Below are 143,852 nucleotides of genomic sequence, written 5' to 3' on the forward strand. Positions count from 1 at the left end.
TGGGATAATTCGACCTATTCATCCATCCCTCTCACATTCCATTGCCTCCACTAACCATGAGTTTGGCCTCCTCTTGATGACTCCCTCCAAACAAAGCCATTGAGTCCTTTCAGTTGCTTCGAGCTTTTTCTGGAATCCTGCCTTTATTCTCTGGCTTCAGCTTTTTTGATTTTTTTTTTCAGATTCATGTTCTTCCCTTTTAGCACTGAGAAAGTTAAAAAGTCAGAAAGAAAGGCAACACAGCAGAAAATTCATGAAAAATGGCCAGCCAGGATTTCTTTCTTTTTTTTAATGTGAAGAGCAGAAGAGAGCAAGGCCTGAAGAGTTGGCATGAGGAGAAAGGAACACTCACTGTTATATACGGCAAAAGCTGCGGTCCTAACAGAGGTGATGAATTCCCACAGGCCAGAGCTGCTGGAGGACAGGGCTGTCAGGGGCAGCCAGCCTGGCAGACAGGCTAACTGCCAGAGAGTAGGAGCCAAGCTTTGAGCACATCTGGAAAGTTCAGTAGTTACAGATATTCACTTCTTAGCCCTAGCATGGAACATCTTGTTCCTGGATTGTTATTAAGATTAGAGAAGAAAATGTTATCTAAGGACACACTAAATGCCAGATGTTATTATTATCATCCTTTGGGCCTATAGTTGACTCACTCATTTGTACATTTAACATAGATTTTCTGGGTGTTATAGTCTAGGCATAATGCAAAACACAGTATAAAAATATGAAGTGGGTCAAGTCTCTTTCATTAAATAGTCATATCTGAGGAGAAAGAAAGGCACAGAGGTAGGATATACAGCAGGCTGTGTGCATTGTCTTAGACTGAGTATACAGTGGGTCCTATGAATCACAAGAAAAGGAGAGAGACGCTGGACAGGGAAGAGGTGAAAACCAATACAGGTGTGCTAATGAGCAGGCCACTGCTGTGGGCAGTGGGCTCAGTCCTGTTGAGGATCTCTCAGAGACACTGCAGCATTTGTCTGCTGTTGTCCCATTAGAATGTGTAATCTGTGGCCTTTGTCCAATAACTCCCACTTCTGGCCTTCCCTGGCCGCTGGACTAGCCTATTCTTGGGGCTGCACACAGTAGAATAGTCTTGTCTATAGAAGCAGTGATGTTAAGAGGACATGGCAGAACACAGAAGTGTCTGTTATGTTCACTTAGAGAAAGAAGCACAGAGTGTTATGGATGTTGGAAGGGAAGCTCCCAGCTTAAACTAGTTGTGTGTCTTCTTTGAAGAGCTGACAGTTGATCACTACCCCTTGATGGGGTACCTTCTTCTTGAGCTGTTCAGTGATGCATGAGCAGAAATTCCCTGATGCCTGGCCACACAGAGAACTGCAAGTTCTGGTTGGGTGTAATAAGCCATCTTCTGATTGTCCTACCACAGGGCCAGGAGGTCAAGAGTAGGACAGCTAACAGATCCTCACAGCGTGGTCCTCTCTGAGACTAAGAGGTGGAGAAGAGAGGGAGTGAGCTTACATTTGCTTTTCATAAAGAGACCCAAGGACTTCACTGCTTTTTCTCACAACTCACTCCACGTTGGGTCTGCTTGTGAACTCTTTATGCTTCCTCAGCGCTCTCCTTCCAGTCACCTCACAGCAGCCCCGCCCCCACCCCACCCCCCACGCCGGCTGCCCTCACTCCTCCTTCACAGTACCACCTCCCAGCTAGAATAAGGATGTGGCAATCAGGCTGCCCAGAATTACCCCCCCTGCCTTCAGTTCGCCCTGAGCAGAGTTCAGATTGCACATTTCCCGACACTCAGAGAGACCCATTAATATTTAGCATGTTACATTTCCAAAGCACTTTGCTAACATGAATTGATCTTTTCGGCACCCCCTTGCGAGGCAGCTCAGTACTGCTAGCTCTACTGAGGACATAAGACTTCAGGAAGATAAGCTACTTAGGCTGGGGCCAGGGCTGGTGAGTGATGGACCAAGATTAGCACCAAAGGTCGATGACACCAGTTGTCTGTGTCTCCAGACAGAACTCTACAGTGGCCACGACACACCCTCCCTCACCAGGCTGTCCTGGAACAAATCCAGCCCTCAGAAGGTTTAAATAGAATGGATTTGTCATCTTTAAGATTGAACTGCTTACAAAACCAGCTATCATTTATGGACCCAGGCACTTTACATAGATTGTGTCATTTAATTCTCTCGACCCTTGTCCATCTTCTGTAAGATCAGAAGTTTGTGTATCAGAGAACCGAGGCACAGAAAGATTAAGCAACCAACGTAGTTTCCCAGCCAGTAATTAGCAGAGCTAGGTTTAAACCCAGGCTAGATAGCTTCCGAGGTCTTAACTATTTTGAGCCAGATTAGATGTAGGTAGATGAACAAGGTCAAGTGGAATTGCTCTTTGTGAAGTTCTGCCCGCTCCTGGACAATTCATCGTACGCTTTGCACAATTATTTCTGCAGGTAAAAGAATAAGAGAGTGTGTTTGTGAAGACTGAGTGTGTAAACTAAAGTGGTTGGGGACTTGGTTTCCTCTGCTTTCCATTCCAAAGTCTCGCTCGAAGTGCATAGAGAGAGGACCAGTTTATGCAATATTAAATAAACAAGCGGGGGGCCTGTGTGCCACGCACTGTGTTTAACGACAACACTCTGGTTGACAGAGCACAAGGGCTGTGGGAGCTCTTTGTAGGGACAAGGGAGGGAGGCAGGAGTGGCCCGTAGGCTCAGAGAGGTTGCAGAAGTTTTGTGGAGTTTACGTGCTGATGTAGGTCAAGGGAAGAAAGGTCAGCATGCGCAAGGAGAGTGGAGGTGTGAAGTAGCAGGCAGGTTTGGAGGCCAGGAGGTTCTAGCCCCTTGCTTTCTTGCATTCAGGGGTCAATTTGTGGCCCCAAAGTCCTGGATGAGAGGGTGGGTCAAAAATTCTAGGATGCCATTGAAAATGTAATTGTTTGTGACAAGAACGGTCAAATTTTCACCTTGGTGTTTTGTTGATTAAAACAGATAATTGATCTTACAGATGTTTGACAAGTCTCTATTATATACAAGGTACCGACCCCAGGAGCCCTTGATGGGAACCACACCTTTCAGAGTGCTGAGGCCATTGAGCCGGCCTGGAGCTGAAAGCATTGTATCCTGGTAAGAAACTGAAGAAGAGTCACTCTGTCTCTCTTTCTCTCCTAGGGGGAAAATTATCAGTGTTGTAATTTAATTCTTTTACATTTTTAATGTTTTTAATTGAAATAGAATTATATCAATTCCCCTTTCTCTTTCCTCTCTCCAGCCCCTCCCAGTGACCCTCCCTCAGACCTCTCCCATGCCCCAAGTTAATAGCTTCTTTTTCTATTGGTTACATACACATATGCACATATGTATGCATATACACAAATATATATATATATATATATATATATATATACAAATATATATATATATAAATACAACCCTCTGAGTCTGTTTTTGTTGTTTGTGTGCATATGATTTCAAGGCTGACCACTCTGCATTGGACAACCAATAAGGGAATTCATTCCTGGGAGAGGCTAATTCCGCCCTCAGCAGTCACTAGTTGCCTGTAGTTCTTTGTCTAGGGGTGGGGTCCTGGGAAAATTTCCCATTCCGCGTTAACATGTCAATTGATACTGCTGTTGTTTCGGCCTGCTCAAGCAGACATTTCTAGGAGAGACTGTTCTATGGCAAATTTCCTGGTATTCCAGCTCCTACAACCTTCCCACCTTCTCTTCTACAACGCTCCCTGAGCCATAGATAGATGCAGGAGCTGTGATGCAGATACATCTGTTGGGGCTGAGATCCTCACGATCCACTGATCTCTGTTTTCTCTCTGGTTGAGTGGACTTTAAGTTAGACAGCTGTTGGTGACCACCACCACGTGAGTGCCAGTTCTTGTGTCTTTATGCACATCTTGTCATGCTGGGATGTGTGGTTCGTAGGTGCTGCCATGGGGTAAGACTGTGTTATGTCCAGCTGTGGTCTTCTGTGGTGGTCTCCGTTAGTTGCAAAGGGAAGCTTCTTTGATGAGGGAGGGTAGCTACACTGATTTCTAGGTATAAGATTTAGAATGTAGTCGAGAATGATGATGGTCTAGGAAAGTGGCAATAGTAGATTCTTTTCTAAGGTCTTTAACCTCACTAGCCCCTGGGAAGCTGGTTAGGTTTCCAGTACAAGGCATGGTTTCCCACCTATGAAGTGGGCCTTAAGTCCAACCAGACAGCTGTTGGTTGCCACCAACACGTGAGTTTCTGTTCCTGTGTCTTTATGCATAGCTTGTCATGCTGGTAATTGTCATGGCTCACAGTTGCTGCAGCTGGGTGGGAATGTTCAATTCCTTCCCTCCCTGGGCAGCTTGCTTAGTGTCTTCTGGAACCGTGGAAGCTAGACCTCAGAAAGGAGGCTTCCAGGTCATACCCAGCTCAAGTTCTGTGTCCTAAGTGTGTGGTTTCTTCAGCAACAGAGGCCCACACTCAGTCCCTGAGAGTCAAGGACTACATAATCTATATTGTTTGGGGAGTCACATGAGTGTGTGTGTGTGTGTGTGTGTGTGTGTGTGTGTGTGTACATGTTATACAGCACCTGTGTGAAGATCAGAGGACAACTTGTGGGAATTGGCTCTTTGCTTCTATCCATCATGTGGGGCTCAGGGATCAAAATGCAGTTGTCATGCTTGGTAGCAAGCACCTCCCCCAACATTGAGCCATCTCATTGGCCCTGGTATAATTTAAAGCCCTGTTTGTTCCCTATTAGAATCTGTCCCTTCTGAGCAAAACTTTATGTAATGTGTATCTCCCTTTTCCATATTAGTTCTTTATAGTTTAATAATTTTCTGGCTATTGTGTAACTTGATATTCATGATTAGCCAGTGTGGCACGTGGTCTTGGTGGGTCTCCACCTTGCCGTTGAGTTTTAGTGACTCATCTAAGGTACTTTTCCAGGACCCTGGTCTCAAACTTGTTCCCTATTTGCCTTCCAGCTCCTGCTAGTGCTCGCACAGATATAGCTAAGTGCCAGATGCCCCTGACAGCACAGTGGAGTGAGAAGTACGGCTTGGTGCAGCGGTGAGGCAAAATGTGCAGACTGGTTATCGGTTACAGCTCTCAGGGACCAAGCCCTTCTCGGATGATCCAGGCAGAGTGAATGCGGACACAAAGTCACTGAGCTCATCCCTCCGTGTGGGATGTGTGGTATAGCACAGGTTTAACCACACACACACACCTCAAGAAGTGGATATGGGGATATATGTGATGACAAGTGACCAATACATCAGGGGCTGTGACCTCACAGTCCCGAGGCTGAACAAGGCAGAAGTTGCTCCCGTGATTTCTTTATGGTGGCTTCAGTTAGAGCTGGAGAGTCCTCTGGGCTTCACTTAAGTTTTAGGGTCTGGAGTCATCATCATTATCAAAGCGAATTGAATGAGAGCTATCTGCAGGTGTCCTGCCCTCCTAGCGTCCTACAAACTCACCATGTGATGGCTTATACCATGTTGTTTTAATAACAGTACTTACTAGTCGGGAGGGAAAGGGTCAACATCCAAAGGCCCAGTGACATTTGGATCCTCTGTGTTTGTAAGTGGATATCCACAAGAGGAATGATTTCTTATGTCAAGAGGCACCGGTCAGAGCCTACACTTCCAGGAGGAAGGCTTATTTAGTTTCTCTATCCTGATAACATTTTCTCTTCCATCTTTTGTACCGTATGGGTAATTATGGCATTGTATTCAGAGTATTCTGTGAAACATTCCCCAGCAGGATTAGAACTCGTCTCCTACACAATCTATGTCTGCCCATTACCTCGAAGGCACATCATCTTATCAGGACTGCTTTGAAGCTAGGCTGGAGCTAACCGTCTCCTAACGAAGTCCCCCAACATCTGCTAGCTATCTCAGGACTCCAAAGGGTCACATCATTGACACAGGGGACCTGGCCCTAGGAACCATAGAGTAATGCGGTCGAGGTGCTAGTGTAGCCATTGAGAGCTCAGACTCTGGAGCCAAATGGCTTTAGTTCAAATCTCATGCTTATTAGCTCCATGGCCTCAGGCATATTGTGAAATTTCTCCGTGCCTCAGTTTCCTCTAACAGGAAATGATAGTACATATATAATCAGACCTATATAATAAAATGCATGGGGACCGACTTGGGTCGGTGTGTAAAGGGCTTGGTGTGTAAGGTGTGTAAAGGGCACAGACCCAGCACACACTAAGCACTTGTTAAGCGCTAAATGTTACTGTTTATTAAAGGAGGGATTTTCTGCATTCAGGATGATTCTTTTTCTTCCTTATGTCCTTGGAACCTCCACTCTGTGACCTTCTCCCTAATTTACATTTATGGAGCCAGCTGTTCCAACAGCCTCTCTTTCTTCTGGTTGGGGACGGGGAGGAAAAGCACCTTGCATATGAGCTCTTATTATTTTTTGGTATTGCTTACAGTGTCATCTTAAACCGATATGCCACAGCTCATTTTCATTCAGCGCTAAGGGCCCTTTAAACCAGCCATTCCCCATTTACTCTGTTTTAAAAAAGGAAGGTCTTCGGATTTCATGTTCCTTTATTGTATTTTGTAAGGTACAGAACACATATTGGATACTATGTAAATGTGGAATACTCTAACAATAGTAACAGACAGATGAGAAACTCAAGGAAGTGGAGTCACCATTTTGAATTTAGCTTTTATCGATGGGCTGAGTGATTTGGAAGAGACAATGTGGCTCCAAGGCTAAAGAGCCCACAGGGATTTCGATGGCAAAGGTCTGACTCTCAGTCACAGCAGCAGCTCCGGTGACCCAAGGCAAGCAGCTTCCTTCCCCTGGACCTCAAATCCTCCCCTGAATACTGGGCTTGATGCCACATCGCTGCCTCACGGGGATGCTTGGTTGAGCCTGGCCATATGCGGCTGTGCAGATTGTGCACTGCCAAAGGGTACCAACTGAGGGGGCACCGGGGGCATAGGATGTGGTCCACACTCGGCTATCAGCCTGTACCCTGGTAGTGGGTTGTGTCCATCCAGAGGAAGAGGGTGCTTTGCCCGCCCTTCTATTTTACACAGCAATGTTAATATGGGTGAGTGGAGACCCTGAATTGAACGTCTTGACAGGAATGGGACTTAGAGTTCAGCACACAGAACAAACAAATTCAACACAGCCACCGAATGCTTGCTCCGTGCCAGGCCCAATTCTAGGGCTGAAGATATGCAGATGGATGTAGGCGATTAATACCTGTGGTTCGACCTACCCTTCCTTCTCCAGTCCTTCCTCCACTACATTCAGTCGACTAACAAGTCCTGTCAAACGCTCCAGTTTTCTCCGTCCCGCCGCCAGCACTTGGCTTCGCTGTGATACAAGGACTCCCACCTCGACTCCTGTCCTTCAAACAAAAGCAAGAGTGTTTGTCTTAAAATGTGAACCAGAGAATATTACCCCATTTCAACCCTTCAGTGGCTATAATTTAATTTAGGGTTCTCACAATGGCTCACATTCTGTGCCCTGAAGCAAAACTAACCATCTTGTCCTTTAACTAGCCCAGCTCTTCAGTTAGTTTAACCCTTTGGGGCTGGAACACTGTTTGGCTCTCCCCTTTAGCCATTCTCTTTCTCATCCTTCAGCCCTAAGTGGACAGTCAGCTCTTCAAAGGTGCCTCCCTGGGCCACCTTGTTCAAGTTACCAAGATATTCTATTATACAGCAGCCCAGCTTAGTTTGAAAAATAGAGAATTCATACCTTCTGACCTATCTGATAGATGGTTGAATGCCAAACCAGTGAGGACCTTGCTTATTAATTCTTCTCCGAGTGCCTTGCTATAAGTCTCTGATACACAGTACTAAATATCAATAATACTTGTTAGACCAAGTTGGTAAATGGAATTCATCCAGGAGAGAAGTATTGTGACTACATAATGTGGGGACAAGTACTATGACAAAGGCTGTGGTGTGCTAGGTGGGGTGGGGTGGCAGATGGGGAACACTGGTTTGATCATTAGTTGATTTCTGCGGTGCAAACACTACCTTTGGCCAGTGGTTTTAGTAACTCACCACGGGGTAGTAGATACTCAACAAAGCCTTGGCGGAGGAAGCAATACTTGATTTGTGTTTCGCAGAATCTGTGGTTTGCTGGCTCAGTCCCACATCCACCAAACTAGTTAACATAGCTCTGCTTCCCAGTAGCCAACATTCAACTGTCCCTGATTCCCTTACCCATCCTATCTCTGCTTACCTGGACATTAAAACATGACTCAATCCAAGCCTCAAACAGTCTGACCTTCCCCGGATCTGACTTTCTACTTAGACTGAAGAACACTGATTCCCAGCTATCTTAGTTAGGGTTTCTATTGTTGTGATGAAAAACCACGACCAAAAAGCAAGCTGGGGAGGAAAGGGTTTATTTAGCTTACACTCCCACATCATAGTCCTTCATTGGAGGAAGAATAGGAACTTAAGTAGGGCTGGAACCTGGAGGCAGAAGCTGATGCAGATGTTGTGGAGGGAAGCTGCTTACTGGCTTGCTTAGCCTTCTTTCTTATAGAACCCAGCCACCAGCCCAGGCATGGCACCACCCACCATGGGCTGGGCCCTCCTCCGTTGATCACTAATTGAGAAGATGCCTTACAGCTGGATCTCATGGAGGTATTTCCTCAACTGAGGCTCCATCTTCTCTGATGACTCCAGCTTGTGTCAAGCTGACACAGAAAACTAGCCAGCACACCAGCATAGGCTGTGGTAGTCGTAGAGAAAGGAGGAAAGGACAGGTTACTTTTCTTCCACAGTTCCTATCACAGCTGACGATTGTGTTTTGTTGCTGTTGCTGCTTTTGCTTTCTGCCATGGGACTATTTCATTAGTCTCTGTCTCTTAGGGACTATAAACTCCATAGGGCTAGGGACTGCTCTGTTCATTATTTTCAGCCCCCGGAATTGGTACACTATAAACGATAAAATATAATAATTTTGTTGAATGACCAGATCACTCGGGAGGAACTTTTAAGGAAGGCTCACACCTACATACCCTATAATGAAATTTGATATGTCTTTTCTCTTTGGACTCCCTAAGGGATGGGAATGAGGGGAGTGGATTGAGGACTCCTATATTGTAAAAGCTACCTACCCAAGGTGTTCATCTTCATCCCTTCTCTCATACTCAATTAAACTGTGTCTTTACAGGATTTTAACACAAACATGACTTGATTAAATTTGTTATTTACATAAATTGGCCTTTGGCAGTAGGGAGGACCCCACAGTGGTACTGAGATCAGTAAGGAGGACAGTAATCAGCTAGGAAGCAAAGCAGGTGGGAATGAAATAACAGACAGTGGACATGAAAAAGAACAGACTCAAGTGCTAGAGTCAGAGAATCTACAGGATTTGGTTACATTCGAGCATGGATGGAAGAGGCAATGGAGACAGATGGGAATCCAGGTCAAAGGGAAGAGTGAACGTCAGTGAACAGAGCGGAGAGACAGTATGTACTTTTCAAATATCCCTTTTCTTTCTCCTCCCTCCCTCCTCCCTCCCTCTCTCCCTCCTTCCTTCCCTCCCACTCTTCCTCCCTCCCTCCCTCCCTCCTTTCTTTCTTTCTTTCTCTCTTTCTTTTTCATTCTTTCTTTCCTTTTTAGGGTGTTGAAGACTGAACCCAGAGCACCTCACTTGTTAGGCAACCACTGGGCTATATACCATTAGTCCACAAGCTTTCAAGCCATTTTTGACAAGCCTGCAAGGCAGAGATGAGACACGGCTATCTAGAAGTTGGGAGTACAATAAGCTAAGGCAAAAAGGGGCTGAGCTGGACTACCCCTCCCCCCATTCTTAGAATTGCAGAGAACCATATTTAAAAGGAGAGTTCGAAAAAAAGGAGCATAGGAATAGATTGAGTCGAACGATTTGGAATGAGGAAGGCAATCCTGGATAGTGTCATAGAAAATAAATGATAATGTCCAACAGCATCAAATGAGTAATGCTCAAGTTAGCCTGAAAATACCTCTTTGGGTTTGGCGACAAGGACACTGGCTGCAACAAGGACATTTTCCGCGTGGGTAGAAGCTGCCGTGTAGAACACAGCACATACAAGGAAGGAAGTGGAGACACTAAGCGTAGATTACGCTCGAAGAAACTCGCCTGTGGACGGGGAAAGAGACACGGTATGATTGAGTAGGACGTGAGGAGATTTGAGCGCTGAGGGTAGAGATGGAGGATGGACGATATAGGAGATAGAGGGGCGTCAACCCTCTCCCGCCCTCTTCATTTGCCAGCTCCGCCCCTACGTGACGCGACCGGGCCTCGCGAAGACTACAACTCCCAGGAGGCCCCGCGGCGCGGGCGGAGCCAAGGCCTGGCGCGCACCCCAGCGGCGAGCGGAAGAGCTGGAGCTTCATGGTGGCGGCGGAAGCGGAGAGCGACGGCGTCCTGGTAACCACGAACCCCTGTCCCCGATTCTTTCTCACCCTGAGCTGGGGCTGGTTGCCCCCTCTTCTCCCCTCCCGCCCGGGACAAGGCCCACTGTTTGTTTGTTTGTTTTCTCACGTGACTTGCGGGGCAGGCCCCCGCCTGGGGCGGGGGTTATTGGGAAGCTCTCGCCCTTCGACCCCTAAGGCCCCCGGACGGGGCGGCCTTTCTCGGGTTCCTTCTGTCTTCTCAGGGGTCGGAGGCCCTGCCTGCCTTGAGCCTCAGCCCCAATGCTTCTCGTAGGGATCTTCTCCCTCCAGTGTGTCAACAGGTAGCGGGGTCTGTGGGGTCCCCCTTTGGGCTGCGGGGCTGTTGGTCACCGAGGTCGCTCCGGCATGACGTCTGGGTCGCGGGCGCCCGGGCAGTGCTGGGTGCCAGGTCTGCTCCGCTGCCCGGAGGGAGCCCCGGGCTATGGGCTGGCAGTGAGCAGTTTATAGAGTAGAGTGTACTTCCTGCTCTTCATGGGCGGTCCTCGGAAAGCTTCCAAATCTCTCGATCGAAAGTTTCCTCTAAACTTTTTTCGCCGAGTCTGAGTTGTGAGAGAAGGAGCACAGGGTTTGAACCCTGAGAGGATGATGGGTCAGCCGCATGCTGGACTTGTGATCCTTTTTTTTTATTTATTTATTTAATTTTATTTTTTGTTTTTCGAGGCAAGGTTTCTCTTTGTAGCTCCTGCTGTCCAGGAACTCACTCTGTAGACTAGGCTGGCCTTGAACTCACAGAGATCCGCCTGCCTCTGCCTCCCGAGTGCTGGGATTAAAAGCGTGCCTGCGCTACCAACGCCCAGCGGGACTTGTGATCTTTTGTTGTCTTATTACCACCACCTCGGTTTCCCTGTCTGAAAAAAGGGGACAGCCTTTTTGGTACTTTGCCTTTCGATGTTATGGGTTTCAGCAGAAGTGATGTACGTATGAAACGTTTGGACTATAAAGCGTGTTTAAAATAAAGCTTTCGTATTCTCCCTTGTGCGGTACAGGCCGGTTGCATTTTAAAATGGTGTTCATGTCTTTATGAAGACTGTAGTTAATAAATGGTCTCCTTAGAAACGGATGAAACATACAAATGTTATGCTAGGTTTCTGCTGGAGAGGTGACATTAGGACCACCTGTGGAGACAATTGATCAGAATGTGGACTGTTCTCCACACCCAGATACTAGCTGCCCCTCTTGCTCTGGAACTTCCCTTGTAAGCACTGTACATAACAAGCATCTCTTAATACTTAGCGCTCCCCAAGCTCAGTGCTGAACTTCTTCCCAGTGTCTACTCCTCGTGGGTTTCCCCCTCCTTTTCAGGTCCTACTCATGCAGTAATCACTGTAGCTATTTGGTGTGTACTTGCTAAGAGTCTTTCCTCGCAGGATTCAGAATATATATATATTTATTTATATATATACATATATATATATATGTATATATATAGCTACTATTGCAGTCTGTTTTCTGACTCTAAAGATTTGAGATTCTGAATGGTTGCTTAGTGTTGTATCTGTGAGTCCCTGTCCCCCTTGTAGAGAAGTTTGGGAGTTTGCAAACAAATTTTAAAAAGATTTGGGATATAGTAATTTTTAAATTTGTTTGAAAAAAATTTTTAAATATGGTTTAGAAAAAACAAGGATAGAAGGAAAGTGTATTAGGTCAGGGTATAAAGTTGGACAAATTCAAATCCTTGTGTTGAGACTTATGTTGGGCAACTTAATTGACTTCTCTGAGACCGTTTATAAATTTCTGAGATGGAATTAACAGCATTTACCTCATAAGATGTTTGTTAAGATTATGTAAGTTGTGACTTTAAAGGGATTAGTGATGGTAAGGGTATATAAGTTAATTTTGTGGCTGTTACTGATGAATGATGACAAGGTGATTGTTAATTTTAGGTATTTGAGATGCCATTTGTTTGTTTGTAAAACAGGGTTAGTTATCTGTACTCTTCAGACTTTAAAAACTATGGGCTGGAGAGATGGCTGAGAGGTTAAGAACACTGGCTGTTCTACCAGAGGTCCTGAGTTCAATTCCCAGCACCCACATGGTGGCTCACAACCATCTGTAATGAGATCTGGCTCCCTCTTCTGGCTTGCAGGGATACATGCAAACAAAACACTGTATACATAATAAATAAATAAATAAATAAATAAATAAATAAATAAACAAATCCTTGTGATGCACCCAGCACTCGGGAGGCAGAGGCAGGCAGGCAGATCTCTGTAAGTTCGAGGCCAGCCTAGGCTACAGAGTGAGTTCCAGGACAGGCTCCAAAGCTACACAAAGAAACCCTGTCTTGGAAAAAAAAAAAAAAAAAAAAAAAAACCAAAACCAAACCCAAAACTATGGTAGAACTGGCTGTGGTGTCAACACACCTATAATCTCATCATTTGGGAGACCAAGACAGGAGAATCAAAAATTTGATGTCAGTCTGGCCATTTTTAGTGAGATTCTTTCTCAGACACCACCACTACCAAAAAACTGTAAAAAGAAGTTCTTGGCCAGGCGATGGTAGCACTTGCCTTTAATCCCAGCACTCAGGAGGCAGAGACTGGTGGATCTCTGAGTTCCAGGCCAGTCTGATCTACAAAGTGAGTTCCAGTACAGCCAGAGCTGTTACACAGAGAAACCTTATCTAGAAAAACCAAACCAACCAACAAAACAAACCAAAAAAAGTTCTCAAAATTACAGATTTTTTTCATAACAATTTCTTTTTTAATAAACATTACAAGGGTTGAGGTATATAGGCTCTGGGTTCTCTCCCTAACACTAGCAATAACAACAGCCACTACCAACAAAAGCCTCTAATCCCAGCACAAGAGTCAGAGGCAGACTGATCTCTGAGTTTTTTGTTAGCCAGTCTATGTAGTAAGTGAGTTCCAGACCAGAAAGGGTGATACAGTGAGAGCCTGTCTTTAAAAAAAAAAAAAAAAAATATATATATATATATATATACATATCTTTTTCACTATTAGGGTTTCCTATAGTGCTATTGTGAAATGGTTGTTAGTATGTGCTTTAGTTAAAATTTTTCTAGAGATTTCAATTTTTTTTGTACCTTGTTAGTTGAAATTGGACTGGTTCTTTATTTATGACCTGTACTAAGTGTATTTCATTGTGCAGTGTAGCTTGTAGTAGGACAGTTATTATGACTCAGATTATTGACAAGAATAGAATTTTATAGAGCAATTTTTGTGTCTGTTTACATGACTCCCCCACCCCTACCCCGGGCCCATATGTATACACGTACACTTTTTAAGCTAGGCTGTTGTAAGATTTTAGCCTGAGTTGGACATGGTGGTGTATGCCTTTAATTCTAGTACTTGGGAGTCAGAGGCAGGAGGATCTCTGTGAATTCAAGGTTAGCCTGGTCTTCATATCAGTTCCAGGTCAGCCAGAGCTACCTGGTAAGACTGAAACAAAAACAAAACAAAAATTTAGCCCAAAGGAGTATGGGAAACTTGATGATCCTCATTTTTTAAAGGTGGAAACTTAATGACTACCTCTGCCGATGTCCTGTCTGTGTGTGTATCTGTAAGGAATAAGTTTAGAGAAACCAAGGAGGACAGCCTTATGGACATAAATGATTTGTTGATCAGGGCAAAATCTTAGACAGGGTTTCTCTGTGTAATAGCCCTAGCTGTCTTAGAACTCACTATGTAGACCAGACTGGCCTTGAACTCACAGAGAGTCACATGTCTGCCTCCTGAGTGCTGTGATCAAAGGTGAGGATCACCATGTCAGGGCAAGTCTTATGGGTTAAGAATTGAAATATTCTGGGTAGTGGAGGTGCATGCCTTTAATCCCAGCACTAGAGGCTGGCGTGGTAGACAAAGCAAGTTCCAAGACAGCCATGGCTACACAGGGAAATCCTGGCTTTAAAAGACAAAACAAAGAATTGAAATACTAATTTTTATTTTCTTCAGGTGTCTCATTGACTGCCAGATATACACACATTTGGATGCTAAGAAAATACTTCCTTTATTCCTTTTTTAAATAGTTGATCTTCACCAAAAGGCCACGAAGCAATTATTCTCTTTCATGTTGTGCCCTCTGCTTTTTAGATTCATTCTTTCTTACCTTTAGTTCAACATGATTTTTTTGCACAATAGTGTATATATATGTATATTCACATATATGTGTGTGTATGTATGTATATATATAGCTATAACAATAGAAATATATATTTAAATCTACTTTGTGCATATTGTGTTTATCTCCTTTCTTTCAAACACTTGCTTTTTGACTCCTTTTTACTTAAAAGGACGTTGGAAGGTAGATTTCATTCTTAACTATATATGTAGTAGATGCTCAGTTAGTGATGATTGCTGAATAGGAACATTTTATTGATTTTCTTATGCTATATGGCACAATTAGGCAAGGCCATACTCTATTGTGGAAATACCCTGAGCTTTGGAGTCACAGTTCTGAATCCAGTTTCTGCTGGGTATAGCCTTAGTTTCTACTTTTGAATTTACTTCACATCATCTGTAAAGTACAGAGATATTAGCCTGCATGGCTGAAAGATATATATATATATAAATAAATATAGGCATATACTAGTTGAGTTTAGTAGAAAATAGAGTTGCTCATTAATATTTTTAGTTTTTATTACCTTATGACAGTTATAGATTTTGTTTATAATAATCATTCTGTTAATGTTTCACACGATCATTGTGTTTCTTTGTTACCCAAGGTTAAGGTGTTGACTGTGACCATGGAGCCTGAAACATTGTAAAGCTAATTGGCCCACATGGAGTTTGAATCTGTGACCTGTTCTCATTAACTTCATGCACTAAGTATTAACAGATATCTGACATATTTTTTAATTTGGTATTCATGTAACTCATTAGATATAAGTAAATGAAATAGTGCCAAGAGTAAAAGTATGGATTTTTTAATTAAAAATGTATGAAGCTAGCCCTCATATAATATATAAAACTGGCAACCTATAGGATCAACCACTTACCTGAGCTATAATTGAAACATTCCTTTTCATTGTTGAGTTATATTTCTGGTAGATTTCCTAGCCATGGAAATGCAGAGTAGACTATTGATGTATTGAAAGAGGACTCAACTGTGCTACTCACCAGAAAAGGTGCTCATAAGTGTTCAGGGAAAACATGAATGAGCCCAGCAGGATGGATACAGCTTGGGTAACTCCTAAGAGCTTAGTGAATTACAGAGAATTTAGTTGTCAAAGCATTAGATAGGAGAAAAGTTATAGGGTGTTGTTCAGTGGCAGCAAGCCTGCATTTGGAGAGAGTTTTCTTCTCTGAATAAACCATACACCATTTTTTTCCTAGTCTATGGTCTGCTTTTTTTCACTATATCATGTTAGCTTTCTGTGTAGATGATCATTTTTCAAATTCACTACACTTTATTATTATTTGTTGCCTTTCTCTTGTATCTCTCTCTTTTTATGCCAAACATGGCCAATTTAGGATTGAGGATAAAAACAGACATAAAGAAGCAGTGTTGGAGGGAACAAGAGAAAAGAAGCAATATTGGAGTCAGCAAGTTCTGGTATATAGTATTGTGAGGTTTTCAGGCAAGTAGATTAAGTGTATATGATGATATGAATTTCTGGAATGATCAAGTGCTGACTGCTCAGGACCTAACATTAAACTTGATGCAGAATTGAAAATGTGGGCAAAAGGTGTGTAGTATTCATTAATAACAAATTTGCTTCTTAAGAAGTAATCTGAACATGTGTTAATATTAGCTTATGATTGGGCTGTTTTGAATTTTTTGCCATGGAATATCTAAAGAGAATTAAAGAAAGCATGGAAGTACTTTGATTTAAATCCTGTCAGCTTTATACCAATAGTCTATTTCTGTTTTCATAACTGTAAAATAGGCATATTACTACTAGTTCTACTTTTAACATGCAAGGAAAAAGTAAAAAAGGGTGTTTTGAAATCAGTTAATAACTACAGGGAAGAGGTCCGTCAGGAGAGTCAGACACGTCAGGCAGCACACTAGCACAGCCTCTCAGGAAGTGGGTGATCAGACATGCAGAGAAGGGCAGCTCGAGAAGGTCACGCGAGAATTGAGAGGTGGATAGTTAAGGGGCCGGCCGGAGATGAGTGAGTGTGAGAGAGAGAACAGTGTCAGGTGTGAGCTTACCGAGTCTGCTTGTGTCTTATACTTGAGATCTTGCATTTGCATTTCATCAGGAAAGGAAGGAAAAGCAGGAGGTAAAGTGACATGCTCCTGCAGTTATTACATCACCAATTTCCCTTAAATGGTAAATATACCTTGTACATTCAGCGTGGAACCACCAAATGTTTATAGTGTAGTCATTTTAACTACTTACTTGGCCTTTTACAGTATAGTTTAAACATATTTTAGAAAATTGAATAACTTTTTTTTTTTTTTTTTTGGTTTTTTTCTGAGACAGGGTTTCTCTATGTAGCTTTGCGCCTTTCCTGGATCTCACTCTGACCTTGAACTCACAAAGATCCACCTGCCTCTGCCTCCCAAGTGCTGGGATTAAAGGTGTGTGCCACTACCGCCTGGCGAATAACTTCTTTTTAGAAATATTTTTATCTAAAAATACTAATGAATGTTTATTGTAGGAAACTTAATACAGAAAACTTTCAAGATTAAAACAACACATAACAATGCCCTTATTGTTCATGTGTTTTTTTCTACTAATATTTCCATCTCTATGCAAAAGTTTTCTCACTTACGTTGTTTTCTTTAAAGAATAAAAAAGTGTTTGTATTATAAATCCAAAATTATAATATAAATTAACCATTGGTGGTAGTTATCTCTATATACCTATTTTAATACTTTCATAAACTGTTTATATACCTACTTTTATTGCTAGATACAGAGCCTCTTTTATTACCAGTCTCTGGCTTAGGCATCCAGTAAAGTGTTTCAAGCACAGTATGTTTGAGAGAATTGTTAGACCCTCTGAACGAAGATCGCCTTGTTTAAACAGGTCTTCCCAGTTGTACATTGGTGCTTTGGACATCCTTAAAATTGGGAAAAGCTTCATTTGGGAGAGTGTATTTAATATGGAGCCACTGAACAAGCAAAGATGCCGCCCCCACCCCCAGTTGGCTTTTGTTGTGTGGCATGGTACTTCAAAGCTTACTAATGACTACCAACCATTTTGCTCATGGTAAGCAAATATTCTACTGAGCTACATATCTGGCCTGGTTTCTGTTTTTATTTATTTTTCTTCCTCTTTCTCTCTTTCCCTTTATCTTTCCTTTTACAAGTGCATGAGTGTGTACATGTGTTTATGTGTGCTCACATCCATGTGTGTGCACTTGGAAGTCCAGAGGTCATTGTGTCTTGCTTTATTACATTCCAACTTATTCCTTTGAGACAGGGCTTCTCACTGTACCTAAAATTTGTCATTTTTCATCTAGCTGGCTGGCCAAAAAGCTGATACTGGGGTTACAATGTAGGGCCACACCCAGGCTTTTTAACAAGACTGTTGTGGATCTGAACTCAGGTCATGCTTATGTAGCAAGTACTCTTACCTACTGAACCATCTCCCCAGCCCAGCCCCCCCCCCACCCCCACCCCTTTTTTTTTTTTTTTGGTTTTTCGAGACAGAGAAAGTAGCTTTGCTCCTTTTCCTGGAATTCACTCTCTAGCCCAGACTGGCCTTGAACTCAGAGATCCGCCTGCCTCTGCCTCCCGAGTGCTGGGATTAAAGGCGTGCGCCACTACCACCCTTTTTAAGGAGGCAGAATCACAGTCACACAGGACCCCACAATCATACCAGATAGCCTGAAACCTACCAGGCTACCTCCAGATTCATAGTTTCCATCCCGCTTCAGCCTTCCAAATTGCTAAGTTTAGCATGAGCTACTTACTAAACTGGCCAGTATTTCTCTTTTCAACTCAAGTTGATCAGTTTCTGCACTTTGCCTTTAACACCCTCCCCCATCATATTAAAACAACAATCTTAATTTGTAAGTGATGAGATACATATTTACTGTAGATAATTTGGCCAATCAGGAAATAGCAAAATCAACCTATAATCTAACTTTCCAGGTGCAGCCAGCTTTTAAGTCCATGATTTTCTATTCATAGTTCCTAAATTTTGTTTTGTTTTTTGAGGCAGGGTCTCACTGTTTTACCCTGGATGTCCTAGAGCTGCCTCTGTAGACCAGGCTGGCCTCAAGCTCACAGAGGCTATCTGCCTCTTGCCTCCTGAGTACTGGAATTAAAGGCATGTGCTACCACTGCCTGGCTCCATAGTTCCTAAATTTGAACCTTTCTGAAATGAAAAGTTTTGTTGTTTTTGGTGTGTTTTATGTTTGTGGTGCGTTCATTTGGCAGCAGGATTTAGACGGGTCTGGTGTAGTTATTTGTCATTAATAGTTCTTAAAATTTTTGCTATTAAATATTTTGTGGTGCTGGGTGTCAGACCCTGGGTCTTGTGCATTTAGGCGAGCATTCTACTACCACTTAGCTATACCGTTAGCTCTTAATGTGTTTAATTATAAACTATCCAAACCCTAATTGAATGTGATCCCATAGATGACAGGATTTCTGTTGAGAGTCAGTGTTTGAGAAAAGCAGTTTTGGTGGTTTTCTTTGTAAGATAGCCCTATGGATTGGCTGGGGAGTGTTTCAAGAGGAGTGGTGCTTATGTAGACATAGGAAGGGTTGTTGAGGAAGAGCAGGAAGGCAATGGAGCTAGAGGAACTGGAAGAGTCAGAATACAAATTTGTGAGAGTGACATATCAACTATATTGTGTCATTGATAATGGCATTGGGAAAGGATTTCAGATAGATCTGGGAGAAAGATAATGATTTCAGTTTCTAATTTATTAAGTTTTAAGTATATAATTTATGTGGTAGTTTTAAATATGCATTAATCTTAATGAGTGCTTCCTCATACTCTGTTTTTGGCGCCATGAAGTTATCCTAGCAAATATAAATTCTTGGCGATGATGTTATGGAACTGATTTTAGGGCAGTAGAGCATTCAAGAAAACCAGTCTTATCACCTCCTGCTTATGTCCTTTGACTCTAAAGGAGTATTCATTCTGCCTGACCACCCATCTTGTTTACCCACTTCTTTATAAGTGATGTTTGGTAGTTTTTAAAAATTAATCTACAGACCCATGAGGTTTTCTACTGGAGGAGATTTTTGAGTAATTACTGTGACTGCTGAAAAGATTTAAAGAGGTTCTAGGCTGGGTTAGCACCTTGATCCAGGTACTCTGCACATTAGTTGAGAGAGTGGATTCAGGAAGTATATAGATTTGACTGATCTTTGTGTGTGTGTGTGTTAGCATGTATCCTATATGAGTTATTTTTGGGTTGCAACTTCCTCTATTTTTAAATGAGCTGGTACTAAAGCTCCCTACTTGATGAGATTGTGCTAGGGATTAGCTCTTAGATTTAGAGCAATACCTGGCAAATATTAAGAGCTCAGTAAATATTAGCTATATATTATCACCTCCCAGATAATTGCTACTACTATCACTTTATCATTTTATTTTAAAAATCAGTTATCTTCTTGTATCTTACACTAGTGGAATAAAAGCTGCTGGAGATAAATTTGGAGTTCTAAAGAGCAGACGTAGGTTTTTAAAGGGATGTTGTAGAGTTTCATAAGAGAGGAACAGAAAAGAATGAAGATACAATATTGGGAAAATATGGTAGAGAAGTGGGTGGGGCAGGAAAAGAAGCAGCAAAGAAACTGATGGAAGGTGTTGAGGGAAAGAAAACTTCAATATGATTGATTATCCTTATAGAAGTTATCTTAATTAGGATTGGATTTGGTTGCAGCCAAGTAAGAGGGACATGGTAGAAATGTCTTTCTCTTAATGAGAAGAATCCCAGAAAGCTTCATGCTGTGGTGTTGTGGTGTTCCACTGTGTGTAGATTCTGTTCTTCACAGTGTCTGCCACTTTAGGAGTTCAAGATTAGTTCCCAACACTGAGGTGGGAGGGTAGCTATAAAAATCAGAGTCACTCCAGTCATAGAGCACTCCATCTCTAGCTATTTCATCCACATTCCACCCAGCAGAAAGGAGGGACTCAGTCTCTCCCCCTGATGGGGTACTTCTGGAGTTATATATACTGCTTTTGCTTATATGCCATTGAGTAAACTGGGTCACATACCACAAGTTGATGCTGGAAAGGTTGGGAACTGTAGGCTTTGTTTTGAATCTTCAGTGTCCGTGAATGAAAACTTGGTGAGAATATCTAAAACTTGCTCTAACCAAGCTGCATCAAACAGGCCAAGCTGAACAACTTTAGAATGAAGTCCAGAATGATCTTGCAGTGTTCTGGTCTCAATTTAGAGTAAGGGATACTCACCCAGTACATTGTTTTTAGAGTTTGATCTGCTTTTGAGCCTGGATATGTGTGTGTACCTGTATATTTTCAGCTAACATTGATGTTGACTACAGTTACTTTATTTGGCAGTTTGCAGAAAAATTGATAGTAAATAAGCCTCTTAGATCACTCTTTTGTTTTTAAGCCTGTAGTTTATGTAGTATTCCACCACTCTCCAATTTAGTTGGTTTTCAGCCAATGTTTTTAATCCATCTCTGTCTTTTTATATTACTTCTCTCTCACTGCTGTTAATCGTACTTCCCAAAATAGATAAATGAGCAAATTTAATTAAATGTGTTATTTGCACTGCCTCCCGATCATTAATGAATTTGTAAGTAAGGTCAGACCTACAACTCTCCTAGTGTTACAATTACTAAATCCTGTCTGTCTACTCTAATGGTAAGTGCTTTAAGTTATTTTAAATTTTTGAGGCTTTCATATTTGGCATGTTTATGCCTTGTCAATATTAGAAATAAAAATCTAACAAAGAAGAGAACTATTTCCAAAGGCCTTTTTTGTTTCCTTCAACTGAAATTATTTTCTTTATACATTTTTGAATAACAAATAACTTATTTAAGATCAAAGTATATATTCCTGTTTGGTTTTTGTTTCTTTGAATTAATTTTCCAGATTTTTCTTTATATTTAATCAATAGGAATACAGTTTGTAGACGTAATTTAAAGACACACTAGGGGAGCTGGGAGCTGCCAGCTGACTTAGTGGTGAAGAGCACTTGCTTCTTCTCTTCCAGGGTACGAAGTAGGTTCTTAGCACCCGCATCAGGGGCCTTACAGCCTCCCGTAGCTCCAGGTTTGCTCTTCTTAAACGGCCATATCCAGTGGTGTTCTCTTCTTAGCCTCCCAGTGTTGTTACGTTTTGACACTTGGCTAAATTAAATAGTGTTGCATTTACATTATTATGCCTGTGCAAATTTTATTCCTTGATAGTGTCTTAAATGGCCTCGTTGTGGTCTTCCACAAGGTCATGATAATCTTTCAGTTCCAATTACCCTTCTCCCTTCTTCTGTCCTCCCTCACCCTCCTCCCTTCTGTTCTGAAGCTCCTTTTCTACAGATTTCCATTATCCTATTTGAGTGATGGCTCTCTGGGTCTACTGTGCAGTTCTTTCCCTAGGATTATTTCTCTTTTTGTAATCTGTAGACTTCTCTTCTGGGTTTGATTTCCAGTCTTGTCAGAACTTCTATCTTCCTCATTCTTCATTTACTCTCTTGCTTAGGTGGAACATGTCCTCTAGTAGTGTCTGAAATAAAAAGATGGCACTATAGCCAAGAGTGGGAGAATGCAGTCTTCATTTAACGTACCTATTGTCACGTCCCTTTTGGTCTGGGTTGGGTGCTTTTGACTTGTGGTGCACAATTATTCTGGAAGTCTGATGTTCTAGCATTCTTTTACTTCTTTCTCATGTTGGAGATCTTGTTTTCCATATTCATGCTTTCTTCTTTTGGCTTCTTGTACTTGTCAAAAGGATGGGGCCATCACATATTATGTAGAATATCAGGCCCAAAATCTTTGAACAAAACAAATTGCTAATAATGTATATACCTTTCTGTGTTCTAGCTTCTAAAATTTTATTGCTAATTTTTTTTCTTCTTTGCTATTGTCTTTCTTTGTGGATTTGGATCTTATGTCTGTTATTATCTTAGTAGGGTTTGGGGGGAAGAAGCAGAATTACATGTTTGTATGTACATTCTGCCCACTTTTCCCACAAGACTGAATTTACTTGATTAGATTAGATATTCTGGACGTAGAGATAGGATAGTTCAGTCCTGTAAAGTGAGGATCTGATTTGGATTCCCAGTACCTATATAAAAAGCCAGCATGTAATCCTATCACTGGAGAGGTGGCCACGGCTTGGTCCCTGTAGCTTTCTGGCCAGCTAGCCTAGCCATATTGGTGAGATCCAGGATCAGTGTGAGATCCTGTTTCATAAGGAGAGTGATTGAGAATAACACCCAACATTGACCTCTGGCCTGTACATGCAGGCTTGTACCCATGTATATTCACCTGCACACACATGAACATGTACATACCACACACATATATGCATACAGACACAAGACTAGGATATTCTCATGTGATATAATACTACACTGTTAAAATTTTAATAAGTGAAAGGTAAAGTATTAATAGCAAGATAGTGGTTAAATATAGTAACCAAATGGATTTACAGAAAGAGCACTACTGTAGAAGAGGAAAAATGTTGTGTCTCCTTTGATTTTTGAGCTAGCTGCTTAATTGGAAAAGTCTGTAGAAGCATTTTATCTTTATTGTAAAACAAGTAGAAAATAATGATTAAGGTGAAGGGGGTGGATTACTTTGATTCCACTATCCAGGGGGTGACCAAATCCATACAGTTTTCTTAAACATTGCTAAATTCCATTCTGAAGGCATTATACAAATTTCAGTTCTCACTAGAGATGTGTTAGTTTCTCTCACGCTCCCCCTTAGAGAGTTTAGATATCTTAGACTTTTTCTAACTGGGTAGGTAGAGAATGGGATCTCAGTAAGCTTTTGGGTTTTTGGTTTCTTTTCTATTGGTGGGGATGACAGCAAAGTCTCACTCTGGCCCAGGCAGTCTGGAAGTCAGTGAGTGGTCAGTGAGCCACCATGCTCTGCTTCCGTGTGGTTTTAAATAATGTTTTCTTCCAGTTTGTCAGTTTCCTGTCATTTATAGTGTTCTGAGTGTTCAGGCTTTTATGTAATCCAGTTTCTTAGTCTTTTGTTTCATTTGAATATTGTTTTGAAATTGAAAAACCTTTTCTTATATTGTGGAAAAGAATTCACCTATATTTTGATTTAAGTACTTGTATGATTTTAGTTGTTAATTTGGATCCATGCTCCATTTGATATTTTGTTGTTACAAATGTGTGGACCTAATAGGCTTTTTTTGCAGACTAGACTGAACATATTTTCTTTAAAAAGACCCTTTTTACCCTCACAATTTTTGAGATGCCACCTTATCACAGTTGAAATTTTTATAATTTATTTCTGGATGTTTATTTATAGAGATGTCAGAGGACAACTTTGTGTAGTTGGCTCTTTCCTACCTTTATGTGAACTCAGATCACCAGGCTTTTTAGGTCAGTACCTTTAGTCACTGAGACATCTCACTGGCTATTTCTGCAGTTTTTATGCCTGCATCATTATCCCATTGTTTTTGTTATAAAATCTTTGCAGTGTATCAGGCTAGTTTAAAAATTGTGTGTGTTAAGCACATGTACATTAGGTTTGTGTATACATGTGTGCACATGCATGCAGAGAGCAGGAGTCAGTTGTGTCTTCCTCATTTGCTCCCCAGCTGACCTTTGAGACACAGTTTTGGGGACCTCGGTGATTGGGTGAGGCTGGCTGCCAGTGAGCTGTAGGATCCTCCTCTTTCCGCCCTTCCAGGCATGCTTACTGCGCCCAGCTTCTTAGGTAGGTGCTGAGATCTGAACTCAGTTCCTTGTGCTTGTGTGGTAAGCACTGTATTGACGGAGCCATTTCCCCAGCCTGTTCTGAAATAGAAAAAAAAAACCTATTATATAATTTCATATGTTAAACTTTGTTATTAGCTTGTCTATCTCCATTGAAAACATTGCTGAGGGGCTGGAGAGATGGTTCAGTGGTTACAAGCACTGGCTGCTCTTCCAGAGGTCCTGAGTACTAGTCCCAGCAACCACATGGTGGCTCACAACCATCTGTAGTGGAATCTGATGCTCTCTTTTGGCATAAAGGGATACATGCAGATAGAGCACTCATAGACATAAATACATCTTTTTAAAAAGTTGTTGATATTTTTATTTAATTTACATTAAGTTGATAATTTAATGATGATTGGGTGTTTTGAGAACAAGGAATGCTTTCTTATTTGCCCATGTCTACTTTTGTGTCTCTGAAGTAGCCTAGGTTGGCCTCAGACTTGAGGTAATCCTCCTGCCTTAGTCTTTCAAGTGCTGGAATTACAGTGGAGCTTGTCATACTCAGCTTCAAGAATATCTTCAAAGTGTCATCATTTTGGGTGTGTATATTCCTTTTAAAACTAGTTTTCTTGTGTGTGGTGCCAGGGATCAAATCCAGGGCCTTGCACATGCTAGGCCAATACTAAACACTCTTTCTTGACCTCTTTTTTTTTTTTTTTTAAATTCAATAATACTTACAGATATTTATATCAATTACAAAGATATCTATCTGTCTGTCTGTCTGTCTGTCTATCTATCTATCTATCTATCTATCTATCTATCTAACTATATTTTTTAGCTTTTCAAGATAGGGTTTCTCTGTGTAAACTCTGGCTAGCCTGAAACTCTTTGTAGACCAGGCTGGTCTGAACTCACAGAGATCCTCCTGCTTCTGCCTCTGGAGTGCTAGAATTAAAGGCATATACCACCACCACCTGGCTATATATCATTCTTTTTAAAGCATGTATAGTATGAGTATACTATATCAGTGTACATTAGATTTGTTTATAATTTTCAACAATCCGAACAGTTCTAGAATAAGTATATGTAGAAGTCCAGATGTTTCCTTATATCAGTCCTCTAAGGAGAATTGCCTTGTCAAAGTACCTTTGAATTATGAGTTTATTAAGCATATTGTTTAGATGCTGTCTCTAATAGAAATGTGTGTCTACTAGATAATGTTCTTGAGTCTTCTTCACTGACTTCACTGAAACAAGACTTATTTAAAAAAATTTTAAAGTTAAAAAAATTTGGAAATTCTTAAAAAAAAAGGACATCTTTAATTTTCATTTCTTTGCTAACTCATGTGGGTTTTTCTTTATTAACTGTTGATGTTTCTTTTTATGGCCAGCTAGCCTGTGTGCCAGTAATATAACATATTGAACTATAGTAATGCCTGGAAGTTGAACATCTTTTTGTATTTTTTTGTAATTTGTTCTATTTTATTTCTTATCTTTTTTTGACGGCAGTTAGAAGATGTTTCTGGCCCATTACACCAGTTCTCAGAGGCCTAAAGTGAGATGTCATTTCTTTACTCATGTTTATTGGTGGTTGTCTAAAAATGTGTGTGTGTGTGTGAGAAATTTCTCTATACAGTCCATGGTAAATTACTGTAGTAAGCCTTTACTATTTACAAAATGAGATAAGGAAAGTTAAATGCTTATATGGGAGTCACAGAAATATTGTGTAGTTTTAGAAATGATTTTTGTTGTTATTTTTAGGCAGGACTATCAGAAGGGAAGTTTTGTATAATTTGCTTTTAGACACAGCTTGTCTGTATGTAGGGTTTTTCTTATTTAAAAAATAAAAGTGGTAAGTTACCTAATACATAAGCATATTTTATAGACCTATTGTTTATTCTAAATATGTTTGCTTATTTGTGGTGCTTTGTGGGAGCTCGTTCTCGGGTTCCCTGTGGCTTTACCCAGCAGGTCCAAATAGAGGATGATCAGGACCACATGCCTGAGTGCAGGTGTCTGAGATGGTCTGCACTTGGCTGTGCTGGGGGAGGAGGTCTTTTGCTCCACCCCCTTGGCGTCTCTATAAAAACCCTGGGGCAGAGACAGGGCCTGTTGGAATAGGTTCCAGGCCCTCTTGAGGCTATCCTTTATTTCTATCTGTTTATCTCCGCAAGATTCTCCGCAATAAATCCTTCTATCTAATATTTCCTGCTGCTCGCACTCAAGAAAACTCTGGGGAACTGTGGAGGTGGTGGGTAAACGCCCCACAGTGCTTGAATGTAATTTTGTAACTCTCAGGTGAAACACGTTTCTTGAAAGACTTGTGTCCTTTGCTTCTGCTTACAGTCTTTAGTAAACTTAGTGGTTATGGAGTGTGGACTTAGGTTTCAGGGTTGGATCCCTTGCCTTCCATAGCTTAGTCTTTTTTGATGTAACAACTGAGAATTAGTACTCTTATCAAGCTTTAGCTTTGCTATAATTCATATAGAGGATAGCAAAGATGCAGTGTTATTATAGGGGTTTAATTAACTCACTCAAGAAGAATAGATGGCCATTTAAATCCTCAGTAAAGTATAATGAATAATGTTATTAAAGAACTTGGAGATGAAAATAATTAGTTAACTAATTTTAATTTTTAATATTACTTTTTAGGTATTTATTTTCAATTAACTTTTTTTTTCTTTCAAAGAGGACAGTATATCAATATGAACTGCTATTTTGTGAGAGTTTTTCCTGCTCATCCTGATGGTCTTGTCACTGTTCTGCAGCTTACCTTATGTGTAGCCGGGAGCAATTTGGGAAACTGGTATTTGGGGTAGAGGTTTGAGTGGTGATCAGAGGGTTGGCCACAGCAGCTGTCAGATGATAGTTTACTTATGTTGCTGAAGCACATGGCAGAACTTGGGTGGAAACTATAACAAATATGATAGTGATTTTTTTTTTCCTTGTTTTCTTCCATGTCTCTCTATGTAGCTCAAGCAGGCCTTGAACTGTCTTTGTAGCCCAGACTGGCCTTTTGATCCTCCAGCCTCAACCTCTTAACTGCTGTGATTACAGGTATGTTCTTCAATACCCGGTTCAGAAGTTTCCTTTAAATGGTTTTGCACAGTGAGACATAGTCAGAAATAAATACTGATGTCAAGACCCAAGTTTAAACAGAGTGGCTTCAATAGAATACAAGGATGAGAGGCCACAGACACAGAGAGAAAAGAGAAAATAAGACACACACACACACATTCCGCCTTTGATAGAGGTTTTCCTTTTGTTAGCATCAGAAAACTGCTTTTCAGGTATTTCTAGATGTGTGATTTAGTGAGTAGATGCATTCACATGACAGACAGCCTAGATCTCAGAGCAAACCAAAGGGAGTTTGAATCTTGGTTATTTAAAATCTCCTTGTACCTGTCTTATTAGGAGTATTTTTTTTTTTTTTTAAGAAGAAACTAATTTGCTACTGGCTATAAAGAGTGACATTGTGTCCGGGAAAATGCTGTACTAACACTCTGTACTGTCCCACAAGAGTACTTCTTAAGTCCCCAAATGCAGTACTGACAATCTGTGACAGGCTGTGAATTGTTGAGCAGCCGTTGGGGAAGGTGGACAGCAGAATAAATTGTTATATGTAAGCTAAAGAGGAGATGGGAGGGGAGAAATGAGAGCAGAGAGGAGCAACTCTTAGGTATTGTGGGCAGTTTAAATGCAAGCTGTTCTAGTAGTTAAACTCTGCTATAAGCAGGGAGAGAAAAAATAGGATATGGAGGGGGGAATTGATGGGGCAGAAACACCCGTTCAAAAGTGTCATTGTTTTGTTCTGTCATGTCATCAAAACTGTAAGGTTCAGGGAGCTGAAGAGTTAAGAGCACTGGCTGCTCTTTCAGAGGACCCAAGTTCGATTCCCAGCAACTACATGTGGTTCACAACTCTGTAACTCCAGCTCAATGGATCTAGCACCCTCTTCTGGCCTCAGGCACACACATGGTTCACAGATATACATATAGGCAAAAACACCCATACACATAAAATGATAAGAAAAAAAAAAACTATAAGGTTGGATAAGATGGAATTTAAATTGTTAAAGAGACCAGATAAATCACTGTATATCAGGATCAGGAAAAGACACTAAGTATCAGTATAATCGAGATGAGAGTTTAGAAATTCCTCTCTAGGAATTGTTGCAGTGGTTGGTAAGGCCCTTTAACATAACTAGATCCCAAATAGCTTGGCCTTTAACACAGGCCAGTATATCTGGTTAATTGGTTCAATTAATTTGATTCATAAACTTACATTTAACCACCAGCTGGTATGGTTTTGGGAATACACAGCTCACCATAATAGTGTTAGATATCAAGGAATGACTTTCTAGATTCTGAGGATTACTTCATAGGGACAAGTTATGGTTTTCTTGTACTAACTTGTTCTAAATGTGGAATTAGACTTGGGAGCCAGTGCTTTGGAGTCTGGTCTTCCTGCAGATTCTGCTCTGGTTTTAGGTTGTACGTTTTACTGCTTTGTCGTTGGCAATGGGAGAAGTATGAGTAAGTCTTGAGGTTGCTTCGCCTGTCTTTTCAAAAGATAAAAGGGTAATATGGTGATCAGGGAACTAATAGAGACCAGAGGCACTAATAGTATCACTGTTCAAATCATCTGTAGGGCCCAGACTGGATTCCCCACTGCTCTGTTTGAATGCCTAATCCCTGGTGTTGAAGCCTTTCATTGTCAAGTCTTGGCCTGAGTCTCCACAGCTTTCTCACAGCAATCCTTTGGTTTACTAAATCTCATGTTATGGCCTGAATGTTTATGTTTCTTCCCACCATGTTACTACACATGTGGAAATCTAAATCTCAACATGATGGTGTTTTAGAGGTCCATCGAGTCTTTGGGAAGTATTGTTAGCCCTCAGATTGAATTAGTGCTCATGGAAGAGGACACTAAAGCATCAGCTTACCTTCTCAGTCTAATGAGGATACAGAGAGGATTAGCCTTAGAAGAGGGCCCTCCTAAGAGCTTGGACATAGTAGCTCCTTGATGCTGCCAGATCAGGCCAACTGCATACGTCACCACCATGTCTGTGGGCCTTTCTGACTTATTGCCTCTTCACATGGTTTTTGTTGTTGTTGGTGGTGGTAGTTTTGTAAGTTTGTTTGTTTGGTTTCTTTCTGTTTGGAATGTCTCCCCTAAATTCTGTCTGAATAACATTTTGTTTGTTTGTTGTTGTTTTGAGACAAGGTTTTACTGTATAGCCCTGGCTGTCCTGGAATTTGCTCTGTAGACTAGACTGGCCTCGAACTCAGAGATCCACCTGCTTAAAGGCGTGTACTACCACCGCCTGGCTGAATAATACTTCCTAAAGGCTTACCTCTAGTACCATGTATTTCATGACATTTTATTTAGCTGTTCCAGGGCCTTAAAGATGCCTCTTTACTTTGGCTTTCTGTCATTTATTGCCTTTTCTTTATTGGCAATTATATGTGCTCCATTCAGACAACTTATTTCCCGTGCTTCATCTTTCTAATTAGTTAAAGACATCTTATTGGGGGAGGCTCCGTTTCTTTTCATGTGTCTCAAATTATGTTGTTACCTGTAGTCTGCTTTATAATCTCCACTGCCCCAGCATAGATCTCACTTAATAAATACTTGTTTGATGGTGAGAAAATACCACTGCCTATTATTAGCTTTTATCTCTTTTAACAATTATCTTTGTTTTTGAATCATGAAAATAATAGATTGGAATGCGCTTTAAGTATTTGAGCAATGTTTGTTCAGTAGATTGTTTTCCTTTGAAAGGCTCTGCAGCCCTCTGTGCAAGTTTTTTGATCCTTAAAACATTGCTGTGAAGATGTTTTTATATTCTAAGGTAATTGTTATTCTTGAAGCTCTTAATTAGTAAACTTTAAAACTGCATGGGAGAGAAGTTCTTATTTATTAACTTCATGTTTTCTTTGCTCAAAGAGAAACTTGATTTTTGGTTTTCTCCATCTCTAGGCACAGTTTTCTTTCATATATGCTGATGTAGCTGCAGGGAAAGGCAGATAAACAGTTGTAGTTATTTATAGTATATGGACTCCACCTCCTTCATTTACAGTTAACTCATTTTTTGTTGGTGTTTATTAAACTATACTCTGCTATTCTTTTTACTCCATTACAGGTTTTAGAAAGTTTGTCTTCTAGTCTAACATAGTAGTTAAATTCAGGGTCTGGAACTCTGAATTAACATCTGGAAGCTCTGTGATCTTAAGTAATTGAAGTTTCAGATTTCTCATATATGGAGCTGAGATAATGATAGATACCATTTAGTTTTTTGGTTGGAGTCAAAAGAGATAATACAAAGAGACACTAAGCACAAATTAAGTATAGTGGCCTTAACTTTGAAAGTTCACTTAATGGTTTATTGGCTTTATCCTAAAGAGGGGAAAAGTTATAATGTATTCGAGGGCTGAGACACAGCCCCCAAAGCTTTATCCTTTTGAGTGCTTTTATTGTCAGCAATGGGATGCCATTTTAACTCAGAACAGATCCAGGAAAGAGACTGTTAAGTAACTTTAGAAACACAGACCAACATCCAGATGTGGAGAGAAAAAAAAGAACTTTTTGTTTAGTTTAGTTTTTTTTTCTCTTTTTGTCTCTGCTTGCTCCCTAATGCCAAGTGTATATGCAGAATGGGAAACAGAAAAGTCTGATTTCCTGTTTATTATATTGCTCTTGTTCAGTTACAGAAAACCTTTGATCTGAGTGCTTTTAGAAATGGTCAGTAATAGAGCTAACATTAAGTTTGGAAGAGTTAAGTTGGTGAGCCATGGGGTTGCCATGCCAGTGGAGTGTGAAAGAGACTAAGTTTCAGCCTGTTTCCCAGCCTATAAAGTGTGAAATCAGTGGTGCTCATGCATGGCGACTATAGCTAGTAAAGTGTGAAATGTTGGGACATTAATTATGCTACATTGCGAGGAAAACCTTTCATGCTGTAGTTTAAGACTCAGGGTTCTGCTGGAATTATGTGTTAGGTACCTTTTGTCGTCATCCCGATACTCAGATTTTTCAGGAAATGTTGACGTTGTAGTCTCTTTGCATGCAGGGAAGCAAAGGCTGTCCATGCCTGAGGAAAACACAAAATACTGTAACTATTATGTCCTCTGTAAGACTGCATCTGAAAATACCATCTGCAGCTCATATTTGATACGTGTTTCTCATTTTGTGATTTTTTTTTTTTATTTTTTTCAGACAGTCTTGTTTTATAACTTAAGCTGACCTTGAACTTGGGATCACCTTGTCTCAGCCTCAGGTTCTAAGATTATGGTTGTGCACCACCATGTCTGGCTTTGTTTCTTCAATTCTCAAACAACAAGGAAGAACTTCTATATTCTGATTTGAAGCTTTCTCTAGTCTGAAAACTGTACTGTTAGTTTTACTGGTCATTATTCCCATGTGTATGTATGTATGCCTCTGAATGCTTTCAAATACTTAGAGAGTTGGGGGAAGAAGTACAGACATTACTCTGTTGGGAAATGGAAGAGAGGGAGCTCCTGACACCTGCTGGAGTTCTTCACCATATGGCTTTGAGGGTGAGGCAAGGTGAATGAGGAAGTTCAAACAATAGTCAGCTGTTATTGTCAGCACTTTAAGTCTAGAAGGTTATTGGAAGTAGACATGCCATGAAGGCAAGTTCTTTCATTTTTATCCTGGTGGTTTTCTCATTTTACTGAGGCAGTTTTAAATTGTCTTTGGTTGCTTTGCATTTACAGAGTTTAATCAACTTGTAAATGTTTATGGAATTAATACATTGGTGTGTCTTACTGAATATCATGTAGCCTAATGTAGTAAGTAGTTAAGTGTGGGAACTTTGATATCCTAACAGTTAGAAGCTAGGTGAGCTTGAGTCGTTTTTTATTATAGTTGAGAGTAAACGAGATTTTATTTATTTATTTTTTCTGGCCATGTCCCATTAAATCTTAATTTATTAAGAAACAGTCCACAGTCCAGATTTAGACTTGGGGCTATATTTTGCAGATCCTGGTTGTGATGATTAATCATCATTGCTGATTTTGGAGTCACCTAGAAGACTGCTGTGTATGTGTATTGTGTTGTGTTGTGTTTTTTTTTTTTTTTTTTTTTTGTGTGTGTGTGTGTGTTGTGTGTTGTTGATTTCCAGAAAGGTATCACTGAGGAGGGAAGGCTTGCTCCAAGTGTGTGTAGCTCCTTCCTATGAAGCAGGGTCCGTGTGTGTGTGTGTGTGTGTGTGTGTGTGTGTGTGTGTGTGTGTGTTGTGTTGTGTTGTTGATTTCCAGGAAGGTTTCACTGAGGAGGGAAGGCTTGCTCTGAGTGTGTGTAGCTCCTTTCAATGAAGCGGGTCCCAGACTCAATAAAAAGAAGAAAAGGAGGAAGCCAGCTGAGCCCCAGATTTCATTTCTCTCTGCTTCTTGACTGCATCTCAATGTGCCCAGCAGCCTCTTGCTCTTGTTGACATGGTTTCTCTGCTGGACTGTTGCCCCTCAAACTGTGAGCTAGAAATGAACTCTTGCTTAAGTTGCTTTTGTCAGGAACTTGTTACAGCAACAAGAAAAGTATCTAATGCTGTGGTGTAGATGAATCTGACTGTATACTTGCCTGTTTCCATAACGGTCCCCTGTCCGCCTCAGCATGGCATTCCTTCCAGGGAAGCTCTTCTTCAGGATAGGGACAGTTGAGTGTACCCTCAGAAGCCCATGTGAATGAACATTATGTGGTCCAACTTTTCATTGGATGTAGCTAGAGTTTTCCTGCCTTGCCCATAGTCAGGACAAATCTTTGTCACCTGCCAGTCCCACAGCCGCTCAGACCCAACCAAGTAAACACAGAGACTTATATTGCTTAAACTGTATGGCCGTGGCAGGCTTCTTACTAACTGTTCTTATAGCTTAAATTAATCCATTTTTATAAATCTATACCTTGCCACATGGCTGGTGGCTTACCGGCATCTTCACATGCTGCTTGTCATGGCGGTGGCTGCAGTGTCTCCCTCCTCAGCCTTCTCCTTCCCAGAATTCTCCTCTCTCCTTGTCCCACCTACTTCCTGCCTGGCAACCTACTTCCTGCCTGGTCACTGGCCATCAGTGTTTTATTTATATAGAGCAATATCCACAGCAATTGGATAATATCAAAATGACAGTTTTCTCTCCAAGAGTCTTCAAAACTCCTATCTCAAAGTTTGCCTTTCCAGGCTCTTCAGTACCAAACTACCATCTTGGGCTTCTACTTCTCCAAAATGCTGGCCTTTGGTCACACCTCACAACTCCCTAAATATTCTGTCATGGTTTTCTCCATGGTCAGTGTGATCTTAGTACAGTAAGCAGTTAATTTCAGTGTTAGATGCTGGTAGCAGATGAGATTTTTACACACACACACACACACAACACACACACACACACACAATTTAATGCAGTCTCTATGGCACTTAATGTGACACACTTATTAGCTGACAGTTCCTTTTTCTTTCCTGTTCTCTGTTACTTCTATCGATGCTACTCCACCATTGCTTCCCTTTTGTTTGGAGGGCCTAGACCTTAATGAAACAGAAGACATAATTAGATATGGTTCACAGCAGCAGATTAAAAAAGAAATAAGTCATCATTTTCTTAGGCAGTGACTAAATACTTTCTAAACCAAATTAGAAAAATGAAAGCTCAGAATCTTCATATTGGTTTAAGATAGCTGTACAAATGAGTTTAAAAAATTGATTATTTTAAAATATATTTTGTTAATGCATATAAAACAACCTTTCTATGAACTTATGGATTATATGGTTCAAAGAATTGCCATTATTTACTAATTTAACACCAGATTTTTTTTTTTTTGAGTGATGTGCCCTTTTTTGAAATTCTTAAAAGAATTTTTTTTTTCTCTCCTTGGGAGAACAGTTATGGAGTTCTTGTCTAATGTATGAGGCTCATTTTTGTGGGAATCAGATAGGAAAGCTGTCCTGACCATTTACACTAATGGAGATGAGCATTAGCATGGATAATATATTTGGATTTGATGTGCATTATGTGATTATTTTTGCAGCACAATTAACTTCCTGATTAAACTTCACTGAGTGAGTATCTTGAGCATACACTTGGTGGAAAAGTGGGTGATAAAATTATTAGTTTACTTGGTAGGTGATATGGATTTTGGCCTGGCTTTCCACTCAAATAGTTGTGAGTCTGAGATAACTCTCCAACTAGTTTTCTCATCTTTAAAATGAAGAGGTTATACAACCTGAATTTTTAAAAACTTTTTATTGATTCTTTGTGAATTTCATATCAAGTACACCAATCCCACTCATCTCCCCGTCTCTCCATATCTGCCCTCTGCCCTTGCAACCTTCCCCACAAAAGAAAACAAAAAGTAAAACTAATAAAAAAAATAAAGAATAAAAATAAAAACAAATCACTGTGGAAGCTGCGGTGCGTCATGGTGTGTCACCCAGTCTTTGCTTTGCTTTCAAATATTCATTGTAATGGTCATTGGCTTGGTTTGAGGCCTCTGCTTCTGCTCTACTGTCAATACTGGATTCTCACTGGGGCTCCTCTCAGATATCCTGTTGTTGCTCCATGTCATGGAAATCCTGCAGTTTTGGTTTTGCAGGAGCAGCCCCTTCACATTGTTCGAGCAGTTCTTAGATGAGGTGGATGTTGCGGTGGGCCAACTCAAAGCCCTGGATCTAGGCCTGGGTGGTAGTTGAGTTGGTCAGCCCAGCTGCTCTCCTGTGCCACCAAGGTCATCTCTCCTGCTTTGCCCAGGTGAGGAGCAGGGCCAGCTCTCCCACAGGCACAATACCAGAGCCAGCTCTCCAGCACTGCCCTGGCAAGGGGTGGAGCCAGCTCTCCTGCCGTGGGGACCACCTCTCCCATGCCTGCACCACCAGGGCTAGCTCTGGTGTTCTGCACTATCCAGGCTGTAGCCAGCGAGGGATGGGGCCACCTCTTCAGCTCTCAGGGCCAGTTCTCCTGCCTACCACAGGGGAGAGTATCTCTCCCTCGCTCACGCCACTGTAAGGCCTGTGAGGGTGGGGCCAACTCTCCTGAGCTCCCACCCTCGGTTGGCTCACCTCCGCCCCTACCACTAGGGCCAGCTCTACTGTGCTGCCCAGGCGAGGTGTGGGGCCATTTCTCCCAAGTGCTGCAGCCATGAGAGGTGTGGCCAGCCCTTCATAGCCCTCAGGCATGAGCATGGCCTAAGTGGCAGCCCAGCCCAGAGGTGTCTGCATGGCTTTTGGTACATGGACATTGACCCAGAGTCCTTCTGCTGCAGGACCATGGACCCAGACATGACCCTCAGCAACAGCATGGGCTGGGACATCTCTATGGCCTAGGTGGCTGGGCAGGCTACTCACATTGGGCAGTTCCTCATCTCCCCACCATGTACTTGCTAATTGCAGTGGCACCCAAACTGTATGGCTGTGGGTGGGGGGCCTCTGTGGTGTCTCTTACCTTTCAGCTCGAAACTACGAAGAGCTGGAAGCCAAATCTGAACTTCAGTTGGTCTCCACACAGCTTCTGTATAAGGTACTAGGCTTCTTTTTTGGCACTGAGTCAACCCTACTTATCGTTATTGTCTCTCTGAAGTTTTCTTCTCCAGCCAACTCCAAGCTCATGAGAGCAGGAAACTATCTGCCATGTTCCCCAATGCCAAGAAGAGGGCTTGGCCCAGAGTCAGCACTGGTCACCGCCATCACGTCTCTGGTTGTGCCTTTCTCAGTAGAGCGCACCACTCTATTTTTCTATGTTTCCCACCAGTCCTTCACGTATTTGTTCTTTGTAGTAGTGTCCTGTGCTGGAGAGGTAGGTTGGAAACTATAGATGCAGTAGTGACATGTTCTGGCCACCAGAGGGGGAAGTCCAGTCAGTCATCGCATGCTGTTTCTGACCAGAATATGTGTCATTCATGGAAATGAAAGGGGCACATTTCACCCATATCCTTGTCCATTTAGGGTGAGTTGTAGTGCCTCTTGCTCTCTGATTCCTGTTTCTTCTTTTCAATGTTCTTGGTAGAACTGGGACAAATAAAGAGAGTGGAGGTTGTCAGGGCTTTATCTAATTTTATTCTGTAAGATAGTTAATGACTCTCAGATGACCAGTGTGCATCTTAGATGGGAAGCACAGTAGTGAAGAGTCACCAGATTTGGGCCTTTGTGATCACTTCCCTTGTTCAAACACAGACATACACAAACAGTACTCAACCCATGACTTTCCCTCTTGTTGAAACTCCAGGGATGAAAGTGAACTGTCTTGTGAGAAGTATAGCGGATGGAGCATGGCATTTGTTACTAGGTCCCAGTTGTGTATTGCTATTTAATATTTATGTAACCATGGGCACTAAAACCTTGGATCTGAGCTGAGCATAGTGGTTTATGCCTTTAATCCCAGCAGCGCTCATGAGACAGGCAGAGACAGGTGGATCTCTGAGTTCGAGACTAGCCTAATCTATATAGTGAGTTCCAGGACAGCCAGGGCTACATAACGAGACCTTATCTCAAAAACAAAACAGAACGGAACAGAATCCTTGGATCTATAGTATCTTTATTTGAAATATTAGGATGCTTACTTTTAACCTATTTGATCCTTTTTTAGTAGTGAGAAATACTGTAGAAATTCTTTAATATTTATGTGAACAGCAATACTGTTATTAAATAGAACACTATAGCAAAGGTACATATTTTCAATATAGCACATTGTTTTGATAAAAACAGCTGTTGGTGATTATTAAGATATAAGTACTACAGACAGACAGTTGCCACTCCAGTGAGACATCCTCTTACCCCACAAAAAGATAAATAAATTATCTGAGCATAGGTTCAAAGTGGCAATAGTTCAGTCACCAGTTGAAAGACTAGGAGCAGGTCATCTTGATTGGGGGCGGGGGGTAGGGGTTGATGATGAATCATTTAGAGGTTATTTGGGAATGAATAAACATAGAAAAAGATTTGTGAGTTCCAGGATTCCATATCACAAAGCTGATGTCACATTCTATTTTTTCTAGCCATAAAAGTGAAATAATTTTGATACAGAATCCAGTTGTATGACTCTTACGTTGCTGGAGAGCCAAGGGTAAGATGGAAGGAACAAAGGCAGGCGTGGAATCTAACTAGTCAGACAATCATATGGTGTTTAGAAGGCAACAGAACAAATGGATACAGAAATATGCAAGCAAGGATTAGGATCTAACAATTTGATATGCAAATAAGAGAATAGAGGCTGGTCAAGCAGGCTAGAGCCATACAACGTTTTTGGATTCTGTATAAGACAGGATTTTAAATCTGGCCTTGCTTTAATGAGTATTCTTGGTGTTGGTGTACTTGGTAGATCCAAGACTCCACACATTTGGGGTTATTGATGGTATCGCTGACAAACTCTAGGTGGTTTGATGGTTCTAATAGCTTCACACTCCACTGGATACACATACTCACAGATCTGCTCACCACTGCTGCAGAGTTCATTTCCCAGAAATGAACTGGCTAGTAAAAAATTTGGCAGGCAAGTCAGCTTTTCAAGTACTGCTAGGAATAGAGCCCAGCTGTTCCCTTTGGGCTTTGAGCTGTTGGAATTCATTGTGTTAGCAGCTAGAAAGAATCAAACTGTAGCATTTTTAGCCTAGTTCATGACAGCAAAGCAGAGGTGTTAAGATTTCTGTTTTAGAGGTTTATACTGCAAGTAACTTAACCTGATTGTGTGTCTTAATATTACTGGGCTTCTGACCGCTGAAATATGGCTTGGATCGATGGTGGTTTGGAGAAAGTAGAGAGAGGGCTATCCATCATTCAGAGGCTCCATAGAAGCTGGCTGATAATGCTGCTTTCACCAAGCAGCCATCTGTCCATCCATCCATCAGTAGGATGAAATGAGATTTAGCGGAACAGGCAGCCGTAACTCTGAGACACTTTCTAACCAACAATTGTAGCTCTGGCTTGAGTCTGACCACAAACCACAGCACTGGGGTTTGGCGGGATGTGGCAATAAGGGTAGTCTCCTTCCCGTCACTGCCAGCCTACAGTATTCAGGATAAGGCCCTAGCCCAGCCTTCCTTCCCATACAAAATTTGGCTAAACTTGGGATTATGACACAGTCATTCTCTTTGAGCTCCAGACAATTTTGCAAGTTAAACAAATGTCTTTCATGGAGAATATTTTTGCTCAGCGCTATAGGTACTTTTTCCATATTCATCATAATAATGAGTGATGAGATTAAATTTAAATAATTTAATTATTTAATTTCATACAAGTTCCTTTTTCTTACTAAATTAAAAAATTACCCAAATTCTTAAGTAGTGAAAATTGAATTTTCATTTTTATTTCTCCCTACATTAGTGGTTCTTATATGAAAGGGAGAAAATATGGACAGGGAAATGGATAACCAATTATAAGCAAGAAACAGGATGATACCTAAATGGATAATGAGGTTCTGATAAGTGAAATCAACTGTGTCTTCCTAGTTACTCTGTTCCCAGCGTACCACGCCTTCTGAAAGAGCTTCTTGATGAGTGTGTGGCACTTTGTGTGCTTGTTGCCCAGCCTGCTGCCTTTCCTAGTCATAGCCATCTTCCTTGACCATATTATTGCAGTGGTCACTTGAGGCCTCAGCTCCTGTTCTTTGTTCTGAAGCCTTGGTTCTCACTTCAGTTTGAGGGAGGGGTTGAGGGGACCTAATGTACCGGAGATGCCTCGGAAATGAGAGCCTTGGATGAATTCCTGGGCTTATTGATCCACCGGCAGTTTATGCATCCTGACATTCATAATCTCAGTAGGCTGCTGATGCTCCTGATTAATGGGCCCAGGGGCTGTCCATCCGTCACTTCACATTAATTACTGAAGAGGTGTTTTTCCAGTGATTTACCTGACAGTGGGCTGTGATAAATACCCCTAAGCAGAGTGGGCAGTGATTAATCACAGGACCACACCCCTCCCCCCACTCCTTTCCCCCTAACCACAGGCCAGCATTGGGACCTGACCAAAGAGTGCCCCCTCCCCATAAGCTATCTATCTCCATAATTGCTTGTGGATGCATATTTATTGGGCATAAGACCTGGCAGATAGCATTTTAGAATTTGTGCCAAAGATGATGAAAAATAAATCTTATTGGTAGGAAGAGCATGTTTTTACATGGGGAAGGTAAGTGTATGTGAGCTGCTCTTATGTTACCTTAAAATTTTGAGGGAGCATTGGCTACCTACTATGTATGTATCTGCATGCATACATGCATGAATACATAAATGCATACATACATACATACATACATACATACATAGGGAAGAGGACAAAGTGGGCTGGCTGATTAGATGGCTTAGCAGGTAAGGGCAGTTGTCACTCAAGTGTGGTGGCCAGAGTTCAATCCCTAGAACCCATATAAAGGAGGGAGAGAAGTGATTTCACAGGGTTGTTCTCTGACCTCTACGTGTATACTGTTGTCTGTATGCCTATACAACACATCATGCATGTACACATACGCAAACACATAAATTAAAAAAACAGCCTAGCTTTTGCATTTCTGATGCTTGTGGTTTATTCAGAAACAATATATGAACAAATATACTGTAGGAGTTATTTTAGGTACAATACAATTTGACTGGAGTAGAACTCCAGGGTTCCATTTCTTACCTTATGGCTATAGAAAAGGAAATTAGTTAAGTACTGAAATGATTTAGTGTATTCCATGTGCCAGGCCCTATTTTCAGCTGTGGAAGATGAGTGTAATACAGCTGCAAATTTCACAGAGCACAGTCTAATGCTCCTTGTCTCATTTTCTAAAAATATAAAAGCAAACTTTTCCAGGAAGTTGTTAAAGTAATTTAAAGTTAACTTGTACATTCATTCTTTTTCTTCTAGTGTTTATTTAGTTCTGTGTTCACAGATTTACAAGGAACATGTTAGGGACAATATCTACCTTCAAGAAAGTTACAGCTTGCTTGCTTGCTTTTTTAAAAATACGTATGTGTGTGTTGTGTCAAGGGGTTTCAGATCCCCTACAGCTGGACTATAGGCAGTTGTGATCTATCTGATATGGGTGCTAGGTCCTCTGCAGAACAATACATGCTCTTTCTTAACTGCTGAGCCATCTCTCCAGCCCAGGATTCTTGGGTATAAGATAACATTCACAAATTCATAAATGTAACCCCTCCTCTGTTTTTTTTAAAAAAACAGATGGAGATATCTGTTGTTTAGGGTAGCACCAAATTCCTGGGCTCAGGCAGTCATCTGTGCAGGCTACCTGGACCCTTACATGTACAACATCATGCTTGGCCATAAAAGCAACATAAGAATATCCTATAAATAATAACATGAGTGCCATAAATGATGAGTGCATATGAATTTACAGAAGTGTGAATCAGTTGCCTTTACAGAGTTATAGGATAAAGTTTAATTTGTGAATGCATCTTTTGGATGAATAGTGACTGGTGCTGTTTAATCTGATATAGTTCAAAGAAAGCATTTCAGAAGTTAGGAGAGGCCTATGATGTCATCCTGCTTAGAATGGAGGATTCGTATCTAAGAGTGGTAGCATCATAATTAAAATAGTAGATGATACCAAGTCAGAGGAACTTTAGTGCTTGATTTATATCTTGTAGGCTATAGTGAATCACTGAGAGAAAGGAGGGGGGGGGAGTTGAGAGGTTGGTTGTTGAACCCAGGGCTGTATACATACTAGACTAGCATTCTACTGAGCTATTTCTCCAGTCCTACTAGAGGGTTTTCTTAATGTGTGGTCTACATTCAGCTTTAGGTTTGCCCTTTTAACCGGTGTTTCATAGAGGGTATTTCTCCATCTGCTAGCTCTTCTCCTAAGTAGTTGCTTCCTTGAGGCTTTGTAGCCATGTGGGGTATTTCCTGAGATGTGGTTTAATCTCAGCCTTTTCATGAGCACCTCAGTTTTCCTCTGGGTCTCAGGCATGAGACTTTTCAGTGATTCTGCCCTTGGTCTTCAGAGGTAGAGGTTTGTTTTCTTTCACCTAGCTACAGAGGATCTGTGCCTGTGCCTGGAGGGCAGTAGCTCTTGCTCTTTTGTTTTCCAGATACTTAGGCCTTTCTTGAAGGGGACATAGGGAGCCTTGGTACTTCTCCACGGGCCCTACTGTTCCCTCCTCCCAAATGCCTCTCTTTGCCTGTAGTCCTTCTCTTTGTATCTCCATTGAGGTCTATGGAGAAGATACTGTATGTAAGAGTTTCCTTTGTTTCCATGGCTACTAAGAGTTCTGTATTGAACTTATGGTAATCCATATTTGATCTGTAGCTGAGTTTTTGCTGGCTTCTCTAGTGTCCAGCATCTATCTCTTGTCCCGCTTGTCCTTTGAAGAGCCTTTCTTTAGACTTGAGGCATTTGTTTGTCTTTTGTCTTTGGATTAATTGCTGTGTGATGTGTAGAATCACAAATTTTCTTGAAACCAACAAAGGTCACGCTTCAGAATTCTGGAAAATTGATTGATACATTATCCACCTTTCAGTTTTTTTTGTTTACAAATGAGAACATTCTTTCTAGCTTCTACCATCAGTGGCCCTCATGAGTCAGATAGCAGTGGCTGAGGTAGGAAGGCATATGCAGGGGTTATAAAGCTGGACAGTCTCAAAATGATGGCATTTAAAACAAATATTCATCTGTCCATTGTTAAAAGTTAGGTGCCCAAGAGTTGGGGTTGCATAGCGGACAAACAATTACAAACCTGGATATTAGAGCTGAGAGGGTGTCAGTTCTGACTCTTAAACTTGTGAGAGATGTGACCTCTTCTTTTGTAAAGTACTCCTGAAGGTGCACATTTGTGAAGGAGCTGTGAGATGGTTCAGTGAGATGGTATGGGTGAGCACTCAGCCCAGCGCTTCATTTGCTCACTTCTTCGGTGCGTTACAAATTGAAATTACATTGTCATGTACATGCAGCTTCCTGGAGGCAGCAGTCTTGGGCTCTTGGCATGTATTTATTTACTTACTATGTGTGCACGTGTGCGTTTGCCATTCTCTCTTTCCACCCTGCGGTTACCTGGGATGCACACCTATGGCAAGCTCAGAAACTGTCATAGCCTTAATGCTATTTTATTTCATTGCAATGAGTCTAAGTAATACTTCTATGCAAAAGTGGGTTGTGCTTTAAAAATACAGAGTAACACTTTATTATTGATAATGGTATGAAATAGTGTTTTTCAAGAATGAACCCTGATGGTAAGGTCTTAAATGTGCCTCTGGTTTAATTTTGTCATCACTATTACTTTACACATGATTTTAGTTTCTGTAAATAATTAACACATATCACATGTACATGCTTTACTAGGAAAATAATGAGTTGAGTCAAAGAAATAATATTATGACAAAGAATTTGTCATTAAAGAATGTGTGTTCCTTTTACTGACTACTCACGCACATGGGTGAGCACATACACACACAGTCTCAATGAAACATTGAATTGCTACTGCTTTGTTAAGGGATATTTGCTTTTGTACTCATTTATTGGCCAGATTATTAATGACACCCATATGCTAAGAATGCTGCTTAAGTATGGAGAATATAAAAAACAATATGGCTTAGTTTTGCTTTCAAGCAGCTCAAGGGCTAATTGGGAGTCCGACAGGTTAATGGTTTGGTGTGGCAGCAGGGTGTAGAGAAGCCTCACCTGGGTTTGGTCACTCAAGCAACGTCTGTTGAAATTGGCTATGTGCTAGTATCCCTTGAGCTTTGAAGGATCTCTGAAGATTTACTGTTAGAAGTATGAAAGAGAGTGAGTTAGGACCTCTGATGTTCTAGGCATTAGCTAATTGAAACCGTTATTCTCAGTCCTCTTTTCCAGAGCATTGTCAGATATTAAAGTGGAGCTGGGTGTGGTGATACCCACCTGTAATCCCCATAGTCAGAAGAATAAGGGAAGAATGAGGCTAGCTTGGGCTACATACATGAGACCTTGTATCAAAGAAGACTAAAGTGAAGGCCAGGCAGAGTGGCACATACGTATAATCCCAACATTTGCTAAGTAGAGGCAGGAGGATTGCAAGTTTGAGGCCAGGTTGGGCTACATAGCGGGCTCCAGGCCAATTTGGGGTACATGGTAAGAACTTGCCTCAAAAAACAAACAAACAAACAAACAAACAAAAAAAGTGAACAGTACTAAAAACTCCACAAAGCATCTGTGCAAACAATCAAATTAATTTTTTACTGTATTTCTGGTTCTTTGGCCTTAGATGTATTATATAACATTTCTTGATGCCTCACTTTTATGATTTCTAGAACTGGACTAGTAATAATGCATTAATAAAAACTGAATAATAATAGTGGAGTTTTAAAGAGGATTAAGTGAGATCATGCTATAGTGAGAACAACCAAGGTCATCAAGTGAGTAGTAAAATCAGATAAGTGATCAAAATAGGTCTGTAGAATAAAGTTAAGGTGAAGATCATATGTCTTGCTGTAATGGGAGGTACCCTGATCTTTATTTAAAAGTTGTTTTTTTTTTTTTTAATTTTGCATGTAATTTGGAGGTAGTGAGATTTGCACTGCCCAATAGATTGTTGTTGGGCTTTTTCGTTGGGACTGTTGACTCCCCAGTATTGGCACAAAAACTTATTATTAATTATGAATACTCGGCCAAAAAACTTAGGCTTGTTTCTAACTAGTGCTTGTAACTTAAATTAACCCATTTCTATTAATGTACTTTCTGCCTCATGGGTTTATTACTTTTACTCTGTACTGCCCATGCTGCTTTCCTGCTTCTTCCATATCTGGCTGGCAGATCCGCCATCTTTTTCTCAGTGTTCTCTCTGCCCTGAAAATCCTGCCTCGCTATTGGCCATTTAGCTTTTTATTAAACCGGTCACAATGACATATCTTCACAGAGTGTTAAGGAATATTTTATAGCAATTGAGAGACTGAAAATGCTTAAGAATAGCAAGAAATGACAGGTGGCAAAGAAAATGACAAAAGCCATGTACCTGGAGGTGGTAATGTAGGGATCCTGTGTGGGGGTTATTCACAGTGAATAGGTGTTGGCTTATACGTGGCCCAGTTTGGCAGTGTGAATGCAGCTGTTTGACGTCTCCTTCTGCTTCTTGCTTGTGAATCTCATCTTTTATGTCTTTGAGGGAGGATTTTAAATGATTGTCTACCTGACTTATTTCTCCTCAGTCCAGTTAAAAGTCCAGTGCATTAAAGAGGAACATTGAAGTAACTTTTTCCACATACTCTTAACAGATTATTGTCTTATTGTGTTAATTAAAATTGTGGTACATATTTTGTAGAGTCTGGTTTGAAGAGAAGTAAAATAGGAATCTTCAAATGGATATAGGAATTATTTTGTGTTTTCAAGTGGGAAAGTTCAAGTGCATTTATGCCTTAAGAAAACTAGCGGAATCAGTTGTGCTTCATTAACAGAGTTCATAGATTTAAAACACGTCCTGGCTTTCTGCTCTCAGTTATAATTTTTTATGTTAGTATAGAACAGAAAAGTCCATTTCTTGTGCTTCCTTCTTGTTCATATTTGCATATATGGTGTTTGTACCTGACACTGGGAGGAGAGGATTTCCAAGGTATAGAAAGACTACATATGGCCGGGCGGTGGTGGCACACGCCTTTAATCCCAGCACTCGGGAGGCAGAGCCAGGTGGATCGCTGTGAGTCTGAGACCAGCCTGGTCTATGGAGCAAGATCCAGGACAGGGCCCAAAACTACACAGAGAAACCCTGTCTCGAAAAACCAAAAAAAAAAAAAAAAAAAAAGACTATGTCTACGTATATTTCTGATTTCTTTTTTACTTTGTTGAGTAAGATTTCTGATCAGGTGATACAATATGATTTTTTTTAACTTACGCATTATTTTACCTTCTATTTTGCACTGCAACTAGACTTCCAAACCATATGAAATAGAGATATTTTCTGTTCCTGTTGTGTAAGTTTCTGATATGAATTTGCTCTTAAAATTTTTTCTGACAGTGAGTTGAAGTCAACTATAATGGATAAATTCAGTTTAAATTATAAGAATTTTTAAATAAAAAACTAAATAAAATAGGTTAAAAAATAAATAGCAGTGTCTTATTAATGGTATTTTGTAAATACTATTAAACTTTGAAACTTCTGCATAGTGAGAAAACAGCTGAGTGAAAACAGCCTGCAGAATGGGAGAATATATTTGCATACTATGTGTCAGAGGTGTTAATATCCAGAAAATATAGGGAATCCCAGTAACTCAATCACAAATAGCCTGATTAAAATATGAGGAACAGGCCTGAATGTGTATTTCTCCAAAGAAGATGCTTAAGTGGCCATAAAATATGTGCAAAAGATGTTCAACAGGAAATGCAAATCAAAGCTACAGTGATATATTATCTCACACCTATTAGGAAAGCTATTGTAAAAACAACCAAATCCGGAACAGAAGTGGGCCACGATGTGGGAAAATTGGAACCCTTTCACATTGTTGGTAAGAGTGTAAAATGGTGCCGTTGTGATGGAAAAGAGCATGGAAAATTTTCAGAATACTAAAAAATAAAATTACCTTATAAGCAAGCATTCATTTTTTAGGTACCATTAGAAAAGATTGAAAACAGTATCTTGAAGTGGTATCTATTCTTATGTCCATTGCAGCATAATTCACAAAATAAAGATGTGAATGCAACCTGACCGTTCATTGGTAGCTAAATGAACAAAGAAAATGTGGTGATACATAGTGGAATATAATTCAGCCTTCAAGAGGAGGGAGTTCCTCCTAATGACACACACTGCATGATTTTTCTTTCTTTCTTTTCTTTTTTTCTTTTTTTTTTTTTTTTTTTTTTTTTTTTTTTTTTTTTTTTTTTTTTTTTTTCTTTTTTCTTTCTTTCTTTCTTTCTTTTTTTTTTTTTTTTAAGATTTCTTTATTATGTATACAGTAGTCTGCCTTTATGCATGCTTGCATACTGGAAGAGGGCACCAGATCTCATTATAGATAGTGGTGAACCATCATGTGGTTCCTGAGAACTGAACTCAGGAACCTCTGGAAGAGCAGCCAGTGTTCTTAAGCTCTGAGCCATCTCTCCATCCCACTACATGATTATTCTTACATGAGGTATCTAAATCAAACAGATATAAAGAAACAAATGTAGACAAGTTGCCAAGGACTGTAGAAAGAGGCAAACAAGGACTAATTGTTCAGTGAATGTAAAATTGCGGTGATGCTAGTCTGTCATTCAACAATGTGTAAATTAACAGAATTCTACAATATTCACCAATGTAAAGTAATAATACTCTACAATATTCAATGATGAGTGTAAGTTAGCAGTATCCTCCAATATATTCAATAATATATGCAGGTTACAGTATTCTATAATATTCAGTAACGTGTAGATTGTTCTCCAATGTTCAACAAGATGTGTAAGTTAACAGTGTCCTGCAAGATTCAAAATGTGTAAGTAACATTCTCTACAGGCAAATATGATGTGCATTTTATTACAGTTTAAAGATTGGGACTGGTTAGATGGCTTAGCTGATGAGGGCACCTGTGACTAAGGCTGACTCAGTCCCCGGGACCCACGTGTTTGAAGGAGAGACCCAACTACTGCAAGTTGTCCTCTGGCCTCTCTACTTGCACCGTGGCATCTGCACACCACATTTGCCCACACAATAATTAAAAAACTAAATGTAGAGTGTGTACGGAGAGTCTAGATAGAGCTTTGGAAGATAAGACTAATATTTTACCAAAATATTGTAGATCTCACCGTTTTGTTGTTAGCGTTATACTTTGTTATATTTTTCTTGTTTTTGAATTTTCTTTGTTTTTGTTTTGTTTTGGTTGTTTGTTTTTGGTTTGTCAAGACAGGACTTCTCTGTGTAGCCCTAGACCAAGATGGCCTTGGATTCAAAGATTTCCTTGCCTTTGCTGGGGTTAAAGGTGTGCGCCACCACCACCTGGCCTCTCTTTTGAATTCTTGTGGATTTCTTATTTAAGTTAATATTTTTTAAGTTAGCATACAAAGTAATGGGTTTCACTATGGCGTTGTTATACATGTGTTGTTAGAGGTTTTTCTAATTCATTCCCCTATCCTCTGCTGGTTCCCTTCTACCTCTAAATATTCCCTACTTCTGCTTCCATTACCCACTCTTCCTCTACTCCTGTAATATCTCTTCTTCCTCTTTAATGAAACCCTTTCTAGTTTCATGGCCTTGCTACTACACAGGCAGACATATGTTCCACATATGAGAAAAGTCATGTAGTATTTTGTCTTACGGTATCTGGCTTATTCATTTAAAATAATGATTTCTAGTTCCATCTATTTTTCTGCAAATGTCATAATTTTCTTTTTCTTTACAACTGAAGACAGTTCCCTACTGTATAAGTACCACATTTTCTTTATTCAGTCATCTTTTGCTAGACAGCTAGGCTGCTTCCATTTCCTAGCTACTGTGAACAGTGTGACAATAAACATAGATGTGCAGGTCTCTGTGGTCTGTTGACTTGCCTGTGGGTATATAGTGGTACCCCTGGGTCATGGTAGTTCTCTTTTTAGTTTATAAGAAACCTCCATCGTGATTGCCTTAGTGGTTGCACAAGTTACATCTCCCAGCAGTGTATAAGGGTTCTTCTTTTCCCACATTCTCACCAGTATTTGTTGTTTGGTGGGTTTTGTTTTGTTTTGGTTTCAGTTACTCTAACTGAGGTGTATCTGTGGGTAGATTTAATTTGCATTTCTCTGATGGCTAAGGATGTGGAACACTTTCTCATGCATTTATTGACCATTGCAAATTTTTTTTTTGAGAACTGTGTTCAGTTCATTATCCCATTTATTGATTGGATGTTTTATTTTTGGTGTTTAATTTTTGCAGATATTTATATATTCTAGATATCTGCTGTGTAGTTGGCAAAGGTTTTTTCCCCTTTCTTTCTACAGATTGTCTCTTCACTCTAATGGTTTACTTTGCTGTGCAGAAACTTCAATTTCTTGTAATCCCATTTGTTAATTCCTGCAATTATTCCCGGTGCTTTTGGAGTCCTTTTCAGAAAGTCTTTACCTTGTCTGTATCTTGAAGTATTTTCTCATAGTTAAGGTCTTGATCCATTTTAAGTGTGTGTGTGTGTGTGTGTGTGTGTGTGTGTGTGTGTGTGCGCGCGCGCTGGGAGATACCTAGTTTTATCAAGAGAACAGTGCTAACAAATGCTTGTGAGGATGTGGAAAAGAGGAACACCTAATACATTGCTGGTGGGACCATAAACTTGTGCAGCCACTGTGGAAATGAGAGTAAAAGTTTCTCAAAAAACTGAAAATAAAATTACCATGTGACCCATCTATGTGTTCCTGGTTGTATACCCAAAGGGCACTAGAAATTGAGTTTTCCAACACAATTTGTTGAATAGGCTTTTTTCCAGTATGTATTCTAGATGGCTGTAGCTGTATGCATTTATAAATGGGTCGTCTGTTGTATTGGTCCACATGTCTGTTTTTACATCTGTACTGTCTTGCTGTTTGTTACTAGTGGCTCTGTAATACAATTTGAGGTCCAATATTGTCCTATCTCCAGCACTGCTATTTCTTTTTAGACTTGCTTTGGCTGTTTGGAGTCTTTTATTCTTTCATATGAATTTTATGATTTTTTGTTAAGTTCTGTGAAGAATATTATTGGGATTCTGCTTGAAATTGCATTTGAATCTTGTGGATTACTTTTGGCAGTATAGTCATTTTCATAACGTTAATGTTACCAGTCCATGAACATAGAGGTCTTTCCATCTTCCAATGTCTTCTTCAGTTTCTTTTTACAGTCTCTTAAAGTTTTCATTGTGGAGATCTTTTACCCCTTAGGTTACATTTATTTCCAGTTTTTTTTTTTAAAGCTATTGTTAGCAGAGTTTTTTCTTAGATTTTTTTCTCAGCAAGTTCATTATTGGTATGTAGAAAAACTGATTTTTGCATGTTGATTTTTGTATCCTGTTGCTTTGCTAAAAGTGTTTATCAGTTTCTAAGAGATTAATGGTGGAGTCTTTAGGGCCCTACCGCCACTGTTTGTTTAAACATAGCATCATGGGGTCCCTGTGATGGCTCAGCAGGTAAAGGTGTTTGCTGCCAAGATGATAACTTTAGTTCAGTTTTCAGATATGGAAGGAGAGAACCACACTGTTATTCCTCTGGTTGTCCTTTGACCTCTGCCTGTGTGCCATGGCATGAGTGTGTACTTGTACATACATATGGTAAATAAGTAAAAAAGTGTAAAAAATTAAATATAGGATCGTGTTATCTGCAAAAAGGGCTAATGTGATATCTTTCTTATTTGTATCCGTTTTATCTTCTCTTACTGAGCAGTATATTAAATAAAAGAGATTGGGCACACTTATCTTCTCCCACACTTTAGAGGAAATGCTTTCCGTTTTTTTCCCATTTAGTATAGTGTTGGCAGTAGGTTTATCATATATAGTCTTTATTTTGTTATTTTTAAATTTTTCTTAAAACTAACTTACCCTCTTTTACAGAAGTTGGATCCATCTGTTTTGTTATTTTTTTTTTTTTTTAAGTGTTGTTAAACCCCCATTCCCTCTACTTGAAGCCTCAGTCTTCATCTAGTAGCTTTTAGTGATGAAGTATAAAGTGTTTGAAGTCTGGTTCCATCATCAGATTACTGAGCATTATATAAAAGCTGCAGATTGACTGTTAATAGCTATCTGGTCACTGAGTACTCCAGAGATGTGAACTGACTCTGTAGAAATAGTGAATTTATAAATGGGGTTTTTAGCCAAGAATGTTTTTTACAAGATTTTGAATATGTAAACTTTGTTAGGTACAAATACTGAGATTTTAACTGTCATTTGGTGGGTGATTGAGCAATATAGAATATTATATTCTTTATACCATTTCTGTTTCTAACAAAAATAAGATGAAGCAGGTATTGTTAGCATTTTTAACCTCCCCATTGCTAACGTTTTGTTTGAGGACCCAAAGCCTATTTATACCCTTTTTGGGGTTAGCCATCTCACCCCTGTTTACATTCTATGTCCCTTCCCACTGGGCATTCTTACCTCTGTGCACTTTCTAACCCTTTCCAGTGAGACACTCCCTTTTCAGCACCACTGAAGCAGTTCCATTGTTACCAACAACCTTTATCTTGCCAAATTTAGTAGGAACATTTCAGGGCTTCCTGTTGACATCCTAACACATTTAATATTTTAACACAAAAGTATTTTCTGTGCCTTCGGAGATACTAATGCTCCTTTTTGTGTTCTGTGCTCTCTCTCCTTTAATGGCAGTACCTCCTTGTCCTCAGCTCTAGGGATGAGGTCCCCCATGGCTTATCTATCCTCCACTGTATTTGCCACTGCTAGGTGCTCTTATCTTACTCCTTGGTTTGGATCTTGGTGGTAATTATTCACAAATGTTCACCATCAATTCTTCCATGTCCTTGGAGCTTTAGACTAATTTCTTATTATTTCTTTATCTGTACCAGGACATCTGATTAGCCCCTCAAATTTATGTCCACATCAGACTCTTGATTATTTCTTTCTTCAACCCTCACATCTTAATATATATGTAGCTAATATCACAGCAGATCATCCCAAAAATCTCAGTGACTCCTCTCTTCATGTCCCCTGCTCAGCTCACTATGTTTTGTTGTCTTCTTTTCAAAGTCTGTCATTTATCTAGTGGCTTCCTCCATGTTTACCTGTGCATGCTGTAACAGGTTTCCCTCCTTCCGTTACCTTTCTGTACTCAGTATTGGAGACAAATCTTTAGCAAAGGTCAGTCAGATGGTGTCCGCTAAAGCCTTCCAGTAGTTTCTGAACACGTTGACAGTAAAATCCACAGCTCTGTCATCACTCTGACCCCTGCTTCTTTTGGCCCTTGGCTATCTTACTGACTACTGTTTCCATGTAGTCTTCTCTTAATTCTTGTATGTGCCTTAGGACTTTTGCACTCATTCTCCCCCCCCCCCCCGCCACACACACACATACAGTTTGTGTACCACATTGATTCAATTCAGTATGGGTTAAGGTGTTGACCATTCAGAGTGCTCTTCCTGCTTTACCACATAGTTTCCCCTTCTAAAACAGCCATACACAGCCCACTAATCCATACCCATCCTTACTTTATTATGTAATGTTTCTCACTTACACATTGGTGGTTTATGTTTAAATGTTTATTATTTTCACCATTGAAATATTTGATTCTTGAGGTTTGGGGCCTTGTATTCATTACAATGTTTCTAGTGCCTAAGATAAGATGAGACTTAGTATATAAGAAGTATTCAATAGATGTTTGTGGAATGCAAACATGAATGGGTCCCAAATATCAGCTGTGGCATAGAGGAAAGCACCACTCATTGGAAGGTTTCTCTTGCCATGATTTTACATCTACTAATTTAGTGCCAAGTAGATTGCATGACTAGCCCCATATTGAAGAAACACATATTGAAACAACCATAAAACAGTATGTTTATTGCTTTAATAGAGGCACATGTAAAAACATATATTGGTAGCTTTTGTACAGGACCTTGGTCTGTCAAGGAGAATCAGTGATGACCTTATAAAAGAGGTGACTATTTTTCAGCTAAGAGTTGAGGAATGAGGATAAGTAAGCATCTCACTGAGGAAAAATAATATACTTTAAACCACGGAGGTGGTAAAAGACAAATGGACTTGTTTCTAGTACATCTAATACTACCAAAATTATAGCAAATGGAGCCTGAAGTTAGGAGTAGCTAGAGCAGCAGATGGGAAGTGTTGGGGGCTATGGGGCTAAATTACATAAGACTATATACTATGAAGGATATTTTAAGTTTCTATGTAATAAAGAGCCATTCAAGAGTCTTATGGCCAAACCTGTGATAATGCCAAGGGCAGTGACTTCTGCAGTTGTGTCTTGAACAGCTGAATAATACCATTAGTCAGACTGTGAAACCGAGGATGGAAAAACAATGATTACTTGCGGTGAGAATAGTGAAAACTTAAAGTGTGTAATAATCTTAGAGTCCAGAAACCCTTGGTCTGTTGCTGTATTTTGTATCTGACTTCTAATTTTGTAAGTACACTGACTTTATTTTTCATATACCTTTAGCCAGTTCTTTACAAATGAGATACACATTGCTGACCTGAAGGGCCTTGGCAGTCCCTAGTTTTGCCAGTTGGTAATTTGACTAAAAACAATAAAGAATACTCTTGAAAATATTGTAAAGCCAGGGACAGTGCTTTCTGAATGTGCAAAGAAACAATTCTAAATCCAGGGCCTTCTGTGGTTTCTAACATAGGTTTTGTTAAAGCCTCTGTTTTAGGGGAATAATGTTAAAGTGGTAAGCAGTACTCCTGAGTGTGTTGTTGATCAGTTTTATCTCAAGGGCGTGTTGTATAACTTGTCTTACTTTGGGTTTTATGAAATATGAGTAGATTTTTGCATTTAAAATCATTTTGAATTTACAGAATTAATTTGGTGTATTACTATGTTGCTGAAGTAGACACTATAAAGAGGAAAACCAGGCTACCTTTGCTTATGGTTAGCAATTTGGAAACATCTTGAGACAGTGCTGTTCCATTAGAAGCATAACATGGGCAGGAATATGAAACATGTAAATGATTTTAAATCCACTAACCATTTTTAAAGTATAAAAATAAACATGAAACTAATGTTTTATGTAAGCTAGTATATCCAAAGCAGTTGTCATCTCTACATAGAATCGGCATAAAAATAATGAGACACTTTAAGTCGTGTGTGTGCATGTGCACATGCATGTCCTGAGTCTTTGAAACCCCAGAGGGTTACCTCTCAGTTCGGACTGAGCACACTTGAGCTGCTCAGGTGCTGCGTGTGCTCCTGTTGGTCAGTGCAGTCCTCGATTACCCTCCAACCAGTAGAGGTTGCTCGGCATTCCGCAACACTTGCTGCTGTCTTTCCACCATCAAGGAATTTATGTGCGGCTTGTTTCCTTATACTGTCAAGTATGTTAAAGCATCCCCTCTCTTCTCCATTCATCATTTTCTTACCTACAGTATTGTTCAGTAAGGATCTGTTTATGAATGTTTATTGCCGTTGGTTTCTCTTATGCCACTTTATTGTACTATCCTGTTTTACTAAAATGGTCTTTGAATTTTGGTGATTTTGTTTTTAATTGCAAAATACTGCAGGCTTGTTGTAACAAATTTAAATTTAAATTTAAATAATGTGATGCATGTAGTATAAAATAAGTAGTCCTTTGACATCATTCTTTTCTCTCTCATTTCCTGTTCTTTCATATGTAACACTGTAGATAATTCTCCTTAGAAATACACATTTAGGAAAAATTATTGCTAACTGAAAGAAGTGTACCTGGAAAATATTTTTAAAAGATGGTCTATTAAAAGTGGACACTAAAGTTTCATTATATCAACATACATATTTTTAAAGACAGGCAGGCTAGCAACTCACAGTGTAACCAAGGGTGACCTTCTACTGACCCCCCCCCCCCCCACTGTACCTCTCAAGTGCTGGTATTACAGGCTGAGCTACCATACCTGGTATCTGCAGTTCTGGGGATCAAAACCAGGAGCTCATTCATGGTAGACAAATATTCTACCAATTGTGCTACATTCCCAGCCCCTCATTACTGTGAATTATCTATGAATTTAAAAAAAAAAGTTGTCATGAACAGTCTTTAGAAATGGAAACATTTCTTTATTACACCTTATATTTAGTAAATTTTAGCTGTGCTGGTTCTCAAAATTAAAGAATGGAGTGTGTAGGTGTATCTCACTGGTAGAGCACATGTTAGCATGCACAGGACCCTGGACTCCATCTCCAGGATCGACCAAACAAAAGGAAAATAAAGGATATGCAATATTTTCTTGGCACAGTCAATATGTAATAGTCTGATGGCACCCTTCTTGTTGTCTTCTGTTCTAGCATTTCTCAGATAGAATAGATTTGTGCAGAACTCTTTACATTTTTCTACTTTATAAACTCTTTTTGCCTGAGGAATTTTTATGTTGCTTTGGCCATATGCATGTATTAGTTACTTTTTGTTGCTGTGTTCAAAAGCCATGACCAAAAGGGACTTATAGAAGAAAGAGTTTATTGTGGTTCCCTAGGGGAGCGTTCATAATGGTGGGGGAGACGTGGCAGCAGGTGGCTGGCGCAGGAAGCTGGGAGATCACATCTCAACTGGAAGCAGAGAGACTGGAAATAGGGGGAGGCTGGAGCCATCAAAACCTGCCTCAGTGATCTACTTTCTGTAGCAAGGCTGCACTTCCTAAAGGTCCATAGCCTTTCAAACAGCATCAGTCGCCAGGGACCAAGTGTTCAAATGTGTGGGCCTGTGTGGGCCGTTTTTATTTTCACATAAAGAATTAAGTCTGCGGACCCAGAGAGATGGCTCATTAGGTACAGGTGACGGCAACCAAGCTTGGTGACTTGAGTTCAGTCCCTGGGACTCTAGTGTAGAAGGAGAGAACCAACTCCTGCAAGTTGTCCTCTGACCTCTACATAGGCATTGGAGCAAGCAAGTGCTCTCCACTACATATGAATGAATGAATAAATAAATGTAATCTTAAAGATTTTTTTAAATAATTAAATCTTGGCTGAATATTTGATATTCCAGGAGACAAAATATTGTCATTCATAACATGCAGTAGTATGTGTGGCATACTGGTGTGTTTAGTGCAGAGTGTGCACGTTGTGTGTTCAGAACAAAGGCTGCAGTAAAATATAGGATGCAACACAGGTGATTCGTGCCCAAAACACCCTAAATTCATTTTAATTTTGAACATTTGATCATTGTGCAGTCAGTGATAGAGCACTTCTCTGTCCTGTTTGTGGCCCTAGACCCCATTCTAAAACCATTAAACATCTGTTTGTTAAGAAGAGTCAGCGAGAGAAACTCAGATAGGGCTTTGTGTACTCAAAATTATTCCTGACAGCTACAGATGAGGTCTACCAAGTTTTCAAGGAGCACTAAACCCATCTGTAGATAAAAAAATTTAACCGACTGTCTTATGCAGTAACTTTGATAGCTATAGACTAAACTCACTTGAATATACAGAAAGGTAAACCAAGTGAATAGCCAGGGAGTGTTCTTATCTTCCCACTGTTTTGAAGTACCACATCTGTTAAAATGAGTCCCATATGATGTAGGACTTTCCGTCTACCACCTGAATCTTGTATTTAAGACAGCTGCATTGGCATTTTATTATGTGACAATTGTAGTCTGTTAGTGTGCCCTTTATGTAAATATACTACATTGGGTTTCTTCCTTTCCTTTCCCTTTTCCCTTTCCCTTTCCCTCTCCTCTCCCCCTCCCCTCCTTTCCCCTCCCCTCCCCTTCCTCCTTTCCTTCCCCTCCCTCCCCTCCCCTCCCCTCCCCTCCCCTCCCCTTTCCTTTCATTTCATTTTTTCTTCCCTCCTTTCCTTTCCTTCTTTCCTCCTTTTCTCCTTTCCTCTCCTTTCCTTCCTTCCTTTCTTTTTTCTTTCTTTCTTTCTTTCTTTCTTTCTTTCTTTCTTTCTTTCTTTCTTTCTTTCTTTCTTTCTTTCTTTCTTTCTTTCTTTCTTTCTCTTTCCTTCCTCCCTCCCTCCTCTCCCCCCCCTCTCTCTCTTTTGTAGAATGCTTAAGAGGATGCCAGAGTCAGAACTCACTATGTATCTTACTTGAGACATTTCTTTATTCTAAAACATTTCATAATTTTTAACAAAGTTAATGAAACTTAGTCTTCAGAAAATTGATTTGAAATAAAACTATTGTGGAAGTATTTTCAATTAAGAATATTTTCATCTCTTACTCTCATATCTTTGTTTATTAACATGAATTGATTGTACTGTGCCTCATTTTCAAAGGAATTTGACATGGCTAAAAAAATGAAAGAAAGAAATAGACATCTGGTTTGTATTAATTGTTGCATCTTAGGTCTAGGATATTTTCAGAAAGGAACAGAAAAGGGGCACATGTTGTATCTAGTGAAGGGACCATATAACTTTTGGAGACATGCCCTTTTTTTTTTTGTACAAATGGAACATTAGATAAGATAGTAAGCATTGATTTTGTAAAAGTTAGAAAATGTTTTTCAGGTGGAAATTTCCTGTATTGTCCAACCACAGCTGCTGGGATTTTAGTATTGAGTTTTTAGCTTAAGAAATCTTAGCGTGTGTTGTGAGCTAAGATACATGGTTTGGTTTGGTTTTCAGAAAAGTGCTCTGGCCTGAGTGGTAAATGTGGAGTGACTTCTACTTGATAGAAAAAAAATCATCATTTTGCAGCCAGCCCTCATAAAAACTCGGTCATATTAAAACCATCAGATTTAGCTAAATGCTCTCCAACAGTTCGGGGGAAGCATTCAGCCTGGGGGAGGGAAGGAAGTAGACAGAAAGAAGGGCCGTGTGTATTGTAAATGATAAAGCACATGTGGTGATGTATAACTGTAGGTGAATTAGGTAAAGAGTATATGAATTTTGTATTGTTTTTAACTTTTAGAACTTACCTATAGGTTTTCAGTTAAAACCTCGCTAATAGAAAGTTGATACAGGTAGGCATGGTGGCACATTTGTGATCCCAGCACTTGAGAGGTTGAAACAGGATTTCAATTTGAGACCAGTCTAAGACTAGCTAGTGAGTTCAAGGCCAACCTGAAATAAACATTGAGATGCCCCCCATAAAAAATTGAGATAATGTATATGATGTAGTTATGATACATTTATATGAACCAACAAAGTAATAAAGAACATTAGAGAATTTGTTCTCAAAGCATAGTTAGCACACCTATTGGGTCATTTCTTTCAAATATTAGATAGTCTGAGCCTTTTTAAATCCTGAGTTTAGTCAATTCCTGGTTGTCTATTGAGTATTTAAAGGGCTAACATCCTGTTGTTGGTTGAAGAGCTGTGTATATTCAGATAACAGATAAAGGACAAACAGTGTGGACCTGTTGTGAAAACATTAAAGCTTGATTTGTTTGTGTCATTTATGTTCAGAGAGGTTCTTAAAGTTACTAACATTTTTTCTCAAGAGAACTTTAAAACAGTAGAAGCAGTTGGAAAGGTGCTGAAGCATAGTCCCAATGTACAAAAGTTACAGAGAAAATAATATGGTCAGAATTGCTTCAAAGATACATTTTAGTAATTGGCTGCTCTCTATCAAAATGGAATCTGGCTTCTTATCCCCTTTAGAAAATGTAATTTTGAACAGAATTGAATGTTACTAGTCTTTCTGAAGTAAATAAGCTGCAAAAATGTAGAATAACTAATTTTTTTCTTCAATTAAGTTAGTAAAAGCTCTTTCAACATTAAAAAAACTTAAAAAAAAAAAAGCTAAACTGTATGGGGAAGAGCTGAGCGGAAGTAAGAAATCATATTCGGTGAGTAAATACCTTGATAGGAGGTTTTGTATGTTCAAGTGTGGGCCTGTGTGTGGGGGTGGGGGCAATGGTTGACCTCAGGTGTCTTCCTCAGTGGCTCTCCACTTTATTTTTTAGACAAGTCTCACTTGCCCTAGAGCGTGTTGGCTATACTACACTGGCTGGGATCCTTCTGTCTGCTTCCCTGGCCCTGAAGTTGCAGGCACAAGCCCACCAGGCATAGCTTCCCCAATCCCTTTTATAAGTGCTTGAGGTTGAACTCAAGTCCTCATGTGTGTATGGCAAGTGGTACTTGACCATCTGAGCCACCTCCCCAGGGCCCATATCCGAGCACATAGGCTTACTATTAAATATGCTGAATTTTTAAAATGTAACAACTGCTTACGAACCGTGCTCTGGAAGTTATAGTGTATCATACATCTCTATAGTTGAAGACTAGTATATGTCCTTACAAATTTCCCCAAATTTGTGTTCAGTGATATCACATTAGTAGCTTGAAATTATCCACGCTAAGAATATTTGCTTTACAGAGATTGACAGATGCCATAAATCAGGGCTTGATTACTTACTTATTGATTGTCTAGACTTACAACAATGAAAATACTACTAATGTAAATGTCATGTCTTTAGCTACTGTATTGTGAATAGCTTAAAAAATGAAGATATACTCTTCCATTATTCCTTGAGCAAAGGAGTTACTATAGACATCATTGATATAAACAGCCAACACTCTGAAATACACCATGAGCTTGTTGGTAATTTACCAACATACTGCTTGTTATGGCCCAATTGAATTTAGCACTTAGGTAGGAAATAGAAGAAATAGTAGTATTATGATATATGATCATTAAGGAAAAGGGATTGTTTTGGAAACCGTTCACTATAGCATACAATTTTGAAGTATATAATTTGGGGATTCTACTAGTCTAGTTACAGATTAGAGATAGTAATTTGATTTAGAGTATGAAAGATGCTTAAAATTAGACCATCTTTGTTATAAATAGAAATGCTTTCTCTAGTTTATGCCAGTCATTTAGATGTATAGTTTTTACTGGAAACAACACTCATTACCCAATAATAACATTGGAAAAATATAGAAATATAAGGTTTTGTTTTGTTTTTTCTTAAATTGAGTTAAAGCTGTTGCTTTTTTTAATTTCTGCCAATTGATTCTGAAGAAATGTAGACACATAGAACTGTGGAAGAAAAATGTCCCTTTTGTAGAGCGGCTGGTCTCTGGTGTAACGTTAGGTGTGATGCTCCATTTCAGCCCCTCTAGAGAGCAGGAAGCATCCCTCAGTTAGTTCTCCCAATCATGCATAGGATGGCCTTCCCCTCCATGCGAAGTGTTGCTTTTTAAAACTTCCTCATCACATTTTGGCTTTTTTTAAAACCTTGTGCCTGAAATGGAAGACATCAGATACTTCTTTGAGTAGATTTTACAGAAGTAAATCTTCCGTTAGATTTTTTTTTTAATCCCAAACAGACCATTGTGTTTATTGTCTGTTGCCTTCATCTTGATTTTCACTTCAGATTCTAGAAATGTGCTACAAGCCGCAAAAATATACAAAGTAGGATTTCAGCTGATTATGACAAAGCTAATACCTGGAAGAAGCCAAGGGCCTTCCAGAGGTCAAGCTGAGGTTTAAGGAGCCTTGGTGATATTGGCTTTTGATTATCAGCTATTTTCTGCTATGAGTTTCTTGTGTGCTATTGTAGCTTTTCCACCATTTATTGGGCACCATTTCCCCTATACTAAAGGAATATTTAGATAACCTTCTGTGCTGACAGCCATGCACAGCAAGAACCCCAGTTCAAGCCTCCCTGTAATTATCGTTATTGGCAGCATCTGGCCAGGTCCATCCCCAGATGGAGGAAAGTACCTTATCAGAGATACCTCTGTACTCTGTAAGAACAGACTTAAGTGTCCAGACTAACTGTTTGAGAAGGCCTGGTGGATGTGTCAATTAAGCTTAATTTCCTCCTTTCCCAAATCTTACCTCTAGTTCCAGATCTCCCTTTCACTATCACATTTCTTTTGTACTGTTTGTTGATTGTGTGTATCTGACTGCCATATAAAATATTAAATTAAAAGGACTGTGGGGATGAAAGTCCATACTGTTCAGTACCCTCTCCTTGTTTACATTCACTTCTATTCACTATCATTACTTCTGTAATTTAATCAGTCAAAACGAGAGTTACAAGTTATTTCAGCTAATCCACATCTGCCCATTTTTACCCAGAAGTTTGCCAAGGTATATACCGACAGGTGCTTTACTAATTGAAATGGACACACTGTTAATTACATCCCTTCAAGTAGGATGCATATACCTTAGAAACTTTGACCTTTTTGAAATTTGGCTCACTATTAAAGTCATAGGCCAGCAAAATGGCTCAGTGGGTAAAGGTACTTGTTGCGAAGACTGACAGCCTGAGGTCAGTCCCCAGAATCCACATCATGGAAGGAAAGAATCAACTCTGACCTCCATGAGTACACTGTGGTGTTCATGTGTGTATACACAGATATACACATAAACAAATTAATACATTTAAAATATATATATTCTTCCACAATCAGAATAATAGAAAATCTATGAACAGTGTTGGACCAGATAGTAAGAGTTCAAAGTAGCAAAGGGGCTTCAGCTAGGTGGCTCACCAAGTAAGGGTGCTAGCTGCCAAGCTTGACAACCAGAGTTCAAGTTCCAGGATTTGCATGATGCAAGGAGAGAACCGATTCCTGTCAAGGTACCACATGGCACAATGGTGCGTATGCACAAGTACATACATGCATGCACACGTGTGTGTGCACACACAGGCAAAATTAACTAAATAAGTACTAATAAATACTTTAGTAGGAGATGAGAGGCTAAATGTATAAGGAAGTTTCACTGGGGAGGCTGAAGCATGAGAATCTCGAATTCAAGGTCAGCCTTGGCTCTATACCAAGTTCTAGGTCAGCCTAGGATACATAGTGAGACTTTGTGTCATCTTACAAAACAGAAGCAACCCAGAAATAAGACCATCACTGGAGATACTTGATCATGGCATTTTTTTTTAGGCTTAAACAAACAAACAACAAAAAAAAAAACAAATCCTGCCATGCAAGAGTGTCATCAATGATGCAAGAATATTGTGATCAGATGACTTTTTAGGAATCTAAGGCAGAGTGAACAGGAGTGACAGGCTTTCCATCTTTCTTCATATCACTCCTTTAAAATAATATGTTGTGGAATATTAGAAGGTGTATATGAGTTTGTTATGTAGCCCTTTTTTCTCTTTGTCCTAAGACTGTCATACTTCACAGGACTAGTTTGAAAATTAAAAGAATAATCCAATGTGCCTAGCATGTTTCCTTGTGTTTATTGGCACTAGATAAAGGTTTATTTAATCTTTCCTAAAGTTCTGTTAAATCCTTGGACAAACCATGGTGGAGGTCATCAGGGATTACTAGTGTGGATTGGCTCATCTTAGTTTTCCCGTGCTCCACTTTCCTTCTTCCTGCTTGGATCTATCTTATTACTGCTGGAAGCAGAGAAAACTCAGAGTGGATCACTAAAGTGACTAATTATAGGCTGGGTTTCCTTGATCTGAAATGCTTTGCAGCAGGAGTGTTTCAAATTTCAGGGGTTTGTGGGGTTTTTCTTGTTCGTTTGTTTTTTTATTCCTAGAATGTTGGTATATTGACTTACTGGCTGAACATTTGCTAATCCAGGAGCAATTCTGAAAGCTCCAAAACCCAATATTGAGTGCTGACATGTCACTCCAAGTTTTGGCTTTTGAAATTTTGCTTTTTTAGTTTAGGGATGGTTGACTTAAACTTAAAAAAAAAAATGTTTTTCTTCAACATTGTATTTTTGTTTTGTTGATACAAAGGAATGTGTATATTTACAAAGTTTGGTGTGAAACACGCACGCACGCACGCGCACACACACACACACACACACACACACGCACGCAAATGTGTAATGTTTAGACCAGGGTAATTCAGTACCTTTCTCTTTTCCCCTATCTTTTTTTCTTTTTTTCAGCAATATCATGATTCAAATGTATCATTTTCTAGGAAGAATTCCTCAATCAATTGCTTCATTGTATAGCTGTCACACTTGGCTCTATATGTACATGAGTGTGTGTGTGTGTGTGTGTGTGTGTGTGTGTGTGTGTGTGTGTGTGTGTGTTTATGCTGGCAGTTGTGGCATTTTGAGATCCTCCTTGAAAATACTCTTCATAGCAGAAGTCTAAGCTTTGGAACATGGAGATGGCTATTCTTTATGAGGACAGAGTAGCCATCACTGTTCACACAATCTGTTTTTAAATTCAAGCTAAGACAAATTACTTTTTTAAAAGGAGAAAACTTGAAAGGTAGAGCAAGTGGTTTTGAAGATCCAAAGAAAGGGTGTGTTTCCCCCCCCCTTTTTATTATTAAGAAATTTTCTATTCATTTTACATACCACCCACAGGTCCCCCTCGCATCTCTCCTCCCAACCCCCAGCCTTCTCTCCCAACCCACCCCCCAATCCCACTTCCCCCAAGGCAAAGCCTCCCATGGGCTGATACACTCAGCTGAGGCAGGTTCAAGCCCCTCCCCCTGCACCAAGGCTGTGCAAGGTGTCCCACTATAGGCAGTGGGCTCCAAAAAGCCCGCTCATGCACCAGGGATGGATCCTGATCCCACTGTCAGGCCCTTTAAGCAGATCCAGCTACACAACTGTCTTGCCTATGCAGAGTGCCTAGTCCAGTCCTGTGGCGGCTCCACAGCTATTGGTCCACAGTTCATGAGTTCCTGCTAGTTTGGTTTGGTTGTCGCTGTAGATTTCCCCATCATGATCTTGATGCCCCTTGCTCATAGAATCCTTCTTCACTCTCTTCGACTGGACACCTGGAGCTCGGCTTGGTGCTTAGCTGTGGATCTTTGTATCTGCTTCCATCAGTTACTGAATGAAGGCTCTCTTAGTCCAATAGGCATTGGCAGACTCTCAAAAGGGTGTGTTTTGATAAAGTCTGACCTCATGGGGCTTTGGGGATCTACTTTCCTTAGTTACATGCATGATTACATTAAGTATTTTATGACAGATTTTACTTTTTTTAAACGTTGGCGATCGCAATGGAATAGATTAGTAGATCCTCTACCCATTCTTTAAATTTTTCTTGGTTCAATACATTATACTTAGTTTTCATTATTAAATCTTCCATTTTCTTTCAGATTGAAGTGGTGCCATGCAGCAAGAAGCAGAGAGATGCAGAATTCGAACCAAAAGGCCTGACATGGCACTTTATGTACCTAAAGCTCGAAGGGGTACAGCACTTCTCAAGGCAGGTGACAAGGAAGAAAGCTGTCGGCCTCCTGCCCTAGTGGTGAAAGAGCAAAAAGAAGGTTGTCTCCCCCAGAGGATCTCTGGAAATAACCCCGAGTCTCAAAGACTAAGTGGACGTTCTCACAGAAAGGAGTATGACTATAAGGAAGGAAAGAGATCTTCATCAAAATTAAGGAAAGACGGGTGTCTTCAAAAAAAGAATAAAGATAAGGTTTGTGCTAAGAGAGGAAGCGAAGAATCCAAAGAAGCCTCATCTCAAGAAGCCCCCCCTGGTGGGATTCTGTCTAATATACCTCTACAAAGACTTTTTGAACCAAAGGAAATGGAGTGTTTGGAAGTTCCGACTGTGGCAGTGACGGGACACCGGGAGGTGCTTCTGTCAAAGTCTTACTCAGAAGTCAGTGGTGCTCAGGTTCTAGACAGATCATTCCAGAACATGGGGCTTTGTGCTTTTAGTGGAGAAACTTTTGTAAATAGAAAGTTGGAAAACAGAATTGAAACAGAGGCCAAAGTTATGGAGCTTGTCTCCCAGTTTCCTCAAGTTGTTCCTGCTCTGTTGAAACCAGAGGGTATGGTTATACCAGTAACACTAGGTTCTGATCCTGCACCTGCACCACCCAGTGTGGAAACACCAGATGGAGTGTCAGAGCACAGTCCTGGGAGCACCTCTGCAGTTTCTGTGCCTGGAGGTCCAGGTGATGATGTTGAGCCAGCTTTTATAGACTTTGAAGTTGAGAGTGAGCATACAGTCAACACTACAGAGTCTGTCTTGGGTCAGAAAGGTGTAGATTCCATTCCTGAGACTGTGGGTAACATTTCTCTTAAAATGGCTGTAGTTAGCAAATTAGAGAGCACAAATGGCATTATTGATCCAGCAGTGACTGGAGGATGCGAGACTGACAGCTCTGCTAGTGAGTTATGTGTAGAGTATGACCCGTCTGATACAGCTGTCCTTGCTCGGGAAATAGACACAGATAATGGATTTGAGAACGTATGTGACACAACCAGCAAGGCCTATATGGAGGACATTGCAGGTGCACTTTGTGATCATGTGACTGCAGGCAGCCCGTGTGTGGCTGCCGTTAGAGAATCTGAGGAGAGTAGTAGCAATGCAAGTCATTTCTCAGATTATCTAGAAATGAGTGCAGATGTAGCCCTGCTTGATGCGGCTGAAAGTGAGAACGACTCTGAAAACATTAGCAGCCTAACTGCTTGCTCAGATATTTATGCTGAGAGTATTGCATCTAGTTTTACAGAGTCAACAGGAAAGTTGATAGAGAGTGTGTCAGGCTGTGCTTGCTCTTTACCCATAAAGAAGATTGCTGATAGTAATTGTACCACTTGTTCGGACTCTGAACTGAGTGTGTCAAATGGGACAGAAGTCCTTTCGGAGAGTGCCTTGGGCAGTGATCTGAATAGTACTGAGGAGATAACAGAGGCATTGCACGAACTAAGAACTGCTGAAGAGTTTAAAACAAAAGAGGAAGATGACTCAGAGAATGCAGTGTGTGGCCTATCGTTTTCTGATAGAGATTCATCTGTGGAAACATCCAGAGAGCTAAAAACAACAGACACTTCTCACATCCAAGGAAGTATTGCTGTGGAGGAAAGCTGGGAATCTATGTTTAATGATGATGGTGACTGTGTAGATCCGCGTCTTCTCCAAGAGGTATGCTCAGTTGAAATTACTTGATATTTAGACAGTTTATAAACTTAGGAAATCTAGATTTGGAAGTAATTCTGATAGACATTGTATACATTCATTCACTTTCTCACATTCAGTTTAAGTTCTTGCAGTAGCAATAGCTTGACAGGATTATACATTGAGAAAAGAATATCTGGTAGATATGGAAAAGTTAAAACATACATAATCCTGCTATATCTGTAATTGCTAAGTTCTAAGAGATGTTATACTGAATAGATTAAATATGAATTTAATGGATTCTTACTGATCATTGAGGAAATACAGAGAGGAAACTTCAAAATGTTTTTCTGTGTTGACAACATGTATTTTTACATAAGCCATTTGGGGGAAGGAAATAATTTTATAACTTAATCATTCATTTTTACTTTTTAGTAAATTTTGGAATGTTGAAAACTGTAAAGGAAGTAGAGAAGAAAATGAAAGAATATGACTATTTTTTACAGAGTCAATACTGAGATCAATTGAATAAATGACTACTGATACATATAAGGACCTATAAGTGAATAATGATGTGCTGAAGCGTTAGAATTCATAAATACAAAATGTGTGACTTGAATGCATTGTACAAGTGCTTGAGCTCCAGTCATTTTCATATTTTAACATTTATTCTCTCTGCCATTTAAATTCTTTATTACAAATTAGAGCCACTGCTTTTAAATAGAGAACCGTTTTCTCTCTCTTATTATAGGTTCACATGGCCTTGGTCTGGAAGGGAGGAGTGGTTTGTTTATGAGCTCCCCAGGTAGTTATCCTTTAGGAAAGACATCAGGATTTCAGTCCTGTTCTGTCATTGACAATTGAAGCTGTCATTTACATCCATGTTCTTTCTAACAGAGCATGTCTTCACCTGAAAGGTTTTGTCTGAGCCACCGAAGAGCCTTTTCAATGCTAAATGATGAGTTTCTTGTTTCTAAGAATTAAATCAGGTGTATAGAAGAATAGCACACACTGTGAAAGAGACCCCAGAACTAAAGAGAACAGCACACTGGACAGAACTTAGTCTCCACTGTCGGGCAGTCCTCCCTCATTCTTGGGTGTTTTACTGGCTTTCATTATTGCTGTCATGAGTGCTTCCTGATACCAAATAGGAGACATCTTCAGCCAACATTCCCTAGAATGAAATACAGACGGGAGAGTAGTTATGAGTGAACATCCATGAGCCTTTTGAATTTACATCAGAATTGCATATGTCCAGTGCATTTCTTCATTGCTTTCCTTCGTCAGATTCGCAGAGACGGTAAGTGGTTCCTAAAGTATGATATTTGGACCAGCAGGATAAGTATCATCTGGGAACTTCTAAGAATTGCATATTCTTTAGTCCAACAACTTATCTATTAACTTTTTCAAGTGATTCTGAAACATGTAATGTGCTGCAAGCCACAGGAAAATGTAATGGAACTCAGCTACTATCACAAAAGCTACTGCTTGGAAAAGTCAAGGACTTTTCCAAAGGTCAAGCCATGGCTTAAGAAGTCTTGGCGATATTTTAGCTTTTGTATATATATTAGCTGGCTCCTAAAATGATTTTCTTGTGTGCTTCCAAGAACTCATAACAGTGTATTTATCTAAAATAGCTATCAAGCATCCAAGGCCAAACAGATCTCCTGAACTAAGGTAACACCCTTGTTCCCTAGATCAGGTGGATAGCTTTATTTCTTGTGCAATCTGAGACCCTCCTTTTCTATTACTAACATTATAGACTCCTAACTTCTTACCTAACCACTTCTAGGAATGTAGACTGAGCACACAAATTTCCTTTTTCTGATATACTGACTGACATTAGCTCTCAGTTTACCTTCTCCTTTAACCACTCCCCTTTTGGGTTGTAAAAGAAAGCCCAGTGGTCACTGCCTGAGGAAAATTCTTACCTGCCTTTATGACCCTGTAGGAATTCAAGCCTGGTGACCTGGCTGGAGGGGGAGGATTGCTATTGCTTGGGTTTATAATTGGATACCCTAGAGAACTAGGGGAGGAAGAACTGAGGAGGGGTATAAAGAGATTCAGAGGAGGAATTTGAGAGAGAACTTGAGGGTGAGATGGAGAAGAGAAAAGAGAACGGAAGAACTAGATGGGTAAGAACTGGATTGAAGGGCTAGAAGAGAGTACTAGAGGAATGAGATGGAAGATGAGGAAGAGCCAGGTGGGGAAGAACAAGATGAGAGAGAAGGAGATGGGAGAGGAGCTAAGAAGGAACTAGATGGATGAGAACCTAGATGGGGCAGAACTAAGATGAGAGAATTAAATTAGAACTCAGAGGGGACAGCAGATAAATGTAGAGAGAAATCAGACAAGAAAGGAGCTAGGCATGGGAGCAGAATAGAAGCTGTGTAGAGAGAACTGACACAAAATAATAAAGGTATGGACTAAGGAGTTTCGTGTACATAGATTCATTTCTTATCAAAGATTGAATTATCAGCTGGTTGTAGATCCTTCCCGGACCCTGGGAGGGGACTGTCGAGGGGCTGGACCCCCATAGTTACCAATAGTAAAGTTTTACAATATTTGCCTTAAATGTCTGTCAGAATGTGACTGGGGAACTATTGTTAGTGGTAGTTATAAAATTACTATCAAACAGGAGTTTGAGGCCCAACTCAGGTTAGGAAATACTAATAGAGGAGTTAGATGAATGGGGGCAGCTTTATAAGGTTCAGATCATTGGGAAAGGATCTTAGTCAGAGAAAGGAAACTGTTATAGGAGTTGACAAAAGGCCGACTTGAGACTGGGAGAGAAAGAATAACTTCTTGCAAAAAGCATCTGTACACATGGCGGTGCTTAATAACTACCTACTGAAGGGTGGAAATGACCAGTTAGAATTTACCTACTGTCTTTTTTGAGGTTGGCCTTTATTCACTTTCAAGACACATTTGTTGTGAGGACTCAGATTCTTAGGGATTTCAATTTCATTTGTGTTTTGGAAGAGGAGATTCATGCATGCAGCTTGGTCTTTCACATCTAGGTACAAAAGAATTTAGGCAGCAGTCAAGTGTTTTGAGAAGCATGGTAACAGTGAGAGGATGCTGGATGACTGAGGGCCGGGGATGCCGAGAAAATGAAGTATGTAGTGCTTTAAGCCGAAGAGAACTAGTGCCTATATGTCTTTGGCAATACTTAAGGAGGGGTGGGGCTAGGTTAAGAGATGAGGATGGGAGCAAATAGAAGGAATCTGATGGGCTGTGGATGCAGTAGACCCAACTCTACCACAAATCTAATAATATAATAGCCCTTTGGTGACTTTTGCTCTTAGTTTATTATTTATATTACTCAAACATACTTAATTAAATGCAAAACTAGAGTGCTTTATCTACCTTGAAAGTGTTCCAACAGGCGGCTTTGGCTTTTTTCCCAGTTGGCCTATTTATTTGTTGATAAGGGCTAGACATAGAAGCATATCTAATGCTTCTAATAGGCAGGAAGATATGCTGTAAAGTAGGGTATGGCAAACATTGATAAGTTACGTTTGAACCTCTAAAACTGGTCAAAAGAAAATAGAACATAGTGAAGTCATAAGAGCTCCTAGAACTGCAACCCTTGATGCATTGTCAAAGATCACATTTCATCTTCTATTTTCATTTTAATTAATTTGTTTATTTATTTTTTCAAGACAAAGTCTCTCTGTGTAGCCTTGACTTCCCTGGAACTTGTTCTGTGGATTAGGATGGCCTCGAATTCAGAGATCAGCTTGCCTTTGCCTCCTGAGTGCTGGGATTAAAGATATGCACTACCTTTAATGGCCTGGCAACTTATATTTCATCTTCTAAAGCCAGGATATTGGATGCCCAGAAATTTAAACTGGTAACCAATAAAGGAGAGAATGTTGGCATGACCTCTTTTATCTCTCTAGTAATTAACTATTTCCCAGGGAAAACAACAGCAACAAAACATCCATAGTCCCTGCTGCCTCCTATTATGGCCAGCAAACTTATTGGTAGAAGGGCAGGTGAGGTACCAACAGTATAACACTAACGATGTTGATGGATGTTGGCATTGGTCACCTTCATTGACCATATCTTATCTTTGAGTTTTTGCATAGAAATAAATAGAAATAGGTAGTCTTTCAGTTTACAGAAAGCCACTAACCTTGTATAACCCTGAGAATTGGGGACCAAAGTAAGGAATTGCACCCACTTCCACTCACTATATTAATCAGCATTCTGGCATCCTCTGTCTCCCTATAGTCTGCTACAAAAATGTTGTCTGTTTTTAAGTGGAGAAACCAAGTTAGAAAAAAAACTTTATAGGCCTCTTAGAGCCTATATGAAATACAGGGGGAGGAAAACCCTTTATAGTGCTGCTTTCAGACCACTCTTTTAACTGGTTGATACTGTATTCTCATCACTTAGCAGTTGAACAGCAAATATTGAACACTTGGAGTTTTGACACTGTTTTAGTTAGGGTTTCTATTGCTGTGAAGAGACACCATGACCACAGCAACTCTTCTAAAGAAAAACATTCAATTGAGGTGGCTGCCACAGTTCAGAGGTTCAGTCCATTATCATGACAGGGAGCATGGCAACATGCAGGCATCCATGGTGCTGGCTACATCTTGATCAGAAGGCAGCAGGAAGTGTACTAAAACATTGAGAGGTATCTTAAGCATATATGAGACTCAAAGCCCTCCACAGTGACACACTTCCTCCAACAAGACCACACCTCCTCCACAAGGCCACACCTCCTAATAATCCCACTCCCTTTGGTGGCCATTTTCTTTCAAACCACCAGACACTAAATTGCAAATAGCAAGATATTATTTCTACTACTATGTTAAAAGCATTGTACTGAATGCTGGCTATGTTCTAAAATTGCTCATATTTTATTTAGAGAGAAAATATGTGATTATTTGATCATATAGCCACACAGCAATCTGAAGGGTAATTAATTTAAATCAATGACTAAAACAGCAACGCAAGATATTATTTGATTGTCTGAATGACACACACTCTAGACAAACTAGATCTCCCAGGGCTGAACTGGTTAATAACAGTTCCATGTTGATGAGGCCATGAAGTTAAGAAAAAGACTATAGATCTTTCTTCCATATTGTTCTGAGTGCCTAACTTCTTTCTCCTGTTTCTTTTAATGTATACATTATTTTTATACAATTTTAGATTTACAGGAAAAAAATAACAAAAGCATATACTTTCCATTTTTTTATTACTGTTTCTATTTTCACAATGTTTTTTTTTAATTAATTTCAGCTCATCTTAACAGGTTTTATATTTTGTATTTTTATAAAATTTTCTGAACTGATAGGTTATTGACTGCCTGAGTGGGAATTTGTCGAGACATCTTCCAGTTGTTGTGTGTTCTGTTGTGATCACATGGGCCATGCAAAGGTTCACTTGATTGAATCATCTGCCTTGTTCAGTCTGTTAGTGCATGGTGATTAGAGACCCCTGGGTCACACAAAAAGAGGGGACATTAAGTAGATCCCTTTGTGTTGCTGTTGTTGTTGTTTTAAACCTGGTGATTCCTAAAATTAAAAAACTCCCTTCTGAGTGTTGTTAGATTTGTTGAGTGATGTACAAGCCATTAACACTTTGATTCTGAGCTGTTTAACAGCTGAAGAAAACAGTTCTGAGTCCGTACTGTCAGCGTGAAGGAGGCTTTCCTTCTGCAGCACCAGATTCCTGGTGCTCCTGGTTCTGTGCTTGAGTGTGCTCTGTTCAGCAAACTCTGTATGATGTCTATGTGGCTGGGGCAGATGGAGATGCGATAGTGACCTGACTCACAATGTTTATTCCATTCAGTTCATTATGTGTTCAAGGACACTGGCAGAGAGGAGAGGCAGAAGTTGGCAAAGAATCTACTTCTTTGCCCTTGTCAGAAATAAACAGACAACAACTTCTCCAGAATTAAAGATCCATTTATGTTGGAAGGTTGGTTAAAGACAAAGCATACTTTAGGGAAACACAATCTTGCATAAGCTTGGATCTTAATTAATGTTATAATTTGTATCAAAAACTACTGGTGAGTTACTCTGTTGCTAGGTGTAAGGAAGGAGTGCCCAGCTGTAGTCCTGACTGCAGAAATGGTATTGGATAGTCTAACTATATTCAAATCCAGACTTGGTTTTATTGTGGTAACTCTGGTGTGTGGGAAGATGGAGATTTGCATGAAGCCTAGAATTAAGACAGAGGGAACGTGAGTCCTTCTCAGTAATCTTATACAGAGCTTTGTATAGATTGGCCAAAGGCTGAAATGATTAAGGAAAAAGCAAAAAGATGCCAGGCATACAGGATACCAGATTAAACATTGAGACTAAGTAGCTAATCCTTCATGCTATTGTATTATACTGCTTGCTCGGATTAAAATTAGCTTTCTTCTTAAAGCAGTGGGTCGGAGTCTGCTGTCAAACGTCAGAAATACATGTCTCTTGCCTGTTGCTGAGAGGAATAGATGGGCAAGGATAATACCCTCTGAAGTAGAAGCAAGGTAACTTGTGTGGTGGTAGACCAGCTGTGCATATGATGCAAGACTCTGGGTAACTCAAAGTAGCATAAGGAAAAATTGGTTTGGGTTATAGAGAAATTCAGAAGCAAAATGATAATGAATTTCAATTTTGCTAGCTTAATGTTTTCTTAAGTTTCTTGGACAATTGTTGTCATTGAGTATCATAGCAGTACTTGAGGACTAATTTGAAAAGGTTGAAACCTGTTAGCATTCTTCCTTTGATTTTTTTTTTTTTAATTTCATTCAGCTGGTTATTCTTACCATTCTACTTATTCGGTGGTATCTCCTCGTCTGTTCTTAGAAGCCTATGGGAAAGAGGAGAAACCCCCCAGTTTCCCTCTTAACTGTACATGCAACCTACTATGTGTTTCGACTGTTAGTATATCTGTATAACAGCTTTCCAAGAATGCCAAGGTCAGCCCACCATGTTCACCTGTCTGTGCTGTCTGAATAGGAAGCAGGTCCTGATTCATGACAGTTGGCACGTTCACTTGGTTCCTTTTTTCTGTATTTTCATGTGCTAAGTGAGTCATGTGCTAAATTCATAGGCGGGTACTAGAGCTTCCATTTGTTCTCTGGTGCCAGAGTCCATAAATGATCATCCGCACATTTGGAGGCCTGATGGATGATTTGGGGGTTAGGATAGAATTAGAGAAGGAGAGGTCTAGCCGTGGTACAAAGTGCTGTGTAGTGAATACTATGAAAGTGCAGGTGAAATTAGTACTGTTAGATGCACAGAGGACAATATGAGTGACCCATGGGGTGTTTAGGGAGCATTCACAGTATGGGCAGTATTTGAATAGGTCCATGGAGAATGCTACTTTGAGATGTACAAAGGGCAGATACAAAGTTACATCCTAGTCAGTGTTCAGAATAGTAGGAGGAAGTGTGCACCATGTAGGCCTTCAAAGCATACTCTTTGGTTGGGATGTATCATATCTGTTTGGTGACATGAGGCAAAGAAAAAAGTATATTCGATATACATATAGTATACATATAGCATATAGTATACTGCTGCTATAATAAGTGGCTAGAAACGCAGTGGCTTACAACAACACAAATTAATATTCTTGCAGTTCTAGGGATCAGAAGTCCCAAGATAGAGCACCTCTGGACTAGATCTGAGTATTGGCAAGGCTGTGATCTCTTATGGAAGCTGTAAGGGAGGTGATTTATTTTATTTTTAAAAACCCTTTTCAGTACCAGAGGCTGCTCTGCATTCCCTGGTTTATGGCCCCGTTTCTGTTTGCAAAGCTAGCAGTGGCCAGTCAAGTCTACTCACTGATTCTTTCCTGTGAGGTCTTCAGCTTTTAGAGATGCGTATTATTGCACTGGACCCACCAAGATAATCTTAGCTATTTTAAGGTCAGCTGATTCGCACATCTGGGTCTGCTGCCTTAATTCACATGCTGTGTGGTGTTTTTACAGGTTTCAAGAATCAGGGTGTGAACATATTTAGGAGGCTGTTATGCAGTTTATCATGGGCAATGTTTTTTTTTTTTTTTCTTGTTTTTTGAAATTACTCTGTAGCCTATTAGTATATAGGCAGGCAATGAAAGCCGCTGTTATCTTTTCAACTTTATCATTGATACTTCCTCCCTCCCACCTACAACAGATGTACCCATAAATCCTTAAAACAAAAGAGTGATGCACTGAACACTGACAGGACATTGCTTCTGCTTCCATTTACTGTAAGGCCGATTTACTGTGTTATTGGATGGAAGGCTAGATTAGCAGCCAGGTGACTGGAATTATGATTCAGACTTTGTCAGTAATCTGATTTGTAACCATAGGGATATCCTTTTAGTCTCTCTGTGACATATTCTCTGTCTGCACAAAGAATTCGGGATAATAATAGCAGCCCATCTGACAGAGATGTAGATAACTCTCCCAAAATAATGTAGCATATTTTAATTTTTCATCTATAGAGAATAAATCAAATCTTTTTATTTTCTTTTTGTATTTTAAACAATGAAGAATTAAAGAGCCTGTGGATTTTTTTTTTTTACTTCTCATTATTCTTTTATTTTTTAAAAATGTTCTGTAAATAGATGTGGATGATTATGTTTTAATAAGTTAAGCTCTATTTTGTGGAGCTGGCCAGACTACTAGGGCAGTAAGACTCTTCAAGACCATACTTTGAAGAAGTTGACTAGTTGAATAGTTTGTGGAATCAAGTTGAATAACGGAGGAATATTCTGGTTTCACCTATGCTTTCTAAGCAGCAAAACAAAACAAAAACCATAAAAAGTGAGTCTTACAATATAAATATTTCATATTGACTTTAGTAAATATTGCCCCCGAACCTGTAACACTTAAGATTAGTTGTCTGCAATAGAAATATGAGCCACATGTATAGCTTTGAATTTCATCCTTCCCTTCCCTCCCCCTCCCTCCCTCCTTCCTCCCTCCTTCCTCCCTCCCTACATCCCTGAAACATTCTCATTGTAAAGCCCTGGCTGTCCTGGAATCGCCATGAAGACCAGGCTGGCTGAAAACTCGAAGAGATCCACTACTTCTAGAGTTTGGGGATTAAAGGGCTGTGCCACCACACCTAGCAATAAGTTTGAATTTTCTACTAGTCATATTAGAAAAAATAAGAACAAGCAGTTATAATTTATGTATTTCAATATAATATGTCCAGCATGCCATTTCAACATGTGATTAGTGTAAGAAATCATAAATAAGATATATTTTATGTTCTGTTTTTGTATTAAATCTTTGAAACTTGCTACGTACTTTATACTTAAAGCTCATCTTATGTGAACTAGCTGTATTTCAGGTACTCCATAGCCTCATATCATGTGCAGGTACTATATCAGACAGTCTAGGTCTGCCTCAAAGGTACCTAGTTCATCAGTATAAGTATCTGTCTTCTATTATTCTGTTTATAAATAAGGCTCAAGGTTCAAAGACTGGGTTAAAAACCTTCTAGCTCAGAGAGGCTGGGTTGCAATTAGCTAACTTTCTCTCCTTGCTGGTGTCTCCAAAAGACCCATGCTTCTGCTTCCCTAAACCAGAAAAGGCTGTGCCACTCCAAACCCCACCCTACTACTTCCTGTGTCTGTCTCTCCCAGATGCTCTCTGATGCTCTCTGATTACTTTCTGTCAAGGAGTTGCTAATGCAGCCTCCTAACCCAAGGTTAATTTTATTTATCGCAAATGCAGACTCAGAGTTCACAGTGTGATTGGATGTCGGTAAAGCTCTGTCCTGTGTGTCTAACCCTGATCCCTCTATGTTAGTGGTCCTACCTTCACAATCTTGCATTGGTTCTCCATCTTTATACTCTTTTATTTTCGGGGCATTTCCCTCTTTTGTGTCCCATGTATGTCTCTCCTTCTAGTTTGCCAGTTCCTTCCTATACTTTGCTGAGATTCTCAGGACAGAGAACATTAACAGTTTGTGTCCGTCCGTCCGTGTCCCGCCGCCGCCCCCCCCCCCCCCCCCCGCTTTCTCTCTTATACACACACACACACACACAGAGTGTTATGGATAGAAATGTAAACAGCTCTAAATAAATACCCAAAGCATGAGGGAAGTAGACATTGTTTTTACGGAAGGTCTGTAATTCTTGGTGATAATGGAATCTGTGTTAATGGAAAAACTCATCAGGAGTGTACAGTTTTTAGACTTTCTATCTGATGGTCATGAAGTGTTGAGTAAGAATTATGGGGTGTATTAGTTACTTGTCTTGACACTGTGCTGCAGTGACATGCTCTTGATAAAAGGAGTTTAAAGGAGGACTTACTTTTGCTCACAGTTTCAGGTTACTGTCGTTTTACCAGGAAGTGAGCTGGTCACATCCCATCTGCAGCCTGGGAGAAGAGAGCCATGAATGCTCCTGCTTAGCTCGCTTTCTCCTTTTTTATTCGGTTCAGAGCCCAGGCCCATAGAATGGTTCTGCCCATGTTCTGGGTGCTTCTTTCCACCTCACCATAATGTAGATAATTTCTCAGAGGTGTACCCAGAACCTTGTCGCTTAGTTATTCTAGATTCTGTCATGCTGACAATCAATATTAACCATTACATGGGGTTTTGCTATTATTAACACTAGGTTTTTAGTCTCAGAAGCCAGAGTGCTCAATAATTGAAGAGTAGGTATACAAATTCAGTTTTCCTTACTAGGTTAGAACAAAGAATTTTAGTCAGTTTTTCTTACCAAGCCATCCTGATAATCAGTTCATAGGATTTCTGTTTTCAAAGATACTTTATAGTCTGTATTTTACTTCTCACAATGCTTTATTTAACCCTAATTGTAAATGTACAAATACACAGTGCTTTGTTTAGCTTTTGCAAAGTAAATAAAAATGTCAATGCCAGCAATCATAAAATGAAATGAAGAAAGCAATTACATTACAATAGCATCACAAAGAAAGTATTTAGGACTAAGTTTAGCAAAAGAAATATCAAACTGGTACTCTGAAACTCCAAATGAGGCCTTTGAGACGGCTCTTTGAATAAAGGTGACCTGAGTTTTTCCCGGGGCCTGTGTGGTGGAAGGAAGGATCTGTAGTGGGGAGCTATTCTGTCTATGACCCTGAAGCATCGCCCCTAGAGAGGCAGCAGGTTACTGTTCCACCTGCCTATGATCTTGAAGTACATGCCCCTGGGATGTGGCCTCTCGGTGACCCTTAACACCTGAGGCACATAGGCATTGGCCACTCTATGCTCCATGGTGGACTTGGATGTGAGACTGATCCAGGCTGCAGGAACAGCCTTCCAGAACCTGTATCAATTCTGTTCTGTACAGTGAGTTTTTCCCCTTTAAACAGACTGTGGATTTCTTGCATTAGGGAGCTAGCTATTTTAAGGTTGTCACCTGATCCTTCCTCAGGAGCCTACACATGTACATGTACACACAGAATAAATAAGTATGTAATACATTTCAAAATATATCCCATTGTCATCTATTGGAAAGCAATACTAAGATAACTTTCCAAATTGGACAACATCTGATGCCTACTTTTTCAGAAATGAGCAAGCTGATCTTCAAATTCCCTAATGAATACAATGGGCCCCAAATAACCAGAGTGATTTTGAAAAACAAAGTTGTAGTCCTCAAACTTGCTGATTTCAAAACTAAATATATAGTTCTGGTAATCACAGTGTACCTCTGGCATAGGCTTGGTTTCTAAATGACTGCAGAATTCTGGAGTCTGTGGGGTGTTACACTACTAGTATCATCTTGCCTGCTTGTGATGACTTCCTGCCATGGTCTGCATGCAGAGAGGAGAGCTGCCTCTGTGCTTGTGGATTGAGGACTGAGTAAAAAAAAAAAAAAAAAAGGAAATAAAAAAGGAAAGGACATTACTGTTCCTTGGTGATTTTGAGTTCTCTTTTCTTCTTCTTCTTTTTTTTTGTTTTTGTTTTTCGAGACAGGGTTTCTCTGAGTTTTCTTTTTAACAGCAGTTTCATTACTATTAATTATTTTAGAGCCTTAGGTAGCTCTTATACTAGGGACCTTGAGTATAACTGCTTATGCTATTTATATTTGTCTTAACAAATTCCTATGTAAGCTTTCTCCTCACTTTTTAATATACAACAAAAGGTGAAGTAAAAGTTTTTCACCCTTAAAACTTTATTTTTGTTCACTTCCAGAAAAGAAATTATGAGATGGGCCTGAACAGTGAGCCCAGTTAAAACAAATGTTAATTCTTCTCTTCAGCTGTTGTCTCTCAGTTTCCAGGATGTGCCATTTGTAACTCATTATATTCATCCATCCATCCATCCATCCTTCCTTTGGCCATTCCCTGCAGCAATGTGCCCTGGGGCCTTGCATGTGCTAGACAGGTGCTGTGTCACTGAGCTGCATCTACTAATCCACTCCTGATTAGTCTATATTCTCTCACATGATAATTGATTGAAATAAGTTTTATGGTGGTAAACATCTAGCCATTATTGTGTTCACAAACATGACTAGTACAGAAATAGTGCCAAAAGTTAAGGAATAGGAGCATGGAGACGGGAGCAGGATCGTTTATACATGGAAGGATAGTTTTATAATGCCTTGATTTCCCGTTAGTAGGCACTTTACTATGTTTATTGCTCTCTAGTTATCAGGGAATATGAAGACCAGAAAAAGCATCCAGGAGCCTAGATTTGATTATTACAGCCACGAACTTCCTGATATTGACCTCAGTGAATGTGAATTCCCACATGTCATTGAAATTTATGATTTTCCTCAAGAATTCCGTACGGAAGACCTTTTGCGGATTTTCTGCAGTTACCAGTAAGTATTTGCAAGTGGTTCCAAATGATAGACAAGGTGAGAGAAAGTCTTAATACTCAAGAAAAAAAAATATGTCTTTTTAAGTTTTTCAGTCATTTATTTTGGCATCGGGTTTGTGTATTGTTCAGATCCATTAGAAAGCCTGTATATCAGACTAGTCTTCAGTTCCTCGAAAGGGCTCAGGTAGCCTTTGTAGACATTTACAATGACCACTGTTGATGACTCCTAATTCTGTCTTGTAGATACATTTAGTCCATTTATATTTGTTGTCATTGTTGATGTATTTGAACTTCTATCCAAGCATTTGCTTTTGTATTTGCCTGGCCTCTCTCCTGAGTCTACTTCTCCTACCTTTCCCTCTCTTTTCTAGACCTATGGATTGACTTTTTTAATGTTTCTGTTCTTTGGTGGTTACTCTAGAAATTATAAAAATGTGTGCTTAAACTTGGTGGCTAAAACTAATGTTTTTCCTTTGCCTCTTTCTAAATACTGCAAGGTCTTTTTAATTCCATCTCCTACCTGGCACCCAGCTTACATGCTGTCGTAGCTGTTGGGTTCATTTTCTTTCTGAATGAGCTATAGGCTTTACCATTTAACTTACTAATGGTTTTCCAGTACCAAACTCAGGTGTTGTTACTTTAATGGTTTTATATCATTTTCCTTCTTGTCACAATGATTTTTTACTGTACAAAAGATCAGTCCTGGCTCCTATGTATGCCAGATAATGCTCTACTACTGAACAGTACCCCAAGTCCTTCATTCTTGAAAAGGTTTATGTTGTGTGTATATTAGTAATTCTAGATTGGCAGTTATTTTTCTCTCAAAACATGGAGATACCCTAATGCATATGGCTTTCTCTTTGGGTGAGAGGTTAGCTGACTGTCTCCATGCCACGTCTGGCTGTAATCTCTTTCCTCTCTGGATGCTCTTAAAATTTTCTCTTTGACTTGGATATTGATCATTTTCACTGTGATGTGGATTTTGTAGGGTTTTTTTTTTTTTCAGATATACGCAGATTGAGATTATGTGGGCTTATTAAATCAGTGGTTAATATTTTCATTGATTTTGGAAAGATCTTCGACATTGTCTCTTCGGTGTTGCCTCAGACCTAGTCTCTTTTCACCCTGTCCAAGACACAAATTGGGTGTGTAGGAGATTTTCTCATTTAATTTTCTTGTTACCTCTCTTGTATATTCCATCTCTTTTTGCCTCAGACATTCTAAATAATTTCTTCAGTTTGGGGGCTCTAGTTTATCTATTCCAAGCAAAGATTTAATACAAAAACAGAACATAAAATATATCTTATTTATGATTTCTTACACTAATCACATGTTGAAATGGTATGCTGGACATATTATATTGAAATACATAAATTATAACTGCTTGTTCTTATTTTTTCTAATATGACTAGTAGAAAATTCAAATCTATTCTATCTTTTACAGCTTTCCCCTCCATAGATCTTCAGTTGTCAGTATTTCTTCCATTTCCTCCTGGAGCCCTTCTGTTACCTGCAGCCGCTTTGGCTGTTGCTTGTTCCTGGTTAGCATCTGTTCACGTCTGGGCTTGCGCATGGTGTCTTCCTTTTTGAGGATTTAGTTATATTTTTAATGGGAGTCAATGTTTTTGGGGGGATTGTATTTATGGGCATTAAGGCCAATGAAAAAAGAAGACTTCTCATAAAACTGTGCCTTTTCGTGTGCCATGTACCAAAAATGCTACCTGTTTGAGTCTTCAGATTAAATTGAGATCTGAGGTTTTTGTGACCACTCAGAAAAGTCAAATGGAGAGTGCTTTTGTTGTTGTAGTCACAGATGCTTTATCTTGACACAGGTTAAGTGTCTGATAACTTAATGTGCTTTCCAGTCGTGCCTCTCTTCTTAGTTGCTAGTGTGTTGATTGGACAGTTGTTCTCGGTCATCTCATACTGCCTTGTCTGTAATTTATAGAGTCAAATCTGTAAAGAAAGACAAGAAATTTTAACACATCTTCAGAGTTTTCTCAGTGAATAGTTCCATGGGCTGTTTCTTAGTGTTGCTTTTAAGTAACTTTTCTTGAGTCTTCCAAATCATTCAACTAACTCACCCCCCCCACTCCCCACCCCCCACCCCCCACCCCCACACAGGGTTTCTCTGTGTAACAGTCCTAGCTATCCTGGAACTCACTTTGTAGACCAGGCTGGCCTCAAACTCTCAGAAATCTGCCTGCCTCTGCCTCTCAAGTGCTGGGAATAAAGGCGTGTGCCGCCACCTTTAACTAACTTTTTTGCTGGTGTTTGTTTGTTTGTTTTGACAGGTTGCCATGTAATCAATCCCAGCTGGCCTTGTGCTCCCTTCCTGATTCACCCTTTGGAGTGCTGGGATTTTAATCACAAGCTGCCATTCTTGGCTCAATTAGGTTTATAGACACGATAGTTCTTCTTTGCACTCATAATTCATTCAGTTTTGTGTTATTAAATATAGTGAGGAGTTCAAGTGTGTTACAAGTGCTCTTCAGAACATTTATGCTGACTCTTGGTATGTAGGTAGGTGGTACATTTTGGAAGAAGGTAAGGGGATCAGAAGTATACACATTATTTCTAACTTACAATAAAAAATAGACTCAGGAACAGAAAAATAATCCAGAAAGTTATTAAGAAAAAGATGTTCAGGGTCTAGAAGAAAGTCAATATCAAGGAGTATACTTTAATATTTGAATCCTGCTATTAAAAATGAATCAAGTCTATCTGATGCTACAAATTTAAACTTAAAATTCAGTTTATTTATATCCCAGATGCCAAGATTATAGACATGTTCTGTCAGATCCCAACTTTACATTGAATTTGTAAGATTCTGTTTCAGAGCATAGCTCCTAATCCTTTCTTAAAGGACCCGAGAATGAATATTTCAGGCAGCTCTGCTGTCTCACTAGGACAGCCATAGACAGGATGTAAACAAATGAGTGTGGTTGAGAAAGTAAAACTTTATTTATAAAAATGGTTGGCTTTTGTTTTAAGATAGGATCTAGGTAGCCCAGACTGGCCTTGAACTCTTGATCCTCACTTTTCAGAAGTGCTAGTGTTTACCACCACATCTGGCCTGTCTTATTCTTTTTTTTTTTTTTTTTTTTTTTTTTTTTTTTTTTTTGGTTTGTTTGTTTGTTTGTTTTTCGAGACAGGGTTTCTCTGTGTAGCTTTGCACCTTTCCTGGAACTCACTTGGTAGCCCAGGCTGGCCTCGAACTCACAGAGATCCGCCTGGCTCTGCCTCCCGAGTGCTGGGATTAAAGGCGTGCCCAACCACCGCCCGGCGCCTGTCTTATTCTTGAGGAAGAGTTTTAAGTGCTAGCATAGATGAAATTAACTAGCAGTTGTATACTTGTTTTTATCAGTTAAACTCCATTGGGGAAGACAATTGAAAGAGAGAGGAGTGAATGGGTTCTGGAAGACATTTGATCTATACCATAACCTTACTGTACATGTGTAGTGTAGGTAAGTCATTAATTCAGTTTTGTTAAGACCAGGTCGCCGGGCAGTGGTGGCGCACGCCTTTCATCCCAGCACTCGGGAGGCAGAGCCAGGTGGATCATTGTGAGTTCGAGGCCAGCCTGGACTACCAAGTGAGTTCCAGGAAAAGGCGCAAAGCTACACAGAGAAACCCTGTCTCGAAAAAAAAACCAAAAAAAAAAAAAAAAAAAAACCAGTGTCAAGTGCTTTTCAATTCCTAATAGATCCTCAAAAGCAGTCAATAAGACTTAAATCTCAAATTTGAGCTATCTTAGATTATCATTGATAAAGTTAGACTGTCATTAATAAAATAAGGATCATTTTGTCCACGTCCAAAATTTCCTTGGGATTATTGGGCTTTGCTGCTATTTTTGTTTTTGAGACAGTTTCTTACTATGCAGCCTAGGTTAGCCTTGAACTCAAAATCATCCCATCTTCACCTCCCCAGTACTGGGTTTTAGGATAGTTAATTCTTTTGTGTCATTTGCTGCCCTTTGCTTTGTCTCTTCTTAACCATATTGGAGCATTTTCTATAAGATCTAAAGCCATTCTCAGGAGGATTTGAAAGGACTGTGAAGTCTCCAGGGCCAAGAGGAGGCTTTTAGCTGTCAAGGTCTTTCCCATCTATTTTAAACCTGCAGCAGAGACTCTTACTGTGGTCATTCTATAGCATGGTCCAGCTTTAGAAGCAGAGCTAATCTTTCAAGTTTCCTTTATTTTTCTGTCAAGGAAATTAAGAAAGGAAAGCTGTTTTAGCATTTTTCTTTTATAGTGATTTATAATTTTTTAAAGGTCATGATGCAGAAGTCTATAGTAATACTTGAGTCAAATACCAGATTCAACTTTGCTTCATCAACATCTTCATCAGTATTAATCTCCCTAGTGATTATTGCTATTAATAATAAAATTAATGAGCACTGTTGGGTTTACAAGTTGCCTTCTGAGTGCTGATTATCATCTTCTTGGCCTATTGTGGACAATCTCATTTCTATTTTCCTCTCCAATGGCTAGCTTTTATAGTGCCTCAAGGTGCTAGGCAAGCTACAGGAGAGAAAAAATACCCACAGTCTTACCCCGCTGTGAACCCTGTGAACTACAGCAGTGATTCCTGCAGCCAGGTACCACCCCCCACCCCCCATTGGTGCAGTAGTGTACTGGGGGAGTGCTGGCCACCACTAGCTGTCCGGCTGGATTTAAGGCCTGCCCAACCGGAGGAATTCATGCCTCATACTGTAAATGACTAAGAAGCCATGGCTCGAGGGGTCCTAGGCCCTAGGGGAGAATTTATCACTGTCATTTTGCTAAATTAATATGGTATCCAACACCTAAATACTTAGGAGTTGAAGGGTGAGGGGTGGATTTAATCAAAATAAAATGTATTCATGTATTAAGGAAAATTTAAGTGTGTGTGTGTGTGTGTGTGAGAGAGTGTGTGTGTGTGTGTGTGTGTGTGTGTGTGTGTTGCAATCCTGATATTCTTTGTGCTCACTGTGTAGTTGTGTTCTAAACTAAAAAGGTATTTTTTCAAGTATAAATGTTCATTATTTGATTCTTTTTTTCTTGAATTTTTCTGGCTAGCCATGGTTATTCCTAACCCCCCCCACACACACACACCTTATTTTCCTTCTACAACAAGAAAGAGTAGTAAGGCTGGAGAGATGGCTCAGAGGTTAGAGCACTGACTGCTCTTCAGAGTCCTGAGTTCAATTCCAGAAAACATATGTGGCTCACAATCATCTGCAATGAGATCTGGTGCCTCCTGCTGCAGCATACATGAGCCAGAACACTATGTATAATAAATATATAAATCTTTAAAAAAAAAAAAAAAAGGGAGCTGGAGAGATGCTCACGTTAAGCACTGATGCTCTTCCAGAGTCTTAGTTCATTCCAGCACCACATGTGCTCACACCGTCTGTAATGAGATCTGTGCCTCTTCTGCCTGCTGTCATATATGCTGTATACATAATAAAAAATCTTTAAAAAAAAAAAAAAAAAAAAAAGAGTAGTAAGCATTTATGAGTACAGTTGTATTTTTTATTATTTGGCTTATTTATTTATTTGTTTATTTATTTATTTATTTTTACAGTTTACATCTCTAGTAATGTAGTACCCACCCCCAACACACAGTTTATATTTGCATCAAATCCAGGTGACCCTTCCTGACTTCCTGAATTCTATACTTCCTCTGGCTTCCTTTTTCATCCTTTCCAATTTCACCTCATAAGGACATCTCGTGCATTAAATACTTTACATCTCCAGCAGATTTGTGAAGATTAATTAGTTGGCATCTATAAAATGCTCCCAGGTAATTCTTTATGATGGTATTATTGCTTTTAAATTTTAGTGGCTTCTATGTGCCAAGCTGTTTTTATGTCACTATTCCCATTCCTCTGTCTTATGAAATGCTTCCTAAGACTGTTTTAAAGACATTTCATAAAACAAGTTATAAGAAATGTAAAAATTGTTTTCTTTTGTTACAGAAAGAAAGGATTTGATATTAAATGGGTAGATGATACACATGCCCTAGGAGTATTCTCCAGTCCAATCACAGGTATCTGTCCAGTGACTATCAGGAATTCCAGGGCCCTCTTACTGTTGATTTTCTCCTTCTTCTTGTTATTTCCCTTCTATTCCAGCCAATTGGAACTTTGCTCAGCCAGTATCTGTGATAGAATAAATACTGTTTTTTGAGATGTGTGGCTTGGTACCCACATGTTCTCTCCTTCTTCTCTTTAATCCAGCATTTGGTATTTGCAAAGGTAGGCACTTCATCCCAGGCTATTTGCACACAAAAAATGTCAGGCGTGGTAAAGATCACAGTGAGACTAAATTTTGCAGTATTTTTTTCCTTCAGACAAATGAATTTGAAGTAGTGTATCCAGTGAAATTACTGTAGTAGCTACTCTCTGAATATTTGGTTAGTCTTTTGCACACATACATATCCTGGGCTCATGATGGAACTTATTCAGAGGAACCCACAGTAATCAGAGGTGCTAGCTTGCTAGTTCCTGTCTGAACCATCTCTAGAGCATGGATTTTCGTGGGCCAGATAAAATATTTTTGGCTTTGTGGAGCAAAAAATCTTCTGTCATTACCTAACCCAGCATTGTAGAAAGAAAGGCAAAAAAGCTTCTGTCCTTGCCTAACCTAACCTGGTTATTGTAGCAAGAGAGCAGCTGCAGTGTGCAAATGGGCATGGCTCTGTTTCATAACATTTTATTTACAAAACCAGAAAGTCCATTGGCTGGGTTTGGTCTAATCTCTGTTCTAAAGTGATCATCACCCAACTTACTGTTTACAGATGTTCTGTATTGTATGATCTTTTTTCCTTGCCATGTAAACCAACAAACATAACGTCTAAGAATAAATGCTTTATAAGAAATAACCCTAAATTTTCTTCTGCATCACTTTACTTCCTTATGTCTGTTCTTCCTTGCAGCTCGTGATGCTCTGGGTATTAAACACACCATGGTGAAGATTCGGCCCTTGTCACAGGCCACAAGAGCAGCCAAGGCCAAAGCTAGAGCTTGTGCTGGTGAGCCCACAACCTCTGCCTTTGTTTATTAATGGTGAAGTCACTGTTCATTCCAGCAGTTTCACACCACCCAGAGCTCAATAGACACTGTCTTTTTTATGTTAATACTCTACTGATACGTTTTTAAGGACAAAAGGAAAAAAACCATGTTGGAAATATGCCCTCTGAACGAGCAGCCTCTTGAAGTGTGGGAGAGCTTATGAGCAAGCAGTACAGTGACCAGACTCTGATGACATTTCAGTTGTTTGATAGAGTTGCTGTGAGATGCTGTGCTAATGCAGATAATGCAGCCAGGGCTGTTTGTGCTTTGCCATACTAATTTCCTCGGATCGTCATCTACGGGGTTGTATTAATTACTGCTGATACCGCCCTTGTTAGTCTGTTTTGTATGTTAATTACTGTGTTAAATCACTTGGAGCTGTAGTGGTTTCTTTCTTACTGCCTCTTACTCCTTTTTTTCCCAGAGTTTCTCCAGCCAGCCAAAGATCGACCTGAGACTTCAGCAGCCTTAGCCAGAAGGTTAGTCATCAGTGCCCTTGGGGTTCGAAGCAAACAGAGCAAAACGGAACGGGAGGCAGAGCTCAAGAAACTGCAGGAAGCCCGAGGTGAGTTGGTGGTAGTGTTGTCCGGTCCACAGGGTTCACTAGGAGGCACATGCTGAAAAAGAGAACGGGAAAGAATGGAGTCCACTCCAGCTTGTCACTCCCTTTTCAGAAGCCTCTCAAGTGTAGTTGTTCTCAAGCCTTTGATTCAAGAGAAGCAGTCAGGATTTGTCTCCTGTTCACACACCAAGGCATCTCATTAATTTACTGTTACTGAGAGATAGGCTCCACCATCTCGGCTCATTCCTGGCTTTTCTACAGCTTGATCCACACAGAGAGAACATTTTCCTCTGAAAACTCTGCTGCTTGCTTTGCTTTTCCTGGGCCATGACAGTGCCATGGTGTAATCAGATGGCTTAGGTCTTTGGTAGAAGGCAAATTAAGGAAGAGCCAGCAGCTGATAGTGGTAAGAATGACTGTAAGAGGGATTCCTGTCTTCTTAAGAGAGTCTGGAGTAGATCCACCTGTCTTCTGATTTCTTTCTAGCACCTAAGAGTGCTCAGAAAATATTTCCACAATCCACAAGCAGTTTTTCTTTCTTAGAGTTTGGAGTCAAGCTTAAAATCTATCTTCTCTTTATAGACTGTTGAGTTCTTTGTGAAGACCTGAACTCGGGCTTGATACAGAAGTATTTTTTAATTAGCCTTCAAGCTTTAGACCGACTCTTTGCCTTTACTCAATATCTATAGAATCAGTGAAGACAATTCTGAAAATTTCACTTACCATAAAGTGACTTTATTTTTTCCTTAAACCAATTGAAGTTTCAAACTCCTTGTTTATTGCCAGTCTAACAAGGCCATTAATACTTCCTGTCCACTCTGCTTTGGTGATAGCGGGCAGCTCTCGGACTCTGAGCTGCACTGGCCAGATAACCAGTGAGGGAGAGCATCATGACAGGTGTTAGAGTTTTAGAATTGAACCCAACTAATTTACCTTAATGATTTTAATGAGGCAATTTTGTTTTTGTTTTTGTTTTTTTCTAATAACATTGTTCATTAAAAGGTTTCTTAGAAAAAGGAAAGGATTGCTTTTTTATAGATGGTAAATAATAGAACTGGATTAAAGTAGAATGAGCGGTATCCTTAATCCTTTGTTAATTGGTTATCTCTGACAAAAATGACTCTTGGGTGGTAGCTACAGTTATCTCAGAGGGGGAATGAATAAAGGCTTGGGGATGTAGCCCAGTTGTAAAGCATTTGCTTAACATGCCCCAAGGCCCTGGGTTCAGTCCCAGCACTGAACAAAAGCAAGCAAAAAGTGATGAGTGGAGGGTAAGGACAGTGGCATCGAATGAAGCTAGACTCCTTTTGCATATGCCATGCCCACCCTATAAATGTGATATCACCTGTGTCTCTACGAATACTGTGGTGGCTGCTTTGTTGCTTGGATAATATCTGAGTGTCCTCTAGTTCTTGGCAGGCACATCAGCATGCGGTTGCTCTTGAAGTGTTTGTTTTAAATGCTTTGCTATCCAGAGGACATTTTCATGGTGCAGTTTAAAAATGAGACTGTTGGCCTAGTGAGCACCTTATTGCTTTTATTTGTTTTTGAAACAGAGTTTTACTCTGTAGTCCTGGCTGGCCTAGAACTTACTACGTAGCCTAGGCTGCTTTTGAACTTATGTCAGTCTTGCCTCCAATTCTGGGGTGCTGGGATTATAGATGTTAGCTGCCATGCCAGCTTCTCTGTTGCTTTTTTTAAATGAAGAACATTTCTTTATTATTTAATTATCTGAAATGATATTCTCACTGTTGCTGAACTTAAACTTGTAATCATCCTGCCTCAGCTTCTCAGCTTCCCTGGTAACTGGAACTCAAGAAGGCTTTTGGTTGTAATTAGAGACCAAGGATAGGTTCTATCAATGTGTGGATTACAGAAGATCCTTCCCTCATTCTGCATCTGGGCTCTTTTATTCTTTGTGTCTGAGAAAATGAAGATGGGAAACTTCTCTTTCTGGCATCTTTTGTATTAAGCATTCTCAAGGAGTTGTATGGAGGCCAGGCATCTCACTTCAGTGTGTTTTGTTCCTCTCCCTAAGACTTAGAGTCCAGTGGGGATTGCTTTTAGATATTTTAAGCAGTTGTTTTTCCTTCCATATTTTCACTCTTCCATGGCTTGCTCTCTTCTCTTTCTCTCCATGTGGTGTTGGGATTGGATGCAGGGCCAGTGCAAACCAAACACTGTCACTGAGCTATACACCAGTTTCTCCTCATTTTGTTTCTGAAAATTTTTAGTATAAGAAATGGATAAGGTTTTGTTGATGAAAGAGACTGGAAGGAGGAGACTCATAGTAGTTATTTTGATGGTATTGTCTTGATACCTCTGATGCAAGATGCTGTCTCCAGTGTAGAACTGGCCCCAAGAAGTTAAGTCAGTCCTAGGTTACCCAGCTAGGAAATGAGAGGAGGGATTTGAATGTGGGCTTCTCTAATTAAAACTCAGACTTTTTTTCTACCCCTTTGAAGGGTTTTGGAGACAACTGCTATTTTCTCTCTCAAGAAAAAATATTACCTTCGTAAATAAATGTTTTAAGTCCCCAGAGAATGTACTACAGTTGGCTTCTTTTTAGTTATAGATACCAAAGGCTAACTAGCAGCTTTGACAGAAAAATTTTCTTCAGTATGACTTAAATCTGTGTGGTAGTTTAAACCTGTTTCTCCTTCCTTTTTTCTTAGTAGGAATCCAGAACATCTAGATGTCGTTCTATACTAGCAGCCCTTTACAATAAAGACAAGGGCAGGTCGCTAAAGAAATAAAGAAATCTGGACTGTAATAGAGCTGTTGCCATTTAACTAGCTGTGTGGCTTTGGGCAGGTCAGTTATCACTCTTTGTGTGCTTTCCAACTAAGTGGAAGTGATTGCCCTGCCTAACATGGAGAAGGTTTTGAGCATAACATAGTGTGTAAAAATGTTGAGAAATTGCTTTGCAAATTCAAGATACTATTCTGTTTTCTGTGTTATAATATGACATGAGGCAGTAGTGTGTGTGTGTGTTTTATGTATTGCCACTCTCCCATTACACATAACAGATGTTGCTGATCAGTCATGGCATTCTCCTTTGGCAAGTACTGACATGCCCATTGCCAGATGATGAGAATTAGCATGTACTGAAAACTATACACTATTCTGTTATAGATCCTTTCATTAGTATTGTGTAATAATCTGACCCTTCTTTGTGCTGCATGAAGAATTCTGTTGACTCCCATGTTGTTGAGGACAAAAAAGGGACATAACGTGTGCTCATTGACTCTCTATATGAATGATGTTTATTATTTTAGTTTTTCTTCATAAATGTTATGGTATTTTACGCTGAGCTTTCTCTACCACCACCCCCAAAAGAGTTGAACACACTTAATCTTTTGGGCTTTTCTGATAGTATTTTTCTGTCCTGCTTGGATTCTACTAACCTTTTAGTAGGACAGCTTCTACCTCAGTCCTTTAAGGGAGATTCACAGACTAAAGCTAGTTCTGAAAGAGTTGAGAAGGAAGTGTCAGATCAAATCACACTGTACCAAGAGGAGAAAACCTTTTTAGTACATTGTTCTTGAACATGAGTAAAGTCTCTTTTGGTCCAGCAGAGTACACAACGGATCAGAGCTGTACTCAGAGTGGGAAATGGAAGTGCAGATCATCCTTGAGTGCAGAGCTATATTCAGAGTGGGAAATGGAAGTGCAGATCATCTTTGAGTGCTCTGGACTTGACTTAATCAGGTGTTTTCAACCAGTGATTCATGCTGAATGATGAAACCACATGAGTGAAAGAATGAACACAGGAATATCTGTACAGTTTTTCCATGTTCGCTATTCCAGATATTTGATTGCTGACTAAAATTAGAAATGTAGAGCATTGCTTCTCAAAATAAGCTGCTCTCTCATCTTCAAAGTCTGCTATAATTGTGTTTCATAATTTAATTTCATTTTATTCTTAGGAGTAGGTGATTGACAGGTTCTAAAAGGCCAACATTTGGTTCATAGGCTAAAGCAGAGGAAGTAAACCATTTGATCATGTAGTTTGATTAGTTAAATCACTGCGAACTTGGAATCATCTAGATAGTACCTGCTCTTTTGTAGTAAAACAGATTTACCCATGGTAACTAACTCTGGAAAACCTTCTTATGCATGCCATTAGTGTACAGTGCTGCATTACTGACCACAATAAGATTTTCATGTTTTATTTTCTGCCCTGTTATCTGAAGTTTACTTCATTTTTAACCATATTATAAATATGTGAAATTTTTTGCAGATGTGTAATATTTACTTTTTTTTTTTTTTGGTTGCTTCTAAATCAGAGACAAAAATGTCAACAGTAGGACTAACTGACCACATCAAGCCTTGCTAAAATAAATAGCATGTTGTTCCTTGTGTTTAATACACTGCAAATAATTTCTCCAGTTAAATGGGTCCTGATGAAGTCTCGATTATATTTTCTTAGTGTACTGATGCGTATATAAATACTTGATAAACTTTATCTGAAGCCTTGCTAAAATTAAGAGGTTACGTAGACTGCTTACTTCTCCTTGATCTACCAAGTCTGTCAGGGAATAAAGGAAGGCAATTAAATTTGTCCAGGCTTGTTCTTCACAAAGCTTGCTGATTATTACTCTGTGGGTGGCTACAAGTGGATTTTGTGACCATTTCTAAAGTGTCCAAGGGAATTTGGAAAGTCTTTAATTTGCAGCCCTTCCCTTTCCTTCCCTTTTCTTGTCAGATAAAGCATGACCTTAGAGTGTTCCCTTCTCAGTCGTCAACACTTCTCTTCCCTCAGTGGGCAGCAGAATCTTCCCTGATTAAAATCAGCTTGTTCAATAGGCATTTCTGTTCATTTACTTTCCATAGTGAGGATAGAAGTCTTCAGGGCCAGTTTATGTAAATGTTTCAGGTTAATCATTCACTTCTAATATTCTAGTCTCTCTCAGTTTCTTGCTCTCACAGCTGCTGTGGGCTGTTTAGTCAGTTTTTTTAAACTTTTTAATTTTTATAAAGGCAATGTTAATGATGGCTTTTTTCCCCCATGCAGCCAATCATCTAATTAATATCTTGTTTTGATAAAGGAACATGTTTCCTTCATTTAATTTTTTCACATGCTTTTCCTTTTTGGTATTTTCCGATGTCAGAATAGTAAAAAGTATGCTGCATAATAAGGATCTGGGTATCAGCCTCAGTTTTTCCTGATTATTTCATTAGCCACGTTACTCAAGCTCTTCGACTCCGTTCCCTGTCGAGCAGGGAATTTCTTACAGTCCCACTTGACCCTATTCCTCTCCGATTCTGTTCCCTGTCGGAGCAGGGAACTGCTTACAGTGCATTTGACCCTGTTCCTCTCCGATTCTGTTCCCTGTCGGAGCAGGGAATTTCTTACAGTGCATTTGACCCTGTTCCTCTCCGATTCTGTTCCCTGTCGGAGCAGGGAATTTCTTACAGTGCATTTGACCCTGTTCCTCTCCGATTCTGTTCCCTGTCGGAGCAGGGAACTGCTTACAGTGCATTTGACCCTGTTCCTCTCCGACTTCTGTTCCCTGTCGGAGCAGGGAATTTCTTACAGTGCATTTGACCCTGTTCCTCTCCGATTCTGTTCCCTGTCGGAGCAGGGAATTTCTTACAGTGCATTTGACCCTGTTCCTCTCCGATTCTGTTCCCTGTCGGAGCAGGGAATTTCTTACAGTGCATTTGACCCTGTTCCTCTCCGATTCTGTTGCCTGTCGGAGCAGGGAACTGCTTACAGTGCATTTGACCCTGTTCCTCTCCGATTCTGTTGCCTGTCGGAGCAGGGAATTTCTTACAGTGCATTTGACCCTGTTCCTCTCCGATTCTGTTCCCTGTCGGAGCAGGGAATTTCTTACAGTGCATTTGACCCTGTTCCTCTCCGACTCTGTTCCCTGTCGGAGCAGGGAACTTCTTACAGTGCATTTGACCCTGTTCCTCTCCGACTCTGTTCCCTGTCGGAGCAGGGAACTTCTTACAGTCCCACATGACCTGTTCCTGTGTGTTTCACAGGCTTCATGTTTGCACTCTTTCTTCGTGCTTCGCAGTTTGTTTTCCTGCTCTTACTAGTGTTTCATGCTTTACCACAAGGATTTACACACACACACACACACACACACACACACACACACACACACACACACCACAAGTTGGGGAGTTTTTGTTAGCAAGCATTTAACACTAGACACTTCAAAACTGTGAGCTCTGCGGACTTTACAAAGGTGACACGGTATCTATAATATGTTTGGTAATCCTGAAGGCAAACACATTCTCACTGATGCGTCTTAAGCCAGGTGTGTGGCGGGTCACATTAGTAAGCCAGGCAGCCTCGTGTCTGGTTAGATTTGCCACCTACAGTGAATTCTGACCCAAACTTTAAGATAAAAACAAAAACTGTTTTCAGAGCTGTTTTGATTTTGGACTCATGAATTATATAGGTTGGTCATATTTTTCTATTGTTTATGGATAATATTTCTGATTTGTTTCCTATCTTAATGAAATTTGTGAGTTCTAGTAACTCATTTTCCTGGTTTCTTTGTTTTTCCTTGGAATTCATGAGTCTTTGACTAATTTCATCCAGGACTACTTTGCATTAAATCTTACCTAACGCCTCTTTCTAAGACTAAAACTATACTACTTTCCTAAGAAATCCTGGCATCCTTTGGATAAGTCCATTATCCTTGGCAGTGCTCATGAAGAACCTCAGCCAGCTCAAGCCTGCCTGCTTTGCAGCTAAGTCCTAACATCAGTCAGCCTTCAGCTCACAATTGGGGATCCTCATTGTTTGCCTCATGTAACTTTGCTGCTATATTCAGATGATGCCACAAGATGGTGCCCAAATAGCAAGGAATTTCTCTATCTCACATTCCCACGTGTCAGTCAATTTCCCAACCAACTTCTTTCCCTTAAAGTATAGTCAAGTATAATTCAGAGATTTTGTAAGTGATTTTGCTGATTTGGAAGATAGGTTGAAATAGCAGGTGTTAATTCTAAACTCACTTTGATTTCTGTAATCCACCTGGTTTATGACTTGAGGGATCTTTTATAGACGGTCAATCTGGAACAAGAACTCCTAAAAAGAAGCAGTTAAGACTTATGGTATACACTTTCTAGTATTAAGGTGAATGGCTGTCAGCCATGAATTTAGAACCAGTATCATGTACATAAGAAACTATTTTTACATTATGATTCATAACAGTAGCAAAATTACAGTTATGAAGAGGTAGTGAAAATAATTTTATGGTTGGGAGTCACCACAGCATGAGGAACTGTATTAAAGGGTCACAGCATTAGGAAGGGTGAGAACCACTGCTCTAGAACATTTCTCATTCCTGAAGTGCTCTGCGAAATACTGGCACAAGTTTGCCTCTGAGTTGTTTCTCTTAAACTTTCAGTAGGGAAATAGTGAACCCCACGGGCTGCTGCTGCCATTTGAGCAGTTTTGGAGATTAAAACACATTGGTGGCTCAATGATTAAGAGCACTGGCTATTCTTCCAAGGACCTGGCTCTGATTCCCAGTACCCAGCTCTTCCGGAGGACAAGGGTTTAATTCCTAGCACCATATCATGGCTCAGAGCTATTTGTAACTCTAGTTTCAGGGAACTTAACATTCTCTTCTGGCCTCCAAAGGCACTAGGCATGCAGGTGGTACACAGACATGGAAGCAGACAAAACACTTATGTACACAATAATAAATAAAACATTCTTAATCCCTATTGAAATGTTAAAAAAGTTCAGTACACAAGGAATTAGGGGCAATTGTTTGAAAGTTGAAATGCACCTGGAAAGTAGATTTAAGCACCTACTAGCAAGACTAGCAGCTGAGTCCTACTAGGTTCTGACTTATCAGTATAGTGTAATTAGTTTATTTTTCCAAATCTTTACTTATCATTCAGAAACCATCCAGTGGGGGTCTGGGGAAATGGCCCATTGTGTAAAGATGCTTATTGGCTCACTGTGTTAAGACACTTGTCACTAAGCCTAATGACCCGAGTTCAATCTTCAGAGCCCACCTTGTAGGAGAGAGCTGACTCCCACAAGTTGTCCTCTTACCTCCACATGTCATTGTGGCGTGCACACAAATGAACACACATACTATAAAATGCTTAAGTGGGGGGGGCTTTTTATTGCTATGATACAGACCTGACCAAAACCAACTTGGGGAAGGAAGGGCTTATTTCATCCTGGAACTCCCAGGTCATAATTTATCACTGAGGGAAGTCTGGGCAAGAACTCAGGGCAAGGCATCGGGGCAGGAACTAAAGCAGAAGCCATGGAAGAATGCTGCTAACTGACTTGCTCCTCCTGGCTTGTTCAGGGGTGGCACCACCCACAGTGGTCTGAGCTCTCCTTATCAATCCTGATCAAGAAAATGCCCCACAGACTTGCCTACAGGGCAGTGTGAGGAGGCATTTTCTCAGTTGAGGGTCCCTCTTCCTGATGACCTGAGCTGGTGTCAGAGTCACAGGAACTGTGCGGCACAGTTATCCTGGGGCCAAAGCTTAGAGGTCCAGTGTGTGTTTAAACATGGGTGGAGCCTTGAGCTTTATCTTCAGTATGACAAAAAAGAAAGAAAATGGGGCAAGAGGCAGAGAGAGGAAAAACAAAAGACTAAAAATGTCTTAGAGTAGTGTCAGTTCTATAAAGCACTTGGAAAGTTAAAAAGATAGTAACCTTTGGACTCAGGTGGACTGATCAGGAAACCTACCTGACTCATAAATAAATTTTGTCTTGTAATTTGAGTAAAGGAGACTCACTGGCTGTGTGAAATATATAATCGTATGGTTAACATCAACTTTTATTTACAGAAAGAAAACGGTTGGAAGCCAAGCAACGGGAAGACATCTGGGAAGGCAGAGGCCAATCTGCAGTTTAAACATCACTTACGAAAGGGTGAATCCATGAATTAGGAAGTGTTTTCATATTCTTGAGACAAGAGGATCCTTCCAGAGCTGTGTACATGCACATGAGCGTGTTAAAGAAAACATGAACAAGACAAAAGACTGGAGGGTATAGCAAGAACAAGGAGTCCTATCCTCACCCCTGTGTTCAGAACTGCCCTCCTGTGGTAGATGTTAAAAGGCACCGTCAAGTGAGAAGAAAAATGGAAGAAGTGGCTTCTGAGAGTCCTCTGGGTAGAAGAGGTCAAAGCAGAACAGAGGATTCAGAGCCTGCAGTGACAGAAGTTGGAGGCCCACGGGCAGGGCATTCCTTAGTTCTTCACGAAGTTGAGACCTGAAGAGCGGGTGGTGGGAAGCCTTCATAGAGACAGACGGGCCGGTGTGCTCAGCAGGTAGCGTCTATACTGCCGGCTCCAGAACTCTGAAGCCAGGGAAGTGCAGCACGCGTGGGGGTTTGGACTCCTGAATTTGTGCTAAGCCTGGTGCCTGGTACTGCTCCAGCTGCGCAGAAGTCAGCCGTCTTCCCCCTGCCTTCCTCGCAGTAAGCCAGTCCGAGGGAGCTGAGGGCCAGCTCCAATTTAAGCAGTAATATGTTGTGAGAGGGAGAGATTAAAGACTATTTTATAATATAATCACTTTGGTGTTTATAAGTTTTGCCCCCCCCCCAAACCCAACCACAACAAGAAAGAAGAACCCGTAGATGACCTCTCTAATCTTCATGTCTCTGATGCCATGCACGGTTTCAACAGGTGCTGCTTGATCAGCCCCCGGAGTATACTCCCTAAGTGACTGTCCTGGTCTTTCTGTGTCTTTCCTCCAAGCTCTTGCCTTTTCCGTAGCTGTCAACTTGGACACCCTGCAGGGAGCATCTAGCACCCAGCATGTTCTTCGGACATCTTAGCCTGTGCCAGAGGCACTTGGCCAACAGCACCAGACTGTCCAGTAGAGCGATGAGCTGCCAGCATAAAATAAACACCTCTAGTGAGCAGGTCAGAAAAGGACGTGGACAGGTCCGAGCCACCAGCTCAGGCCTCTCTGTCTCATGTCTGCCCTCTTCGTAGTTTTGGGAAGTAGTTTTCTGCAGTTCTGTGCTGAAGAAATGGAAGTTGCTAGTCTTGACGGTGCTGAGGAGGCAGGAAGTGGTGTCACATTTGCTTTCATCTAGGGCAAAAGCCTCCTCTGTAGCTAGAGTTTTCCTGCCTGGCCCACAGTCAGGACAAATCTTTGTCACCCGCCAGTCCCACAGCTGCTCAGACCCAACCAAGTAAACACAGAGACTTATATTGCTTTCAAACTGTATGGCTGTGGCAGGCTTCTTGCTAACTGTTCTTATAGCTTAAATTAATCCATTTCCACAAATCTATACCTTGCCACATGGCTCGTGGCTTACCGGCATTTTCACATGCTGCTTATCCTGGTAGGCGGCTGGCATTGACTCCTTCTGCCTTCCTGTTCTTTCTTTTCTCCTCTCTGTTAGTCCCGCCTATACTTCCTGCCTAGCCACGGCCAGTCAGGTTTTATTCATTGACCAATCAGAGCAACTTGACATACAGACCATCCACCAGCACAGCCAAGTGCAGACCATCTCAGACACCTGCACTCAGGCCCGTGGTCCTAATCATCCTCTATGCGGACCTGCTGGGTAAAGCCACAAGGAACCCAAGAACAGGCTCCCACAGGACATACAGAACATCCCACAGCATTTCTATGCCCATGACAGTGATGGATTATTAGCTTTGTCTAGAACATGGTCCTCAGGATGACACTGGCCTTGGGTCTGAGTCTTGATCTGTCTCTGTTGCTAGTCCAGTCTGGGAGCCCTGTCACAATTCTTCAGCATTGTCTCTTGTTCCAGGTTTCCTTTTTCGGTGGCCCTATTCTGTGAGTGCCACCATTCCGTATGTGGGGAACTGTGCTGTTTTCCTGATCCTCTGTTTCCACTCGAGTCTTTGGCCTGTACGTGTGTAGGGTTTGTTCTCTGTCTTCATAGAACAGACTTCTCTAATATTGCTAGGTCTGTTTGAACAGTGGGTGCATTGAAAGAAAATGCCAAGGAGTCTATCATTGGCTTTTGTTATTATTATTATTAATTTTATGTGTGTCGGTGTTTTGCCTGAGTCTGTGAATGCCTGGTAACTGGAGGCCAGAAGAGTGTGTCAGATCTCCTGGACCTGGAATCCAGGCGGTCATGAACCACCATGTGATTGCCAGGCATTGAACCTGGGTCCTCTGGAAGAGTCAGGATCTTCCGCTGAGCCATCCTCGGGCCCTAGCATTGCTTTATACTGAGAGGCGTACTTCTAAGGCACACACTTGCCGTGTTTGGGCAACCTACCCCGTGTTAGAAAGCAGACCTGTAGCCACACATGTGCTGCATAGGACAGCACTCTACCTCTGAGCTGTACTCCCAGGCTGGGTTTGGATTTTTGAAGACTACGAGTGATCTTGAGAATCAAACAAACAAAATGACTTCTCTTGTCACTTGTCTGTGAAAGTACTTCTTGTTAACTGTTTAGTGCCCTTTAAAGGCATTATTAATGATAATGTACAGCCCCATATTATTACTCAGTTTTTAAATAAGTCTCATCACTTCCAAAACAATTTTTTTCTCATTAAGTGTTCTAGCAACATATCTTCCATCTGATGATCAGCTTAACTCTCAGGGTTAGTCTTATAATCCGTCTCAGAGAATCAATTTTTTAACTCAGCATTTGAAAGTTACGGTGCATTGCTCTTTTACTGCTAATTGAAATGTGCTTTTTGCTGACATTATTCCAGTAGTTGGGGTTGCTGTGTATTGGCCAGTGGTGAGAAGTCCTGGCCCAATACAAACTGCCTTGAGCTCGTCCACGTAGGATCAAATCCGTTATTATGTCGAAGCTGAACTTTTGTCAGAGGAATGAACAGTGTGTGGCTGCCACTGTCTCATGGACCAGACCTCTCTAAAATAAGAGCTGCTTAAATGATGTGGCTGCTATAAAGAAATATTGGTGTTGGGGATGACATCTCATGTTCTCTGCTGTACATACATGTTTTGTGTATGGTGAACATGTAAATCTCAGGGTTATGTAAAATCTGTAGTAGAAAGTTAGAGTTCCTACAGAGTCTAGTTTTCTCTTCATAGCATGAAGACCCTTGTAGCACTGGGAGGTTACTTTCTGAAGAGGAATCTTCTAGCACCTCAGGGACAGTTTCTCTGAGGCCATTCAGTGCCAAGGTGAACGTCTTCTGAGGTTTCGGTTCTGTCTGGAATTTGGTGGTTGGTATTCTGTTAACATTCCTCATCTGGTTATAAGTCACACCAGCCACCAGTCTTCCCGTGCCGTTCTCTTTCAACTCAGAAGTTTAACAGCACAGCCCTTGTGTAGCTTTTTCCAGGAATTAGAACCGGCTGCACCCTCCAGCTGTGTGATGTGGGCAGGGAGGCTGAGACCCGTGCTGCCCGCTACTGTCCGCCTGGCCTGCTTTTATGGCCTCTTGGAAACTAGATCTAACAAGGAGCGGAGGGTAAGCTCCCTGCCCAAATCTAGTCATCAGTACCACTCCCACCCCACCCCACCCCCAGCTAACTGCACATTCTCTTGCAGACCATTAGCTTCATGTATGAGGATAATGTTGTCACTGTTTGCTGGATCCAACAGGAAATCAGTCCTTCCCTTGTTTACCTAAACCGCTACACCAAAATAGGCTTCCTCTGCCAAATGAAGGAGATGAGGGAATGGAGGAAATGGAAAAAGGCACTTTGTACTCACAGAAGATACCCCCAACACATGTCCCTTTTGACTAGCAGGGTAGCTTGTGTATTGTGGGGAGGTGAGTACTGTAAATCAGCTCTGTCTGCTACCACTCATTTGTTTTGTAGCCTCTATTGTAAAAGTTTACGGTCTTTGGATTGTACTTTCTCATTCCTCCCCATCACCTCTCAACCTTTCTGACCCTAGTTTGAGTGCTGAGCCTTGGGAGGGTAATTGTAAAGCAGGTTGGTATCTGACTGGAGAAACAGACTGGGGTGGGCTGTCCCAAGGAATCTGTTCTGTGCATCCTTGGCCAGCTCTGGAGGGACGAGGGTGGAGTGAGTGCTATGTACTGAAGCTACAGAAGCACTGCTGGTCTGGTCTTTGTAGCAGTCCATAGTGAGCAAACTTTATTGGTATTCTAGAGACCTAGAAGGATCATCGGTGTGCATGTCATTGGAGAAAATGTCCAGACATGCCCACGACCACCCTGGGGACTTACATCACCTGAGCAGGAACGGAGCACAGCCACCTCACACACGGATGGTGGTCTTTCCCATGCTCGGTCCTTGACGAAGTGTTCCTTTTCACTTCTGCTTTCCCCAGTCTTCTTTCCCTAACTCTCCCAGACCTGTCTTCTTGTTCCTGCGGAGTGGCTTGATTGGCCAGCTTCCTCCCAATTGCAGAAGTTTGTTTAAGGTGAAGTGGCCTTGGTGAAATCTGAAGTTTAGGCTAACCCTGCGATGTGGGTGATTCTAAAAGAGACTGGACTGCCTGCCAGATGTGGAACATACTGTCGTCTCTTTTGGCAGAGATCCTGACAGACTGAGTTTATGTGACCTCAGCTGTCCTCTTGATCTCTTGCTACTCTGTCTTGCTACTTCTGTGAAACTTGCCTCCCACCCCAGTCCCAGTAATTAGAGATGCTGATCCATCTGGAAATGGAGGGAGGCCTGAGGGTTCAGAGGTATTAGAAACACTTCTGTGTGTGACAGAATGAAGGAGAGGCTTCAGAGGGTGAGACATGAGTTCTGAGTGGGGATAAGGTGAGGGACTGCAGTCACCAACTTCTCTGCCAGCTGTGACTTTGACATGGTTATTTTGCACAGAGCTTGTAACGGAGAACTGACTCCACTTCTTGTGTTCTTTGGTCCTCGGTCCTCTGCTCCTCCAAAATGTTTGCAAAGCAACACTTAGAGGGGGCCTTGGCCACAGTTCACCCCAAGGAACTTAGAGCTCCTGAAACTGGGAACCGTGCATCCGATTTTAAGATCGATTAAGTCCCTTAAGGAAGAGAAGGCTTAGCTGGCCAGAGCCACTTGGAGGAGGTCCAGAGCCATCCTGAGAGTGCTGCCATCCAGGTGGTGGTTGGCCATCAAAAGGCTTCCTGAGCAGGTTCTTGGTGCTCCTTGTCACTGGCCCCTTGTCCTGTGAGTCAGGGCTCTGTGACGGGCATGGCTCCAATAAGCTGAGGTATCTGGTGTGTAAGCAGAGCTGGGAGTGTGCAGCAGTGGCGTCAGATCAGGTTGTTCCTGAGTCGCTGTTCCTGCTCTAGGGAGAGCTCTGCATTGGGTCGGTAGGAATCTCCTGTGGGCCAAAGGGAAACAGCTTAGGTAGCCAAACCCCCCACAGCCCCTTTCCATCAGGGCAGTCATCGGCACAGACAGTCTACTGGGTGGAGAGGGCTGTGCTAGTTCTTGGCTCCCTCTCTGGGTTCATTCTGTGCCCTGGGGACTGGCCACCCTCCTTGCCTTGTCCCCTGGTTTCTACCTGGTAACTCAACAGCAGCAAGGGGTTGGGAGTGGAAGGAGAGGCCAGTCATGTCCTCTGCTGTGACTCTGCAGTGGCAGGGACTGTCTGTGACTGCAGCTCCAACCAGCGTCACCCTCCTCCATGGCACTAGCTGTCGCCTGGCTTGCAGATGCCCTTCCCCCTGCAAGCTCACGGGGACAGTGGTTTTCCATGCCTTTTATCACTGGGCTCTCCAGTGCTTTTGTCATGTAACTTGAGGTGCATTGCCGTGAGCCCTCACACTTGTGTAAGGACTCTAGTGGGCTCTGCCTTCTGGCATTGCTGGTCTGTTCTTCGTCACTGCCCCGGGTCCCTAGCAGTCTGCATATGGAGGCTCTCTGTGCGCACTCCCAATTCCTCTCCCATTCTTGTTCAGAGTCAGCAAAGGCTGCTGTTACCCAGATGGGAAGCTTAGATGCTCCCTCTCATTCTCCCCCGTTTGTTGGCAGAGCTACTTTTAAAACAAACGAGTCGAGGGATGTAGCTCAGTGATGGGGTGCCTGCCTAGCCCGTGGAGGGCTACTGTGTGAACTCAGGACCGCAGAAGAAATTTAAAAACAAACTTTGTTCCTTGACTGGAATTTGTCAGTGGTTCCTAGAAGCCCGTGGGAGGGAGGCATCAGTGTCGCTGAATCAGGACTCAAACCCCAGGGCCTTGGGATCCCCAGGATTGCCTTTCTGTCACAACACAGCTCCAGTAACCCCTCCCTGAAGAACACCTCAGTGACCTGGAAGCTCGTAGTCTGTTTCTATAAAAGAAAACTACCCAGGCAGAGTGAAACATGCCTGTCTCCAGGAGGCTGAGGCAGAGAGTGCCCCAAGTTCAAGGCCAGCTTGAACTGCATACCAGACTCTGTTTCAATCAAAAAAATTTAATTAAAAAATCTGTAGCTGGAGGGATGGCCCAGCAGTTCAGTGTGTGCACTGCTCTCGAGGGCCTGACTTTGGCTCCCAGCATGCACTGCAGGGCTTACAGTGTCCTGTAACTCCAGTTCCAGGGGCATCCAGTGCCTCGGGCTCCAGGGACACTTTACACCTGTGCACTTACCTTCCCACACACATAACTAAAAATAAACCTTTAAAAAATAGTAAAGGAGAAAGCCCTCAGGTTGAGGTTTCCTGCCTTGGGTTAGAGAGCAGGGGGTTCGTTTAGAAGGCAGGCACGTAGAATGCTCGTCTTCTGCAGCTCCCCCACTTCCAGAACCCCACTCCAATACCACTTCCTGATCTCTCATCCAGCTCCAGGCTTTTGCTTGCTCCCCATTCACTTGATACCCTTTCCGGGGACTCACCAGGTTAGGGGGATCTGTTTGTATGCCTCGACACCCTCGGCTGCACTGAGTTCCTGTATCCTGCTGTCAGACACATTGACAGGAAGGCCAGCTCGGCCCTGCACCTCACCCTTACACACACACCTGCAGGCACTGTTCAACTGTAAGATGGAGGGATGCTGTACAAAAGGCAGCTGCCTCCTTCCGCTGCCTCTTGGACACTGCAGTTCTCTCTGCCCTGTTTATAACTGGAGGTGATAGGACAGACCAAGGGGAACTTTTCCTGAGAAGGCAGTTCAGGAACACTACAGGAAAAGGGACAAGTATGGACAGGAAAGCATTTTTAAAAGGCATACACTACTACACCCAGCCAGAAAAAGAAAATCTTGATGTGGCTTGAGAGGACAGGAGAGATTCTAAGAGAATGGAAATTAATTCATAATGGAGTGTAGCTGCTGGGTGGTGAGGGTGCTGGTCTGACCAGTGTCCCCCCCATCCACAGCCATCTGTCCATACCTACAAGTCACACCCGGGTACCGGGTGTACCTTTAAAGTTCCCTCCTGTATAAGGCTGTTGTCACCATGGCTGAGTTACCTGTATGGCAGTTGTGCAGCCACACTCGCTGCCCGTCATACTTGCAGCGGCAGCGTAACATGTTGTTGGAGAAATCTGACTCTGCCACATCGTTGGTGGGGTTCACGACCACCTGCAGTGAAGGGGACAACCAAGTGGGCGGTGTGGTTTCCGAGTGAGCGGACATGTAGGGTTCTTTACACCTCACCTAGTATTTTACAAAGTGGCCTTTCTATGCCCTGATTTGCTGATCCTTAGTCACCCCAGGAAGTACACATCAGCGTGCCTTTTCACAGATGAAGACTAGGAATTGCCCAGTGTCCACTGACTAGGGACTCAAGCCCAGAGCTTTGGGATCCCTGTGAGGGCTCTTCCCCTACAACACAGCTTCTAAAAGGGATAGCGCTCCTGGATCCCATGGGAAATCACCTTCCTCTAACCCCAGAGCATCTGTAACTGCTGGAAATAGTCCTTACCTGGAAGATATAGTCCCCTGGCCGAACATCTGTGATATCCACCCACTGGCAATCGATGTCATGGCGGTACGTGTCCCAGCAACCTACAGCCACCCCCTGTTCCCCAAAGTTGGCACACGCATAACGCCGCTGCACTCCTATAAAGGAGAGTACACAGTTACCATGGCATCAAGAAGGCATTGTGACCGGGCACTGTGTGGTCCTTCATAGGCTTCAGCAGTTAGTCTTCAAACTGGCTTTACCAGCTCTGCTCTGCCCAGCACACGAGTTTGGGGCCTATGGTTCAGTTAAATGACTTGCCCAAATAGAGGGTTCATGCCGACTGAATTTGGCATGGGCAAACTACAAGGACAGTGATATTTTGGATGCACTAATAAAAGTCCCTGTTGGTCTAAGAAGTGTGGTGGGGATTCTAGCCCTCTGGTGCTGATTCTGTCCCCCAGCCCCCAGAAGGTCTGGTTCACCTGGTTACATCACTAAGGGATCAGACTGGGAGGTTCAAGTAGGAACACATTCCCTGCCCTCCAAGAACTGCTGGAAGTGTTAAGCCTCTTTAAGGTGGTACAGAGTGCTGGGGATTGAGAGGAAATGAGAGCTTTCCGCTGAAGGTTTCAGAAGGCAGAAATTGAAGTTTTTGAATTGTCCTTGAGTGCTATTGCCAAGCTAGACTCTTCAGGAGTATGGGCTGTTGACCAGGAAAGAGGATCTTGACCCCAAAGGTACTTGAGATCTGTTAAGAGTGCACCAGGAGGCTATGTGAATAGGAACCCACAAACCTGTGGGGCAGTTGGTGTCTTCTAGACAGAAGCTGGCCTTGTGCCCCTCGGCCACTTTGGAGCCATTGAGTGTGAGCAGGTCGTAATGGGTGAAGACTTCGATGCTGTGGTAGTGCCTGAGGAAGAAGCAGAGCGGTCAGCGCCACAGCAACAGGAGTGGGTCATCTGGAGAGGTTAGCAGGGAAGGTGGAGGTCCCGTCATTCCCCAAGGAGGGAAGTCGTAATAGCAGGGCAGTGCCCTTCTTCCCCAACTCAAGATTAGCCTGCTCACAGACTTCTTTGTGGCATTCCTGTCGGGCAGCAAGGCACGGCTGTCTCCTTTATTCAGGGAAAAGAGGTACAAACTGCCCCTGGCAGCCTTCAGAAGCCTGCGACCTTGGCTGCAGGGTCCAAGGCGGGGAGCATTAGCCCAGAGGTGGCCTCGTAGTGAAGAAGATGGGGAGAGAGTACTCCGTCAGCCTGGGACCAAATTGCTACCATATTTTCCAATCCAGTGGTAATGACAGCTCTGTGCATGCTACAGGAACAGGTGCTTATTAACTCAGGCAAGGCCAAGTCCCCAAATCGCTGCCCAGTCCTCTCAGCCTTCCTACACACAGCTATGTCTTGAGAGAAAATAGTACAATCCCTTCCACTCTCCTCTGTTACAGGCATTACCTCTCCTCTTTCTGGTGTGGAGCGTCCTTCTAAGAAAGGATGCTTATTATCTCCTTCTGTGCCAGACTGTTCCCTGCCATTCCTTTGAGGCTTTGCCTTGTTACTACAGGAACCTGCCAACCTTTCTGCAGAGCAAGCATCTTATTTTGGGTCTCCAGGTTTCCGGGGTCCCCACTTTACTTGGCTTCTGAAGACTGGGGCCACCTGAGGTCCAATGTGGAAGTTGTGTGTCATACCATGCTAGCAGAGATCACCTGCTGGCAATCGCATCTCTTTGGAATATTGCTCTGGGCAACCGGTCCCATAAGCACCATCCACGTGGTTACATCCAAGGAAGATGTGAGGGTGTGGGAGCAGGCAGATGCTCTAGGGATCCCCTTGTCTCCTAGGGTAAGGCCAGCCAGGTGGCTAGAAAGGCAGACTTAGCGGGACTTTACCTGAGGCCAGGGAAAACCATACTGTTTAGTCCCTGGACTCTGTTTTTGTCCCTCGCCCTCTAGAGCCAAGTGTGGGCAGGAACTAACCTGTGGCACTGGTGCCAAATCCAGCTGTGGCGTCCAGCCTTGGGACGGAAGTCGGCCCGGCCAAGGTTGTAGATCTGGGAGGAGAAGCGCAGCAAGCGCCGGTGTCCGTAGGGCCAGTCCATGTGGTCAGCAGACTTGGAGAGGCACTTTTCCTCGTGGGCACAGTACAGCATGCTGAGCGGACGATCCTCCAAGTAGGCCGTCTCTTGTACCAGCTGGGCGTTCATCACAAGGTCTGGAGCGGCTGGGGGGCAGGGGGCACGGTGGAAGGCACAGTGGGAGGGCAGCGAGTCTGCTCTCCAGTGTGAGCACAGACTCACTCGCCCCCGACTGCCGAAGGAGCGCAGGAACAAGGGCAGCTGAGTCAGAAGGTGTGAGTTCTAGTGCTAAGGAGAGCAACCCATCTCTGTGACCTGGAGCCGCTCCATTGTCATGGTTAAGGTTGCTGCTTTGGGGCCAGCACGCATTGCCTGAGTTTCTATACCGTTTACCAGCTCCGTGACTGCTTAATGCTTTTGTGTCTCATGTTCGCCATCTACAAGGTGGGAGTCATTGGTGGTATTAAATAGGTGGTATCTGTAATGTGCTTAGAACATTGTCCTGCAGTAAACAGGAAATGAAATGTAAGCTGTTACGTCTTTTTTAGTCTTACAAAGTGATTTCAAGTAGCTTAGAGGGTAAAAGCCTTTCAAAGGCTTTACTGATACCTCACTCGGTTGTTTCAGCCAAGTCCCTGGGCCTCAGTCTCTCAGTGTCTCTTGGGCTGGAGTGAGAGGACCAGATTGGAAAATGAAGGAGTTGATCCTGGAGCCTGACCCTCAACTGTGCTGTTCAGGCTGCCGAGGTGTGCTCTGTGCTCCCTCTAGGTGGGCCACTCTAGCCTAACCACTTCCACAGGTGTCCCCATGCATCGCGTTTCTCAGGCATCAGGGTATCTCCAGTGCCTCTCTGCATGCAAGAGTCCAGCCTGAGGTCAGCAAGATGGCTCAGCCAGTAAAAGTGCATGCTGTGCAAGCCGGGCGACCTGAGTTCAATCCTTGTATTCCAAGTGGAAGCAGAGAACTGACTCCCAGAAGTTACATACATACACACATGACAATAATAATTTTTAAAACTCCAGTGTGCCTCGTCTCACTAGTCAGCTCAGCCTCTTCCCTCACCTTTAGGGGGCTCTCTTCTGAGGCTCTGCTGTCCTTCAGGTGTCAATACTGGTGTGGAGTAAGTCATTGCTGTTACCATGTAAACTCAAAGGAGAAAAGCAGCCTTTCTCACGGGTTTGGGGTTAGGTATCGGGGCAGAGGCACCTGGGGTGAGGCTCTGTGCTGAGTAGAGTGGATGGGAACACTGGCTTGTTTCTCTGGCTGGGCTTGGAGTGCTATGCCACACGGTGCCCATGGTGTCACTACGCATGCCATGCGCTTGAAAGTCCTGTGGCTTATGTTGGAGAAAGCCGGAGACGGCCACTGGCAGACCTGAGCTCCTGAAGGAAAGGAGTGCTTTCAGAGGGAGTGAGGGGAAAGCAAACAGAAAGATGTGAGAAAAGCCAGGGGCAGGGGGTGAGTACAAGCTGCTGGTCCTCCTGCCCAGCGCTTAGCACCAGATGTGCTCACGAGGACAGCTGCCCTGGAGGTAGTTAAAGGGACAGTCCAAGGTGGCCAAGCAGGGGGACTGAGAGCAGGTAACCAGCATGCTGTGAGGCCTGGGTGTAGAGGGCGCCACTGGCATCCCGTCTCTTTCAGGGGACGGTGAGAAGGGTGGGCCCAGGGCTCTCCCAAGGGTGCTACACAGAGGGCTCACTGACGGTTAGGATGTCTTGGGGCTGGAGCGTGGCTGGGAAGAAGGTCAAGTGGCCTCCGGGGTTGGTGCCAGCCTGCAGCCTTTGGACTGGATGTAATTATCTTGGCTCTGGCCTTGTCGGTCAGTGTCAAACAGATGCTGCTATCCTGAGAATCTGGGTCTGTGGGGCAAACTCTTGCCACAGAGTGGTCTTGTCCTCAAGCCTGCTGGGTAAACGCCACAGCTGGGAAGGGAACCCGCAGCTCGGCCTTAGGCTCTGGTGTCCCTCACATTTGTGTATCCTCTACAGTGTATTTCAAAGTATTTCCTACAAACAACAGTAAATTCACTTTATGTTGTAACTGGGCGCACACACAGTTCCTAGAAAAACCATTACCCTTCCTAAATGGAATGGACTGCCACGTTTTCTGTTCGGTTTCACTCTTCTGAAAATGTTGTTCACAATCCCCAGTGAAAAGCCCTCTGTTAGCTTCTTGTGCTCTTATGTTTTCTCAATTTTCATTCTCACAGAAGCTCCATGAGGGAGGGGGCAGGCAGGGCAGGCCCTGCATCTGGATAGGCCAGATGGCTCAGCTGCACAGCTGGAGACTGGAGGCACTGCTGTGTCCACTCCTGACCCTGTCACCCACTGGTCCCATTACTCACTGTTCATGCAGGCGACTCCAGCCGAGAAGCGCCCCGGGCCGTGGGAGCAGTGCACAGGCCCGTGTCTCTGACACTGCTGAAGGGCTAGCTCTGTGCCCGAGCAGCGAACTCCGCTCATCACCACCTCTTTAGCCTCTGGTGTCCCCTGCCAGTACCAGGTGTCCTAGGAAGACAGCCAGGCAGCATCGTCCCGTCAAGTCATTCGGATGCCTCCATCACGCCATCCCCACCCGACGATAGTCCAGCATAGGCCTTGAAATCTGTACTCATGAGAACCCTACCTCATGGGCAATCAAACATATCACATCTATCACATCTGGCCCCCTCTGATGTTAAAAGTTTATGTCATTGGGGCAGTTTCCTGTTGCCTGTGGCACTGTCCCGTCCATCTCCAAGAAGGCAGCTCTGCTGTTGGGGCAGGACAAGTCTGACCTCTCACTCCCACTAGTGTGTCCCCATTCCCAGCTGCTTCTCACACCCCAACCAGGGCAGAGCCCAGGCCTCTGAGTAAAGTCTGCCCTTGCCTCGCCCAGCAGGCCGTTGGCTACAGTGATTCTGCCTCTTCATCCTTTACCCTTGAACTGTGGCCCTCTCCCTGGAGAGCAACCCTGGCCCCTCATTTCCTCAACTGGGTCAAACTTTTGCTGGCCACAGGCCTTTCCACGGCCTGTTTATGCTTCTTCCCTCTTATCTGGCTAACTGCCATTCATGATTCCCACAGATGAAGACAGATTGCAGGCCATCTGAGCAGCCTTCCCTCAGCTGTGCCCTTGTCTGTCACACCATCCCCAACGCCCACTCTGTACCAACCCATAGCCTCACTCAGTGAGTAACTGCTGAATGAAGGAGGCTGGCAGCTCTGGCAGACATTTAGTCCTGCCGGCCCAGGAGGCTGAGGCTTCACAGAAGGAGCCAGACTGGGACCTACCTGGATCGCGAAGTTGGCATATCCCAGACCAAGTTGTCGGCAGGTCACCATGGCTTCCATGAGCCCCCAGTGGTCACTGCATACGGTCCCCCAGCGTGGGACGCCATTCACCTCCACCTGCACCTCCACCACTCCCTCTTCGGGGTTGCGCCCACCAGCCAAGCGCACCTATAACCGTCAGAGGTGTGTAAAGGGAGAAGCCAGGAGAGCCAGCTGGGAAGCCTGCCAGAGAAGTGTGCTATGATCTGCCCCAGACACCACCACCGCCCGTCTCCTGTGTCGTGGGCTTAGTTCATCAGCCAGTGTGTGATGTCCATGCATGCTAAGAAATCTCACTGACAGTGCCTGTGGCAGGGACTTCTGCCCTGGACCATGCCTTCCTCTTACTTAACATCTCCCACCATCAGAGATGACTCACTTTGCCGAGGGCACCTGTATCTGCCACCTTGTTGACTGTCAACCCGTTAGAGAGTTAACACCATTTTCCGAGACATCAGCCGTTTGCCCACAGTCCCAGGGCCGCTCCCCAGCACTTCTCTCTGGTGGCCCTGGCTTGATGCACCCCCTTTCTCAACTTGCTCAGGACCTGGGAGTGTGGGCCAATGTATATACCAGCAAGGCCCCACGTCCCTCTGCCGTCTGTGGGACTCGATGTGGGGCCCAGTGACAGAAGGGAGTTCTTCAGGCCAGCCCCAAGGGCACCTGGACCACCCTGGCAGAAACAGTAGCTGTTCTTCTGAACCCCTCCTCCTGGCTCCAGGTTGTGCCCAGGGGCTCCCCAGACCCTGCCTGAGGACATACTCAGACTTAGACCCACCTGATTTTGGAAGCCCATGTCAGGGATGTTGCACCTGACAGCAGCGTCATTTGCATGTTGACAACCAGTCTGTGACCCTTCCAGGGCAAGGCAGTCACTGAGGGTCTGCTCGTACCCCCTGCAGCGTACCTCACTCAGGTGGATGGGTCCTAAGCCTGCAGGGAAGACCGTACTGTGTGAGGCTCCTCCGTAAACCACACCTATGACTTGCCCTCCCTGGAGAGTGAACTTTCTGTTCCGGGCTGCCAAGAGAGCCCGTGGCACATCTGGACCGTCCTGCACACCCCGTACCTCCTTGCTCACCTTGGCCCAGCTGGGCCCCAAAAAGGGCCTCGCGGGCAGAGCCAAAGCCGAGCTGACGACACACGACGCTGGCTGAGATGAGGTTCCACCTGTGGTCACAGACTGTGCCCCACTGCCGGTTCAGGAGCACTTCCACACGGCCCTCACCCACCTGAGCCCCAGAGCGCAGGCGCACCTTCAGCTCCTGCTAAAGAGGAGAGAGCTGGGCTTCAGGAAGGGCAGTCAGGGTCAGAGCCCCCAGGACGGAGCTTCGGGGTGCGACTCCTGCAAGCTTCAAGGCCAGAGCCAAGGCCTTTGACTTCCCACAACTATCCTTTTCTCAACCTCTGCTTCTTCAGTGACATGGTGGGGAGGGGGTCCCTACTTTTTTTTGAGGGGGAGTGTGTCTTTTTGAGACAGGGTTTCTCTGTGTAGCTTTGGCTGTCCTGGGACTCACAGAGATCCGCCTGCCTCTGCCTCCCGAGTGCTGGGATTAATGACGTGTGCCACCACTGCCTGGCTCTCACCTACTTTTTTTAACAAAAGGCCAGGCTCAGATTCAATACCTTCACCCTCAATGGGCTACAGCTACAATTTAATTACTGTTTTCACAGTTGCCTCCTATCCATGGTAAGTGATGGGTGGGATGATAAATGATCTCCTTAAACAGCAACAACAAAAACCCAAGGTCCTTTCATTCTGTGAGGCCAGGTCTTCCTACCAGTATGGTTCCTCTCTCCTCTACCCACTGGGCAGCGGAGAGAGGTCCACTGAGAAGGACCCCCACCTTCAGGTTGCTGAGTACTCTGGGACTCACCTCTGCACGGGACTCCTTGTGCCTGGGCTTCGGCTTCTGGGGGTGAAAGTGGGGCCCTGCCACACAGCTGACCACAGCGTGCATGCCCCCTGGACAGGCTGGCCGAAGCTTGCCCCTTCCTGGAGCCACCTGTACCTGGCACTTGGCCAAGTGGGGCTCTGTCCCCAGACAGTCAACCCGATGAATCCAGAAGGAATTCTTTTTTGTCAGACTGTTCAGCCTGGAAGACAAGGAAATATGGGTGGTGGGCTTGAATGGGGATGTGGGAGCTCAGGGGAGAAAGAGGGAGGAAAAGAAAAGGGGACCAGGGGAGGAGGGGGAAGCCTTCCATGCCAAACCCCAGACTGCCCTCTAAAATACCACTCCTCACCTAGACTTGGGGTCCTTCATCTTCAGATTCCAGACTTTTCTGTGGTAGAAAAAACAGATAGGGTGGAGGGATGCGGGAATCGCCTGGTGGCGCATGCCTTTAATCCCAGCACTTGGGAGGCAGAGGCAGGGGGATCTCTGTGAGTTCGAGGCCATCCTGGGCTACCAAGTGAGTCCCAGGAAAGGCGCAAAGCTACACAGAGAAACCCTGTCTCAAAAAAAAAAAAAAAAAAAAAAAAAAAAAAGAATCGCCTGCCCCGATCCCTCAGTTCTGAGTTTATAGCAGACTTCATATCATAGACTCGTAGACTCTTCCCCAGACCTTCTCTTCCCCTCCCCCTCCCTCCTTTTCTTTCCCTCTCTGTTTCTCCCTCTAAAGTCTCCACTGTGGTGGGGCTGCCACGGAATAAACAACTCATTCTTGCCGCTCCCAGTCCAGATGAAGGGATCCTTTAGGGGGTCTCTGAGAGAAGGCACCTGGAAAACATCCCCTGGGAACAGTGGCAGCTGAGAGCCTTGTTGGGGGGTTGGGGCAGGGTAACCAGGCAGGCTGTAACCAGAGCTGCTGCTCTGCTGAAGGGTGGTAAGTCCACAGGGCCTGATTTGCAGTTACTAGGTGGTGGGGAGCCAGGGGGCCATGTCCCCATCGTCCCCAAGGATGGGGTCGTACGGCTGCTCACCATGCTTTTTATTCAGAACCAGGCTGCTGTAAGCCAGAAGCAAGGGACTTGGAACTGCCTATAGATGAAGCGTGGCAACCCGTAGGGGTGGGGCAGACTAGATTACGCGGAGGCCCCTAGGGAGAGTCCTCTTGCGGGTGTCATTGACACAGCTGTGGGACTGGGGTGGTGGGGGCGGCTGTCTGTGGAGCTGACGCAATCTTCTCTGACAGTTTGGCCGCATTTCTGACAGAGTATTTTTATGTCTCCTTTACACAGATTCCCCACCCCAGGCCTTGCTTGCATGCAACCCAGTTATAGTCTGGCTTGGAACAGAGCAGGAGTTCCCTGGACAGCACAGAGTTCCCCACAAAGGGTAGTTGAGGGCCATGTGTACCCCAATCAGAGCTAGTTCCTGATGGAGCCAAGACCAGGATGCATTCTGTCTACACTTGCGGGCAATGATGTAAGGACCTTCAGTTAAATCCTTGTAACAAGGGACACAAAGTTTTTCATCCAATCGCTTTCATTGTGTACCACAGTCGGTTCTTTCCATTGGGTGGGCAAGCATGAAGTTTACTTTCTGACCACGTCTAGATGATTCTCGGGACCTTGAAGTTCCTTGCTTACCCTTAGGGTTCTTGAGAGATCCATAACTCAGCAAGTCCAGGAGATTGTCCCCAGTTGGTCTGCTTTCCTCCGTTCCCAACATGTGAGGACTGCGCTACCACAGACCTCCACCCCATCAATGTGTCCCTCCAGAGTCTCACTGAACCCTTCAAGGTTCGCACCACTCACACTCGAACACACAGGCCCAGCCCCTTCCTACCTGTAGTAGTGGCTGTTGACAGGTACCTGGCTGGGAAAGCCCAGCATCCCGCACACAACCCGGCTGTTGTTCATGGTCCAGCCCTGGTCACACACCTGCCTCCAGTGGCCCTCGTAACGCACCTCCACAGCCCCCTCGGTCACGGGGCTGTGCCTTTTGGCACTGGCGAGGATGGGTTTGAGCCGTACCTCTTCCAGCCGCCGGCCCTGCAAGGCACGGAGTCACCTTACCATAGGCCATGTCCCCAGGGTCCTGGGTCTCCTCTAGGCCACTGCAGATCTTCCTGAGAAAGCCAGGCTCAGAGCCATCCTCCTGCCCCCTCGTTGGTAGGCCCAGAGAACTGGAGGCATTTGCTGAAGACTGCAGGGGAAGGGTGAGCCAAGATCTTGGTTTGTCTAGATCTAACTGGGGTCAGGAAAGGAGCCCTCGGATGATGGGGATGTTCGGTGGGCGTGGAGGGGTCTTCTTTGTGCCCCCCAGAAAAGAGTTGAAATGGGCAAGAACAGTTGCTTGAGATCAGCCGCTGTATCCTGTGGACCCACCACCCTAGCTCCGATGGACTTAAACCCGTGTGGAGCCCTGCATGGTGGCCCGTTGCAGATCCAGGGTGCCAGGGCCAGCTAGCTGTCCTCAGGCAGAGGCTGCCTGGCATCAGAGGGTGGGGGCCCGCTCCCAGCCCTGCCCATTACTGTTGTTTGGCTTGAGCTGTTTTTAGCTTGGGGTTGTTTGTGCTGGGAAGAGGCAGCAATTGTGGCCAAGCCTTGTGGGTGAAGCAGTCCCCTTGCCCCATGTCCACCTCCTTCTCGGGGAACAGCTTCTGAGGTCCCACCAGGCCTAGCGTCTGGTCCCTCGACTGGTTCTACATTAAGCGAGGGTCGGGATGGCTCAGCCCGAGTGCTACTCATTCCTTCTCCTTCCTCCAGGCTCACCCTGCAGGAGGCTTTCTGCCCTGTCCAGGCCTCAGCTCAGGACAGGACCTGTGCAGCCTCTCACCTGGGGCCCGAGGGCATTGGAGACCTTCTCAGAGTAGTAGCCACGCTGGCGCTGTGGGTGGCATACCACCCCAACATCTTCTGAGTGTCTGCAGTCACTGACACCCCAGCCGTTAGATCCACACTGGTCCAGGGTGTTCTCGGTGCCCAAACAACGCACATTGTCCAGCCAGATGGGGCCTGTGGGGGAGGGGAGATGAGCTCAAGGATGAGGAGAGAGAGACGGCCTTCTCCTGGGTGGGACCCTACACTATCAAGCACAGAGGAGCAAGGGAGGACAGGGAGTTGGTTCTCTGGGGAGTCTCGAGGGTAGGGGCAGGGGCTCTTAGTATCCACACCCCTGCCCACCTGCGTCCTCTTGGAGCCAGGTCCACAGAAACTGTTTCTGGCTACACAGGTAGATCTAGCGATCAGACCTACCTGTCCATCTGTCTACCCTCTATCCATCAGTCATTTCCTAAGTACCCACCGTGTGCAAATCACCATGCTCAGAGAAGTTAGATTAGTGATGGTGATGCTGGTGATCTCCTTCCAAGAGAGAATGGGAAGGTCAGAGCAGAAGTCACCTGCAGCTACACTCAGGAAGGGTCTTCAAGAGGCCATTTGAACTGGTCATGAAAGGTTGGATGGGCTTTTAGAAAGTTCTGTTGGGGCCTCAGGGAGCCTAGTTCTAAGAGAAAAAAAAAGCTGGCTCCCATCTCTGCATCCTCTGGGGCAGTGCGTCGCAGTCACTCACCCTCCCCTTGGCCGTACTTGGCACTGTGTGCCCAGGTCAAGGCTGACTCAAAGCCCAGTTGTCGGCAGGCTACAGTAGCCTCCTGGAGCGCGAAGTCGTCATCACACACAGTGCCCCACTGGCCCTGGTGCAGCACCTCCAGGCGCCTTCCTCTGGCCTGTTCGCTGGACCCACCAGCCTGAGCTTCTTGGTGCCTGAGGACTGCAGCCTGCAGGGAGGGGCCTGGTCCAGCAGCAGCAGCAGCAGGAACAGAGAGAAGGTGGCTGGTGGGGGCCACATCACGGTGACTTCAGGAGACCTGGGGAAGGAATGGACAGGGATCACCACCTCCACCCCACCTCGGCTCCTCAACAGTGTGTAGGCAGGAAGAGGGGTCTGCTCACCAAGTGCTGTCCCTGGAGCCTCCCGGAGTACCCTCAGGTCAGAAACACCTGCCTAGTGGTAACACACTCGTCGGCCATCTGATGTTAAAGGATAAAATGCTGCTCCCCAACCCGCAAAAAGGTGCATGGAATGCTGGAGTGGGAAGGGACAACTTTCACTGCTGTGTGGCCTGGCCAAGTCTCTTAAATTCCAGGCTCCAGTTTCCTATTTCCAAGGTGAGGAGGTTGAGCCAAATACCATCTGCTGTCTCCTCTGGCCTGGGTGGCCTATCCGTTCAGCCACAGCCCAGGCCCACGCCGCTGTATGGCTCGTGCATCGGTTACACTCTTGGGAGGGACTTTGCTTTGGTCCACTTGTTCAGCCAGGTGTAGGGACGTGAAGGAAGCATTATATACCCTCATCTTCACTACACCCAGAAGGGGAGTGGGGGAGGCTCTTAAAGAAGAGATGTGTAATCTGGGCAGGGTGGCTCCCGCCTATAATCACAGCCCTTGGGGGATAGAGGCAGGAGGATCAAGTGTTCAAGGTCAGCCTCAGTTACGTGATGAGTTCAAGACCAGCCTGGGCCACATGAGATCCTAACTAACCAAACGACAAAAGAAACATAAAAAAGAGAAGGGACTACTGAACCTGGGTCTTGTTGGATGTATGAGTTCTCCCAGGCTGGAAAGGGGGCAGTCCAGCTTAGAGAGGTCAGGGTGGGCAAAAGAAGAAAGAGGAAAAGAAGTAATGCAGGAACAAAGTGCAGGTACCCATCCCTGCTTGAGATTTGAAAGGAAAGGGGAGAGGGAGGCAGGTCCCAGATGATCAAGGGTCCTGTGTGCCTAGCAGCGCATGTTCCCTTCATCTTGTCAGAAATGAGGAACCCTGGGAGGGTTCAGACAGGGACACATACATTAGAGGGAGGGCCAAGCTGGGCCCCTTAGCGTTTTAGCAGCCTTAGTCCTGAGACTGGAGGGCAGGGCAGGGCACAGAGATGAACCATGTCTGAACAGTTACTAGAGTCTTCTGGGGCCGCTTGCTGCTTAGTTTCCTCCACCCTGGCTCTGGAGGTCACTATAGGAATGGAGGGAGAAGATTGACACTCTGCTAATGCTTGTGTCTTCTGAGTCACACACACACACACACACACACACACACACACACACACACACACACACGATCTTGCTTATACAGTTAGAGCTAGCCTTGAGTTTGGGACCCTCTTGCCTCTGCCTCCCGACTCCCGGGATTCCAGGATGTGCCCGTACAGCTGACCTCTTGGGGATTATCAGTTAGGACAGGTGTTGAGACGCAGAAGCGAAGACATTAAACACTACTCCTTACCCTCACCACACACAGAGAAGGAGAACTGGGAAAGCCTCTAAAGGTGGGCAGGTCAACCAGGAATCGGAATGTGTAATCCCAGCACTTGGGAGCTGAGACAGGGAGGTCAAGAACTGAAGGACAGCCTTAGCTACCTGGCAACCCTGCTCATGGGGGAACTCATCAGCCGGTGTAGAGAAGGTCTCAGTCCCTGCTACTCCAGTCCCCAAGGTTGGTGTCCAGCTGAGAGTCACTCCTTATTCCTCCAGGACCCAGCACTGCCCTGAACCCCATGGCCTTGATGAATGCAAGGCTGGATGGTAGGGAATAGACATACACCAGATGGCCTTGAGAAATGAGACTCCGCGGCAGTGAGGACTTCCTGTTGTATCCCCAGTGCCCAGAATGGTGCCAGATGTGAAGGAGGCACTCCAAACCCCCTATGGTTGCCTGTGTGGGAGGCGCCATGGCATGGGGCTTGAGACGGGGGAGTCAGACTGCATGGGTTCAAATTGCACCTCCCCACAAGTCTAGGTCATGTGAGGCAACTTTGCACCTCAGTATCTCCCTTCTGTAAAATGGGGGCGACAGTGACATCTGCATGTACCAGACCGATAGGACTGTCCACTGGATGGACACAGCCAGTCCCTTAGAAGAGCAGCTTGCTGCAGCGGACCATCAATACCACCACAGCAGCTCGACAGAACTGCTGGTCTCCACCTGTCCAACTGTGGGTCCGAGACTCGCCCCGTCCCTTCCACCTACACTGTGAAGTCAGACTCCCTCCCCCACACTGAGGCCAGGCCCCTGCCATCTTCCACTGGCCCTGCTGCTCTCTTCCAGATGACAGTAATGACCTGGTGTCACTCCAACTCAGGGGCCCCCGGGGGCTTCTGGCTGGCCGTCACCAGAATGCTCTCTGCTGCTTCCCCCTGGCCCTTTCTCTCCTCTGTGCTCCTCTGAGGAGGGGGGCACCAGGGTTGGAGCCACACCAAAGTCACCCCAGAGAGCATTCCCTCTCCACAGAGGGGGCACAGGGGTCACGGGGTCTGAGTTGAGAGATGAGTCTACACTGCTTCCGATAGGAGTCAGGGAACTCCTGACTACCATCAGTGACCGTGTCGAGTCCAGGTTTCTCAGTGCACACCTGTAAAGTGAGAACTGGTCCTAGAGTGTAACACGCTGTTGGGGTCTCCGATGGATGGGCTGGGCTGTTCTGCTTTGGGGCTTGTGGCTATGGTCCACACAGCATGGAGGAGGTCTCCCCAGAAGGCACAAGACAGGGATCTTCTGCTGCAAGATCCTGGGCTCTAAGCCAGGGCAGTGCCCTTCCTTTCCAGCTACCAGGAGGCAGACCCTAGGAGGGGTTCCCTCCCATACTTCCCACCCACTCCGGGATCCCATAACTTTTACTCACGCCGAACTCTTCGCATCATTCCCAAAACAGAGCCTTCACTCCAAGGCTCAAGTGTTTGCTCCTATTGCTCATTCTACTCAGGCTATTAAGACTCCTACACACACTTCAACACCCTGTTCAAGTGCTACTTCCTCCAGTAAGGCCTCCCCGGGGTCCTACCTTCCTATTTGTTTCTGCAGAACTGAATGCAGGAGGAGGGCTGGGCTGAGAATGAGCCCTTGGAGAAGGAAGCAGTCCCTTTTCTCGAGGGAAGAAGGGACTATCTGGGGGGTGGAGGGGGGATAGGATAGCAATGCCCGTTAGAAACATGTCTGAAGAGGCATCTCCATTTCACAGATGGAAAGGTCAGGCACAGAGAAATGAAACAGCTGGAGTGGCCAGGATTCAAACAGGCCATTTGGCTAGAGGTTCGGCTCTCAAAACCGCAAAGAGTGAAGGATGCTGGGGGGCGGGGGGTGGGCTGGGTTGGTGAATGGAACAGCAGCTTGTTGCTGGTTGTGACTCAGGCTGAAGTGTGAGGGCGCTGGTGTAGGTACCAGCCCTGCCTGCTGCCAAGGGGCAGATCCAGGACCCTGGCAGCTCCAGGCTGAGCACCTGTGCCGGTAGGTAGGAAGGGCTAGAAAAGGATGATTGCCCCAAGGATTACAAGAACGCAGGGAAACTGCGCTGGGGCCCCAGCTGTGGGTCGCTGATAGCTTTGTAGCTCTCTGAGGCTTGCTCTAGGTCCTGCACCCTCATGACATCATTGCCGTGGGAAAAGCAGAGCCTGAAAATGGGCCGCCACCTGTACGGGGCTGGGGAAGGTGGAGTTTAAAGTCCTCTGCCTCCATTCCCTCTTCCACCTCATCTCCAGAAGTCAGCTCTGGGTGGGCAATTGGGGGAGCCCAGCTCTGCCCTCGTGCTTAATAACCCAAATCACAGGAGTGACATCTGGTCCTGTTTTACCCTGTCCCTAGCATTCCTGGAGGGTGAGAAATGGTTTTGCACAGTGTGCTCAGAAACCTAACACACATACTTCCTCGGGCCGGGGCGCACCACCCAGGCAGCCTTGGAACCAACTCCCCCAACTTGGACACTTGTCCAGCGGGAAGCAGGTTGTGACCCACGGGGGCAAGGCCGACGTGTCCATGGGGTCCCCCCATCCCTCGTAGCCCCTCGGAACTCCCAGAGGCCTGCCCACCCGCGAGAGACAGAAGGACAGACAGCAAGAGGCAAGCCGGGGAAATCGCGTCAAGCTGGAGCTCACCGGCTGGATCCGGAGGTTGGGGCTGGGCCGGCGCCACAGCCGCGCAGCGCTAACGGGCCTCTCGGGGCGCCCTGGGGGCTTTTTATCCGCCAGCCTCCCGCCCCCAGTCGGGGCCTTCCCCGGGGAGGCCGCAGGCCCCGCCCCGGGCGCGCCTGTGTGCACGGGTGCCCCGCCCGCCCGGCCATCAGCCAGGCGCGCAGCTCGGGACAGGGCCAAGCCGGGAAGTCCCGGGCGCTGCGGGGAGCGCGGGGGCTGATGGAGTCCCGGGAGAGGCGCTGTGGGGGCGATGATCGGGTCTGCGAGTCCCGATGCAAGCGCGGTCTCCTCCTCTGTCTAACGGGAGATCAAGGCTGTGTCCCACTGACCTCGTGGCACAGAGCGTCCTGCAGTCTTAGGTCTGGATCCTGGATTCCATGGGCTGCTTACGCAGGACAATTCAGGCGCCCTTTTGGGGTGAGGGCCCTGATCAGTGATAGGGTACAGCCTGCGACCTGGTCTCCAAGGGTTACTGAATGCAGCCTGAGAGCAAAGCTGTACTCTGCTCATTGTGAAGTTCTGTCCCAGGAGATAGGACTTGCTTCCCAGAGTCATAAACCGCACCAGGGAGAACTTAAGACTTGGCCCTTGTCAGGCTTAAGGGGGTGGGGGATGGAGGAGCGATGACGGATAGTGAGGAGTGAGAGTCTGTGGAACATAAATGAAGGAAGGCCTGAGAACAGGGGTCCCTAGCTCAAGTAGCCCCCAGGCTCCAGGCCTCAGACTTCCCAGTCTCGGTCACCCACTTGTGAAATGGACAGAAGTTTTCAGCTCCTCGTCCAGTCCCAGCGCAGCGAGTGGCTTGTCTCCCACCTCCCGTCTTGCCCAGGCGTCCCCCAGTAAGGGCTTCTTTACTTTATTCGGGACCCTCTGTTGATTTTCTCCTATGTGCTAGAAAGGGGGCCCCGAGTGCTAGACACTGGCAGGGGCCTGTCCAGTCTGGAGAGGGAGGGATGTGCAAATAAACGTGGCCTCAAGGCAAAAAGGTCAGGAGGGCCAGGATGGCACATGTCGGCCAGGTCACCCTCACCCTGGTGCCAGAGACCTGGGCCCACCCCTGGCTGCTCATGTCTAAGATGTCCCCCCAGTGGCCCTGCCCCACCCGACCTGGGCCCAAAACATTCCCGGGGATGAATCAACAGGAAAGAATGCTCCCAGCCTCGGGTCAGTGGCAGAGGCAGCAGCCTGGCTCCTCCCCCAGGGACAATGAAGCGGCTGTGGACCAGGATACCAGGTATGCGCGGGTCTCCGCCCTCTGCCCAGCCACCTCTAATGCTGAGCCAGGAGCAACACGGAGGGCTCCGCCTGCTGCCAGTCACCCACCAGGCCTGGCTGCCCAGAGCTAAAAATACCTTGGAGCCCAATGAATGAATTGATGTTGTCCGGAAGTCCTTACCTCGTAAGACGGGGCAGAGGCGTAACGGGCAGTGGATGAGGGTCTTCCTTGAGAAGTGAGGGTGTGGGTTTAGGCTTAATTGTAGTGGGATTTTCCGAAGGAACCATACCCTAACTCTTTTTTCTTTTTTTTTCTTTCCGAGACAGGGCTTCTCTGTGTAGCCCTGCTGTACTGGTACTCATTCTGTAGATCAGGCTGGCCTTGAACTCAGAGATCCGCCTGCCTCTGCCTGGGATTAAAGGCGTGTGCCACCACTGCCTGGCTTCTTACCCTCATTCTTAAGAGCCATTTTGTGAGGGTCAAAAGGGAGAACTCAGCTCATCTCCGCTGGCTGTGATTAGATTGAAATGCTGGATTTTAACTGGGTCTGCAGCGTCCTCCTTCCAGCCTGGCTGGACTTACAGGACCTCAGCCCAGTGTCTGACCTCTACCATCCTCCTCACGGCAAGTCTGTGGCTGCTTTGACCTTCTTGTTTATCCTAACCCGGAGTCTTTTACAAGGCCTGGCACACAGCAGGTATGGTCACTACTCACAGATGGAGTACATGGGCCTAGGAGTCACGGTCCCCAGACTGGTCCCAGAAAGACACAGGCAAGCCACCTGTGGTCCTGTCCTCCCCTTAGTGAGTTTACAGAGTCGTCGTGGGAGGGGATGCACACAACCAAGCAGCCAGGAGAGGCCCTGCCAGGATCACTGTAACCACAGGAAGGCTGGGGGACAGTTGCCGAGTTCCATCTCATTCAGTCCTCTCAAAAACCTCCGTGCCTCATAGCCTCACAATTTCAATAACAGATACCAAGATGGGCAGACAGAGGCTATACAACACAGTCAAAGCCACACAGCTGTCATCCACGGAGGGTAGCCACGGTGAATGGAAGCAGAAACAGGGCTGGGAGGGTGAGGGGAGAGAGTCACCCCAAAAGTGCCTTGCGCCTCAAAGGATCGCATGAGTGGGGAAGGTGAAAAGTAGGGTGTGATGGTTAGTACTGACTGTCAATTTGACAGGAGCCAGGGCCGCAGAGGAGACTAACCTCCGGCGCGTCTATAGAGGAGTTACGTTGGGTTAGTTGAGGTGGCAGACCTACACTAGCTGTGGGTGGCACTGTCCCCAGTGGCCCTGAACCCGAAGGAGAAAGTGAGCTAGGCATTGCCATAATCAGTCTGCTTCCTGACGGCAAATGCAGCCTGAGCATCTACTTCCTGCCCCTGCTGCCTGCCACTCCATGCTCATGACGTCACTCTGCTGCCCTGCCATGATGCGGGGTATCCTCAAACTGTGAATCAATAGAAACCATTCCTGAAGTGCCTTTGTCACAGCAAAGAGAAAGTAACTAACACGTGGGGTGATCAGGGGAAAAAAAAAAAAGCCTTCCGTGCACTGGAGGCTGCACAGACCAGGGAACTTCAGTTCCAGCTCAGACAGCTGCGTGGCTCCTGGAAGTCGTCTGACCCAGCCAAGGCACTTCCTCCAGCATCTGTCTATCTCTCCTTTGCATCCCAGATCCCTCCTTGGCATCGCTGCTCCACTGACATCAAGTGCCCCACCAGTGTGCTCTGGCAACAGCCTGGAAGCTGTTCTCCCCCCCCCCCCCCTCCCCCCCTCCGGTGGTCCCTGACTTCATCATACCTCACACAGGCGGACCTGTGTAAAGGGCTGACGAGCCCTGCCTCTGCCTTCCTACCACCTCTGCTCAGAGCTCCTTGACGTAATTTTCCTGCTCTTCCTAGCCCGGCTTAACTCAGATTCTAACCATGCCCCAGATTCTTCCATTAGAGCTCCTTACGTGAATGCTCCCACAGTAAAAGGTGCTGGAAAACAAACACACAAAACCAAGCCACAGAGCTGAAGCAGACCGTCTGTGCCCTCAAGGATCTGCAGGCTCAAGGGCGTACAGAGCTGTGAGGAAGGTGGACTGTGATCACGGAAATCGGGACAAATGAGGGAGCACAAACCAGCAAGTTGGACTCTTCCCTCAGTGGGAGACGTCTAGCAGCCATGGCTGTGGGAGCTGGGGGACCTTTCGGAGGAGGTTGGGTTGGTACTGTGAAGAAAGAAAACTTAGCAGGGAGGGGGATGGGCCAGGAGATGATTCCCTGGGAGAGAGACGGGGTAAGCTGGCAGCAAGAGAGGAAATCATAGGCAAGGCAGGGGTGGTTTGTATGACAACCTCTTCCTTTGGGAAACTAATGAGAATTCTCTATTACCAAGTGAAGTTTGGAGTTAGACAGCCTTACCCCAACATCCACAGGGAGCCAGGGTAAGAATCAGAGGGGCCTCAATTCCATACATATGCCTAAGTGTTTACAAGTTATAAATCACTCCTGACTGCTAAATAAAACATTGTCTGCCTTCCAACCCTGATGTGCACATGCATACCTTTAGGGAAACCTACCAGGCCTGGGTTCAGAACTTTCCAGTGCTTACAGCTCTGGGTGGAACGTCATTACGGATCCTTTTCTAGCCTTGGGTCGCCATGTATTCAGTCATCTTCTGCCCTCTCTCCATCCCACAACAAGGGGCCTTGAGCTGTTACGGCTCCCTAAGCAGGGTAGATCTGCACACAGCTGTCTTCTACTATGCCCAGTGCACACCTCAGAGGGGCGGGTCATTCAGCTTCAGCTTTGGGGCTATAAAGGGAGACGGTTCCCCCAGGAGGACAGTGAAGACATGTGATCCGGGCTGAAGTTGAAGATACTGAATAGGAAGGCTGAAGAGTGAAGGGTGAGAGAGCGCACTAGAACCCAGGACATGGGACAGGGACGGAAACAGCCTGGCCTGAGAGCTGTGAGCTCTCGGGTGGGAACTGACCTCAGCAGGTAGGTGTGTGTGTGTGTGTGTGTGTGTGTGTGTGTGTGTGTGTGTTGTGTGTGTGTGTGTGACAGCTTTCTGAGGAGGTGTGGGTTCAGATTTTAAGAACCTGGTACTTTTTAAGCACTGACTGGAGTGGGATCCAATTCCTCGTGTTCACACCTTGGGCTGGGGTTGGGTGGAGCGACAGCTAGGAGTTTCTAAGCAGTGAAGCACTAAAAGGAGGGATTCAGATTCCCACCTGCATGTCTGCCTCTACTTCCGGGATTCCCACGGATGTTCGGACCTTCAGTTTTACTTGCTATCAACAACGTGACGCTCATCTCTTCCCCAGAGCCCCTTACCTGCCGCTGTAGCAAGAAGCATGGCGTCACTTCGCCACGCTCCCCCAGCTTCTCATGTCTGACTCCTCACATGGGGAAGGCTGAAGTCATCATCTTCCTCACTGCCATCCCTCCCATTCTCTCCCTCCCCTCCAGACCACTCTAGACCCATCTTCCTTCTCTCCCTCTTACCCACAGACCCTCTCTCTCCAAGACCTTTCCAGCTCCTTCAGAAACATTCCCCACTCCTGTGCCCTGATCCAGGGTCACCTGCAACCCTCCATTCCCTGTCTCAGCAGCTAAAAGTAGGCATAGCACAATGCCCAGGCATGCTTCTGTTCAGGTAAATTAAAGCCATACATTCTGAGGGAAAGTGAGACTGAAGGAAGACAGTGCCAGAGCCGAGAAGGCCCTGAGGTCCCGTCATGAGTTCACTATGACTTCAGTGCCCTTTTTACCCACCAGTAATTGAGGCCCTTTTTCCTCACATGGCACCAGACAAGTTAAATTAAAAGACATTTCTTATTCTATAATGTTTTCCTGGGTCATTCACAGCAACAAGAATAGTAATTAGATTTCTGCTTCCAGTCTCTCTTGGCAGGTGAGATTACCAGGCCTTAGTGGGCTAGCCTAGGAACTTCAGTGACTGTGGGATGGCTCCCCTCATTTAGGGTTTTACCTCATCACACCCTCTCTGGGGAAAATCATTGACTGGAACAGAGGCACCTGAAACGCTACAGTACTCACTCTTAGCCCTGGGTCAACCACTTGTGAATCACTCTGGAGCTGACTGGAATGCTGAGGGGAAGAAGAGGGAAAGGAGAAAGCTGTTGACTGAGGAACACCACGTCTAACCTTAGCCCAGATATCTGCGGTTTCCTTTTCTCCTGAACTGGAGTTTGTCATTCCTGGACCTTTGAGAGCAAATTATATTATCTTTGACAAGAACTGGTCTTTATCTTTGCAGCAATAATGTAAGATTGCTTTAATTTTTTATTTTAATTCTTATTCTTTTGTGTTTTTGAGGCAGGGGCTCTCTGTGTAGCCCTGACTGTCCTGGGACTCACTACGTAGATCAGGCTTGCCTCAAATTCACAGAGATCCACCGGCCTCTGCTTCCCAAGTGCTAGGATTGAAGGCCTGTGCCACCATGGCCAGCAATTATTGGAGATTAGGACTGGCAGATTCCGTAGTTTGCTTCCATGTAATCAGCACATATCTTGCTCTCAGAAACCAGCAGAGGGCAGATAGGAGGTATGCTGATGGGAATTTTTGCTGACTTTGTTTGCCAAGGGGTTGAGGAAGGACCTGCTAGAATAGATATCAAGGAAGAAGAGTCGTTCCAAGACACCCATCAGAGAGCCAGGGGGATGTGGGTCCATTGGCATCAAAGGGTAACCAAGACTAAGATGGACCTCAGGTCAGAGGATGAAGGGATAGGAGACAGGCCCCATCAGAAGCCAGAGATCAATCCACTGGACATGGCATGTTCAGATAGGGCGGCGGGGGTGAGGGGGTGAGGTGTGTGTGGGGGGACACTCCTGGCACCACGTGTTGGTCCAACCATTCTCTGAGAGTGGTCCTGGACCAGCAACATCAGCATCACCTGAGAACATCCTAGGATTGACAATTACCAAGCCCCACCTTAGACCCACTTAATTGAATCAGAAACTCTGGGGATGGGACCCAGCACCTGGAACACAGCAAGCCTCCCCTTCCCTATAATTCTAGTACCTGTTGACACTGGAGAACTTCTCCACTCACAGTCTTAGAAAAAGTTTGCTCTTACAGAATCTAGAGTCTTGTAGATGCCATTCTCCTTGGCATCTCCAACTTGCCTGGTGAACCTAGTCTTCTCCAACCCTCTTGATTATGATAGGACTCTTTCATGTATGGTGAGTCTCTGGAAATTTCAGCCTTTTACATCCAGGATCACTCTCAAATGCATCTGAGAGTCTCAAATCTCTTCCTGATGGGGTGGGTGGGTCTACAGGTCTGCTTAAGAGTCCTTTCTGTTGTGAAGCATCTTCGTGTAGGAGTATTCCTCATTACTGTCCCCAGGAGGTTCCCATTCCTAGGCCAAGAATTAGGCGGTTAGGTCAACATATAGATTGTGGCAGAGTCTTCCTTGGGGATAGGAAATTTGGCCTTTCTTCAACATCATAAGAATCAATGGCATTGTAAATGTCAGACTCTATAAAATCTGAAATCTCTCAGAGAGAGTTGGCCAACAGGTATCATTGAGGTCCACTATCTTGTACCAGCTCCCAATAACAACATGAAGATATCTTATTAATTATGAAAGATTGACCTTAGCTTAGGCTTGTTTCTACCTAGCTCTTATAACTTTAATCTATTTCTATTAATCTACATGTTGTCCCATGGCTCATTACCTCATCTCTCCATACTGTCCATGCTGCTTCGCCATATCTGTCTGGCCAATGGTTTTCTTCTTCCCAGAGTTCTCTCTTTGCCCTGAAGTCCGGCCTATACCCCCTGTCTAGCTATTGGCTGTTCAGCTATTTACTACACCAAGCATAGCAATACATTTTCACACAGTGTACAAATATCCCTCAACACTAGCTCTTGCAGAAAAACCAAGAGCTCATTCTTAATGTTTTCCTTCTCCTTAAGGTTGCTCCTGGCCTTATAACCTACACTTGACACCGAATCTTAGTCCTTGACTATCCCAGATACCCTGGTGTCCCAAGAAGAGTTAATTACCTGTAGGGCTGTTAACATTTTCACAGAAGAGACCTGCCCAGAAAAGAACAGAAAAGCTTCATTTCCTAGCCGCTTCCCGAAACCCACTTTTCTTAGGACAGCTTGACCTCTACGGGTTGACTGAGGCATCCAGAGGAAATGCAGATAACCTGTGCCTCCTTTTAGCCTTGAGTGCTAGTAAACAAGGTGGGGAAAGGAATTCCACCAACAGAGCAGCAGCAATGTGCTTTGAGGGGAAGTAATTTCCTCTCTTCATTACCAATTAATGAGCATAGCTCCTGCCCACCAGGGCTCTTTGAGTTACAGTCACTGTGGTGAGGTGGACTGATGGGAACTTGGTGCAACGCCTTATGCCTTTGGCAAGCATCAGTAAATCAAAGCTAATGGCTGAATGCGTCTCATTCAAGACAGGGTGTTGTCCTGTACTAATTCCTGGGCACAGATCCATCATCTTTGCAAAGAGAACACTTTTCTAGGCACTACAGGATCACAAGGAGGCAAAGACCCAGCTCCTGGCCTCAGTGTGAGCTGCCCAAGTCATGAATTGTACTCCTGTCATGGTACAAAAGTATGAATCCCATCGGCCTCTGAGGTCATTCATTTACTTGTCCATTCAACAGATACTTATTGAGCATTCATTGTTTATGTAGTAATTTGGGGACTCTAACAAAAAAAAAAAATCAAACCCAAGTTTCCAACGCTCTCTATATACTGGTAGGGCCATGAGTGGTAAAGGCCATACTTTCCAGATTCTTGTCTCTGTTATTCAAGTAGCACTTCCTGCCCTTGCCCCCCGCCCCTAATCTGGTGATCACTCAGTTTCCATTGAGGAGTTTTCTGAGCCATGTACCCTTCAATAGGCTCTGAGCTCTGATTCAGTGCAGTGTCTTCCATGTCGTCCACCTCAGCTTTGCTCCTTTGTCTTCCACAGATGTTCATTACCCAGGAAGCTTCTTGGAAAATCTTGTCGAGTTTCGGTGGCTACTTGCCACAACAAAATGGTAAGGCCCCGCCAGTCACTGTTTCAGGCACAAGGTGGTACTTTCTCCTTTAGAAGTGAGGACCATGCCTCCCCACTGGACTTCCATGTGTCACCTGCACCTACCTGTGCTTTTCACTAAGACACACTGCTGATTATCACAGTTTATGCTGCACTTTACATCACATAGCGTGAGCCTTTCTAAGTGGTTTGCTGTGGGATGTTCTGTATGGCAAATGTGTTGCTCTGATTGGCCAATAAATAAAACACTGATTGGCCAGTGGCTAGGCAGGAAGTATAGGCGGGACTAACAGAGAGGAGAAAAGAAAGAACAGGAAGGCAGAAGGAGTCACTGCCAGCCACTGCCAGGACAAGCAGCATGTGAAGATCCTGGTAAGCCATGTGCCACATGGCAAGGTATAGATTTATGGAAATGGATTAATTTAAGCTATAAGAACAGTTAGCAAGAAGCCTGCCACGGCCATACAGTTTGTAAGCAATATAAGTCTCTGTGTTTACTTGGTTGGGTCTGAGCGGCTGTGGGACTGGCAGGTGACAAAGATTTGTTCTGACTGTGGGCAAGGCAGGAAAACTCTAGCTACAGTGATTCTTTTTCCAAACTGCCTGGCTTGTTGTAGTTCCTTTGTATTTCCATACCTACTTTAGAATCCATTTATTACTTGCTACCATAAAGGAGCCAATGAGATTTTAATTGATATTGCACTGGATGTGGAGATCAGCTTGAGGAGAGATGGCATTTTAAGAAAATTGGGCCTTCTGATGCAGAGTTCTCCATTTATTTTGGTCTCCTCTGATTTCTTTAATTAGTGATTTGTAGTTTTCAGCATAAATAGCCAACAGGCCCTAACATTTCATTAGGTTTATATTTAAACACTTACGTATTTTGGTACTATTATAAGTAGCACATAAATGTTCTTTAATTCTGATTAGTCATTGCTAGTATATAAAACAATCAGTTTTTACATATTGACTTTATGTCCTATGAAACTGCTCAACTTCTAGTAACAATGGATTTTTCTGCATAGCCTGTCATCTGTGAATAGTGTGTTTCTCTCTCTTTTTAAATATTCATTTATTTTTATTTATGTGCATGGATATTTTGCCTGCATTTATGTCTGTGCATCATGTGTATGCAGTGCTTGTGGGCGCCAAAAGAGGGCTTGGATTCCCTGGAACTGGAGTTACAGATGGTTGCGAGCCACCATGTGGGTGCCTGGGAACTGAAGCCAGGTCTCTGCGGGAACAGTAAGTGCTTTTCACCACTGAACCACCTCTCCAGCCATCCCACTAGTTTTGATGAGCTGTATTTTCACTGTCATTTAGTTCAGGTTTCAGACTTCCTTTGTGGGCTGTGAATTATTTAGAAATCTGTTGCTTTGTTTCTGAGTTTGGCTGATCCTGTTATTTTTTTTCTTATTTAATCTGGTTTTGTTGTGGTCAGATAATATACCCTCTGATTTACAAATCTGTTGACGCTTGTTTTATGGTCAGGACATGGTAAATGGCAGCATATGTTCTAGGTACTCCTGGGAAGGATGTGTGTTCTGTGTGGGCAGGTAGAGTTTTCTACATCTTTTAGGCCCTGGTGTTTAGTAGTGTTTTGAATCTTCTGCATCCCCTGATGTCTGGGCTGGTTGTCCTATTGATTGTTACAATTTTAAGTCCCATCTTCTCTTCTCTGCCTCTAGGAGTCCAGTTGGGTGGGTGATAAATACAAGATCTTGTTAAACCCACAGTTCCCGAAGGCTCCGGCCATTCTTTATGGGTCTCTATGTCAGGATTATGTAATTCCTTGCTCTTTCTTGGGTCCTTCCCATAGTATTTTTGAGTGTACTCACTGAGATTTAAAATTTTGTTGACTGCAATCTTCTGTTCCAAAGTTTCCTTTTATTCTTGCTTTGTTTTTCAGCTCTACCTCAGCTCTCCCTTAACTGTAATGGAAGAAAATACTTCCGTTTTATCTTCCTGGAAGCTGGCCCATGCTTCCTCTTGGTTTGTTCCTGTGTAGGGTTGGTGTCTTTGCTTCCTTAAATGTCTGGTAGAATTTTCCAGGGAAATTTGATTTTTTCTCCCACTGAGCTGGAGGTTTTCTTTGTTGGAAGAGTTTTAACTGAATTTCTTTACTATATCTAGGGTTATTTGGGTTATCCAGTTCTCCTTGATGGGTTGACAGATTCCAGGACTGTCCCAAGTCTCATGTCCTAGACTCTTCCAAGGTGACTGTTGTGGTTTGAATGAGAAATGTCTCCCACTGGCTCATGCATTTGAGCATTTGGTTGCCAGTCCACGGTGCTGTTTTAGGAAGTTATGGAACCCTAGGCCATGGAGCCTGTTGGAGGAAGTGGGTCACTGGAGGCAGGCTGAGAGAGTCTATAGTTTCACCCCTTGTCTGGTTCACACTCTGCTTTTTTGTGTGTGGATGGGAATGTGATCTTCCAGCTCCCTGCTCCTGCTTTGATGGACATCTAGACCTCTATAGCCATCAGCCAAAATAAATGCTTTCTTCTCTAAGTTGTTTTTGTTGTGGTTATTTTATCACAGAAACAGAAAAGTCACTAATACAATGACCTTAGTTAGGAAAATGGTTTTTGAAGATGTGATTAGGCTCTTGGCAAGAGTCTCTTTCCTTATGGAATGGGTCCTACATCTCATGATTGGGGGGGGGAGGTTTGAGACACACAGGCACAGAGAGGAGCCCATGTGGAAACAGAACCAGACAGTGGATTAATGCTGCTACAAGCCAGGGAACTCCTACAGCCTTCAAAAGCTGGAAGAGCCAAAGAAGACATGATGACTCATGTTGACTGTCACCTTCAGGATCTGAAACAAGCTTCCTGGCACCCAGGAGGGGTGATCTAGATTAGATAAGTCTCTGGAGATGCCTCCGAGGGACTATCATGATGGTGCTGATTGTGGTGGCATCTTTTCCTTGGCTTTGGCCCTGGAATACAGAATCAAGAAGGGAGCGAGAACCAACTTCTGTTACTTTAAACTGCCCACCTATTTTGTAGTCAATTCTCCCAGCAGCTGCAGGCAAATAATGCAACACTCACAGACGAGAAGTGGCTGAGAGACCATCAAGGACCCCACTGCCACTTTGGAGATCACAGCAATGACCTGACCTTCACGCACCTCCTGAATCTCACTCTCAGTGCGTCTGAAACCCGTCCGTACCTAAGTCTTAATATCTACTCAGTGTTTGCTGTGACCTGCGTAGTGTCTCTGCTTAGCCTTCAAATGGGAGAAAGGGCTGGAGGTCAAAGGCTTAGCTTTGCTGGAAGACACAAGTATCATCCCTCTGATCTTCCTAGTGGCAGCCTTTGGGGTGACATTGATGTGAGGCCTGTGTTTGGAAACAATAAACACCAGCTTTATCTAATTTTAACAGCAAGGTGTCTGTTGGAAAGTGGTAGGAAAGGATGGACACTGTGGGATCAGGCTAAGTTCAGGAGACCTGCCCTTCAGCTGAAACTACAGACTTCTGATTCAGGTACCTACCCATGAAGTGACTTAGACCATGTCGCTCTAAGTTCCCAGCAGAGAATGTCCAGCTGGGCCAGAGGATGCCAGTGTTCAGAGGTGCAGGTGGGGGTGCAGAGGTGAGAAAGGAACCCCTTGACAGCCTGCCTGAGACACCATGAAGTGAGAGGGTAGTTTCTGGAGGAGAGTGAGATGCAAGTACCAAAAAAAAAAAAGGAGAAAAGGACACTGGTCAGAATGTCAGCTGCCCAGCAAAGGATGGGCCCAGTCTGCTGTTCCTTCTCCAGCTCCCTTTCCCAGTCACATCCGCCTGCTTTGTGCCCAAGAAGAGCCAGGAGCAGGAAGAGCACTGGGTTTTTCTTTGTTTTTGTTTGTTTATTCGTTTGATTTCTCCTCTCTCCCTCTCTCTCCTCCCTCCTCTCCTCCTCCTCCCTCCCTCCCTCCCTCTCTCTCTCTCTCTCTCTCTCTCTCTCTCTCTCTCTCTCTCTGAGACAGAGTTTCGTTCTGAGGCTCAGGCTGGTCTGGAACCCACTATGTACCCCAGGCTGACCTTAAACTTGCATCAATTCCCCTGCCTCGGCCTCTGGAGTGCTGAGATTACAGGCTTGAACCACCAAGCCCAGCCCGCCCCCACCTCTGACTTTAGAGGATGCCTCGAGTCAGCGGTGAGCGATAATGAGACTGTGATTGTTCTATTTAAGCGCTTCACTTAATCAATTGGCATCGTCCATGTTGCCTCCTAGTATTGATCACAGAGTTCCTGGTTCTGAAAATCTCCAAGCACCCTCCTGGGACTCAGCCACCACTGCCACTGCGAGTCTCCTCAGCATACCAATGCTCTGTGCTGAAGCACACCTTTCTGTGGGTTGTCTGGGATCCTTGCTCATCGTAATTGTTTCTGAGATAGGACAGAGCAGTAGTTCCTGCCATCACTAACCCGAACCTGAGTGAGGAGCAGTGCAGTTAATGGGGCATACAGTTGCTCCCAGAGGGAAGGATGGGCTTGACTGCTCCAGACACCTCTCAGAGGACAAGGACACAGTCTAGAGATCAGCTATGAACAACTGTGAGGATGGAAATTGAGGAGAGGTGACCCCGCGCAGACACCAAGCTGCCCCATCTACCCGCATTCATCGTGGTAGGCAGTGGCGGCTCAGGCCTGGCCAGTGACCTGTGGAGGCAAGAGGGGGCTTGAGCTGCCTCTGCCAGAGGCAGTGCAGGAAAACGGGGAGGGGCTGGAGGTCAGGCACAAGGAGACAAGCTGCCCTGATTTTCAGACTGGAAGCATTTCATACAGCCACACTGCCTGGTTCTGCCCTCACAGGATGAATCAGAATCTCAGGAGGCATCTTTATTTCCTCAAGTTCCTGGTGATGGTTTATTTCAGTTGAGAAAATGAGATACACATGCCTTACTGTCTGGTCTAGACCTCAGGTTCTTCCAGCCCTGCATCCCAAGTGCTGGCATTACAGGTATGGGCCACTGTGCCCAGCTTCCCAGGCAATCTTGTTGCACATTAATGTTGATAATCACTGGGATAAAACAGGTTCCTTAAGCCGATGGCCAGGGCTTTGGAAATCTGTCTTGTCCTCTGAAATTGCCTACAGTTTTTTTTTTTTTTTTTTTTTTTTTTTACACTTATTCATTGCATTCATGTATGTGTGGGCATGTGTATGCCACAGTGTGTGTGTAGACACCTTACAGTTCATACTTTGCCTTTGTCAGGGTATTTTATAAAAGCAACAGAATTGAAATGAACGCATTGCTTTGAAAAAGTGTTTTGCAGAGTGGGTGTGAGGAAGACCATTCCGTTTTGTTGTCAATGGGGAGACGGTGGCCTCTGGTGGTGGCTGCCCAGGAGGGGGTGAGGTGAGAACTCACTCCCTTTCAGGGCTTCTCAACTCCAGTGTGCACCAGAATTACCAAGGGGCTGGTGACAGGGAAGCTCCTTGGGCTTTGGCGTAGTAGCCAGCACCACGTGATGCTGATGCCTGGGCACCCTTGAAGCTCTGCCGTAACCCTTAACAAAATTGCCTCCCTCCCTTGGCTTGGCAGGAAGCCTGCTCGCTGTCAGTCTTACTGGTAATGGGGCAGGTGACTTCCCTCCATTTGTGTGAAGCAAGCAGTGTCCGAGGCGTCGGGAGCGATGTGTGGAACAGCCCTCCCCCTGATGTTTTCTCCTGGGCGGTAAACATTTTTCAACCACTGTTCAGTGAGGTGGAGGCTGCTGCTCTTCTCAGGGCCTTCGTGTGTCCCTGGGAAGTTTTATAAGAGACCAGCTCTACCCATATCGCCCACCCCTTATTCATTTTGAATTCTAAGCAAGCAGGGAAAACCAGAATTAATTAAATATTTAATTCATGTCCATTAAAGCTAGCATATTGGTTTTAGTTAAAATTTATGGCCTTGTTGTATTTTTTATTGCTGCCCATATATTGCCTATAGGCCACTGACTCCTTTCATATAATAAAGTGTTCCGTATCTTCATGCCCATTTTATAGGATTTGGAGCATAACTTGAGTGTTCTCAGTGATTATAGAAACATCCAGTGTTTGCTTTTATGATGTTGGTTGTAACCGTGATAAATTTGCTGTTGGGTTGCTGCTAATAGAGCCATAACTACACTCACTCTTCCGTGCCTGTGGGATGCAGGCCTCCTTACTACAACCCTTTTTACTGTGTCGTGTTTAGGACTCTTTTGAGGCAAATTTGAAGCTGTTGGTGAGGTTGTTGGTGACTGCCTGTGAGGTTGTTCGTACACTCACTGACTGTGAGGCTGTTGGTGACCGACTGTAAGGCTGTTGGTACACTCACTGACTTTGAGGCTGTCCCCTGACCTCACAGTAACAAAGTAATGCTCAGAAGCAAAGTTCTTGACTGAAGACATGACTTCAGCAATTCCTCGTGGGACAGAGTACGTGTGAGTGATGCATACAGCTGGGAGAGGACCATGCAGGTCTCCTTCTGCTCCTTGACTTGTCTAGAACCTTGGACAGACTAGAGTGATTCTTGTATAAGATTTCATGGTCTGTTGTTGTTGTTGTTGTTATTATTATTATTATTATTAATTTACATGTACATGTGAGTATTTCTGTATATGTGCATGTACCTGAGGTTAGGGCCATCTCCTGGAGCTGAAATTACAAGCAGTTGTAAATTACTTGATGTGGGTCCTAGGAATTGAACTTGGGTCCTCTACAAGAACAATACGTGTTCTTAACCACTGAGTCATCTCTCCAGCCCCGATTTCCTGGTCTTCTACCATCAGTGAAACTAATGTTGAAGTTGGTTTTGGCTCAGTGGTAGAATGTGGGTAGAACTGACCTTCCCTACACTGGCCCTCATTTTCAGTGAATTGATTTTATATAACTTTAAATGTCTAGAATGGATGAAGTGGGCTGTTTCATGTAATACAAAACCTGGAAGAAGGTTTAGAGGCAGATGTCCTTTGAAGATAAGGGAGAAAAGTACAATTAAGCAATACAGAAAGAAAACCAACTTTTCTGAAAACACAACAGAAACCAGGCTGTCCTGTCTCATTGTCTCTCAGAAAAGTGCCTCCCTGTGGAAATCCCATCCCTGCCTACAGAGGAGAAAAGCCAGGCTGGGTGGAGTTGAATAACTTGTCAATGTCACCGAGTGAGAAGGCAGATCAGCTGTGAGGCCCCGCCTTGTAAATCCCCCCACCCCTACCCTTCCCCTGGGACGTCTTTATAGGCTAGGGAGTGGAGGGTGAGTTTAAACCCAGGGGAATGAGGAGTCAGAGGCATTAGAATGGTCCCGAGAGAAAGCTTAGAGACACTCCCACACTTCTGGTCACTTTTGCCAGATAGAAGTAGAAGGATGTAGAGAGCGGCTTCCTGGGCTGGATCTAGTCCTTGGTCTGAGAACATTCCACAGGATCCCCAGAACGTCTTTATTTGAAGCAAAGCATTTTCAAACTTTGCACCAGTATGATGTATCTCCACCTCAGTATTACTGGAGGATGTCATGTCCTCCAGATGGGCTGGAAGTGACCGCACCTGAATCCTAAGCCTTTATTTAGAGCTTAATTCTGATGCTCAGAGTCTCACTATGCAACAATTGAAATACCACAAATTGTGGCCCCACTGAACCTGCAGGACTCATTCTGAGCAGAAAGTTGAGGGCCAGGGAAGCAAAGAAGCCTGCCCACAGGCACACAGCAGAGTCCTGACCGGGCCAATGCCTATGACCCCTCAAAGCTCCCCCAATCATGTCCACTGGAAGCTTCACCCTAAGGGATTTTAGCATTGGGCACACCTGGTGTTTTAGAGATAGCCCCGCCTGGCTCACAGCCACTTCGATCCATCCTTCAGCTCATCTTTTTTTTGTTTGTTTGTTTGTTTTTTTTTGTTTGTTTGTGTTTTGAGACAGGTCTACACAGAGAGCTGTGTAGTACTGGTTGTTCTGGAACTCGCTCTGTAGACCAGGCTGGCTTCTGCCTCCCAAGTGCTGGGATGAAAGGTGTGCACCTACTGCTCAGCTTCTTCAATTCATCTGTTATTTCAGTTCATCAAGTTCTGGCCTCTACCTTGGCAGGGAAGATAACTTGACTTTCATGTGAAAGTCAAAAAGGAAGGATGCCCGTTCTTGGTATGCAAAGTGGTAAAAGCTAGTGTGGGAAAACAATTTAGTTATTTCTTATAAAGTTACACATACACATAGCACATGGTCCAACTCATTCCTGGGTGTTTCCCCAAAGGAATAAAAATAGATTTACACAATTCATAATCAACAAACAAACAAAAACCTGGAAAACATACATGCCAGATACTTTTCAGTAGATAAGTAAAACTGGAATGCCCGTATGGTGGCTCTTGCTCAGTCACACAAGGATCAAATGCAATGGCCAGGTACCTTCAGAGGCAGCCTGTAGCCAAAGGAGCTAGTCTCAGAGCTGAAGACCCTTATTCCATTTATAGAACGTTCTGGAAGAGGCAAAGCCAAGGTGATGGAGAATGCATTATCAGGGGCCAGGGATTCTGGGTGTGACTTTAGGGGGTGGAAGGCAGTCTGGGAGTGATGGGTAGCAAAAGTAATCTGACTGTGGTGGGTGGGCTGTGTGTGAATCTGGCTGACATAATAAAGCAGGCCTGCAGGCTGCTACACATGAACAATCAGTAAGCCCCACATACCCAAAGATACAATCGTCCCATGGTAACCAACATAACAGCAGGGCTTGGCACTGTGCTGAGGGGTAGAGTGCTTGCCTGGTGTGTTCCAGGCGCTGGGTTTGATCTCCAGTATTCCCCAGTCAACAATAGCAACAGCTCAGGGAACTGCACACTTCAAATAAGATAAACAGCAGTAAAGAAAGGACCCATGGCTGCTAGCATGTATGCAGATCCAACAGTGCCAAGAGGAGGAGCGTGACACAGACGAGGACTCCACTTTCTCCTCTGCCCTGACCCCGGACTGCACTCCACTTGCCTTATAGGAATGCCCTCTCCTGACAGCCCACCTCCTCCCCACCCGGTTGGAAAGGAGCACCAGTTCTGAGGCTTTTTCTGGACTATTCTGAAGTTGGTCAGAAGGTACCAAGACCCTCTGCTCTCTGGTGGATACTGGGGAGCAATTGGCTGGCTCTAGGGACAGAGGTGTGAATCACACTTGGCTGTTACTTGGACCTCTGCCTACCCCCTGGGATTCCAGAGAAAGGAAACCCATCCTTCGCTTCCACCCCAGTCATCTCTCAGGAGTAGCCACTCCACCCTGTTACTAGGAAGGACTCTGGAAGCAAATTAGCTGCAGTCAGCTAAACTAACTGGGAGCTTGGGAAAGCTCGAAGGAAGAATCCAAGGACACTGGGAAGAGGAACCAAGGGTAGCCAGTTCCTAGGATGCTGAAGCTGATGCTGGCAGAGCCTCTGGCCCTTCTGAGGCTGTGTGATGACTTGTGTGACACAAGGTTGTGTCAGGAGACAAGAAGGGAAAAGACTCAGTGGTGGTTCTAACCATTGTGGTTACACAAGGGGGATTCTTGGAGTGGCCTCTTACGGCACAAGTGACGGGCTAGGTAGTGGACAGAGCTGGGCCATCATCCCAGGCGGCTCTGGGGCTACTGGTGTCAGCAGCCAGTACTTTTCCCGGATTACTCACCCAGCTTCAAAACAACTCCACCCACTTGCTTCGGAGGCTGCCCTGCATTTTTCACCTTTGGGCTATCATGCCAAGGAAGAAATATCAGCCCAGGAGGAAGGTTTTGGCCAAGTTCAAAGGGAAGGCTTTGGGGATGGAAAGTCCTTTGAAACCTGGCTTGGATGGTGACTGCCTGACCCAGATTTTCCCCCTTTCAAAAATATGCTTCGAGCTCAAAGGCCCGGGTGTCATGTAGACATGGGTGTGACAGAGTTGCAAAGAAAATAGAAACCAAAACACAGCTGCGGCCTCACTCAGAGAACTCTCAAACCTGTGCGTGGCCAGCCTCCAGAGGTTAGCCTGTTCAGGCACATTCCCGGGGCGCTTCTGGGGACACTTGTTGGGTTGAGCCTGGAGCACACCCGGTGGGTGTCCCTGGCTGTGTGTTTGGGGCCAATGCCTGTGCCAACAGGAGGACCCTCTGCTTTGTTTCTCCTGCCTCAGTATCTTCGTTCCCTCCGATAAGGAACCTGAGACGCAGTAGGCGACCCAGCTGTCACCTGTCTGTGTTTCTGAAGCCTGAACTATGCAGGTAGGAGCCTCAGACTCCACCCTCTATAGTGAAGGTGGGCCAGGGCTACATTTTCTTTTTCTTTTTGGTTTTTCAAGACAGGGTTTCTCTGCGTAGCTTTGGAGCCTGTCCTGGAACTTACTCAGTAGACCAGGCTAGCCTTGAACTCACAGAGACCCACTCACCTCTGCCTCCCAAGTGCTTGAATTAAAGGCCCGTGCTACCACCGCCTGTCAAGGGCTACATTTTCTATGTCTACAGTTAGCTGTCATCTCCATGGTGGACAGCAAACCTTCATCCATCCTCCTTCCAGTAGGGAAGTGGGTTTGACCCAGCAAGGACAATCGCGGGTCCCATCCACATCTGATAGCTACCTTTCTCCCTGTAGAAAGAGTCAGAGGCAGCCTTTTTGTAGGTTCTGGTCCAGCTGGGACTGTTCAACCCAGAATTACTTGGTTATCCACTGAGTCACCACTGCCAGGGGCCCTTGCAGCTCCGTGGCCCCGAAGCCTCTGCTTGGCTGTCACATTGCAGACTAGGGCTTCCCTGATTCTCTCCTACCTACCAATGCTTGACAGCATCTCTCAGCCCAAGCCCAGAGTTCTAGTCTTCACTCTGTGGTGTGACTCTGGGGGCACATGCTTTTGCTAGCTGGTTCCTGTTAGGTTCTGCCAGCGGGAGACAAGGTCCCTGGAGACCTCGCCCGACGATGGTACTTTGTCTTGGCAGCCACAGCCAGTTCCTGTGTTTAGCTTTGACACTGGGTCCTGGACCGACTTCCTGGCATCCTTCAGATATACCAAGTAGGTAGCAACCCTTATCCTATCTCCAGCCCCAGCTTCTAATAATGCCTTTCTGTGTGTTTCTGCCTGTGCTGGCAGCTGCTGTTTTCAGCCAGTCCATTCTGGTCTCTCATATGTGTGTGTGTGTGTGTGTGTGTGTGTGTCTGTCTGTCTGTCTGTCTGTCTGTCTGTCTGTCTGTCTATCTTTTATCTGTCTTTTTGTCATCTAATAACTAGTTTAACCAACCCACCAGATTAAATTTTCTTTGCTAAAGTAACTGCAGCGGTTTCCGTTTTCCTGACCAGACACTGGCTGCTACACACCCCAGGGCTGCCAAGCAGACCGAATGGAGAGGCTGTAATTTACCATCTGTTTTTCATTCATCCAAAGACTAGGTAGCTTTACCTAGTCACCACACTGTGCTGAGGCCATTCCAGCCCAAAGCAAGAAATCCTGATATCCTGGCCAGCCCTGTAACTCAAGCAGGAGCAAAATTATGGATTCCCTTTCATCTTTACAAGTGGCAGGATGCCGAGATCACAGAAAGAGAAGGCACAGTTGTCTGGCCTCAGAGCTCCTTGGACTTGAAGACACCCCTATGGTCATGAGACATCCCTCCAAGTTCTCAATTCCAGGGATTCTCCAGGGTTACCCTTTTGTGCCCATCTCTCTGCCCATAGCCAGTTAGAAATGATCCCCATGGTGTGGTGGAGTTCCCTAGGGCCCAGAGGGAATGAGGGAATTCCAACACACCCACACAGCAGCCAGGCTGATCCTTTCTAATCTTAGCAGCAACAGAAAGTCCGAACTGGAAGACTTCCCAAGGACCAACTGTTCCTATCCTGCCATTTTACAGATGCACCCAGAGAGCTCGCCAAAGCCTCACAGTCATTAGAAGCAAGTGGCGGCTTTTCTGCCTCTAGAGAATTCCTTGCTCCTCTCATGGGTCACACTGAAATCACTCTGGTCCCCAGGTCTCCACAGGTTGCTGAGTTCAATGTGTCTGGGGCCTCGTGTGAAGTTAGAAGAGCTCTCTGCTAAGCCCTGACTTAGCTCAAACTTCCTCAGAGTTCTCCCCTTGATCTCTGTCTTACTCTGTGAGAGAATTTATAGCCTCTGTTAATTGATGGGAAAAGACCCACCCTAAATGTGGGTAATGCCATCCCATAGGCTTGGGTCTTGGACAGACTACAAAGAAAATGAGCTGAGCACTAGCATTCACCTCTGATGTGGAGGCAACCTGACCAGCTGTCTTCACATCGACTTGCCTGCCTTTAACTAAGATCTTGTTCTCAAACCACAGGCTTGGAGGTACCATTCTATTGAAGGTTCCTGGGAATCTGGGCAACATCCCATCCAGAGGAGTCCAGACACACTGTTCTATTGATCAGCCCCAGTTACTCCCTAAGGCGTTTTCTCGGCAAGCTTGACAGTACAGAAGAAAGATATCTTCTCTCTTTGAGCAGCAAAAGCAGCGGCCGTTCTTAGAAAGCTCATCTAGATTCTGTCCCTAGCATAGTAGAATCACAATTTCCATTTGTGGCAGGAGACTTTTTACCCTGCTTCAATCCTTTAAAGTCACCTGGGAGGGTTCTTAACATCATGCTCTTGCCTTCCTCCCTGCTGAGCCTCCCAAACAGTCCCCTGTGTGTGGTGGGGTGTCCGGGGATTCTTGTGCTCAGACAAATTGAGATGCACCACCTAGACAGATAAACAGCGGTGCATCAGGGTTATCATCACGCTTGTGTGGGGAGAGAGGATACAGATGGGGGTCTGAAGTGCATGGTGAATGATGAGATGCCATCAAACCCTTTGAAGCTGACCATCTGTCCCAGAAATGGGCTTCATGGGGTCAGATTCTGGGCTCAGCTCTTTGATTCCTTCTTCTTGCTTGAGGGCGACTCCTGTGGGGTCTGGCTGCCTCTGGAACCCAGGCTGAGAAACTGGAGACCTTGCTGCTCTGCTGTCCTCTCCTGCTGAGCGGCTCCAGGACCATACGCCCCCTTAGGGGCTTCTGTGAAAATGTGTTGTTTGTGATATCTGCCCCACACAGAGTTATCTAATGGCATTTGTAGTCTCACTTCGGTTTTGACAAAAATCATTAATTTTATTTTGTGCCAGTCTGATAATAAGAAAATCACATTTGGGGGCTGGAGAGATGGCTCAGCAGGTAGGAGCCCTGGCTGCTCTTCCAAAGGACCTGGGTTCAGTTTCTAGCTGGCAACTGTCTGTAGCTCGTGTTCCAAGGTATTCTACACCCTCATGAGGGTATGCATCCAGGCAAAACACCAGTGCACAAGAAATACAAATAAATCATATACACATCACACACACACATACACACACACACACACACACACAATCACATTTGAAAAAAGGTGTAGCTAGGGGCTAAGGAAAATGGCTCAGCCTTGCAAGCATGAAGACCTGAGTTGGGATCCCCAGTACTGATGTAAAAACCCAAATGAAGTGGTGGTGTGTACCCAAAATCCCAGTGCTGGGAAGGCAGAGGCAGGAGGATCTCTGGGGCTTGCTGGCCAGTCAGTCTAGACAAATTTGTAGGCTCAGGGTTAGTGAATGAACCTGTCTTAAGAAATAAAGTGGAGAGCAACAGAGGAAGACATCAACTGGGGGAGGCTCAGCTCAAAGAAAGCACTGGAGAAACCAGGATTGTCAATCACCCGGACCTGTTTTCTTCAATGGAAGGAAATGAACGATGCCTATTAACGCGAAATGCCAGAGTGAAAGTGGCCAATCAACCTGGTGGTTCTTTGCTGTCTAGTAGGAGCCAACATGCACTTGAACCCCCAACATCCTGCAGTGAACAGAACACATCCCTATGACAGAGGCCCCATGTACTTTGCATCCTCCACCAGTAAAATCTATCCACATGCTTATCACAGATCCTTTTCTAGACCCTAGCCCTGAGCTCTGTTTATCAGTCAATAGAAGTTATTCTTATTGTAAGAGTCACAAGCCACAAGTTGTACTATGTTTAAATGTGTAAGAAAAGTAAACCATGAAGTCAGTCCCTGGAGGTCTTGACCTAGTGCCCACAAAGATGGCGCTGTCCTGAGTTTTAATCCTCACCTCCTCCACAGCCCCCCCCAGTCATGAGGCTTTTGGGGGTCCCTGACAATCAACCTCTTTTCTACACACACACACACACACACACACACACACACACACACACACACACTAATTTTTAAATGTGACTAAAAAGTACTTTTCCTTCTACCACTTCTAAATTTTACATCTATCGCATCCATCTATCTCTCCATCCATTCATCTATCATGATAGAATCAGAAGATTTATGCATCAACCAGCATTTGAAAATGGAGTACATCAGGAGTCAAGCAACCCCATCAGATGTGTGTCTGTCCCGTCTTTCCGGAAATAACTCTTCCTGCTCCAGCACACATGCTCTTGTCCTCAGGCTAGCCCATTTGGATTGAGTTGATTCCAATCAGATCCAATCATATTTTTCTCTCCCAACAGGTTGGTCAAGGTATGTTCTGAACCTACAGAGTGAGTACTTAAGAGCCGGGGAGGGTGATAATCTGCTGAGTGCTGTGAAGAGCAGAACCAAGGAGGAGACCCCACTGTGAGGTGGAGATGGTGCGGAGCCTGTGGCCTTGCAGACCCTGGGTTACAGCCCTTCTGAGGCTCTGCCCTCATGCTCACACTTCTACCACATCCTTGTAGCATGCCACCATTTGTGTTTCTGGGTTTTGGTCACCTGAGCAAGCACCTTAAGGGAGGAATTATTTGGTTCATAGTTTTTAGCCCATCATGCTGGAAAAAAACATGGCATACCGTAACAACAATTTCATTGTAGCCAGGAGAGGGAGGGAGGAAAGAGGAGGGAGAGGGGGAGGGGGAGGGGGAGGGGAGGGGGAGAGAATATGCCAGTAGAGAGAGTGCCAGTGGTAGGTTGCTAGATGCTGGCTGGCTTTCTCCTTTCCCCTTTTTATTCAGTGCTGGTCCAAGCCTATGGGATGGCACAGCTCACATTCAATGTGGCTGTCCCCCTTCTGGAAGCATCCTCGCAGATACACACCTAGAAGTTGGTTTTATTAATCCCCTAGGAGGAACATCAAATTTAGCTATCATACAAGTCTACACTCATTTTCTGTGACTTGCAACCATCGAGTCCTAACTCATGATTGGGGAAAGGAGTCACCAGGTCAGGTGACGGCATCGGCCTAGATATGGCAGGGAGGCTAATGTGGATATTAACGCTAGGCATTTGTTTTGAGGCACCAGATGTATGCTAGACACGGATAAGTGTTTTATGTTCGCCAACTTTAAAAATCTCTACATCCCTAAGAGGCAGATGTTATTATCTCATCTCAGAAAAAGGAGCGGAGGCTCAAAGAAAAGAGACAGCTCCCTCCACACAATAAACATCAGAGCTACGATTCAACCCAAATCGGTGTGGGTTGAAAATCTATTGACTTGCCACGCTGCCACACTATTTTTTCTTTCAGGCACTGTAAGAGTGAAGAGAATGCAGGCCCTGTCAGGCTGTTGGTAGTGCACGTAGTTGGCACATGGACAGCCAACGCAGCTCAAGACCGGAGGGTCTGCTGGGTCAGAGTGGCCCGGGAGGTTGTCCAGTACCCTGGAGAGCTCCCACCGAGCGCAAGTCCACTTGGTTCCATAGGCATGAGCCTACCTGGCAGTTCAGCCTCCATCAGGAGCATCAGGGCTGCCGTTCACTGGCATGGACAGAGACAGCTCATCCTGGGGGTACCCTAGGTCACCCTCCCCGCTCCATCCTCACCCACTCTAAGCTTCATCTGCATCAGCTCTGGGGGGGGGGAGGAGATACTGGCTTAGGATGCCTGTGCCATTATAGGCAGAGAGTTGAAAATAACTTAATCTCTTTCCAGCCAGTCCACCTTTTTCATAGATGAAGAGACCGGCAACTGTGACCTGTTAATCATGCCAAGCCTCCTTCGGCAATGTAAAACCAAACTGACTGCTTTGCATAATAAAAGGTTAAAATTATGAGCCGCTGAGGGAACAAATAGAGCCTGATCATCCAGGCTCGAGATGTGTGACTGCCATCTTTGCACTTGCGTTTCCCCTTTGCTCTGTCATCAAAGTCTGCCCTCTGCCGCAGCTGTTTATTTTTAATTCATATGTCCCCGAAATAGATATTCATAATTTTCCCACAGTGTCTCTGGCAGCACCTTCCACATCGACCAAGAGCAACAGTATTTCCTTGACTGTGCGCATTTGGGGTTTTCTTTGACATATAGATGGATCTTTTGCTCGGTGTCTAAGCTGTTTCTTTGTGGGTAGTGTTGGCTGGTTCAGGCTTCCTTAATACGTTCTTCATGACTGCATTTTGATGACATTAATAAAATCATTCTGAATATCAGTGGGCAGATAATGAGTCTCGAGGCAGGGATGGGGCCAGGGCCCAGATGGAGGGAGGGGCAGGGTGATGAGGGGAACAGTGAGCGATCTTGAGTTTTCAGCTCCAAAAGAGAGGTGATGGTAGAACTTTAGATCCCTAAGGCCCACTTCCCCCCTCCATCTGGAGAGACGTGGGAGGGAGCATCCTGGGGTACGGCAGTTCTGTCTCCAGCCTGGGTGGGAAGGTGACATGCTGCGTCTATGCTCTGGAACAGAGGTTAGCTGGGGTTTTTCTTTTTGAGTTTGGAGAGGCCCTGAGGCAGGACGCTGGTGGGTTTTGAATGTGCCTGTACGCTCTTCTTTGCAGCCCCAGTGGCCCTCACGCCGGCCCACCCCCCTGTGCTCTCCCTCCCTAGCATCCTGCTTCTACACTGATGGGCCAGCTCGCAGCCCTCCAACCCTCCCTTCCAATCAGAGCTTGGCCTGGGCTCCCATCCATACTTCAGCTATTTTCTGGGCCAGAGAAGATCAGAGGGGGCTCCACCGATCTGCTCCCAGAGTTTATGGGTCACCAGAGGCCGTCTCTTTCATGTTGAACCAACAGTTGAGGGAACTGAAGGGGAAAATCAAAGTCCTTAATGGGACCTCATCTGAGGGGAGGTAGAAAGTGATGGGGCAACCAGTCCAGTGTACCACACGTGGCTGTGCAGAGCGACAAGGCGACCAGTCCAGTGTACCACACGTGGCTGTGCAGAGCGACGGGGCGACCAGTCCAGTGTACCACACGTGGCTGTGCAGAGCGACAGGGCAACAAGTCCAGTGTACCACACGTGGCTGTGCAGAGTGACAAGGCGACCAGTCCAGTGTACCACACGTGGCTGTGCAGAGTGACAGGGCAACCAGTCCAGTGTACCACACGTGGCTGTGCAGAGCGATGGGGTGACCAGTCCAGTGTACCACACGTGGTTATGCAGAGCGACAAGGCGACCAGTCCAGTGTACCACACGTGGCTGTGCAGAGTGACGGGGTAACCAGTCCAGTGTACCACACGTGGCTGTGCAGAGCAACAGGACGACCAGTCCAGTGTACCACACGTGGCTGTGCAGAGCAACAGGACGACCAGTCCAGTGTACCACACGTGGCTGTGCAGAGCGATGGGGTGACCAGTCCAGTGTACCACACGTGGCTATGCAGATGATGCACAAGCTGGGAAGACAGGTCCTGCTTGCTGCTGCTATAACAGATTTACAGATGAATTAAGATACTTTTCTGGCAATCAAGTGTCTTACACTAACAGCATCCATACCTGACAATATTGTTTCAACCACTGGAGTGGGCTGGGGGACATCTCTGCATTTCAATTAGAGCGGATCTCATTCTGTCCGTTCTGCTGGGCCCCAGCAATGTGAGCCTAAACTTGTTTCCAAAACTAAGAGAGCTGTTGACAGGGTAGCTGGGTTCTCTGGAATCAGTCACGTGACTGCTTGGACCCAGTTGATCCTCTGTGGACCATGATGGTTGCAAAGCCTGGTGACCTTGTACACCAGATGTCAGAGTGCAGGCGAAAATGATGCTGTCTTTCTTTGGAAACTGGAATTTGAAGTTGTTTAAAAACTCTGATCCTATAATATACACAGAGTTGCACAGGCAGGGGCCAGATCCTCCCCCCGCAATCTGCCCCTGCAAACAGTAGTTCCGTTTCATCCCTCTAGACATTCCAGAGCTGCTGGACTAACAGTCTGCTCTTCAGAAGTGCCATTCAATAGCGGCGGCCCTGCCCTGCCCCTCTGGCTCTTCCCGTAAGAAAACACAGGCTTCGCTGGAGGTAGAAGTGTGAGGCCAGGGTCAGCAAGGCAGCTGCAGAAGGCATTGGGTGAGCCAGCTTTGCAGCTATGACTCTGGGCAATGGATGACCCAACTGGGCAGCCAGCCAGAGTCCCTCAGGGAGGTCACTGGGAGGCCAGGAGCTGTGGCTGCCTTACGGGGACACAGACAGTGCCTCCTCTCAGCCAATCAGTAGGAAGGCTGGAAGAGGTGGTCACGGAAGGCCTTAGCGACTCAGATAGCTGAGTCGGGGCTGTTCACCTCCTAACAGACTGTAGGTGCCTGGCGAGGGGATGGCTCACAGGTGGATCTGTGTCCACCTCGGTCTTCTCCCTGGAGCCTGAAGCTCTCAGACCACCCCGAGACAGCTTGGATGGGAGGAAATACATTCCTTTCCCATCTGGGAATGGAGCATTGCCCCAGCCCAGCTCTGTGGCCCCAGCTCCAGACAGCTGCTCTCCCAGCTGGAGCACATAGAGATGCCAGAGCAGCAGGAGCACTCAGCAATTGATTCTGCAGCGGCTCCGAGGTGTCTCCATCCCCTGGAGAAACTAGTCCCTGGGGCCAAACAGCTCAGGGAGTGCGGGGCTGATAAAAAATAGATTGCAGTCAAAGCAGCAGAAGAGGAAAGAGGAACAGAGCGCTGAACCTTCCTGACAACTCAGCCATGGGCCCTACCTGGGGAAGGGGCCTCGATGGCCCTCTGAATGCAGGTTTTGGACTATGTCCTCACTCAGGGAAGGACATGGGACTCACGGCAGGATGAGGGTTCACAGCATCACTTAGGGAGAACAGGAACTTGGTTGTCAAGTGAATCACACTTGGCCAAGTGTAACAGGAACTGGGTTCATTATTCCTAGGT

The 143,852-nt window shown here is 43.9% G+C and overlaps 2 protein-coding genes and 1 long non-coding RNA gene across 8 annotated transcripts; 1 reads left to right on the top strand and 2 right to left on the bottom strand.

Moving 5' to 3' along the window:
- Positions 1-273: 273 nt before the first annotated feature.
- LOC119088211 lies at positions 274-10,218 on the bottom strand. Of its 3 annotated transcripts, none has more exons than XR_005091830.1 (4): positions 9,935-10,218; positions 7,202-7,333; positions 3,043-3,138; positions 274-1,449 (listed from the first exon to the last, which is right to left on the bottom strand). It is a non-coding gene; the product is annotated as an uncharacterized LOC119088211 (long non-coding RNA). The 3 variants fall into 3 exon arrangements; XR_005091831.1 differs by lacking the exon at positions 9,935-10,218 and adding an exon at positions 7,687-8,451; XR_005091829.1 differs by lacking the exon at positions 9,935-10,218 and having other exon boundaries at positions 7,202-8,451.
- Positions 10,219-10,312: 94 nt separating this feature from the next.
- R3hcc1l (R3H domain and coiled-coil containing 1 like) lies at positions 10,313-94,183 on the top strand. 4 transcript variants are annotated; one of them, XM_028888796.2, is made up of 7 exons: positions 10,318-10,362; positions 62,553-64,333; positions 76,875-77,050; positions 83,012-83,082; positions 83,971-84,066; positions 84,531-84,671; positions 93,459-94,183. In XM_028888796.2, the coding sequence occupies exons 2-7, from the start codon at positions 62,567-62,569 to the stop codon at positions 93,524-93,526; spliced, it is 2,319 nt and encodes a 772-aa protein (XP_028744629.1). In that variant the 5' UTR covers positions 10,318-10,362; positions 62,553-62,566; the 3' UTR covers positions 93,527-94,183. The 4 variants fall into 4 exon arrangements, with proteins under 4 accessions (XP_037062890.1, XP_037062894.1, XP_028744630.1 ...); XM_037206995.1 differs by lacking the exon at positions 93,459-94,183 and having other exon boundaries at positions 10,313-10,362; positions 84,195-84,623; XM_037206999.1 differs by lacking the exons at positions 83,012-83,082; positions 84,531-84,671; positions 93,459-94,183 and having other exon boundaries at positions 10,313-10,362; positions 83,971-84,060.
- A 3,218-nt stretch (positions 94,184-97,401) lies between these two features.
- On the bottom strand, positions 97,402-116,913 carry Loxl4 (lysyl oxidase like 4). The gene is given in 16 exon segments (XM_028888843.2): positions 97,402-98,872; positions 100,943-101,054; positions 101,398-101,534; positions 102,174-102,289; positions 103,355-103,598; positions 105,797-105,959; positions 106,725-106,892; positions 107,542-107,696; positions 107,845-108,031; positions 108,641-108,860; positions 109,011-109,049; positions 110,498-110,703; positions 111,491-111,669; positions 112,226-112,369; positions 112,372-112,523; positions 116,578-116,913. Coding segments are annotated over 16 exon segments (2,478 nt in total). The 5' UTR covers positions 116,763-116,913; the 3' UTR covers positions 97,402-98,801.
- Between the last annotated feature and the right edge of the window lie 26,939 nt (positions 116,914-143,852).

Source organism: Peromyscus leucopus, chromosome 1 (assembly GCF_004664715.2).
Source record: "Peromyscus leucopus breed LL Stock chromosome 1, UCI_PerLeu_2.1, whole genome shotgun sequence".
NCBI classification, from domain to species: domain Eukaryota; kingdom Metazoa; phylum Chordata; class Mammalia; order Rodentia; family Cricetidae; genus Peromyscus; species Peromyscus leucopus.

Excerpts from the sequence above, each read along its gene's own strand:
- R3hcc1l (XM_028888796.2), top strand. The coding sequence starts at position 62,567 with ATGCAGCAAGAAGCAGAGAGATGCAGAATTCGAACCAAAAGGCCTGAC. Across the intron at positions 64,334-76,874 it reads ATCCGCGTCTTCTCCAAGAG|TTATCAGGGAATATGAAGAC; the intron begins GTATGCTCAGTT and ends ATTGCTCTCTAG. Across the intron at positions 83,083-83,970 it reads ATTCTCCAGTCCAATCACAG|CTCGTGATGCTCTGGGTATT; the intron begins GTATCTGTCCAG and ends TCTTCCTTGCAG.